At 40.1% G+C, this 144,179-nt stretch overlaps 10 protein-coding genes across 10 annotated transcripts; 3 read left to right on the forward strand and 7 right to left on the reverse strand.

The window, feature by feature from the left end:
• The first annotated feature begins 10,890 nt into the window (after nucleotides 1-10,890).
• Nucleotides 10,891-21,660, forward strand: LOC139153954 (olfactory receptor 6F1-like). Its single transcript, XM_070728380.1, has 3 exons — nucleotides 10,891-11,821; nucleotides 19,444-19,501; nucleotides 21,597-21,660. Exons 1-3 carry the CDS (start codon nucleotides 10,891-10,893, stop codon nucleotides 21,658-21,660), a joined length of 1,053 nt encoding a protein of 350 aa, XP_070584481.1.
• A 3,920-nt stretch (nucleotides 21,661-25,580) lies between these two features.
• Nucleotides 25,581-26,519, reverse strand: LOC139153955 (olfactory receptor 6F1-like). The gene has a single exon (XM_070728381.1). It carries the CDS (start codon nucleotides 26,517-26,519, stop codon nucleotides 25,581-25,583), a length of 939 nt encoding a protein of 312 aa, XP_070584482.1.
• Nucleotides 26,520-44,076: 17,557 nt separating this feature from the next.
• On the reverse strand, nucleotides 44,077-45,024 carry LOC139153956 (olfactory receptor 6F1-like). The gene has a single exon (XM_070728382.1). The coding sequence runs from the start codon at nucleotides 45,022-45,024 to the stop codon at nucleotides 44,077-44,079; it is 948 nt and encodes a 315-aa protein (XP_070584483.1).
• Nucleotides 45,025-55,600: 10,576 nt separating this feature from the next.
• LOC139153957 (olfactory receptor 6F1-like) lies at nucleotides 55,601-56,584 on the forward strand. The gene has a single exon (XM_070728384.1). It carries the CDS (start codon nucleotides 55,601-55,603, stop codon nucleotides 56,582-56,584), a length of 984 nt encoding a protein of 327 aa, XP_070584485.1.
• Nucleotides 56,585-59,998: 3,414 nt separating this feature from the next.
• On the forward strand, nucleotides 59,999-60,964 carry LOC139153958 (olfactory receptor 6B1-like). The gene has a single exon (XM_070728385.1). The coding sequence runs from the start codon at nucleotides 59,999-60,001 to the stop codon at nucleotides 60,962-60,964; it is 966 nt and encodes a 321-aa protein (XP_070584486.1).
• Nucleotides 60,965-80,543: 19,579 nt separating this feature from the next.
• Nucleotides 80,544-81,494, reverse strand: LOC139153959 (olfactory receptor 13A1-like). The gene has a single exon (XM_070728386.1). The coding sequence runs from the start codon at nucleotides 81,492-81,494 to the stop codon at nucleotides 80,544-80,546; it is 951 nt and encodes a 316-aa protein (XP_070584487.1).
• A 10,432-nt stretch (nucleotides 81,495-91,926) lies between these two features.
• Nucleotides 91,927-92,871, reverse strand: LOC139153960 (olfactory receptor 13G1-like; the record flags this gene model as incomplete). Its single annotated transcript, XM_070728387.1, has 1 exon — nucleotides 91,927-92,871. A coding segment is annotated over one exon (945 nt), but the record flags the coding sequence as incomplete, so codon positions are not given.
• Nucleotides 92,872-113,087: 20,216 nt separating this feature from the next.
• On the reverse strand, nucleotides 113,088-114,023 carry LOC139153961 (olfactory receptor 13G1-like; the record flags this gene model as incomplete). Its single annotated transcript, XM_070728388.1, has 1 exon — nucleotides 113,088-114,023. A coding segment is annotated over one exon (936 nt), but the record flags the coding sequence as incomplete, so codon positions are not given.
• A 4,616-nt stretch (nucleotides 114,024-118,639) lies between these two features.
• LOC139153481 (olfactory receptor 14A16-like) lies at nucleotides 118,640-119,569 on the reverse strand. The gene has a single exon (XM_070727459.1). The coding sequence runs from the start codon at nucleotides 119,567-119,569 to the stop codon at nucleotides 118,640-118,642; it is 930 nt and encodes a 309-aa protein (XP_070583560.1).
• A 14,951-nt stretch (nucleotides 119,570-134,520) lies between these two features.
• On the reverse strand, nucleotides 134,521-137,678 carry LOC139153962 (olfactory receptor 13G1-like). Its single transcript, XM_070728389.1, has 2 exons — nucleotides 137,574-137,678; nucleotides 134,521-135,483 (listed from the first exon to the last, which is right to left on the reverse strand). The coding sequence occupies exons 1-2, from the start codon at nucleotides 137,676-137,678 to the stop codon at nucleotides 134,521-134,523; spliced, it is 1,068 nt and encodes a 355-aa protein (XP_070584490.1).
• Nucleotides 137,679-144,179: the final 6,501 nt, after the last annotated feature.

The following is a 144,179-nucleotide window of genomic DNA, read 5'->3' on the forward strand; positions in this document are numbered from 1 at the left end:
CCCAATAAATATACAAAGCATTCATAAACCTAATTTGGAGGTCTAAATATTCTTCTTTAAGGAGTTCTATTACAGAATGTGGTTTACTAATTGTTATATTTTATTTTATATTATTATACTTGTGCTTTGTCTGGTGGCTAGATATTTAATTAATAATTATCTTAAAGAAGATTTGCTTTTAAATGCAATTCATTTTGGTACTGCTACACCATGTATTCAGAATAAGATGAATCATTTCAGAAATTTTATTTTTCCACTTTTTCTTTCACTAGCTCACTTATGGTGAATATCAACACGAGCCAAGTAGTAAAACTGATTTCCCATCTTTATATTGGATGGTGCCCAGAGAATCCATTCTGTATAGAGGGATAATCCAGTTACTTCTGCATTTCCAGTGGAAATGGATTGGCTTTTTCATTTCTGATGATAATGATGGAGAAAACATTGTGCAAAAAATGATACCCATGCTGGCCCAGAATGGCATATGTATTGCCTTTCTGAAAAGAGAAACAGTAAACAGCCTTCTTGCCATTGAGTATTCAATAGTAAAAATGATAAAATTTATGTTAACACTTTACTCAACTGATGCCAGTGTAATTATCCTCAGTATGAGCTCTCAACTAATTACTATGTTAGCATCCAGCATAGATATGTTTGAATTAATATTCAAAGGACGTTTAGGAAAAATTTGGATCATGCCAGTCCAATGGTATTTCAGTATCACACAAAAAAATGAATTGCTTGGCAGAAACATTTTTCATGGATCCTTCTCTTTCACAGTTCATACAAATACTGTACCTGGATTTAAAAAGTTCCTTGAGAACATGAATGTAAATGAAGTATCACATAACTTCTTCTGTAAGTTCTCAGAAGCTGTATTTTATTCCTGTAAAAAATGTGAAGAAGATAAACTGGAACTACTCCCTTCATATTTATTTGAGATGGATATGTCAAGTGAAAGCTACACAATCTACAACACTGCTCATGGTATAGCACATGCCTTACAAGTCATATACCTCTCTCAACAACGAACCTTCTATAGAAAATTTCAGTGCAGGCATATGAATGTTCAACCATGGCAGGTAAATAACAGATTTTATACATCTGTGCAGTGAAGGGCTACCAAATTTTTTACTACCACACTGTGGACGTAGCTTATGCAGGATGCCCTGCATTTTCTTTTAACATCTTTCAATGCAAATTGGGTGCTCTGGGGTGGACCTCCATTTTTGCTACCTCACTGCATTCCCCACCTGTCCGGGCAGTAGCCCACCCCTGAATCTGTGTGTATTTGATGTTTTTATTTGTGTGATGCAAAGGAAATTACTTTCTTTCATTATTAAGATTTCAGAAAGTTTGGGCACTTATTGTTGAAGCAGTGCAATTACTTTGAACGGTTAAGAAAATGGGAAGCTTTGCAGCCACATGCCTGCAAAAGTTACCAGGCCGGCTCCCTCTCTTCCTGCTGGCATGCAACTCCTGAAGCTCATTCAGAACTTCTCCGGCTGGCATATGGTACTGCTGAGGTGGGAGGGAATGGAGAAAACTATGACCACCTATTCCCCCTGACTTCAGCAGCCAAGAAGCTCTGAATATACAGCAGTGACCCCAGGCATCTTTGCACATTAGGACCTTTTTGGGCTGCTGAGTTGGGGGAGAATGAAGATAGCTTCCACTGCCCATTTCACAATTTTGTATTTCTTTTACCTGACCCAATGACATTTGGGTATGTTGGATAATTAATGTTTAAGAAAGGGCGCCGGGGACTTGATTCAATTATTCAATCACACATTCCTGAGATTAGATCATTTTAGCTTATTCTAAAGGTCACATGATGAATACATCAATAAAAATATTCCTGAATATTCTTATTTTAAAAATTATCAGCAATGAACTTAAACAGATGCTAACTTGCCACATCATAATAAACAGAAGAGAAATTTTAAAAGGTGTTAAGCCTTGTGTTAGAATTATGGATTTCATTCATTTATTTTTTTTTCTACTATTTAGCTCCAAAGTTTTCTGAGAAACATCCAATTTAACAATAGTGCTGGTCATGAAATCTCATTTGAGAATTGGGAATTCTTTGCTGGCTTGGACCTCATCAACTGGGTTTCTTTTCCTAATCAGACTTACTCTAAAGTCAGAGTGGGAAATTTTTCATCAACACAAAAAATCATTATCTCTGAGAATGCTATTCAGTGGAATACCAGATTGAAGAAGGTAAAAAAACAAAAGGAACACATTGTAAATATCAATGATGAATAGATGCTTTGGCATTGTTGTTCAGTCTTTGGTGCTCCCTGATCACTTTACAGGTGGGGGAAATTCCACATGTATTCAGCTATAGCATTGCAGAAGGAATAAGGAGCTGTGCTGTACAAGGCAAGTAGCAAATTTCATTTTGAGATACATATACAATAAGATATGGGATGGACTTATTTATTACATATACCATAAGATATGGGATGGACTTAATTATTGGATTATCACTAGGAGTGGCAATATTCATCATTATCTCAAGTGTGTTGACTAAAGGTCCTGTCATGAGTGCTTTCTCATTTCATTTTATTCTATACAGGGTTGTGGGGCAAAATGGAAACCAACTTGTATAGATTCCTAAATACATATGATTAAATGATTAAATAATAATGCTTACCACATCTTATAAAAAACTAGGTACCTCCCCATTCGTTGTGCGTAGAAAGTTGCCATTTTGGACAATGCAAGATACTTCAAAAAGGGAAACCAATATGTTGCTATGATTGCATTCCATGTTCAAAAGAAATGATTTCTAATCAAATAGGTAAGTGACAACTTGCATGTGTTTGTTATCTGTATGTGTTTAATATCTGTATGAAACATCTGAGCAAGAAATTCACTTGTCTGGTAATAATTCTGTACTTATGCACACATGTTGCTTCTAGGGTAGTAATGTAATTTGTAGAAAGCAAAATATTCTGAGCAGAAAAAGAGATGAAAAGGAGAATATTGATCTTAATATACATTTACTGAGGCAATTATAGTGATATCAATAAAAACCATAGCAAAAAAATGTAAGTATCTTTTGACATAGGTGCATATAGATGCCAATAAGTTTGTTCCTCATAGGCTGAGAGTCCTTCAGGTGTTATTGTTGGGGTTTTTTCAAATTGCAACTGGAATGTCAGATCTGCCAACTCCTCCATAAAGACCAGATAGATGGAGGGGTGCAGTGTAGTGATAGTTATCCTTCTGGAATTCAGTCCCATCTCCGAACAGGATCTCTGGAGCACAGTCACAGGATCTCCGGATACAGAAGTGACAAAGACATTCAGATCACTTCTCTTACTAAGGCCCTTCTGCCCTGATTGCTCAGTTTGGCCAGCAACCAGCTCTTAAAAGAGTGCTGGTTGAGTCAAACCTCTTTCGTTTGAGAATTATGCAAGCATTTGTGCTTCTGTACAGCAGAATTTTTATTGTAGCTTTCCCCCAAATCTTTGCCTTGCAAAAATCCTACTTCTAAGCTCTGCAGGAAGTTTCTTTCACCTCATGGATTTTGCTGTGCTACAGCAGTAATTGATATAATGATAATAACCTATGTTTTTATTATTTCTTTCCTACCATTCTTCATACTTAATAAGGCTCTAAACCTCAAGAATTTTCCTTAGAACTACCAGATGTTTTCATAAAAAGCCAATTTCCATTAATCAAATTATTATTTAAAATACTCGTCATCATTTCCAATGATGGGATTAATACATTTCTGACTTTGCATTAGTGCTTTAAAGAAACTAGCACAAAATATTTCATCTTCAGGTGTGCTGGTAATATTAAATTATTTTAATAAATAAGACAGAGAAAGAAAGAGGGATGGCGAAAGAGAAGAAGGAAGGAAGAGAGAAAGAGAGAGGGAGGGAGAGAGAAATAGAGAGGAAAGGGAGGGGGAAGAGAGAGAGAGAAAAAGAAAGATAATTTATTTTTTGCTCCATATAGACCAAATTTTTAATCAAGGACACCCCCACCCCACCCCTGGCCAATGGCGTCCCCCTTTACCAATGTTAAAATCTGGTCACTTTAGCCATGCTTGCTCATTAGCTTCTTCTACTATACTTACCTTAAATGTATTCACTGGTGGATGGAGAGATGGGAAGAAATATATATATGATGGCTATGATCATTTTTCCTCTTTCAGTCTTGTCATCCGTTTTGAAGTTTTTCTTTGATAACCAATTCATAAAAATAACCATTACTGTTTAAAAAGGCATTTACAATTCTGACTCAGGAATGTTTTTTTCCCTTCCTTTCAGATGCTTCTCATTGTATTCCATGCCCCCAGGATCAATATCCAAATATCAATCAAGATCAGTGTATCCCAAAGATTTTAAATTTCCTTTCTTACAGTGAATCAATTGGAGCTGCTTTGGTTTCTTTTGCTATATCCTTTGCCTTTATCACAGCTTTGGTAGCGTTAGTTTTCATAAACAAGAGGAACACACCCATTGTGCGAGCTAACAATCGGAATCTCAGTTGGGTTCTTCTTTTTTCCTTATTTCTATCTTATCTTTGTTCCCTGTTTTTTATTGGCAAACCTACTAAAATGTCCTGCCTTCTTCAGGTAACAGCATTTAGCATAATATTTTCCATTGCAGTTTCTTGTTTGTTGGCAAAAACAATCATTGTTATTCTGGCTTTCATGGCTACAAAACCAGGAAACAGAGTTGCAAAATGGCTAGGACAAAAAGTGGCAAATGTCATTGTTGTTTTTTGCTCCCTCATTGAAGTAACAATTTGTGCTGCTAGGTTGTTAATCTCCCCTCCATTTCCACATTTTAACTTGGATTCACCAACTGGGCAAATGGAACTAGAATGTAGTGAAGGCCCCATCAATATGTTCTACTATGTTCTGGGCTACCTGGCCTTTTTGGCCATCATCAGCTTTATTGTAGCTTTTCTAGCCCGCAAATTACCAGACATTTTCAATGAAGCCAGATTTATCACCTTTTCCATGTTGGTCTTTTGCAGTGTTTGGGTCTCATTTATTCCAGTTTATCTGAGCATCACTGGGAAGAAGATTGTGATTGTGGAGATCTTTGCTATCTTGGCCTCCAACACCAGCCTCTTGACTTGCATCTTCTTCCCAAAATGTTACATCATTATTTTCAGACCTGATCTCAATACCAAAAAAATTCACTAAAAAAAGGATTTATTAAAACAGAATGAAAATTTTATGGGTTTTTTCTTTCTCTTTTATGATATTCTTGTATTTATAATAATTTCTGTAAATTATTGTTATCTAGGAGTTTATAATCCCTGTAGCAGTTAGATAGGCACAATGAATGAGAAAAATGCCTATACAATTTGTCTAACTCTTGCAAATAAATCCTGGATTTAAAAAAGCTTACCTGTTATAGGAGTGCATTACTAAGACGTTGCTTTGGATAAAACTTGAATTAAATGAGCAAATATAAAATATGACATTAAAAACAACAATATAAGAAATGAGGTTTCTCACACAGCCTTCTCTCTCTCCTCTTTTCCTGAGTGGCAGTGGTGCATTTGGCTCACCAAATCTGGCCTGCTGATCTTGAGTGGCAGTGGTTTTGACCTAATCCTTATTGGTAATGCTGTGGGCAAGAACCAGTCACACTGATTCTGCTTCATACGTGCATGGACTGCCCAGACTGGCCACTCCTTGGAGATCCAGTGCCAGCCCCCCTCCCTCAAATTCCAGATCAACAGATCTTTTTTTGTGTCTGCTGTTTTTGTGGCTGCCAGTAAGAGAACTGGTGCCCAAACTGGGATTTGGGGGAGTGGCCTCTACAAGGCTGTTCCACATGGATGGCAGGTGCCTGTGGGGCATGTGGGGCATGTACCCCCTTCCTTTCCCTCCTCTCCAACCTCAGCAGCTCATGTTGTATTATTTGTGCAGCAGATGCGTCTAAGTAATTGGGGGAGGGGGGCTAACTGTATTTTTCAGAGTATAAGACACACCTTTTCCCACACTAAAAGAGTCTGAAAATTTGGGTGCTTCCTATACTCCGAATGTAGCTTTTGCTAAGCTTTTTTCTAGCCCTAATGATGTGCTAACACAACCTTCCATGTTTCGCTAGCTAAGTGATCTTCCCTTTGTCTACTTCTTTCATTACTGCTCCCTCCAACAATCACATGAGCCTTTTTTTCAGCCCCAATGAGGGGCTAACAATCCTCCGTACTTTGCTAGCAAGCAATCTTCCATGCTTTTCTAGCCAAGCGATCATCCCTTTGCCTGATTTTCTCATTTTTTTCTCTCTGAAGAGAAAGAGAGAAGTGAAGTGTAAACTGTTTTTTTTTTAATTCCCAACCAGGGCTCAAAAGCAGCAAAGTAATGTGCTGAAGCTGACCAGACTAAGACTAGTCAAATGAATAATAATAATTAATAATTTATTAGATTTGTATGCTGAACCTCTCAGAGGACTTGGGGTGGCTCACGACAACAATAACAATACAATACAAATCTAATGTTAAGAAAAAACTAAGTTAAAAACCCTCACTACCGTTAAAAACAATCAAGCTACACAATCACACCACACTCAAGTCTTACTAGCCAGAAGGGGGAGCATTAATCCCCCCATGCCTGGAAACATAAATGGGTCTTCAACATCTTGCCGAAGGCATGGAGGGTGGGGGCAGTTTGAATATCCGGGGGGAGTTGATTCCAGAGGACCGGGGCCACCACAGAGAAGGCTCTTCCCCTAGGACCCGCCAGATGACATTGTTTAGTCGACGGGATCTGGAGAAGGTCAACTCTGTGGGACCTAATCAGCCACTGGAATTTGTGCAGCAGAAGGAGGTCCCGTAGGTATTCTGGTCCAATGCCATGTATGCAATAGTGCACACGCATGCGCTTTTGGCACCCGAGGGAAAAAAAGGTTCACCATCATTGTTCTAGCACAAGTGCTCAAAACCCCAATTGGGCTTATGTTCCAGACATATCCTAGTTTTGAGGAAACATGGTATGTTTGGGAGGGCAGCAATGTATTATTTCTTGAAGTACAGAATACATTAAACATCACCCCAAAGTTCCTTAACAAATGATTTGTTAAAAAATCTGAAAACTTTTTTTTTTTTTGCATATGTAACAAAACATTTTCTATGATGTTAGAACCACTAAATTCTTCTTGATGTTGTTCATGTGTGTGTGTGTGTACATCTTTCTGTCTCTGTATGTATGTTTTATTTGTTATTTTCCTTTAACAACCATCCATATTTTGTGGACAGTGTATTGACTGTGTCAATACAGTGATCCCTTGGTTAGCGCGGGGTTTACGTTCCAAGACCTCCCGCGCTAACCGATTTCCGCGTTATACCGGATGCGGAAGTAAAAACACCATCTGCGCATGCGCGCCCTTTGTTCCATGGCCGCACATGCGCAGAAGGTGGAGCGACGCAAGTTCGGAGGCTGGCAATGCAATGGTGATTTTTCCGGGCTCCTCGCCGCTACCCACAGGGCAGCGCTGGCGGCAATGGCAATGGCAACCCTCCCTCCTTCCCTCCTTCCCTTCTCTCCCTCCCTCCTTCCCTCCTTCCTTCCTCTCACCGGCTTTCTTGGGGCAGCGCTGATGGCAATGGCAACCCTCCCTCCTTCCCTTCTCTCCCTCCCTCCTTCCTTCCCTCCTTCCCTTTTGCGTTTGCAACGATTGGTCGAGATTTTGGCCAATCAGCAATCAGTATGACGTCATCGGGCGGGAAAAACCGTGGTGTAGGGAAAAAAACGCGGATTTATTTTTTAATTAATATTTTTTGAAAAACCGCGTTGCAGCGTTTCGCGCTAATCGAGAACGCGCAAATCGAGGGATCACTGTAAAGTTTTTACACAATGTTAACAATAATAGTGTTTACACAATATACTTTTTACACAATGCTAACAATAATAGTGTTCTGCTCTGGACTATTCATATTGGAACAGTTAATACTGTTGAGCAATGTACCACATATACTGTACCTGGGCATTTTGGTTTTCTTGCCTAAATGTAGAACCTTACAATTTTCACCATTGAATTTCATTTTTTAAGATAGTGCCCATTGCTCAAGTTTCTCAAGATCCTTCAGTATTTTGCACCTATCTTCTGGAGTGTTGGCTATACCTGCCAGTTTGGTGTCATCTGCAAATTTAATAAGTTCCCCATCTATCCCCTCATCCAAGTCATTGATAAAGAGTACTTGGCCTAAAACAGAGCCTTGGGGTACTCCACTACATACATCCCTCTGCGTAAATGCAGTTCCATTGAGCACTACATGTTGAGTGCGGTTAGTTAGCCAGGTTTAAATCCATTTGAAGGTGTTGCATCCCCATTTTTCTACTTTATTTAGTAGTAGGTTATGGTCTACATTGTCAAAAGCCTTACTGAAGTCGAAGTAAACCACATCGACAGCATTCCCCATGTCCACTAATTTTGTCACTTTGTCAAAGAATGCTATAAGATTAGTCTGGCATGATCTGTTTTTGACAAACCCATATTGGCTTTTGGTTATTACTTTGTTTGCTTCTAGGTGTTCATTGACTCGTTGCTTGATTATCTTTTCCAAAATCTTCCCTGATATTGAGGTCAGGCTGATAGGTCTATAGTTTCCTGGATCTGTTTTTTTCCCTTTCTTGAAGATGGGAACTGCATCAGCTTTCTTCCAGTCCCTTGGCAATTCCCCAGTGCTCCAGGGTCTTTGGAAGATATAGTTCAGTGTTGGGACTGAAGGGGGAAGGGGGCTCGGCCATTCCATTCCATTCGCTTTCTGTGATTTTAGATCGGCTTGACGACATGAACACAGTATGGCGTTCTGGGCCAGAAGGAGAGCTGCAAAATCATCCATTGGGACCCAGCTGATGCTGGGCCATTGGGCCAAGGTGGTCTGGCTTGGACAGAGAGGCCTTAGATGGGATGGGCTTCTCCCATTGTTGTTGGGCAAATGCCACTCTGTGGTGGTGCAAAAGTGGTTAATGTTGCACCTTGGGCACAATGACCTTGGAATTTTGAAAGGCTTGGCCATGATCTGTCAAACCTCTGAAGATCTTTGGGTCCTCAAAGAGCACTGGCCTGACACTTGTTTGGTCTGTGATTCTTCCATGGATGGTGTGGCGCAATGCAGTATGTCCCAAGGCAGTGAACAAAAGTAGGAAGAAGGTTAACAGGGCAATGGGCAGAATTGTACAGGATTTGGGAGCAGCATCAGTAAACATGCTGAGATTAGGATATCTAGACCAGGTCTTTACAGAGCCAATGGCATCCATCTTTCCGACAAAGGCAATGACATTTTTCTTGGAAACCTGCAGAGGTGCCTGCTTGAGCTGCTGCAGGCTAAGGGGGGATCAGAGGGCCAAAATAGTGATTTGACCCCCTGCCGTGACAGGTAAGGGGCGGAAATGGGCAGCAGTAGCAACTGTGCATTTTCCTTTAGGGGATCTTTTGGAAGATGATGGGCTGCCACTTGCAAGAAGCTACGGGCATACATGGCCTGAGCATGGAGAGGGGGTGAACTTGAGATGCACTTATGCCAGTTTCCAGGAAGGGATTTGGTGGTGAGCCCCCCATACACATTGGGGGTGTGGCATGGAGCAAGGCATGGAGTTATCACCTCCCCCAGCAAGGATCTACGCCCATAGTTTCCCAGGAAGGTTTACTGACAGGAATTTCTGCTCTGTTTTCTTAATTGTCTCTGCAGGTCCTGGTTATTTTGTTGATAATCAGTTAGAGTCAATTTATTAGTTAGTAAAGTGAACCTTTAATCCCAGAACTTTGGTGTCCATGTGTTTATTCCGCATCTAATGCAATAAGAAATACAGTAATATAGAAGATATGATGATACACAAAGCTGCAAAACATTTTTTTCCTTTTTTAATTGTAAGGGACTGTCAGGAATTCAGCTGAAAAAGTGTGGCTAGAAGGGGCTAAGATACTAAGTGCTAATTTCACCTTTACCATCAAGCACCATTTGCAAATATCAACTGAAATTTATTATTCATATTTACTATATTGACCCCATTGTTACTCCCTTCCCCATTGAATTTTTAGAAGCACTTAAAAAAAGAAACCTTTCTACTACGTCACCTAATACATGTTCTAAAACTACAAACACAAAAAGAAATTAAAATAAACATATTCTTCAAAAATTAATTTGATGGCAGTAGTGTCAACAGCCTATATAACAGTTGAAACTAAATATTTTAATATTGTCTTCTCACTTAGCAGAGTGTGACCCCAGGAAAAACAATTTAAAGGCCAAGTATGAGTTTCTGTTAAAATGAAGTATATTGATAATGATTAGATTAGATTAGATTTATTGGATTTATATGCCGCCCCTCTCCGAAAACTCGGGGTGGCTCACAACAAGATAAAAACAATACATAATGACAAATCCAATACCCACCAATCCAATTACAATTTTAAGCTAAAATTCATAAAAAAACAACCCCAGAGTATTAAAAACAAAAAACCAAAACACGCATACAATCAATCTAATACCAAAACAACATGGGCAAGAGGGAGAAAAATTTAATGAGTCACCAATGTTAAATTAAAAAAGTCCCCTATGCCTTATTTAATCTGATGGGGTTTTTTTCTCTTTTATAAGCAAGGGACTGGAATATTTACTCTGAATAATCTTTTATTTTAGATAGTAAAAGTACTGTACTTATAGAATATACATGGGAACTATCATAGTGACAGGTTGTACGTGATCCCAATATTCAAATTTCAAGAAACAAGTTTTAGTTCTTAGAGTTTTTTTTAAAAAGAATTTAATAATTGCAATCTCATTTAGGTGAAATCAGATTTAGGGAAGACCTAAAGAAATGAAAAATTGGTCTGTTTCAGTAGGAAAGCCAGAAATTAATTAATACGCTTCCCCTCAATTTTAGCAAAGACAAATAAAGGGCAAATGGAAAAGACCAATGAAAGAGGACAAAACCAAACAAAAGTGATGGAATTCATTCTTCTTGGCTTCCCTGGATCTCCTTACATAGAAATGTTTATCTTTGTTATGTTTCTTATCATGTATATTCTAACGGTTTTAGGAAATATTGTCATTATCATTCTCATAATCTCGAATCAGCATCTCCATACTCCCATGTACTTCTTCCTGTGCAATCTCTCTTTTCTGGAAATGTGGTATATAACTGCTTCTGTTCCAAAAGCCCTTGCTACCATTCTTGGATGGAATAAAGCCATTTCTTTTACAGGCTGCATTATGCAGATGTACTTTGTTTTTTCTTTGGGATGCACAGAATACTTTATGTTATCTATCATGGCTTATGACCGATATTTGGCCATATGTTATCCACTACATTATACCACCCGCATGAACTACCATTTCTCTGGCATATTAGCAGGTGGCTCTTGGCTTTGTGGATTCATTATTATTTCTGTACCAACTTTTCTGATCTCAAGGTTGATTTTCTGTGGACCCAACGTGATTAATCACTTCTATTGCAACATTGATTCTTGGATAGTTCTGGCTTGCAGTAGCACCTATGAGGTTGAAATGGCAGCTTTTGTTATATCCGTTTTTGTTATATTGGGACCCTGTGCTGTAACTCTACTTTCCTACATTTATATCATCTCTACCATCCTTCATATTCCTTCAGCGAAAGGTCAGAAAAAAGCATTTTCAACATGTTCCTCCCATCTTGCTGTTGTCATTATTTGGTATGCTTCCACTATTTTTCTCTATGTTAAACCTTCTAAAAGGACCTCTTTAGAAATGACAAAATTAGTGAACATTTTGAGCACAGTTGTAACTCCTTTGCTGAATCCATTTATTTACACACTAAGGAACAAAGAAGTAAAGAAGGCATTTAAGCATACGCTATGTTTCCATTGAAGAAGAATGATAATTTATTGGTTAAAAAAATAGCTTTTAGTTTGAATAGTTTTATAGACAATTTACGTCTAATTCTGTTTTTATAATTTATAAATAACTATATTGATATTTTAATTAAAAAGGCAATTAAGAACTAATGGAATCTAAGATTTAGAATGTAGAAATGTAAAAGAAAAGGAAGACAAAAATTAAATGTCAAAGACATTTTTTCTGCTGTTATATCCTATTTAAAATGTAAACATATTTGTATGGGATTTTTAATTCCTGTCCCATATTGAGAACACAATGTCGTTGTTACAAATATAGGTTTTATGTCTGACTGCAGGTTTAAGCTATGATATGCAATCCATTTTCTCATGGAAACAATCTGATATTGTAGAGAAATTGTAGGATACAATTGTAATATTGTAAGATATTACATATATATCTACAAATATCTATGCAATATATAAGGAATTACATATATATCTGTAGAATAGATAGGAAATCTTGGGCAGAAATCTGCCAAAGATGCAGAAAGAAGCTGATTATGGATTAGGGTAATGGTTCCAATTGTGAGTCCCATGCCCCTCAGGGAGGCAATTTGATTTTTAAGGGGGGCAATTGGAACCTTGTTTAAACCAAGTTAATGGCCTCTTAGGCTTCCTTCTGAGTAGGACTTCACTTTTTAAATAGTCAGAATTATATGATGGAGGGGGGACATCAGGATTTTAGAAATGCTTAGGCCAAAAAAAAAGGTTGGGAACCACTAGATTAGGGGCTCTTTCCATCAACAGCCTCATAAGAAAACTTGGAAATACTAAATGGGGGGGGGGGGGTTCCCCAAAACTTCACAGCAAACTATAATTTCTGAAACTATAGGTAAAAGTTCTATCCAGACTTGATTAGTTTTCTATGTTGTAATAAGAATATACACACACACACAGAGAGAGAGACTTTAAAAATACCAATTAAAGAATTGTTCATACTTAAAATTGGCTTTGGAACATATATTTTCTTTCTTGTTCACTTTTCTTCATTATGAAACAGATAAACATCATCTTGAAATTTGCACTGACCATTCAATTTTCTCTGGCCCTAAGCCATGTAGGGCTTTAAAGGTAATTTTCTCATTCTCCCTGTAAGAATCCTGTGAAATACATTTGATTGAGGAAGAGTCTTTATCATAATCAATTAGTTCCTGAATTCAAGACTTCTGGGTTGCACTTGAACATCTTAATGACTATATCAATTTTCTTTTTTGAATAATTTAAATATTGTCAGTGGTATTGACACTTCAAAAATATTTAGATATTTCTATATTGAGTCACCTTATCTCACTCCAGATAAATCAAGGTTTTTCAGCTAAGGTACTACAACCACAGACACATTTGTACAAAATAAAATGTTCCACCTTCCCCACAGTAATACAGAGGTTTCTTCTCAAGATGATAACACAAAAATAATTTGGGAGTGAATAATACTAGTGTTTCCACAGGAAGGGACAAAGACTAGGGGGAAATGTGGTGACTCTTGCTGCTTGGTACACACTGCAATAAAATGAAAAAAATAAAACCTGAATCTGATCAAAGAGCAAATCTGCCTTTTTGTAAAAGTGATCTGATGTTGCACCAGATGCGGAATAAGAATATGGACACCAAAGAACTGGGATTAAATGGGTCACTTTATTAAAGTTAAATCAACTTTAATTGATTATCAACCAATAATTAGGACCTGCAGAAGTCATCAGAAAAGTTGGGCAGAAATTACTAACAGTAACCTTCCTGGGCAACTATGGGCAAAGCTCCTTGCTGAGCAAGGTGAAGGTACCACACCTTCACCTGGCTCCATGCCATGCTCATAAAGCAGGTGTGTGTGTGGGGGTCACCATCCAATCCCTGCCCAGATATTGGATTAGGTGAGGATTAGGTGAGGCTCAAAGATAACCCCTCTCCAATTGCCCAGGTCGTGCATAACTTGAGTTCCTGGTGAGGGGCAGCTCATCATCTTCCAATAGAGAATATGCAGTTACTACTGCTGCCAATTTATGCCCCTTGCCTGCTGCAGAAGGTGTTCAATCTCTATTTTGGCCCCCTGACTTCCCATTAGCTTGCACCAACTCATGCAGGCACCTCTGCAAGTCCACAAGACAAATGGCATTCCCATCATCAGAATGAAGAATGCTGTTGGCTCAGTAGAGACCCGGCATAGAAATCCTAATCTGGGGGTGCTTAACAATATTGCCACCCAGTTCCTTCAAGTATTTTTTTTTAAATTTTCCTCCACATCATAACATACAAAAAAACAACGTAGCTTACATTTTGTTACAATAAAATAGTTTTGGATTAGTAAATCTTATATAATCAAATTATACATTCTTAAATCCCATCTATTTAATTTCAGTTACCATCACACACCTCTTATTCCATTCTTTCTAATTTTGTCATTCAGATAAATCTCCATTAATCTCTAATTAAGTCCATCATTAATATTCCTTAAGCTATTGATAAAATCAATATCTTTAGCATTTTATAATCTTAATATCAAAGCCGTGATGCTCTCTTCCATCTTAGTACAAATCTCAAAACGGACTAAAAACCCTTATACTTATACCTAATTTTATCAGAGTATAAATTGTATATTTATACTTTATCAGTTTAAAAACCAAACAAATACAAACATTTAAATTCATTACTTATTATTATGCCATTATTATATTTCATCAAACCCCTCTTGGTAAATTCAATCAACCTTTTTTCAAAAACTACCCCCTTCCTTGTCTATATTTAATGTCTTTCTCTTCCATCTTTTTATATGGCTTCTTTTTATTTTCCACTTTCCTCTTCTTCTTCTTCTTCTTCACCCATCTCTTCTTTAAATAAAAAGTCCCCTTTAAAAATCCCCTCTTTGCAAATTTCCTCTTTCATTTCCTTTCATTTTAAAATTGGCAAAATCTTCCTTTAACAGTGCTTATCTTAGTATACTCATCATTTAAGACATAGGCATTAATATCTTCATCCACCAAACTTTTTCAGAAGTTTCTATAATTTTACTCCCAGATTTCTCTTGTTCCACCTCAGCATATGACCATGCACCATCAACAAAATATGTAATATATCCCCCATTTAATTCATCCTTAATCCCAAAATTATTTTTATTTCCACATTCAATAATTGTCTCTTTATATATTTCAAGTCCATCTTGTTCTGCTGCATCTTCTACTCCCACTTCATGTTCTTCTGTATCTTCTGCCCCAAATCCAAATTCAACAAGTCCATTATAACGATTATCAATGTCTTCTTTGCCATCTTCAATTTGTAATCCTATTCCAATTCCAATTTAAATGTCAATTATTGATCTCATTTCATGGTGGAAACCTTTAATATCCGACAGAAATCTTCATACGAATCTCATCCAACAAGTCTCTTATTTCTCTTAATTCCTCCAGCTCCCTTATGTAAAAAATGACTAATTTTGTCCAGCTGTTTAAAATAAACACCCTACAAAAAATTCAACAAGGCGCTTTTTGGTGCGCAGAAGCAACAGCAGGTTTATTTTATCCAGATAACGTGTTTCATGAAGGTCGAGTCTAAGTAAACAACAAGTTCCATTGTATTCTGGCATTTATTTCTGTGAGTCATAATTTTGCACATTTTATTTTTTAACTTTGTTATTATTTTACTTCTTTTATAATTTTTACTAAATGTAATATTACTTAGGAAGAAAAAGTCTGAATAATTTATTGTTGTAGTTTAATTTGGCAACAATAAATAAAACATTTATATGAAGCCTTTATTCATCTTTCTTGAAGGCATACATGCTGTTTTATTTTGGTAAACATGTTATCAAAATAGGATTATTTCCCTTTCATTAGTTCACATGGGGAATATTAATTAATTTGTCAAACATGTATAGGATAGCAGTTTGTATAAACATAACATAAGTAAAAAGTAATGATAAAAAAGGACAGTAGGAAAGGGATGGTAGGCACAATGGTGCACTTATGTATGCCCCTTACAGATCTCTTAGAAAAGGGGAGAGGTGAACTGTAGACAATCTAAGGTTAAAGGTTTTGGAGAAGAAACTACAAAGTCAGGAAGTGCATTCTAGGCATTGATCACTCTATTGAGGAAGTCATATTTTCTGCAATTGAATTTAGAGTGGTTTACATTTAGTTTGAATCTATTACGTACTCATGTATTGTTGCAGTTGAAGGTGAAGTAGTCATTAACAGGAAGGGCATCTTGGTCTATGATTTTATGAACAACAGTTAGATCAGATTGGAGGCGACGTAAATTTTCTAATTGTAGTATTTCAAGCCTGGTGGAATAAGGTATTTTGTTGCAAGCGGGACTAAAGGACTCTTCTTGTGAAATATTTCTGAACTCTCTCGATTGTATTAATATCTGATATGCAATGCGGGTTTCAGATTGGTGAGCTGTATTCTAGAATTGGTCTAACAAATGTTTTGTATGCTCTGGTTAGCAGTGCAATGTTGCCTGAAAAGAAGCTATGTATGATTAGATTAAATACTTTTAGTGCTTTTTTGGCAATGTTTCCTCCAAGTTTGTATTTTGTATTCTGATTCTTTTTGCCAATGTGGAACATAGTGCATTTGTTGGTTGAGATTTGAAGTTGCCAGTTGTTTGACCATTTTGCTACATGGTCAAGGTCCTTTTGAAGGGTACCAGAGTTTTTGGTGGTATTAAATAGTTTAACATCATCAGCAAAGAGAGCACAGTTGCTTATAATGTGACCACAAAGATTGTTTATGTAGAGTATGAAGAGTATTGGTCCTAAAACACTGCCTTGAGTGACACCACTGTTGAAAGGAGCAGGATTAGATATGACAGTTCCTATTTTGACCACTTGTTTTCTGTTAGACAGGAACACTGTACTTTTGATTAATGCCTTTTTAAGCAAACACACTGGTAGCAATTGAGTGACCTTGAACACCATATAAGTTTAAATTCTAACATGGAAATCCATTTTGGGTGTAAACACAATACATGTTTATACCATTATTATTAAATTTGTCTGAAATTCAGAGAAGAAATATTTTTTCTTTGTGTTGCTTTTCAGAATCCTAATGATTCACCTCAGTTGATAGGATTTGATGAAACCAAAAATTTTCAGAGAAAATTGATAAAAAATAATAAAATGAAATAAAAAACAAATTAAACATTCAAATAAAGGAGTTAGATCAAAATAATGTCAGGAATGTCTTCCCCAATCATTTGCTTATTTGAGTCATTGTGCTTGCTTCAAAATAAGTGTACACTTTCTGATTTAGAAACTACAGATACTAAGCAACTGTAAAATTTAAGAAGAGATCTCCAGAAAAAGATATTTTGTGTTGCTGTTCAGAAAGATATTAACTTTATTTTACCTTCATACTAAATGTCTCAGCAATAAAATTTCCTGGTGACTCTCCTTTCTGATCTTCTAAGTGAAGTTCTCAGTAACTCATTACGTCCATGAAAAACTCTAACATAAAGATATATTCAGTTTTGCACTGATTTGTATTTGTCCTGTCTATTTTTTGGAGAAAAGCTAATTTTCTTAGCAGGTCATTAACAAATGCAAGACAAAAGTTTTAAGAGAATCCAGTATTGGGCATACTGGTCTGCATTGCCAAACTAGATTCTAGTGCACTGACCAAAAGTATTTCAAAAACAATAATGGTACAATTAATTTAGTCCCAGTTGAGAGCTGTTTCTAATTAGTGCCATATCGTCCAAGTAAACTTATTTTTGAGGGGAAGGGAGAAAATACATAGAAGAAAGAAATTTTATTTTATTTGTTTTATTTTATTTGATAGAGAGAGAGAGAGAGAGAGAGAGAGAGAGAGTAGACAGACAGACAGACAGACAGACATAGTCAAGCATGTATTAGAAAGAGATATAAGTTTAAACACAACTATGAAACATAGAAACATAGAAGATTGATGGCAGAAAAAGACCTCATGGTCCATTTAGTCTGCCCTTATACTATTTGCAGCAGAGGCGGAGTAATGACACGGACACAAAGAGCTGGATTTAAAATGGGTCATTTTTATTAATTAAATTTGCATAATTTATTCAACAAATTAGCATAAATTTAAATATAACCCTAACAAGGACTCGCAGGGTCAATGCCAATCTTGACTAGAGCCCTAGTCACTAACACCCAAAATTGCTAGCAGGTAAGCGGGGTACTGTCCTGGTGTTTAAAAAGGTACCCCTGTCCCATCCCCCTAAGACTACAAAAACTAGAAAGGGCTGCCACCGGGCACACAGACTGATCAGTGGCTGCCGTCAACTCTATCCTGACACCCCTACATAACTGGTCAGTTTTTGATTGTTGCACCAACAGGGAGACACCCCCTTCACTAAATTGCAGGTCAGAAAACTGAAAAGTGCGGAGAGACCTGTCACCCTGAGATAAGGCTAAAGCCTCGCTGACTCGAAGGGCCCCAAAAAACATGACACTGGCCACTGCCTGAAAAAGGTGGGCCTCGTACAGAGAGGCGCACAGGCTGTCCCAAACCTGATTAATAAGGGACAGCTGCTGTACAGTTAATGCCTGTCTGCTGTCCAAAGGGGGCGCAGACCACTCCCTAAACCAACCTTCCAGCATCTTCTGAATGCGGAAGTCACAAGAGAAGTACAAAAAGCCACTGTCCTTAAATTAAACGGCCAGGCCTGCCAACCTGGACCTAATAGTCCTAACTGAAAAGCCGCGCTGCCTAAGCAGCACGCAGAACTCCATAAGGTGATCTACTGGGAAGGGCCAAATGTGAGGGTAACCCCTAGTTTGCCTAAAATCCCAAAACTCCTTACCTGAGTTCTGATATGCCCTCAAGGTGCTTGGTGCCACTGAGAGGGCCATGACCCTGCTTGCTTCCATCCTCCACTGCTCGTGAGCCTGCCCAGGCTCCACAGGTGATTGGGGAAGACTTCTGGTGACACACGAGCCCCTGGAGCCAGGGTCTGAAACCTGGACAACTGACCACGGGACAAGGCATCAGCAATTCCGTTATCTAGCCCGGGGATGTGCTGAGCCACAAACAGAGCATTTAGAGACAACGACCTATGCACAAAATGGCAGACAATCCGCATGACCCTGTCGCTCTTAGAGGACAGGGCATTTACAATGTGGACTACAGCCAAGTTGTCACACCAGAAGTGCACGGTTTTGTCTCTAAATTGCTCTCCCCACAGCTCTAAAGCTACTATCAGTGGGAAGAGCTCCAGGAAGGTCAAATCCTTGACCAGGGAAGAGGCCCTCCATTTCGGAGGCCACATGGAATGGCACCACTGGTCACCTAAGATAACAGGTCCCCGCGGCATCCAAACATAACTGCAACTCAGCTTCCAAAAGAAGCTCGTGCCTCCAGAAAGAAAGACCATTGAAGTGGGCCAAAAAGACCCGCTATACATGCAGGTCATCCTTGACCCCAGTGCTCAGGCGGGTGCGATGATGGGGCAAATGTAGCTCCTTTATCGCTGTATATACTCTCCAGGAAAAAGGCCTGCTGGGAGCCACCACCCGGCAGACAAAGTTAAGAAGCCCGGCGAGTTCCTGCAGCTGATGAAGGGTCACCTTCCGACTACCTAACACAATGTCAAGCTTGCTCTGGATCTTGAGCAGCTTGTCTAGGGGAAATCTACAAGATTGCTCCTCCAAGTCCAATTCGATACACAGAAAAGTAATCCTGGTAGTGGTCCCTCGGTCTTCTCAGGGGCCAAAGGGCCTTTGAAGCCCTGATGTGGGCTTCAAAGGCCCACATCAGGGCAGAACATTGCTCTGAATGCGCAGGCCCCGCCAACAGGAAGTCATCGAGGTAGTGAATGACTGAACCCAGACCCGAGCACCTCCTGAGCACCCACTCTAAGAAGGTGCTAAAGCTCTCGAACAGGGAGCAAGATATGGAGCAACCAATTGGCAATACTCTGTCTACGTAAAAGCCACCTTCGAAGTGAAAGCCCAGGAGCTCAAAGTCATCTGGGTGTATGGGGAGGAGCCGGAATGCCGACTTAATGTTGCATTTACCCATAAGGGCTCCTACCCCACACTTCCTAACCATGGCCACCGCTGTGTCAAAGGACACATAGCGGACCAAGCAAAGCTCATCAGGAATGAAGTCATTCACTGATTCTCCCTTCGGGAAGGGCAGGTGGTGAATCAACCTAAATTCATCACTGGCCATCTTAGGAACCACCCCCAAGGGGGAGACCCGAAGAGCTGGCGAGGGCGGGTGCAGGAAAGGTCCCAATACCCTGCCCTCGGCCACCTCCTTCTGAATTTTAGCCCTAACAATATCTTCATGACCCACAACCGATCTAAGGTTGTCAGACATGAAGGCCTTCCTAGGGCCAATGTATGGAATCCTGAAACCCTCTGTAAAACCCTGTAAGAGAGCAGCCGCTCTCCCATGAGGGTGATACTCTCTCAATAACTCTTCCAGCACTCCCAGCCTAATTGGGCTGGGACCCTTTTCCCCCAGCAGGTGGAGGCGCTTGGCCTGTCACCCCCATCCTTCCTGTCCTTACCCCCTTTGGGCTTGGTACAAGCGCTGGTGGCATGGGAGCCCCCACAGTTCCCACACGCATGTCTGAATCTGCATAAGGGATGAAAACATGCCCCCTTGACTGCAAATTCATGACACGGAGGGGCAGCTTTCGCCGCACCTCCCCTAGCTGCCTGAGCCAGAGCCGATGCCACCGGTTCGCCCTCCATGTAGTGACCGCTGTCTGTGCGGTCACTGCCCCTGGTCCCGAACATGTGGGTTGCGGCAAACCACAAATCGCGGACAACCACGTCCCAAGGGAGTGTGGGATCAAATGCCACCCGCATCCTAAAAGCCTCATCATAGTGGCACCAAACCGGGCCCTTGTACTCAAAGTGAGCACAGGCAATCAGGTCAATATATTTAAGCATAGAGGCAGCCTGAGCGGGCTCCCTCTGTATCACTACCGAGGGGTATGCATACAACCATGAACTGAAGCACCTGCTAACCTTGACCTTCTTGGGCTTATCCACCTTAGCTTCATCCTCTTTCTCCTTCTTTGGGTCTTCCCTGTTAAGGAGGGAGAAAATATCTACGTACTCTCCCTTCCAAATTCCCTGACAGTGGGATGAAGGTGAAAACCCAAGGGCGTGGAGGGTAACCCCCCGGAATGGCGGCCGCCCTAATAGTAGCCAAAGGGTCTAAAACCATGGGAACCCCCATAGTCACCCCTCCTGACCCCGACAAGGGCGCTGAAGCTGTCAAAGGGGCCTGGGCCACCGCAGTAGCAGTGGGGGAAGCCCACACCTGACTACAGGTGATGGCTGAACTACCCAAAGAGTTGACCCCACTCCCAAAACCCGGTGGCACAATGGCCTGCCTGGTCAGAGGGAGGGGCAGTGTGAATGTGAGGTGTGGTGCAGTCTCACCTGCCCCCTAAGGGGTAGAAGCCATCCATGAAGACCCAGCTCCTATTGAGCCAGGCGACGCTGTCATCTGGGCCACTGGTTCACCTGGTGGCCTGCCAAGGGCTGCTGGAGCTGAGGGAATGGTGCCACCCGGCCCGTACACCGATCTCCAGTGTGCATCCAGATCATCCAGCCTCTTGATGATCCTGGACCAAGAATGAGCAGGCATGTTAGATTCATTCACAGGGGGACCCCTCATTCTGCCCCCCTCCTGACCCCTGCTTGGGTGTCTTCTTGAACCAAACAGGCCTGGGCTGAAGGTCTCAAGGCCCTCCTGGGCCGAGCCCCAGACTCCACCGGTGGTGGTATAGGCTTACGCCTTTTAGGAGCCATCAGAGTCAAAATAAGAATCAAGTAGAAAAGGTCTGGGAATTGCTAAAATGGGGATGATTCTCGTTATCCCAATAAGGCAGAATGGGAAGTGAAAGGTTCACCCCTAGGCCAAGGCCTGAAGGCTAGAAGGCCTCACTGGGCCTACCAGGCTGCACCCCCTGGACCTGGGCCACCCCAAGGTATAGAGGGAACCCCCCTCCCAGAGGAAAGGCCTCTGCCCAAGAAGATTCTCCCTTGAATCCCAAGGGGGAGCTCAAAAGCTCTCTGCCCCCCCCCGAGACTCCAAACCAGAAGGCCTCCGATGAGGTCTGAAGTCCTAAAATGGCCGACACCATTAGGCAGTCTGGATTGATGGAGTGAATCCAAGCCGGGTGTTCGCTCTGCCGTCGTTGGGGTGAAAAGGAGGCCCAAAGCCTGCACAGACCTTTTTATAGGACTGGCAGGCTCCGCCCCCAACGATGTCATCGGCTATGGCCGATGCTTCCAGAAATGGCCAAGATCTCATGAAATCTCGCAAGATCTCGGCCCCCAAGATGGCGGCTACGCCGAAGGGCCGTGTCTCCCTGGTCCTGCGACAAATCCGGGCCAGGGAGTCAGTCACCGGCTGGGCATTCCTGTATTTAATCTTAGGATGGATATATGTTTATCCCAGGGATGTTTAAATTCAGTTACTGTGGATTTACCAATCACGTCTGCTGGAAGTTTGTATGAAATGGATACGAATAAAAGGGAACATTAAGACAGTGAAGATAGACATGATGACATGCTTATGCATGCCCCTTAGGAATGAGGTGAAGTCAACAGTAGACTATTTAAGGGTAAAGTTTGGGGAGTTTAGGGTAAACTTTCAAAAACATCTCTACTTAAGAACTTTTCTAGATAAGAACCATGTGTTCAAGATTTTTTTACCTCTTCTTAAGAAACATTTTCTACTTAAGAACCTGAGCCCGGAAAAATTTCCCAGGAAATTTGAGACTGGCATGAAGGCCTGGCCAGTTTCCTGCCATTCCCCCTTTAATCCCGGCCATCTGGCGCTTTTCTGGGCTGCCAGAGGAGCCTTTTAGTGGTGCTTAAGGAGGTTTTAGACATTCAGAGCGAACAGAGTGTTTTCCTGTCTCTGGGCACTTGGAGAGGGAATAAACCCCTTTGCTGTGGTGACTCCCTCACGCTGCCTCCCATACATCCAGCACAAGGTTGCCTCCTGGAGCATCTGGGCATGGAAAGGCAAAAGGGGGCACTTCACCCTGGCTGGATCAACTCAGCTTCAGCCAAACTGAGGAGTCACCACAGTGAAGGAAAGGTGCCAACTACAAAGCGAGTGAGCGAGAGTAGAGGGGAGCCCTTCAGCATGGAAAGGAAGAGGAAGCAGGTAACAGAAGCAGCCTCCTTTCAGTCAAAGGACCAGGAGGTTCCCCCCTCTCGCCCACCTGGGTTTCTCTCTCTGGCGCAGTGCATGGGAGGCAGCCTCACACTGTGTGTATCGGAGGCATTTTCTCCTCCTCGCCACCTCAGTCCCTCTTTTTTTTAAAAGCCTTAAAGTTTTGGGGTTTTTTTATTCACCTCACCTCACCTTCTTCCTTCAGCAGCAACTGTCCTCCTCCTCTTCTTCTTCCTCCTCCTCCCCCCACCCGAACTTTTATTTCTTTCCTAATGGGTTTGCACACATTAATTGCTTTTACATTGATTCCTATGGGAAAAATTTTTACTTACAATCTTTTCTACTTAAGAACCTGGTCATGGAATGAATTAAGTTCTTAAGTACAGGTACCACTGTACTTTATGAAGTATGGTTATCATAGTATGAAATTACAACTGCTGCTCCAAGCTTGGAACAAGTTGGACTGGGTTGTGATTAAATTCTTATGGTGCTCTGAAAAGTTAAGAATTAGCAAATTTAATACTACTGGGCTATTAACAAATGTGTGTTTGAGAAACTAATTTATCAAGAGTCATAATGGCTAATCTCTGTTTATAATGCTTCTAGTTCCAGTCTGGCCTTCTCTGTGAAAATTTACTGTATTGTTTTTGGATAGAGATCTTTCCTGAGTGCATAACTTACAAATGATTGTGGTGAACACAAGACATCCTACACATATTATTTCAATCTCTTCTGTCTTCCTTTATATGAAAAAGGGCTCTGTAATGAGTGTATCACTCAATGACTAAAAGAATTAATTTGTGAATAGATCATCCAAGAGACGGTCTAGTTGCTAAAAACCAAAACCAACATTTTATAATTAATTAAACAGAGTATCTACATATGCAAAGTACATATAAAAACACAGACAACAGTGATGTATTGGACCAAGATTACACCAACACATGGGATCCTATTATTACATTTTCTGGAATTTAGCAAGCAGAAATGACCCCCGATGCCTAGTACACTAGCTGCTGTTCTGCAGCTAATGATGTATCAGAGTAGGCCATATGACCTTCAGAGCCAGTTCTTAAATATTTACCAGCATACCATTATATATACACTAGTCTAGGCTCCAAAAGAGGTATTCTACAATGATTTTCAACAAGAACATGCACAAAAATATTCATAGAATTGAAATTCAGGAATATCCTAATTGCTTCAATTGCTTCATTGAATATAAAGCAAAGATGGGGAGCACAATGACTATGAACAGGCTATGCCTGATTCCGAAATGTGGTGCTAATGTACAGCCCTACCTCATTTGCCATTGAAAATTTCATTTGCTGCAAAACTTTTGTAAAATATTATTTTACAATTTTTGATTCCTCTCTCCCTCCTCCCCCAGACACTTCATCTTATAAGACTTTTTGAAATATTATTAATTTTTAATTCCACCATACATCTTTAAAAGGGCAGAAAATATATATGATATCTTATTTCTGATAACAATTATTTTAAATTGCCAGTCTAAAATTACTACAGGTAGTTCTAAATTTATGAATTGAGTGTAAAGTTATATTGCTCAATAAATCATTTATTAAGTGAAGTTTTATGAAGTTTCTTGCTGCCATTGTTAAATTAACCATTGGAGGTACTGTGCTTCTCTAAAAGTAGGATCCTGTCTTACATTTTTTTGAATCCTGGAATAAGCGTTTGGCCTTATTTTGGGGAAGTTCCTATTATTTTGGGGCACATGGAGCAAGACCGGGATCCTCTTGCCATATTATTTGATTTCCAGCTGTGTCTCTTTAATCTTAACTAGAGGAAATGGTACTTTGCAGAGACGGTTCATTTTGGGGGGAACACAGTATTAAGTTAATAACATGGTTGTTAAATTAATCTGGCTTCCTCGTTGATTTTCTTGTCAAAAGGTCTCAAAAGCTGATCATAATACTCTGGGACATTGAAGCAGTCATAAATGTGAATCATGCAAAGCATACTCTTCTGAACTAGTAGGGAGGGTAAGTAGATTTCACAGCTGGACAAACTTGGTAACATCATCAATGCTCCATTGTATCTCATTTGTTCAGACAGTAATTGAAGAAAGTACCATTAGATTCTGAAGGTATTATCTATATAAATTAACTCTGCATTTGATACCCAAATTTTAGGATCAGTTCTGAAACTATATTGTTAAAGAGTGAATAAATGGCAACATTCTCACAACCAAATAATTGATTGCCTGTCTGAGTTTTCATTTTAGATAGAAAATATGAATGTGAACAAAATATTCAAATGGGAAAAGGGTAAGAATAGATATGTTACTTGTATCCCCTCCCAGCCCTATTAAGTGAGTCACAGAATGATTGTTTTTTAAACATGTATTTAATACTAACATTCCAAAACAGAGAGAGAAAGAGAAATAAAAAATATCTTCTGCAATTGTTCTAGAGTGAGGACATCAGCAATGCAACTTCATTGAAACAGTTCTGGAGAATGTGACTAACTTGAAAATAGTATTTCTGCCATCTGTGAGAATTAAAATCCAACATTGCTGAGTGCACCCTTGTTTTAAATGTTTTTGAGTCTTTTACATCAGTCAATAATTTGTCAATCACTTGTGAAATACATTCTTCAAAATATCCCTAATGTCTTTGTTTCTTAGTGTATAAATAAAAGGATTCAGAAGTGGAACCAAAATCACATTGAAGACACTTACTAACTTGTTTTTTTCTAAATAAATTTCTTTAGAAGGCTTGACAAAGAGGAACATAGTGGAACCATACCAAATGATCACAACAGAAAGATGGGAAGAACACGTGGAAAAAGCTTTTTGTCGACCTGTGGTAGAAGGAATGCGCAGAATTGTGCAGACAATGTACATATAGGAAAGAAGAGTCATCATGCAGGAGCCTATAACAACAATAATAGCCATGAAAAAAAAAGTTAGTTCTATGAAACGTGTATCTGTACATGACAGTATGATCCAAGCATCAAGGTTACAATAGAAATTATTGATCACATTGGGCCCACAGAAAGACAATGTTGTAACCATGTATGTGGGTATGCAAATAAGAAGGAAGCTCCCCAGCCAACATCCAAGAGCTATCTTACAAGACAGGTTGATAGTCATGATAATGTTGTAATGCAAAGGATGACATATGGCCAAATATCGGTCATAAGCCATCACAGCTAACAGCAACTGTTCAGTGCATCCAAAAGAAAAAATGAAATATAATTGCAGAATGCAGCAAGAGAAAGAGATACTTCTGCTTCCCCCCAGAAGAATGGCAAGGATCTTAGAAATAGAGGCAGTTGCAAACCATATCTCCAATAAAGCAAGATTATAAAGAAAAATATACATGGGAGTGTGGAGATGTTGATATGTAATTATGAGAAAAATGATGGAGATGTTTCCTAAAATGATCAGAATATATATGATTAAAAAAATTACAAAGATGGAGAGCTGGAAATGTAGTGAGCCTGGGAAGCCAAGAAGAATAAATTCTGTAACCTTTGTGATATTTAGTTGTGCATGGTCAAGCTTTTCCATCTGAAATGTAAAAAATGTAAAATTTATGAACAGAAGATTTCACTACAATGTAACAGTACTAATATTAATTTATGATACAGCGTCAGCAACACCAATATGAATTATTTTACAATATTACATTTTTTCTGCTCCTTTCATTTTGGATCTCTTAATTTATCATGATCTATATTAATGACTTTAATATTTTTATGACAGAATGACAAATGGCAAAATGATTTTTAGAAATATAAACCGATTAATATTTGTTATTAGTCTATTGATATTAGTCATAATTTGAAATGAAAGCTAATGAAAGACCTTTGATTAAAAGGAAAACAATAATATATTTATCAAATAAGTTATGTGAAATTCTTTTACGTTATCATGGTTCTATCTTATTTGGGGAAATGCCAAAAAAGGTGTCAGAATATTTAAAAAATCCTCAACATATCCTGCAATAAAATGTCACAGCTTTTCTGAATATGGGACAATTGCATGTTAGCTTTCCAAAACTGAAGAAAATATTTTAACAATATCCAATATCTCTTGGGATTAGGTCAGAAACTAGCCAAAAAAGTTGGTATAGTTCTAATGAAATTATAGTAACTGGTGGGTTGAGTCTTCCTTTGCTATGGGGTTAAGCTATTGCTTTGGATGCGGAATAAGAACACGGACAACAAAGCTGGGTTTTAAATGGGTCACTTTATTAAAGTTAAATGAACTGTAACTGATTATCAACCAGATAACCAGGACCTGCAGAGGTCACTAAACAATTTGGGATGGAAGTAAATCACAAATAACCTTCCTGGGCAACTATGAGTGTAGCTCCTTGCTGAACAAGGTGAAGGTCCCTACCAAAGGGATTGGACAGTAAGCTCCTCCCACATGCTTTAAGGGCATGGCCAGGAGCCAGGTGAAAGTGAAGGTCCCTACCTTCACCTGGCTCCTGGCCATGCCCTTAAAGCATGTGGGAGGAGCTTACTGTCCAATCCCTTTCAGGTTATTGGATTAGATGAGTCCAAAGGACACCCCCTCTCCAGTCACTGATGCCGTGCGAGCCTATAGTTCCTGGCGAGAGGCAGCCCATCATCTTTAAAGAGATGCCCTGAAGGATAACACCAGTTGCTACTGCTGCCCATTTCCACCCCTAACCTGCCACCAGCTCATGCAGGCACCTCTGCAGGTCCCAAAGAGAAAATGACATTCCACTCTGCTAAGAAGTGAATGCCATTGGCTCAGGAGAGCCTGGGCCTATCAAGCCTGATCTGGGGTGCTGCACAGTTGCTATGGATGAGCATGTCTCCTAAAAATAAACGCCGTCGGCTCTGTATAGTCATGGGCAGGTAGTCCTGTTCACAGCGTGCACAATGCCACTGTTCCCAAAACCCTGCTAAATTCTTTCCCAAATATTGTTAACCATTGTTAATCACTCTCCCAGTGTATCTACTGTTCTAGGACATATCTGATAGCATCAGACAACTCCGAGAGGAGTACAGCCCAAATCAATGTGTGATCGGGCAACCACAGAAAATGGGCCCAAAGGTCCTCATGGGCTTGACAGATCACTGCCAAGCCACACAGAGTTCCAAGGTTATTGCTCCTTGGCAAGAAAAACCCATAGCAAGCCCACACAGGAACTGCAGGCTTCATGGGCACAACCGGTCACTCCCGTGCCTGTGCCAAAACAACAGTGTTGCCGATGTTGCACATGAGTATTATCCAAGGAAACTTTTGCAAATCAATTTGGGTAGCCCTGTTGTGACCGCGTTCCTTGTCGTACTGTCATGGGATTAAATTAGTAGCCTTTGCCCTGTATGGCATAAAGTAACTTCTAGCTATGGAAGCTTCCTGGGTGATAAGGGGAAAGCTAGAGAGCTAATTAGTTCTGTTGGCATTGGACAGCGTCAGTATGCTCCGATCTATTTAGGTCACTAAGCACATAATGATATTAAATGGTAAAGGTACTGTGATTTAACTGTTGTTAAGTAACTGTCGCTAGGGCAAAACTGCTTCTGTGACCTGCTGATGTATTTGTTACTCCAAATTATTTCCTTCTGAATTTTAATAACTCAGATAACTAGAAGAGGACAAAGTTCCAAATTATCTCCTTGATGCATATGTATTGGCTAACTGTATTCCTATTTGCCTTCCTGGAGAATTGGTAGAACAGCCCAGGGTACTTACAATATAAAATCCCCACCGGGGTGTACCCCATTAAGCAGCTGGAGCACCTTGTCTGTAAAATGTGATGGAGTGACCAACTTCACCTCTGAAAAAGTTAGCAAGGCATTTAAGGCATATGGAGAAATACCTAGTTGGGGTGACTTTTCCATGTTCAGCCGGTGGTAAACCTGAACCACAGCCTGCAGTCAAGTGGAGCACCCACTGTGTTACACTCCGCCAAGGTCTGCCAAGCAAGACAGACTAAGAAGATACATTCAAGTTCATCTCAACTAGCCATACCCTGACCAGGATATGAACTTGCAATATCATCAGTAAGGTGAGAAGTATAACTTCAATACCACCAGCTCTTCCTATTAGGCAAGTCCTGCAGCAGAAGGCATAAATTATAACATGCAACATTGATAGTATGGTGTGCAGTGCACACCAAACATCCTTAAGGTGTGTTAAATGAAACATTGTTGAATAACGTGTACTCAGGCCATAAAAGTAGCAAAGGACCATACCATACCTGAGTCCTTACCTAATCATCTTGTCAGTCTTACCAATAATACGAGAGTAACTCCCGTCTTCTTCCTCAATATTCCCGCTTCCTGATTCATAAACCATTAGTAATGGTCAGATAGTGAAGGGGTGATGGGAAGGACCAGTGAAGACTGTACAAATTCGATAAAAGCAATGGTGATCAGTATACAACACAAGTAAATTAAAAATTCTGGCTAATTGACCTTTGTAATTGTGGATCGCATCAAAAGATTAAATGTCTTTTACCACCATAAATTGTCGGATCTCTTTTACCAATTTCCCCCTCTAATGAGTCTGTGAGGGGGGGGGGTTGAGCTCAACAGTAACTATTAACCATTAGGCCAAATTGGCTCTACAGCATTGGACATTATCCTTCTAAAGGGTGGGGTAGTATTCTGCATTCTGCAAGCTACCAATTCCATGGGCATAATATACCACAAAAAGGAAAAAAGCGTCGCCGCCCAAGCAGCCCCCAGACTCTCCATCTTCACCTCCGCAATTCAAAACCTGGGCATGGCCTAGAACTGGGGCCCGCATCACAAGGATGCCCAAGCCAGCAAACATAGAGTGAATGGGCAATCCCACGCATGCCTGGACCAAGGCCCATGCTATGCCAGGAGGTCCTGGATTTCCCGGGCAGTGAACACTTCAGCAGAGGCTCTGCGGAAAGGTGGATCGCCATCACACTGCCCAACATCACCGCTCAGCCGACAATTGATACATTCTCAGGGCTGCCTCCTTACTGCAGCCCTCCTCAGCGAAGCCAGTGAAAAGGTTCCCCCAAGCTCGGGTGTGGCCTGACCAAGGCCACACCACATGGAAGAAAGCCTGGAGCTTAGTGGATGTGTGTTTGCTTTTCAGTGGCCGGGGGTCAAAAGGAGGCATTGCCCCGTGTGCAGCCCTATTTATAGGGCTCGCCCAGCATGCCCATTGGCAGAAAATGCTGCATGCAGTGGTGCGCAGCCTGCATCTGCAATCTCACAATGCCTCGCAAAATCGCAGATAAGGAAATGGCAAAAGCCAAAGATGTGTTCCCCGAGTCCCGATACAATTTTGGCCGACTGCTGAATGCGGTCAGCCGTGCATTTATCTATATAATACTCTTGATGATAATACTCAAATTATATTTATCTGTTTCTGTTCAAGAAATTCTTCAGTTAAGTCTTTGGCAAAAACAATGGCATTTCCTAATTGTAACACAACTAATTGCAATAATCTACTACATATATATTCGACACAAAAAACATGTAACCCTTCCCTGGTACAGAGCTGAAGGGATTGGATACTGTAACCTAGAGGTTAATTCACTGCCTTACAAGACAAAGGTTGCAAGTTCAAGTCCTAGTGAGGGTATGGCTAGCTGATGAGGCCAAAATAAGGCCGAAATAGATCTATCCTAGACTCCCTTAATTCTCAAATTCAGCAAAAACATGTGCAACACACACACACACATATTTACAGAATATAACATTGAGAAGGCACTACACAAACTAAAATCATCTCCATGGATTGGCCCTGATGAATTATATGCCTGCTTCTTGAAAACGTTTTTTATTGTCATAGCCAATTGCCAATTGCCCCATAGCCACTAAGCACAATCTATATAATATCTTTTAGAACTAGATCTTTGCCTAACCTATGGTCATTAGCTATTAAAGTTTGTTGAAAACATCAAAACCAGAACACAGAACACACACAGATGACTTATTTAGCTGGATTCATAAACTTCTTTATAAATATAATAATAGATGAATTTACAATACCATTAGAAGAATTATTTCTTCAAGTTAACACAAGCAGGAGTTAATTTCATTTCATCAGAGCAGACAAGCACAGAGTGGACAAGAAAACAGAGTGGACAAAGTGAACTGAGCCATGTTCAGCCTTAAGCTTAAGTTCCAGTTTCGATTCTCTGCACAGACTCAGAAATGGTTAACTCCCATTGGCTGATTTAGTTGCTATGCCAATTCATTGGCTGACCTTGTTACCATTGGCACACCCAGTTCATGAATATCTTAATACTTCTCCCTTCATGACTGGACATGCTAATAGTTGACAACCCCCAACTTGTAACCTCCCAGTGTATATGAAACTATCAGCATTACAACTCTTGAACCCAAGATTCTTCAATGCATTATCTAAAGATATATTCCAATTCCCGGCTGACTGCTTCAATCCAAAAATGGCCTTGTCAAATTTATACACCATGTTAGTCTTTTTACTTTCATATCTTGGTGCTTGAACCATGTACATTTCTTCCTCTAATTCAGCATTGAGGAATGCAATGGTTATGTCAAAAGTTTATGGCCATGAGCCACTGCCAACACTAGTGTGAGTCTTATGCTTCCACCTTGAAGCTAATAACCTACTTTCCAATAAACAATTTGGTTTCAGAAAAAAAATTATCCTGTAATCTACAACTCCTACACTGTAAAAACATTTGGACCACTCAACTTGACCAAGGTAATCCAATTGATGCAATCTATATCGACTTTTGCAAAGCCTTTGGCTCAGTTGTCCACAACAAACTTCTTCTGAAACTCAAATCCTACGGCATCTCTGGACTACTACACAATTGGTTAGCAGTATTCCTACCTAACAGACAAACAAGTGGTCAAAATAGGAAGTGCCACTTCTCTTCCTGCTTCTGTTAACAGTAGTGTCCCTCAAGGTAGTGTTTTAGGACCCACAGTATTCATACTATACATAAACGATTTTGCGATTGCATCACTAGCAATTGCATTCTCTTTGCAGATGATTTCAAACTATTTAATACCACCGACAATGCTGCTACCCTTCAAAAAGACCTTGACCATGTAGCAGAATGGTCTAAAACCTGGCAACTTCAAATCTCCACCACTAAATGCTCTGTCTTACACATTGGTAAAAAGAATCAGAATACTAAATATAAACTTGGAGGAATTGAACTTATTGATAACCCTCAATCTGTCAAAGATCTTGGAGTATTCATATCCAATGACCTAAGTCCTAGAGCCCACTGCAACAGCATTGCCAAAAAGGCTTTAAGAGTTGTTAACCTAATCCTTTGCAGCTTCTTCTCTGGTAATTTTGAACTGCTAACAAGAGCTTACAAAACATTTGTCAGACCAATTCTAGAATACAGCTCACCTGTATGGAACCCACATTGCATATATGACATCAACACAATTGAGAGAATCCAGAAATATTTCACAAGAAGAGTCCTTCATTCCTCTTCTCACAACAAAATACCTTACTCCACCAGACTTGAAATTCTTGGTTTAGACAACTTACAACTCTGTCATCTTCATTACGACTTAATTATAGTTCATAAAATCATATACCAAAATGTCCTCCTGTTAACAACTACTTCACCTTCAACCGCAACAACACACAAGCACGAAATCGATTATAAACTAATTGTCAACCTTTCCAAACTTGACTGCAAAAATTACAACTACAGCAACAGAGTAATCAACGCCTGGAATGCAGTACCTGATTCTGTGGTTTCTACTCCTAACCCCAAAACTTTTAACCTTAGACTATCTACAATTGACCTTTCCCCCTTTCTAAGTGGTCTGTAAGAGGCATGCATAAGTGCACCATTGTGCCTACCTTCCCTGTCCTATTGTCTTCTTTTGTGACTTTTTATCATTACCTATCTAATGTTTTATTTGTACAAATTACCACTCTATAATTGTTTGACGCAATAAATAAATAAAATAAATACTTCATCATAGTGCACATTTTTTAAGTGTGAAAAAACTTGTGCCATTAACCTCATTTTATATTGCACCTCATTACTGGGCAGTAGTTTTTTCTGTCCTACTGTTCCCATTTATTCATACTCATTTCTTATATATACTTATATGTGAATATGTTATGTTAATGCTTTCTCATACATGCTTGAAAGTAGTAGGTTCTAAAACCCATTGCTACTGCTTCATGAGCATGCTCGTGCATGTGCACAATGCTTCTGTTCATGCACATCCCAGGTGGGTGAGTGGGGCGTCCTACTGATTTACAGAACTGGGCCAAACCAGGAGCAATCCACTGCTGATGCTTGACAAACAAGCAAAACTAACCTAACCTAACCTAAACTAAACTAACCTAAACTAACCTAAACTAAACTAAACTAAACTAAACCTATTAACTGATGCACTTAGGATTCCATCTAAGTATCTAAAAGTTTTGGGAATCTGAATGGGAAGGAACAAATTTCTGCTAAATTCTAATAAGGATAAATGTTGTGGATTTTAGATTGTTGTTATGCCAGGGATTTTTCCAGCTTTAGATTTTGAGGAATTCGCACTCCACCTGCCCCTTTGAATTAATGGAATGTGTTTTACCTAAGTCTTTGTTTTAAGAAGACTTGGAAGGTACAACTTATTTAAAGTGCATTGCAGATACATGGGCATGCTTGAATATACACTATCAATTTTTAAAGTGCATTAACTTATGTTCTATGCATAGTCTCTCGGAGCAAACACACCAACTCACAAGTCCGTTATTTCATGGTAAAATCATACTCTTTATTGAGAAAAGCAACACACATTGAAAGCAGACTTGAATGCCAATGAAAAGGGAGTTATTTATCTTTCTGGAGTCATCAACAAAGTCTGGGAAAAGCACCAACTCACCATTCTCCTCCAGTAGAGAATGTTTTTAATGAGGCAGGAATCATGGTTTTGAAGCCTTTTTAAAGCACACCCCACTCTAAAACTTCTTCCATTGAATGGCGTTGAAACCATACATATAATTACCCCAAATCCTTTACTTTTATAGTGCCTGGAAGTAACATCACACCTCTTTGAGTGTATGAATTACTGTGCAATTCATCTTACCTTATCAGCAATTTTCTCTACTGAGGATCTATCCACGGATTATTCACTGTAATGTCTTCCTCCTCTTCTGAATTGGATCATACACCCCTTGTCATATCAGCCCTCTCTAGTACTTCCTCGGGTTTGCTCTGGTCATTTTCTCCCTCACTCTTGCTCACTGCATCAGCTGGCAACCCCCCTGGCCCAGGGTATCTAGAGGGGCCTGGCTCATCCTCCTCAGAATCTGACATGACCTGAGGTGGACAAGGAGCACTCATAACAATTTCTAGTAATTTATGGGTACAATTCAAATTGTTATTGCTATTGCTATTGCTGTTGCTGTTGCTGTTGTTGTTGTTGTTGTTGTTGTTTGTATGTTTCAAAACGCAGGCTTGAGTTATTAGTAGAATCACTTATCATGTTTTAGCTCTGCTTGCCCTGATGCATTTTTCAGCATTGATATTATGATGTCCAGAAATGTGTTTCTCTGCCATGGTGCCTACCTTGTAGAACAACTTGTTTATGAAGATTTGGTTGGCTCCAATATTACTGCTCCTTTTCATTGTCTGAAAATTTTCTATTTTCTTCAGTTTTGGGTCACAGAACACTTCTCTAGGAATCATGGTAGTATATTGATTAGTAGTGTCTTGCTTGTCTCTTGGTTTTTCTGTTTAGGAAGTGAATGTGCACTTAACTGATTTCTATGCTGCCCATAGTTGTGAATTGAAAGCCTCTAAGATGAATGCATGAATGAATGAATGAATTGGAAAATATATGGAATCGGTGATTTAAAGAACAAGAACATAATATTAGGTCTCAAAATATATGGGTAATTAGATGTGCTCATTGATTTATTGATTGATTAAGATTATCTAATTCTAATATCATGTTATTGCACTTGTATTGTTATGCCCTGAAATGTTTGAAAATGGATGATGAGTACATCCTTAAAAAATTATAGGACAATTCTGAGAGAATGATGGGACATATTTAATTATGAATGATCACAAAACTAATCCTAATATTTTATAAAGTTAATATATTAGTAGGGTGGAACAAAAACAGCATAGGAATTTGAGAGGAACTGGCACCAGCAATTCTTCCAATTCCTGTGCGCAAAATTAAATAATTATTCTAAGCAATTGTATTTGAAGGACTAAAAGAGGCAACCACCAAGGAAATAAAAATTGCTTCAGCACTGTCAATTCAATTTCATTATTTTCATATGCCAAGGTTCAATGAAAGAATTGATAGCTCTTTATTCCCAGGATATGGTTACATTTTGAAACTAGGAAACATAATTACACAAACACATATACAATATATCAGTTTCTATCTTTCAGGAAATGTTAAAAAAACACTAAACTGTATAAATTTAACCAGAGGGTAGTTGGGGAGCCCTTACAGAGTAGTGCCGAGGATTTTAACACGTTTTTCGCTGATAAAATCACTCAGATCCGGGCGGACCTCGACTCCAATTGGAAAACAGAGTCAGCTGACAACGAGTCAGTCGAGGTGACTGGGGCCCGTATTTGTCCACCTGTCTGGGAAGAGTTTGATCTGGCGACACTTGATGAAGTGGACAAGGCCATTGGAGCTGTGAGTTCCGCCACCTGTTTACTGGATCCGTGTCCCTCCTGGCTGGTTTCGGCCAGCAGGGAGGTGACACGGAGCTGGGTCCAGGAGATTGTCAACGCTTCCTTGGGGAGGGGATCCTTTCCATCATCCTATAAAGAGGCGCTCGTGCGCCCCCTCCTCAAGAAGCCTTCCCTGGACCCAGCCATGCTCAATAACTATCGTCCAGTCTCCAACCTTCCCTTTATGGGGAAGGTTGTCAAGAAGGTGGTGGCACTCCAGCTCCAACGGTCCTTGGAAGAAGCCGATTATCTAGGTCCCCAGCAGTCGGGTTTCAGGCCCGGTTACAGCACGGAAACTGCTTTGGTCGCGTTGATGGATGATCTCTGGCGGGCCCGGGACAGGGGTTTATCCTCTGTCCTGGTGCTTCTTGACCTCTCAGCGGCTTTCGATACCATCGACCATGGTATCCTTCTGCACTGGCTGGAGGGGTTGGGGGTGGGAGGCACTGTTCTCCAGTGGTTCTCCTCCTACCTCTCCGGTCGGTCGCAGTCGGTGTTAGTGGGGGGCCAGAGGTCGACCCCGAGGTCTGTCCCTTGGGGGTGCCTCAGGGGTCGATCCTCTCCCCCCTGCTATTTAATATCTACATGAAACCGCTGGGTGAGATCATTCAAGAGCATGGGGTGAGGTACCATCAGTACGCTGATGATACCCATATTTACATCTCCACCCCTTGTCCAGTCAACGAAGCAGTGGAAGTGATGTGTCGGTGTCTGGAGGCTGTTGGGGCCTGGATGGGTGTCAACAGACTCAAACTCAACCCAGATAAGACAGAGTGGCTGTGGGTTTTGCCTCCCAAGGACAATTCCATCTGTCCTTCCATTACCCTGGGGGGGGGGAAATTATTGACCCCCTCGGAGAGAGTCCGCAACTTGGGCATCCTCCTCGATCCACAGCTCACATTAGAGAACCATCTTTCAGCTGTGGCGAGGGGGGCGTTTGCCCAGGTTCACCTGGTGCACCAGTTGCGGCCCTATTTGGACCGGGACTCACTGCTCACAGTCACTCATGCCCTCATCACCTCGATGTTCGACTACTGTAATGCTCTCTACATGGGGCTACCTTTGAAAAATGTTCGGAAACTCCAGATCGTGCAGAATGCAGCTGCGAGAGCAGTCATGGGCTTACCTAGGTATGCCCATATTTCACCAACACTCCGCAGTCTGCATTGGTTGTCAATTTCCGGTCACAATTCAAAGTGTTGGTTATGACCTTTAAAGCCCTTCATGGCACTGGACCAGAATATCTCCGAGACCGCCTGCTGCCACACGAATCCCAGCGACCGATTAGGTCCCACAGAGTGGGCCTTCTCCGGGTCCCGTCAACTAAACAATGTCGGTTGGCGGGCCCCAGGGGAAGAGCTTTCTCTGTGGCGGCCCCGACCCTCTGGAACCAACTCCCCCTGGAGATTAGAACCGCCCCTACTCTCCTTGCCTTCCGTAAGCTCCTTAAGACCCACCTTTGTCGTCAGGCATGGGGGAACTGAGACATCTCCCCCGGGCACATACAATTTATGAATGGTATGTCTGGATGTATGTTTGTTTAGAAAATGGGGTTTTTAAAAATATTTTTAAACAGTAATTTAGATTTGTTGTACATTGTTTTTTCACTTTGTTGTGAGCCGTCCCGAGTCTGCGGAGAGGGGCGGCATACAAATCTAAATAATAAATAAAATAATAAATAGTTTTACATATGAACATCCTTTGTAGCTATTTCTATAACCACCATTGATTGGCTAATCTAGCTGTGGGAGAACTAAACTGCTGTCAGTGGCTAGCAGGCTTCTCTCAGCCTGCTGGCAGTCTTTATTAGTTCTAACTAATAGACAATAAAGATGCTGACCTGTTCCTGTGACTTGCCCCTTCCATTATGTGTAAATATAACAAATAGTTTTAAGTGTATGTATTCGGTCTTTCCCATATTGGAAAATTCCAAAAGTTTCAAAACCAGCTATAGAAAACTTAGTTTAGCTAATAATCAATTCAAATTTCACAAATCGCTTGTAATGCATAATTGAATTAGAAACCAGGAAAATATATTTAAAATTGATGATGAACTGGTGATGAAATACGAAATCCAGCATAGTGATCTCGTTTGCTGTGTTGTATTGACATAATAATAATAATAATAATAATAATAATAATAATAATAATATGCGAAAGGATCTCAGCGGACATTTGAAAACCATCACAATTGACAAAATCTCCATCTGTCAATTGCAAAAGGCTGCTTTACTGGGATCGGCAAACATAATTTGCCGCTACATCACGCAGTCCTAGGTGCTTGGGAAGCACCCGACTGGTGATGAAATACGAAATCCAGCATAGTGATCTCGTTTGCTGTGTTGTATTGACATAATAATAATAATAATATTAATAATAATAATAACAACAACAACAACAGTAATAATTATACAGAAGCTGCTTCATACCAATCAATGTGATCACTGCCTGTCTAGACCAGAGATCTTCAAACATGGCAACCTTAATAATAATAATAATAATAATAATAATAATAATAATAACAACAACAACAACAACAACAACAACAACAACAACAACAACAACCACAGAGTTGGAAGGGACCTTAGAGGGGCTTAGGCAGGAAACCCTACACTACTTCAGACAGATGGTTATCCAGAATCTTCTTAAAAACTTCCAATGTTGGATCATTCACAACTTCTGGAGGCAACTGTTCCACTGATTAATTGTCCTAACTGTCTGGAAATTTCTCCTTAGTTCTAAGTTACATCTCTCCTTGTTCAGCTTCAATTCATTGCTTCTTGTTCTACCCTCAGGTGCTTTGGAGAATAGGTTGATTCCTTCTTCTTTGTGACAACCCCTGAGATATTGGAACACTGCTATCATGTCTTTTCTAGTCATTATTTTCATTAAACTAGCCATGCCCAGTTCCTGCAACTGTTTTTCATATGTTTTTTTTTTCTACTTGGCAATTTTAAGACTTATGGACTTCAACTCCCAGAATTCTCCAGCCAAAATAACTGACTGCATAATTCTGGGAATTGAAATCCACAAATCTTAAAGTTGCCAAGTTTGGGGACTCCAGTCTAGACCATTCATTGTTATTTGCTGAAGAAGCAGAAATAGGCAGAAGACAGTTATACATTGATTCCTATTTTTTTATTGACTCAACTTTAATATTGAGGAAAATTTTCCCAAATTGTTTAAATGTCATAGAGGAGGCTATTCCTCCCCCCAAAAAACAATGGATTTGTATTACTGGCAGCAGTTGTTAATGTTGAGAAAGAGAAGTAGCATTTTATATCTGTATATTCACACATACAGAGAAGTGCATCTGATTGTGCTCAATAGAATATGCATCTGAGCAGATGTACATAACATTCTGCTGTTAAAAATACAGATGCATGAAGAAATTATTTTATTTATTGTCATTCTCCACTTGAATTAATTCTGGGCAGTGTGTATTATAGATTGAAAAAAATAGAATCTTTTAAAAGAGAAATATGAATAGGATGGTCCAATTTGCTTCTACAAAAGGACTGCAATTTATTGAAATTCTATCTTGATAATAAAGGTATGAATGAGATATAGACTGAGTTTCCAAACAGCGAAAATGTGCTTTGGATTAATGCCTTTTTCAGTACTACACTGGTAACAATGGAATAACCATAATCACTAAAGAAGTTTAAATTCTAATACGGAAGTCCATTGCTGTGGATGTAAATGCAATATATCATCACGCCAAAATTATTGAATTGAACTGCAGAGGATAAATTATTTTTCTGTTTTTCCTCTTCGTACAATTGTTTAGAATCCTAATGATTCACCTTTCCACAGTAGACAGGTTACCAGTATGTTGAAGCCAAACTAATTTGGAAGATAGGTGGAAAAAAGATAAATTAGGAATTCAAATATTGAACAAAATTGTCAGGAATTGCCCATTTGAGAATTATGCTTGCTTTAGAAAAAATATAAGTGGAAATTCTCTGTTAAATTAATTACAGCTGATAAGAAACTATAAAACACAAGAAGAGAACATCTGGAAAAAAAGTTACATGGAAAAATATTATTATTAAGTTTATCTTACCTTCACACAAAATCTTTGATATATTTTTAGCAGTAAGACTTCCTAATGGTATCCTTTTTCTAATGATACCCAGATTTTCTAAGTGAATTTTTCAATAATCCATGAAATAATCAATATATATATTGCATACTGATTTGCAGTTTATCTTTCTTCTATTTGCAGAACATTAAATCTTCTTATCATTTTATTAACAAATGGAAAGCAGAAGTATCCAGAGAATTGGAGTCTTTTATCAAACTGGATTTTAGGACATTGATTAAAATTATTTTAAAAAACATTCATGTCATGGCTAATTTAATCCCAGTGGACAGATGTTTCTATTGGCACTTTATAACAATCTAACTGAATTTTTAAGGAGGATAATTACACAGAGAAAACAATTTTGCTTGCTCCATAACATTTTGAGAAAAGTGAAGCAATATAAAGTATGATTTCCATAGCAAACTGGAACTTCCTGATTCAAGTTTGAAATAAATAGGACTGGATTAAGACTAAATTTTTGGGGTCACCGTTCCCCGTAAGCTGTGTGCGTGCGTGCGCACGTGCCCCAAAATACCCCTTGCGCACCCTTTTCAATGGGCGCGCGCTCCCCATCCCCCTGCCAGCCCGCGGGGGGGTAGGGAGGTGCGGAAGTAGGAGGAAAGGGAGCCGCGGCCGCCCCTGCCTCCCCATGGTGCCTCCAGCCAAACGCGCCCCTGGCTTCTCAGCCTTGCCCGCCTGATCTGCCCCCTCTCCTCCTCTGCCGCCTCCTGCCTAGGGGCGCGACTTTCCCCGAGGCGGTGGCGGCTGCGGGACGAAAGCGCTGCCAGCCAGCCAGAGGGCTGTGAGAGAGGGCTTTCTCCGCAGGCTTCGGGAATTCCCGCCCCACTCCTCTCGCAGCCCCTTCACTGGGAGCGCTTTCGTCCCAGACTTCCAGCAAGAGGGCTGCAGTAGATGCAGTAGATGTTCCCAAAGTGCTCGGAGAAAGCGCTCTCGCAGCCCTCTCGCCATCGGTGCCTCCATTCCGGAGCTCCGCCTCACAGCTGATCACCCTGCTGTCGCCCCACGGCTACTGCCCAATGCCGCTGCTGAGAGAAAGAGAGAAAAGGGGGAGAGAGAGAGACAGCAAGAGAGAGAAGAGAAAGAAAGCAATAAAGAGAGAGAAAGAAAACAAGAGAGAAAGAGAGAGAGATGAAAGGGGAGAGAGAGATAGCAAGAGAGAAAAGAGAAAGAAAGCAATAGAGATAGAAAGAAAGAGTGAAAGAGAAAGAAAGCAAGAGAGAGAGAGAGAGAGCAAGAGGGGGAGAGAGAAAGAGAGAAATGACTCTTGATTTAAAGCATATGCTAAAAAGCACCCAAATAATAACAGAGAAAAAAACCCCCAGCCGTTTGTGTGTGTGTGTGTGTGTGTGTGTGTGTGTGTGTGAACTCTTGAACCATTTCCAATAGCTCACCTCTCACACACACAAGGGGGGAGAAGACAGGGATGGAAAAAGAAAAGATAATAATAGTAATTGATTTTGGTTTTGTTCTATTATTAATTTCTTTTAATAAAAAAAGAAGGGAACTTTTTTCTTATTTATTTATTTATCTATTTATTTATTTATTTATTTATTTATTTTTCTATGCTGCCCAGTCCCAATGGGACTGTCGCTCAGACACTATACTTTTCCGCCCACACCGAAAAAAAATTAGAGGGAACATTGCTTGGGGTCTTATAACTGCAGAGGTATCTTCAAAAATATTTCAACTGGTGCAGTCAAAGCAAGTCTCCTCAGTCCAAGACTTCACTGATTTAATTGTTGGTTTTGTAGTTTTAAGTCTTTACCTACTAGGAGGTACAAGGTGAATCATGCAATACCCCACAGCTGCTTGTGATAAAGACCGATAAACATCTTTTAGTGTTGTATAGCAATGGTCTAAAGTATTCTTGCCTCTAGTGGGACAATTGACACGCTGAAAGTATTTTGGTAGCTCTTTCCTTAAGTTTGTCTTATTTACATCTCCAAAAATAATGGCAATCATGAAACATGAGGATAAATTTTTGACTTACTGATAGACTGGTTAAAAAAAAAGTTTTATTAGTAAGATTGACTACATGTTCAGCATCATTCAGTGTTGCTGATCAATTAGCTAGCCTGGGTCAGATCTGGGTTTTCCTCATATTGGTATTTTTTCAGAAGTAGGGTGATTTCATTTTACACCTCTGATGTGTGCTGGCCTGCATGAATCTGTACTATCAATCCTTAATTGACACATATTTATCTTGCCATCATTGCTATTCAATAACAACGACAAGGAATAATTAGATAATACTGAAGTTGGATATGCTGTAAAGGAGAAAACCAGTCTTTATCTTTCATTCCCAAACTGTATCAGAAACTCCATATGAATTCATAGAAAATTTTAAAAAATAAATTATTTATACATTTTTTTAAAAAAAAAATTAGAAGCAAAGCTTTGATCAGAAGTGGGGGGAAAAGCAAATATTTTATGGGAATTGGCAATTTAATATCTGGTGTATCCAAAATGCTGGCAGAAGACAATTTTAGATGTTTATCATCTAAATACATAAAATTGCTAATTTCCATTTGGAAGCTCCGAGTGTGCAGATTTCTCCGTGAATATTCATACCACGTTCTTGAAATGTCAGTCATGCTTTAGTTGAAACTTCAGAGACTTCTCTTTTAACTTAGAAGTGTTCAGTGTTATTTAATCAGCTAACCTGAGGGGTGGAGCTGAAAGACCAATATTTGTAGTTTACCTTACCTGATCTCTTATATTAGAGAAATGCTGGAAGAAATAGCAGAGATGGGAAGTCCATCATTGGGACAAATATTGTTCCATTTTGTAAAACGATGATTGCAGAAATCCTCATATCATCATCATAATTATATTTTTAGCCATTGCCTAATTATATTCACTGCAGGATAAAGGCTTCTTCTGTATGTTTCTAACCAATGTTGTCTGTGCTTTCTTTTTCCAATTGAGCCTACAATACTTGCTGATGTCAATGATCCATCCTGTTTTAAGTCTCTTCTGTGGATGCTTTTGATGAAGTGGGATACATTCTATGACTGCCTTGATCCACCTGCTATCAGTTCTTCTTGCTATGTGACTAATCAATTTCCCTTCCAGTTCTTTGACCTTCTTGAAGATATTGTATGCTTTTGTTTGTTCTCTAATCCATGTGCAGGTTTTTCTATCTTGTCTTGTAATGTAGTGCAGAAGCATCAGAAGTCTTTCTTTCTCTTCCCCAAACTCCTCCAGAAATGAGTCTTTGTGAGACTTCCCCCCTTCCCCCTCTGCAGGATTCTGCAAGGCTTATTGTGCCATTGTATGCATGAATGGGAGCACCACTGCGAGCTTCATACTACCAGCAGAGCTGCCAACCTGCCCTTTGCTTAGCCACTTACCCCTTTTATTGAAGGTGGGGTGTGAGAGAAGTGAGACATGTGGAATGATACATGGATCATTCCCCTCCCTCACCAGGAATGGTAGGGCACCCTGCCCCTCTGTTAGCCACCCACTCTCTTTATTGAGGGGGGTGGTAGGTGAGGTGGGATGGGAAAGGGGAGAAAAGGTATTTTCAATTCCTGGGCCAACAAACTTTCCTTAGCTGTTTCTCTGCCTTTCAGCCTCAGCTGCCAAAACATGTTGATTTTCTGGGGAGAAAAACTTGCCCCACCCATCATCATCCAGGTGCCCTTGCTTCCTCCAAGGCTTTCTTTGTCTACTGGTATTTGATTTCCAGCTCTGTCGCATTTCATGCCATTGTGTGCACAGAGATAAGTTTATGGAACTACCATAAAAAAACCCTTCTAGCAAGAAATTGGAATTAATTGATTGAATTATTTTTATCTACTCCTTTTTATAATCTAATGATAGAAATATTAAATAATTCTGTTTTGCCTCAATATTTTCATAAAATAATCTTAGGGGAGTACCCGACAGATCAGCATTTGTAGTTTAGCATTTGTAGTACACCTGGACAGGGTCATTGTGGGCCAAATTTTCCATTGTTTAAAACAATGGTAACAGAAATTTTTATAAAAACATGTGGATGCTAAATGAATTACATTTCAACTAAGCAGTATTTTGTGCTGTGGGATAGGTTTTTTTCTTGAACTGTTTCTTTACCATTTTTCAAAACAAGGTAATTAGCTTTCTTTCTGAGATGAGTTTGTTAGATAGGAAATATACACAGGAATCTGATATTCAAAAGAGAAGAATAATCCCGTTTCTTTTTTTATTTCACATGGTTTTCATGTGACTCAAAACATATTTTAATGAGAGATGTGGAGAGGAAAAATAAAAATGTTAACATGTACTCTTCTATAAATAATTTGATTTATTCTGGTAATCCTGAAAACTGCAACAATTCAAATTCAAAATTTATCACTGTGAAATACATTCCTCAAAATATCTCTAACTTCTCTGTTTCTTAATGTATAGATGAAAGGATTCAGCAGTGGGACTACAATAAGGCTAAAGATGCTTACAACTTTGGTTTTCTCTAAAGAGGTCTGTTTAGAAGGTTTGACAAAAAGGAATATGGCGGAGCCATACCAAATGATCACAACGGCAAGGTGAGAAGAACATGTGGAAAAAGCTTTTTGTCGACCTTTGGTGGAAGGGATGCGCAAGATTGTGGAAATAATGTATATATAGGAAAGAAAGGTCATCATACAGGAGCCTACAATGACAAAAATAGCTATGAAAAAAGCTGTTATCTCAATAAACTGAGTATCTGTACAGGAGAGTATGATCCAGGAATCAAGATTACAATAGAAATTATTGATCACATTGGGCCCACAGAAAGATACTGTTGTAACTAGGTAGGCAGGTATACAAATAACAAGGAAACCCCCCAACCAACATCCACAGGCCAACTTACAAGATAGGCTAATATTCATGATAGTACTGTAATGCAAAGGATAACATATGGCCAAATATCTGTCATAAGCCATTGTAGCTATCAGAAAATGTTCAGTGCATCCAAAAGAAAAAATGAAATACATCTGTAGAACACAGCCAGAGAAAGAGATACTTCTGTTTCTCTCCAAAAAAATTGCAAAGATCTTGGGGATAGAGGCTGTTGTGTACCATATTTCCAAGAAAGAAAGGTTGCAAAGAAAGAAATACATAGGTGTATGGAGGTGTTGATATGTTATTACAAGAAGCATGATAGAGAAATTCCCTAAAATAGTGAGAATGTACATGGTAAAAAATAGAATTAAGATGAAAAACTGAAGATGTGGTGAGCCTGGAAAACCAAGAAGAATGAATTCTGTCACTCTTGTGCTATTTAGCTGTCCTTGGTTGAACAATTCCATGTGTCTTGTTTCGGCTGTGAAGGAGAAGTTACAAAATTAATACACAGAGTCTATACCTATTTATATTGCACTGTAGCATCCCCAATATCAGTTCATTTACAATATTACAATTTGTTCCTCTTCAAATTTTCAATTTTTAATATTTCATGATTTACATTAGTGACTTTTTTACTGTTATGTGTAAATGACAAAATAATTCATACCAGTGAAACTAAGCTGGCATTAGTAGTGTTAAGACATATTTAATCATAAAGTGATATTAGTATTACTTTTTAAAACCTGAGTATGACCCCACATGGAATACTGCATCCAGTTTTGATCACCACATTACAAAAATAAATATGTACTTGCAATTAAATTTGTTATTCCAGTAGACTTGAAATTTTAGGGCTGGATAACCTTGAACTTTGCTGTCTACATTTTGACCTAAGCTTAGTACACAAGATCATCTACCTTAAAGTCCAATCACAATCACACTAGCACTATCAATAGATAAAAACAAAATATATTCTGCACTAATCTTGATTGCAGAAAACACAATTTCTGCAATAGAGTAAATATCTGGAATACTTTACCTAACCCTGTGGTTATATTCTCTAACCGCCATACCTTTTACCTTAAACTGTCTACCATGGACCTTACATGTTTTTAAAGATGTCCCTAAGAGGGTGTACATAAGCACATCTGCATGCCTACAGTCCTTCCCTACTGTATCCATGTGTATGAGTTTATGACTATGTTTTGCTTCTTTATATCTATTTATTCGTGCCATTTTTTCATGCATCCTGTTTCCTTGTAAACGTTGACAAATAAATAAATAAATAAATAAATAAATAAATATATAAAATAGGGTTTTGAGACTTTGGAAAAAATGTAGAGAACAGCAAGTAATACAAAATATAATGGGTGGAAACTAATCAAGGAGACAAGAATTTAGGAGAAACTTTACAGCAAGAATGATTAATCAGTGGAAGAACTAGCTTTCAGAAGTTGTCAGTGCTTCTTGAATGGAGGTCTTTAGGAAGAAACTGTAGAGCCACTTTTCTGAAATGGTTTAGAGCTGTGATGGCAAACCTATGGCATGCATGCTACAGGTAGCATGCAAGCCATATCAAAGGACATGTGAGGTGTTGCCTTGTGTCAGCTCCAGGGCACAAGCGTGTGTTGGCCAGCTGATTTTCAGACTTTAGAAAGGCCATTTCGCCCTACAAACACTTCAGGGATGCTTTCCTGAAGCCCTGAAGGCAACCCCTCTCCCAACAGACAAACTGTAAGTTCAGAAAAGCACACTTTCAGTTTGTCCATTGGGTAATTCTTATTTTCACCTCCAGGCAGTGGTGGGTTCCTACCGGTGCAATCCAGAGTGCTGCACTGGTAGGAATCCACTGATGATGCAATTTTTGGTGATCTTTCACCAGGGTATACATATCGGTAGAAACCCTCCTGCCCACCCTAGTCTTAATGCTGACCTTTATTCTTCATCCAAAGCAGAGATGAGAAGCTCTTTCTCAGGAGATGCTAGAAGAAGAAAAAAAGAACCGAAAATTGCATAATCAGCCCAGTTTCTAATTCTGTGGCTCTCTGGACCACACCGGTAGGAGCCCACCATTGCCTCTGGGGCATCAGAAAGGCCTGCATGGGGGGTAGGCATACATGGGGGGGGAGGGAAGGGAGTAGGTACATGCCCACGTTTGGCACATAAATCAAAAAAGGTTCTCCATCACTGGTATAGGGTCTCCTGAACAGGGGATTGGACTATAACAGCCCTACCAGCTCTACTCTAATTGATTGATTGATTGATCTAACATCTTTTTAAATAAATATAAATACATATAAAAATAAATATATATAAATATTTTCTTTTGAAAAAAATAAAAGTATGATTTTTAGATGTGATGTTTCTTTTTTAAGCAAAAAAAAAAGTTAAATGTGTAATTTTGACTCCACAAACCTTTAAAAGCACTTTCCTGAAAATGGACAACTGCAGCTATGACTTTCATCATGGATCGTGACTTTTATTTTATTTTATTTTTAGCATCAAAGGTTTTCTTTGTAAAAAAAGTTTTGTAGTTTGTTTTTGGTAGCAATGATTTGAGAAAAGAATGAAGGAAGGGAGTAGTGGAGTTTACTGGAGTTTATTCAGCTCAATAAAATGGATGTGATTGTTCTAATGTAGTGTAGATTTCAGAAATAATTAGGGAGGGTAACCAAGCACTGAATCCTTAATAATATTTTGAATAAAAGCTATTGAGCAAAATATGAACTAAATATTTTTTTATTCTACATTTCATGATTTATTTTCTAACTACTTTACATGTTTCACTCTCCTGCAGTTTATATTCTTAATTTAATTTGTTTCAGAATAGTAAAAAAATTGGCCATGAATTGCTTATTAATGTGATATGGATAGGAAATACTTTTCTTGTTTAAAAAGAAAATCAATTACAGATATATAAAGTATTCATTTTCTTTGAATAAACTTCCATTGGTGAAAAACAATATTTAGAAAAAGGAGAAGAGATAAATTCATCTCAGAATAGATTTCAAAGATTTAATTATATTTACCAAATAATCTCTTTGAACTGATGCAAAAATAATGCACAATAAATTTCTAGTTATCCATTCATCCATTTTTTAATTTGTTTACTATGCAGACACTCAGGTTTCTGATTACTTTGTTATATTTAGGAAAAAACTGGAAAAATTATTTCTTATTACTTCTACTTACCAAGTCTAATGACAAGTATGACATGCTGAGATATAAAGTATCAAATAAAGTATATTTATATTATCATAACCAAACCTTCCCTTGGGATTTAATCTGTATAGCAATTAGACCTCATGTGAAAACACTTTCCCATCTATTAAGATCCCCACCTCCATTTCTCAAAAGGAAAGTAAGCTATAGTGGTGATGTATACCATTGGGAGACCTGAAAGAACAGATTGGGGTAGCTTATCATGAAGAAAGTTTATTTATCTGTTTGCTAACAATAAAAAAATAATAATGGCAATTGAAGAATTAATTCATTTGAGGGGGGGAGGGAAAAACATTATGGGAGACAGGGTTTAGGTAATAAAGTTCATGGATGTACATATACTGTAAATGAGGGTATTCTAAAATAATCCTTAATTGTCCTTGGATAATTGAATTATCCTTATTATTGAGGAGCAAGGCAGCTAAGACAAGGCTGTTCCAGATATAAGACTATTGTAGAGCTATATGGAATCTCATCCACAAGAAGAGACAGTTTGGATGAGGAGGTAATAATCAGAAGTTAAAATGAGCATTGGCACTCACCTGATATTCCCCTTCTTCTAGAATGGAGCTAGCCTCCAGGAATGGAAAGACACTGCCCTTTAGCCAATTAGGACCCAGTCAGAAGTATAAAAGCACCTCTGTACCATCACTCCACCATCTTTTGACAAGGGATTGTGCATAGATCAACTCAGTTCTACCAAACTCCACTCATGACTCTCCAGTTACTATCCAGGGAGGGACTTGGAGGCTAGCTCCACCCTACGAGAAGGGGCATATCAGGTGAGTACCAATGCCCATTCTCCACAGTGGGTGGAGCTAGCCTCTAAGAACGGGACATACCAAAGCCTATTGTCCGCTGGGAGGGTCAATGGATACTGGATGGAACTACCTTGACCTGAACCACCTGATCCAAAACACACTGGCCAGAGTATGCCTCTTTTGTGGCAAAAGCATCCAGTCTGTAGTTGCAGACAAATGGTGACAGCAAGGACCAGGTGATCGCATGGCAAATCTCATCAATGGAAGCCAGGGCAGACCAGGTGGCAGAGGTAGCTGCGCTGTGGGTAGAATGGGTTGTTACAGCAGACAGTCTTGGGAGGGAGAGACAGTCATAAGCCAAGCAGATAACCGACCAGAGCCAGTGATCAATTGTGACAGAGGAGGCCTCACAACCCAGAGAGGCCTGTTGAAAGGATACAAAGAGGGTCTCAGATATACTGAAATAGGAGGTAGGCTAAACATAAATATCTAGGGCCAGGTGCACGTCCAACAGGTGCCATCGTGCTTACATGTCTCAGTATAGAGACAAGTAAAAACTGGGCAACACAATTTGCTGAAGCCCTGTGGCAAAGGGAGTTTACCTTCAAAGTAAAGGTGGGATCAAGCTGAAAGACCATCCTATTTTGGTGGAATACGCAAAGATCCCCACACAAGGACAAGGCAGTGAGGTCTGAAATTCATCAAGCCAAGATCACGGCAATGAGAAAAACTACCTTATATGTAAGATGACATAAGAATGAAGTGGCCAATGGCTCAAAGGAGCCCCCCCCCCCATCATGGACTATAGAATCCTGGATTAGCATGCACAGAAGCCAAATTTTACACTGGCACGTGTGCACATGCACCCAGACACACACATTCATATGCCAGTCACTGGGAGTGCACTGGTTGCACTGATAACAGGGAGCTCTTCACTGCCCAGCATGGGTGCTCTTTGGTTTTCCCCTTATTGCCACGGTCAGCCATCGTGTAGGAGAAGCAGCTATCAGGTAAAGCCTCTGCATGCCTTTTGTTGTTGTTGTTTCTTTGTTTTAAGGCCTTGGAGACAGCTAAATGTGCCTAGCCTCCTGTACTGAAGGGGCCGGCAGTGACACAATCATGTGACACAATCCAACAGCTGGCAGTTGCTGGGCTGCGCGGATGTGTCACAGGGCACTCGGCAAGTCAGGACCAATTGGAGTCAGTGATGATGTCAGCCAATCAAGTAAATTGTGAAATGGTCATTGGTGCCAAGCACTGGAATCGGCAGGCCTGACTAATCCCCCGACACAGTAGACAACAGCCTTGAGGGCCAGATAGAGAGTCAAATGTTCGGGGTTTGCCTGCCTGTATTTTTACAGTAGAATCAATTAGTAGCCAACAAGGTGTGAGGCCAGGTACAGGTACACAGGCTTCAGCTGGAGGGAGAGGCTCAGTGGCCACTCAAGTGTGAGGCTTCTGTGGCTTCAGCTCTAGAAGTTGAATTAATTAAATAAATAAATAATAAATAAATGGATCAAGACAAAGAAGTAGTCCTCTCTCCCTATTGCTTCTCAGAGTGGAGTAGGCCTACAACCCGATCTGGTGCTGATAGAGGCCAAAATGCAGCCAGGTGAGCGGTTATGGGCCTTCCAATGCATATCCATATTTCACCATCACTCCACGGACTGCATTGGTTGCTGATTAGTTTCTGGACACAATTCAAAGTGTTGGTTATGATCTACAAAGCCCTACATGACATTGGGCCAGATTACCTCTGAGACCACCTTCTGCCACATAAATCCCAGTGCCCGGTCAGGTTCCACAGAGTTGGCCTTCTCTGGGTCCTGTCAACCAGACAATGTCATTTGATGGAGTCTAGGGGAAGACCCTTATCTGTTGGGGGCCTGGCCCTCTGGAATCAGCTCCCCCCAGAGATTCGCACTGCCCCCACACTCCTTGCCTTTTGTAAAAGTTTAAAGATCCATTTATGCCACCAGGCTTGGGGGCATTACATCTTAGCCCCTTGATCAACAAATGTTTAGTATGTTTGGTTGAGTGAATGGTGATGAATGTTTTTTTTAATTATATTAGAGTTTTTAAGTCTCTTTAGCAATGTTAATTGGATTTTTAGATATATTGTTATGTTGTTCTGATATGTTATGAGCTGCCCTGAGTCTTTGAAGAGGGGCAGCATACAAATCCAATAAATAAATAAAATAAATAAATAAGAACCAATAATTTCCACCTCAGGGACAGGCAGGCCTTTGGCTGGAGGCACCTAGGTGCACGGGCAGGGCCCCAACTACACTTTCCCTTTTTCTATGACAGGTGTCACTGATGGGAAAAACTCACAGTAGAGAGTCTGAAGTAGAGAGTCTGAAGGCAGTAAGGGCCCACAGAGTTGGTCTTCTCCAGGTCCCATCCACCAAACAATGTCAGTTGTCCGGACCTCAGGGAAGAGCCTTCACTGTGGCGGCTCTGACCCTTTGGAACCAACTGCCCCCAGAAACCCGCACTGTCTCCACCCTATTGGTCTTCAAGAAAACTGTTAAGATCTGGCATTTCCGGCAGGCCTGGAATAAGTTGATTGTAAGTATGTATGGTCTTTTATGTTATTACTGTTTTATTGTGTTGTTGATTTTTATTATTAGATGTTTTATATTGTTGTTGTATTTATTCCTGCTGTTAGCTGCTCAGAGTCCATTTTGGAATGAGTGGTATATAATTATAATAAATAAATAGAATAAATAAATATATAGATACAGAATTGGAGATCTACATCATGTCAAAACAATGAAGAAATACTTTCATCTTGATAGCCTCAATTTCTGTAGGTTTTAGATTTTGGGGTAGTTTACAAAAATGATATTTTGGATTTATGAAATTGTATTGTGTTTCCATAGAAAAGGTATTAATAAATTATATTTTTGAAGATAATATGAGTATTGTACCTTGTTAAAATTTATCTCTGATTTTAAAATATTTCATTTGAATAATCCATAACTCGAAGGCCCCAATTGTTTGTTTATTTGTTTGTTTGTTCATTCATTCATTCATTCATTCATTCATTCATTCATTCATTCATTCATTTATTTATTTATTTATTTATCTATCTATTTATTTATTTATTTATTTATTTATTTATTTATTTATTTATTTATTTATTTATTTATTTATTTATTCCTCTCTTCTCCTTAGATTCAGGTCGACTTACAACATGTTAGCAATAGCACTTTTTAACAGAGCCAATTGCCCCCACAATCCGGGTCCTCATTTTACCTACCTTGGAAGGATGGAAGGATGAGTCAACCTTGAGCCAGTGATGAGATTTGAACCTCTAACCTACAGACCTACAGTCAGCTTCAGTGGCCTGCAGTACAGCACTCTACCTGCTTTGACACCCCGGCTCTTATTCATGATCTCATTTGCAATTTTTGAATTCATAGCTTACAGATGTGGATTATAGATCGATGAATGCAATCCTTTATTGAAACTGCATTTTAAATATAAAATTATAATATATTTTGATATATTTTCTCATTTATCCAGTTTCCCCCATAGGGGAAAAAGCCAATTATTTCATAGACAAAGCTTCATTAAAACAGAGTACCGTACTCCCCATGAGGTTTACTAAGTTATGAATCAACAACTGCTGCATTTACTGAAATTATGCACGTTTATTCTGGGTCCTAAAATCAAAGGAAAGATTCATAACAAATGTATATAAAGTTTGGAAGTCATGATATTTGAAACAAACCTAATAGCTTGGGAAAGCATATTATCTTAGAGAGTTGTGAATTTTTTAAGCAACATCATTGGAAAATGTCTATTACATGCACGTAGGAGATAGACGAACACACATGCATGTGTACAGCTCCTACTTTTATCTTACTGGATATTCCTGCTTTAAAATAGCAAACAAAGTATTGTTATGGTGGACTAAGTTCTTCACTCACTGTATCAGAATAATAGTAAGTGGGATGATATGACAAATTATTTTTAATTTAATTTATTTTTAATTATTTATGTCATAACATGTACCACATGAGCTACCACATGAGCTACTATTGACTAACTAAACTGTTTTGTCATACCTCTTGAAACATGGCAATGGAATAAATATTCTTTTTTTAACCATTTGTTTTAGTGAAAACAGCTGAAAATACCTGAATAAATGCACACTGAGAATTGTTTGCTGCCAGTGACCTAAAGGTGACTTAAAGAACTCTATGTGTACATTAAGAGCAAGCAAATAAGAAACAAACAAGTAAATAAACAAGCAGGAAGAATAATTAATTACTTGATTTGGTTCAAAGTAATGGCTCATTTTGCTATGATTTCTACAAATCAATTAAATGAACTAGGATGCTATTAGAAAAATTGTCCAACTTTCTAAATGTGCATTTTTACCACTTTAGCTGTATCTTTCAGATTTGCTGTGTTTGCTTTGCTATGCTGCTGCTGCAGGGGCAGCGGCAGCTGCTGAGGAAACCCACCTGTCTGCTCTTTGCCCAGCATTTTCTCCAACTAGTAGAGTGCACATTGAGCTCCACTGCCTTCCTTGCCAGTTGATCTCATTTCTACCTGGCTGGGTTAAATGCTTGGCGATGCTGCACCTGGTATCCTGCTTGGGGAAGCTCCGGGCTCAGATTTTGGGTTGGTTTTTGTTTTTGTTTTGTAGCTGATTCCTTTAAAAATTCCAATTTTTTTGGTTGCTGTACAAAGGAAAACACCCCCCCCCCCTTTCTGCCTGAACCTCATCCACTTGGTGGAAAATTAACCCTTGTTCTCTTTTTTCCTCCTTTCATTTTTGCTCCTTCTCCTGCTCCTCTCCATCCTGCTAGGGAAGGGATGCCCATGGGAACACTTCTCAGCTGGGGCTTTAAGGGTAGGGGAAATCTCCGAGCATCCAAAGCATGAGCCAGTTTTCAGCACTCTCATGCTTTAATTTGCTCTAAGAGCTGCTCAGAGGGAGCAGCAGGAGCCCATCGCTGGAGCCTATTGCTCTGATTGACATGAGGTGCATCCAATCCATGCCAGAATCTCGGCCCCTCTCCCCTCCCTTCTTCTTCTCTTCATCCACTACCTTTTCTTTGCCATTAAGCATCGGTCAGGACATTTTAAAAATGCCATGGGACGCAAGACAAATTGTTAAAACTTGGGACTGTCCCACCAAAAACAGGACATCTGGTCACACCATCCTTCCTGTCTCCTTCTTATACACAGCACAAACTGTTTAAGATTCCAAAGAAGCACTCAACTCTCTAACACACTAACAGGACACTAGCCAAATGAATACCAATGGTTGCTGGCAGGCAGACTGAGTTTCCCCCCTTGTTTTCGTCCTCAGTTCAGACAAATTTGTTACTTCTGCTGTAACACTAGAAAAGAGGCAAAAATGCAGGAAAAGATTTACAGTTTCGATAAGGAAAATATATGTAACACAAGCTGCCTGTTTCTCCCATGGCCACTTCTATGAGGCATGCCCAGAGTTAGTTCACTGACAGCCTAATCATCAGACAGCAAAACCAGGAATGTTGTTTACAGGAAGTCCTGAGCAATTTATCTGAGAGATGAATTGAAAATCTATGATTTGCAATTTATTAGCCTGGCTACATAGACAAAACTGCTACAGTTGCTGCTGAGATTAAAGGGCTTAAACCCATCTATTTCATTGTTGTTACACTTACAATATTGTCTTCATCAGTAATAGAAACTTACTTTATCATCTCAAATGAAATAATAGTCACTTTTTAAACCACTCCTTAAGTTTTAAATGTCAATTTATCAAGCCCCATCAAATAGCTTTGTAGCGAAGCGTGGGTATCAGCTAGTGTTATGTAAAGGGCTCGGAAAATGAAAAATAGCAGTTGTTTTAAATATAATGTCCAGTAAAAGATGTGTTTGCAGATGTATCAGCAATAATGATAGAAGTAATGGAGTAGATGTTGATCTTGGATTTTAATTTAAACTGAATTGTAGTTAACATACAACAAATGATTAGGATTTTTTAATGGTTCCTTTAATTATTATTATTTTATTCAAAGTCTTTTGAATAGTCAGTGTTTCTTTTTTCCAGTTTATTTAATTATTTCAAGATTCACTATCTATTTTTGTAAATTGTTCTTTTCTAAACTCTTCATAATGTACAGAATCCCAAAAGAGGTATTTTCATGCTTCACTTTCATTTCAGATAGTAGTTAGTAAAGAAACACCTGATTTGGAATTCTGATGGAAAATTTGACAAGAAGATAATATAACAAGAAGATCCTATAAATCAGGGTAAAAAACCCATCCATATAATTATAACACACAGTTACATTATGTTGTAAAATTTCAAGAAAACCTTTCTTGGTTTATTAGGTAGGGACAATATTAAATATGGCTATAATGAATAAATTTAATCATTGAATGTAGAAGCAAATAAAAAAGGAAACTCTTTTTGTTAATTTGTTGAAATTTGAAATATGTTTTCAATTTGTGGAAAATGTTTTCCAATATTCAGAACATTTATATGTATGTTCATAGATAAGGGAAATGATATTTAAATAACTAGATTTTAGGGGAAAGTACTGTAAAATACAAAACAAAATGAAGATGTTTGTGCAAAAATAAAAGAAATGTGTATAGAAATGAAATGTTTGTATATTTTGCATTATTTTTTAAAGCAAATCTGTTCATTAATGTAGAAAAGGATGAAATTAATATAAGATTTGAAAGATACAAGAAATGAAGCCAAAAATTGACAAATTAGTCCAATTTTAGCATTTAATTTGGTTAGTCATTGTTACACATATAAAACATCAAGTTATCTAAAGCAAGTATTTCATTAGGATACAGTATAAAAGTTGTCTTATTTAACAAAATCTTCATTTTTCTTTTACTTACATAAGCACTACTAAAATTTAAAACATGGTATAAACATAGTAAACATAGGTTTTTGTGTTAGTGTGCAATTAATATATCAGAAATATATATATATATATTCAGAGAACTATTAAACAACATTTTATGGCATTTCTAATCTCTAGATTTTTATTCAAGTTATTTTTGACAGGCAAATACTCTGATACTGATGAGAGAAGGAAATGGTTCAAGAGTGAAGGAATTTATCCTTCTGGGTTTCCCTGGATCTTGTGGACTCCGAATCTCTCTTTTTATGGCTTTTTTCCTCATGTATCTCCTTATAATCATTGGGAATGTATCTATCATAATTTTAGTGAAGAATTTTCAGAGGCTTCATACACCCATGTACTTCTTCCTCTGCAATCTTTCATTCCTGGAAATATGGTACACATCAGCTTGTATTCCTAAGATGTTGTCCATCCTTGTTGCTCAGACCCAAACTATCTCATTCGTAGAGTGCCTCACTCAGATGTATATTATTTTCTCCCTGGGATGTACAGAATATTTCCTGTTGGCTGCCATGGCTTATGATCGCTATTTGGCCATTTGTTATCCCTTACACTATAATATCATCATGTCTAAAACTCTGTCTGTACAAATGGCATTTGGTTGTTGGACATGCGGTTTTTTAATTATTTTGTTTCCAGCCTTCTTTATATCTCAACTGTCTTTCTGTGACTCTAATGTCATCAACCATTTCTTTTGTGACATTGACCCTTGGATAGTACTCTCTTGCACAAGCACTTACACAGTAGAAATTGTCTGTCTTATTCTTTCTGCAACTGTCATTATGGGATCCTGCATGATTACCTTGATTTCCTATATTTATATCATTGCTACGATCTTAAGGATAGCATCAGTTCAAGGACGTCAACGAGCTTTCTCCACTTGCTCTTCCCACCTCACAGTAGTGATTATATGGTATGGTGCCACCATTTTCCTTCATGTCATACCTTCCAAACAGCAGTCACAAGAACTGATGAAAATAGTTACTTTATTAAATACAATTGTCACCCCCTTGTTAAATCCTTTCATTTATACACTCAGAAATACAGAAGTGCAAGAAGCATTGAAGGCCATGTTTAGAGTCTCAGCTGTAAATCTAAGTAATGCGGACAATAAGGGTAACAAGTTAGTTTCACAGCACCCATAATATATTAAGATAACATTGTATTGGGTTCTTAAAGTGATATGACATCCTAGGTTCCCTCTAAGATGTGCGCGCGTGCAAGCACAGAAAAATAACCCCCTGTGCAGCCTTTTCCAAGGTTGCCCAGCTGAGCCAGGTGTCGGAGTTAGGGGCGGGGAGTGACAAGGTTTTTCTTCATTTGAAAAACCACGCACCCCCCACTCCACTTTGGCCCCGCCCATTCGGGAAAAGATGGCGGCGCCCATCAGGCACTTCCGCCCTTTCCCTGAGGCTCAGCCTGTGCTGGGACGGAAGGGGGGAGGCGGCGGCGGTTGACGTCAAGGCCTGTGCCCAGGGAAGTGGCATGCTTTTCAAATGGGCCGCTTCTGCAACTAGCTGGTTTCGCCTCCTCCTCCCCTGTTGCCATGCTGGGGCTGCCCCCTGGAGCCAGGGGCGATGGGCCCGACCTCGGCCTACCCGGCCCCGGTGTGGCCGAAGCACGAGCTTCCCCTCCTCTCCCACCGCCACCTCCTGCAGCCGCCCCCAACCTCCCCAGGTGCCTCTGGCCCCCTTGCGCCCCTGGCCTCTCATCACTGCCCCCACCCACCTGATCCGCCCCTCTCTCCGGTTTTCTCCTCTTCCGCCTGCTGTCTTGGAGCATGGATTTTTCAGGTAAAAATCTGTAGGGAAATATATAAGAAATAATATACTGGAATAATTATGAAAAATAGCTGTCTGCATAGATATATCTTCAGGGAACCATCGCTTCTTCTGAAGAATGTCCTTGAGATTACTATGTCATTATATAAAGCATAAATGATGAAAAAAGAATATTCTTTGGAACTGTCTTTTGATATATTTCCAGACAAACGTTTAAGACCCCTCTAGTTCTGATACAAGGTTAAAGCACAATACTACATATTAGAATCTGTATGCATGTGCACCTTTCAGAACATCCAATGTAACAAAATATTTTGCTAAATAAGAAGATGGAATTTATTAAATGGATTTCCATTTTGTGTTAAGTTAGGAATTATTTCTAAATTATACAACTTTTAATGAGCTTTAGAGAGGCAAAATTGGAAGTGGAAAGAAAGGGCAAGAGGACAAAGTTTACAACTTTTAGCCACATCTTTGATCTCCTCACTTCCAGGTTTGCCATATATTCAGCAGTATAATAAAAGAAAATGGGAGGAGACATTTACCATTAAACAAAGCCAATGTATAGAAAGAGGAGAAAAATACTGCTGATCTCTCCAAAATTGTTTCTTGACAAATCTATATTTTCTTTTATGTACACTGAGAGCATATGCATCAAGACAAATTCCTTGTATGTCCAATCACACTTGGCCAATAAATAATTATATTCTTCTATTCTAATGGTATGCCAAAGTCACATATTCTGTGTTTGTCAGGACTAATGTGACATTTCTTTTGAGAAGACCTAGTTGCTTCAGAAGAATTCAAATCATCTGCTCCACTATACCTAATTAATTAAGATCAACAGCATAATCCTAGACATGCCTAGTAAAAAATAAATCCTATGTTATTCATTGGATCATATTAACCAGGTAAGTTTATAGAGCCAAACTGTATTAAAATACAATTGCATGTTTTAGGAAAAGTTACAAACTGATGGTAAAAATATGTTTATATTTAGAATCCATGTCATCATTTTAAAAACTATCCATGTTTGTTACTGATTAGAATGATAAAACTAAAGACATACCCCAGCTAAAGATATATCACAGTTTCTAAATGTAAATTTTAGAATCAGAGTGTAATTTTACATAATATAAGTTAAGTTTAAGTTTAAGTTTTATTAGATTTGTATGCTGCCCCTCTCCGAAGACTCAGGGCGGCTCACAAATTAATTAATGCTCTAAAAGCTATTGAAATACGATGCTATAATATTTAGTCATGATAGTAATAGTAGTAGTAGTAGTAGTAGTAGTAGTAGTAGTAATATGCTTTGGTAATGGATTATTATAATTTTAGCTTTTATACCTAGCATTAGCATTTAGATAGATACTGCTTTAAAGTGCTTTACAGCCCTCTCTAAGTGGTTTACAGAGAGTAAGCACATTGCCCCAAACAATCTGGCTCATCATTTTACCGACCTTGGAAGGATGGAAGACTGAGTCAACCTTGAGCTTATTGATATTCGACCTGCCAAACTGCTGGCAGCTGGAAGTAGCTGATAGACTGGAGTGCTCACAAAATAAACTTGTATCTTCTAAATATATTTATTCATTTACAGACTATATTTCAAATCATGATCATTATTATTACATTACATGCTTCTAAATCTCTTGGACTACTATAAGCTTTATTTTACCAGCCAAATGTATGATAGAATTACAAAGATATGCATTAACTAGTATCCAGAAGGAAAAGCTGAACTAAAGCTTTTAGGAAATTCTCTCCTGGCTTAGTTCTAAATCCATCATATGGAAGTGTTATTTATGTTTATTAAATTGCTCTTTGATTTTATCCCTGAATTAAGGTTTAAAGCTTGTTTGTTATTTAATATTTATTTGTTTTTTTTATTTATTTATTCAAAATTTTTATGCCACCCTTCTCCTTAGACTCAGGGCCGCTTACAACAGGTTAGCAATAGCATTTTTTAACAGAGCCCTCACAATCTGGGTCCTCATTTTACCCACCTCGGAAGGATGGAAGGCTGAGTCAAACTTGAGCTGGTGATGAGATTTGAACCGCTGACTTGCAGATCTAGCAGTCAGCTTTAGTGGCCTGCAGTACTGCACTCTACCCTCCATGTCACTTCGGCTCCATATGCTTCATAGTATTAAAGAATTGAAAGCATACCAGATGATACCCATCAATCTTACATTGAATATCCAATTTCGCTTAAATAACTTTTTTCACCTTTCCAAACTAAGTACACAGTACAAAAATTGTCTGTAATTGTAACTCTCCAACAGAAATAGGAAAAAGACCTTTGGCATGTCCTGAAATTTGCACTTCAGCATCACAAGCAAATGTGTGCAAATGAGAGGACTTTTCAGTATCAATTTCTTACAGTTTCACAGATGATATATATTCACAGAATATCGATAAAAATTACATTATGTTAAGAAAATTGTATAAATCATTGAAGTAATTAGAAATTATACAGAAGACAGATATTTTGTTATTTTTTTTATCAATAGCAGATAGAAAAAAATCAATTAAAATGCACATTTTCTATATGCATTTTAATTGAAGTTAAATTGCAGTTTATATGTAAATTGGCTATAGTTGATGAAATTAGTGGATTTATTGATTTCACCTAAAATAGTTTACATGCCAGGTTTTTTAAGCTGAATTTTCAAGTTTATGCATATGCCTTTCACAAGGCACTTTTATTATGATTAATTTAACATGTGCTTAGTTCTTTTTCTATTATTATTCTTAACAGTGAAAACATACCAGAGAATGCAGAATAATATTTCGCACACAAAATTCATTATTTTGGGATTTCCTGAACATCAGCTAACATTGTTTGCAATATTTGCCACCATCTACCTTCTGACTCTGGTGGAAAATTTCCTTCTGATGTGGACCATAAGTTTGAACCAGCAGCTTCGCAATCCCATGTACTTTTTCTTAGGAAATCTTTCTATTTTGGAAACCTTCTATGTCTCAGTAACAATGCCCAAATTATTCTCCATCCTATGGTCAGGGAAGAACACAATTACTTTCCAAGACTGCCTTGCACAAATGTACTTTTTTCTCTCCTTGGCATCTTCTGAATGTTTTCTCTTGGCTGCAATGGCCTATGATAGAAATTTGGCAATTTGCTACCCGCTTCATTATACTTCCCTTATGAATCTCAGAACCTGTGTTTTCTTGACTGTGGCTTCCTGGCTTAGTGGCTTTCTAGCTTCCATTCCATCTGTAGTGATGATCTCCAGGTTGCAGTTCTGCCATGAAAATATCATTGGGCACTTCTTCTGTGACATCTCACCTTTATTGAAGTTGTCTTGCACAGACACTTCAACCATTGAGGTTCTGGATTTTGTGGCAGCACTAGCAGTCCTTATAACATCAGTTGTGGTAACTGGGACATCTTACATATGTATTTTTTGTACAGTTGCAAAACTTCCTTCCAGAAAAGATAAGAGCAAAGCTTTTTCCACATGTGTCTCTCATCTAACAGTTGTCTCTATGTTCTATGCCACTACTGTATTCATGTATGCTCGGCCTAAGGCCATTGGAACATTTGACTTGAACAAACTAGTGTCCATCCTCTACTCAGTGGTAGCTCCATTCCTCAACCCAATTATTTACAGCCTCAGGAACAGGGAAGTAAGAAAAACCTTGGCCATTGCTATATATCAGATGGTCACCTTCTCAGGATGTTTTCTAACAAAAAGATTAAAGCCCTTGTCAAACCAATAAAGCCATTATCAAACTGATACGTGTCACAGATGAATATCTTTTGCAACAAGCATTCTTTTCACTGCCATCAAAATTGACTTACCAACTTGTATAATTCCAAATATTTTACAATCTGAACAGTTTGTTTTGTTTCAACAGACAAATGCCAATTTTCAACTGAAAAGGTGATTTGACTGTTTCTTTATTATGGTATCTAAGAATAATATTGGGAAACAGGATGAAAACTTGCCGACTAGATAACAGCCTTTCTCCTGGCCACCCCTCCCACAAATCCAGTCATTTGCACATACCATCATATTTTTAAAGTATTTCAAAGCTTTTGCATTATCTGGGCTCAGGCATAAGAAATAATAAATTTGCTACAGAGTTTTCTTATATTATTGGACTATTCACTACTGACTTGGTCTGAAGATTTTTTTGAACATATGCATACTGAACATTCAGAATACATATAAAGACTATATTTTCTCATTAGACCAGTTATGAGTCAGAGCTTCTCACTTTATGCTAGATGATTAAATAAAGTTAGATAAATAATTTATTCATACATATTAGTTTGTTTTACTTGACTATTGTAAAGGACATATCTAGTATTGATACTTGATATTTACAGCATTGTTTATCTCCTATTGCTCTGATAACTTTTTAGTAATGATCTAAAAAACTACAAGACTCAGAGGAAAACGATTTTATTTTCCATGCCATAATCTAATTGCTAATTCTAAAGCAAAGCACACTGTTTTCAAGGAAGAATTCACATCATTTAATTGAACTATAAAAACCTCTTAAAAATTATTATAGCAAAAGAATATCATTGTTTATTGAGCTATATACAATAGCTGCATAAATTTCAATTTTGAACAAAAGAGATTTGCAACAAGTTCTATTAATTAAATTAATAAAAGTTTCAAAACTAATCCACTTAAATAACACTTTAAAAAAATCTTTGTCATGAAAAATTAAGCATACCATTTAGAAAAATAAGGTTTTATTCAGAAACTTCACCATATTACACAACTTTTTTACTAGGATTTCTGAGAGAGCTTGTTGTATGTAGCAGTTACGATGGCAGGCTGAAAACTGTGAGCCAGTGAGTTCTACTCCTGTCTAAGTTGCAAAGTCGCTTTCTCTCAACCCTAGGAAAAAGCAATGAAACTTCAGGAACTTTAGGAGTTAACATTGACTTGAAGGCACTAACTAACTAACTAATTAACTAACTAACTAACTAACTAACCACAGACAGACAAACAAACAAACACACACAGAGAGAGACAGACAGACAGACAGACAGACATCTGAAGTTCTGTTGTTTCTAAAATATTGTGATTTAATACTTCTGTAATTGAAACTTTACATATAAATTTGTGAAATAAAATCAAGTTCAGATGAATTTGATTACTTTTCTTTTTGTTCTGACTATCTACTTAATGGAATAGCCTAGGCATTACACACAAAAGGGAAGAAGACTTCTCAGTAGTGATGGACGAACCCAATGGTGTTCGGGTTCGCCAAACTTTGTGCAAAATTCAGCCGAACCCGAACTGAACCTGAACGGGGAATCCCTCCTACAAAGAGATTCTGGGGGTGGAGTTTTGACATCACCGGCAGGTTGCTAAGGACGCCAAGGTAATCACTTCCTCCCCCAGAATCTCTTCGTGGGAGGGATTCCCCAGCTCCTTCAAAGGGAGGTCTTCACGTAAAAATAAACATTGTTATTTTTATGAAAAAGGACACTGCAGTGGCACTGCAAGCAAAGGGCAGTCCTTTCAGGTAAAAATAAATAAACAAACTTTGTTCGGCATACTGAACACCACAAAATTCAGTACGGATCTGAATTGTGCGGGTTCAGTTCGCCCATCACTACTTCTCAGTTCATTAAAAAATAATGCAATGAATGATGTTCCTAAAGGAAGCCCTATGTGAATATTAAAACTAGGAAAAAAGAAAAAAATGGTTTAAGCTGAATTCATAATGTTCAAACTTTTGCACACATACAAATATTCTTATGTCTCTGAAAGCCTCAACACGCCACAGTTTTGGAGAGAAGCGAGTCAGAATAAGTCAAGAAAGCAATAGAGTCCTTAATGGATTTAAAGTCTATGATAAAGTCTAAATTTAAATTGGAGATCACTTTTGATATTCTTTTACAAAAATTTTAATTTTATTTCACATCTTTACATCACAAATATACAATTTCATTTTCTCAATAGTAATACAATATTCTTATACAAATTTTCTACTTAATGAAAACAGTTGTTATTTTTTTTAATATCAAGACTACTTTCTCTCTCACAATCTCACTTTAATCCACTTTAATCTTCTGTTCAAGAAAAATCATCTGGTGAGTCCATTAACAAGCATATCCGATGTGTAATGCAGATAGTAGACTAAATGATAATATGTTCACTGAATGAAGGTCTTTACAAACATTGACTATTGCAGCAATTTGGAGTAGGAGGATTCCAGAATATCATGAGAATGAAACCTGCTCTAATGTTTAGAAGAAGGCTTTTGAAGGTTCATGAAAAAGGTATCCATTTGGAGAAAGGCATGAGGTGGCCTCAGTCAAAAAGACACATCTTGCATTGGCTGGGTGTGCATGTCAGCAGCTGGATAAAAATATTGAAGGTAAATGAGATGTTTTATATGCATTGGGCCAGATGGGCAGCTGACACTTTCATGGGTAACTTTATATCCCACTGCATTAGCCCTCTAACTCAACATGGACCAGACCTCAAATTCAACATCCCTGAAGCACCCTTGCTCCTTATCTAGCATATTCAAAAAGTGAAATAATACAATAATAGATGGTTTCATTACAAAATCATAGATATAATCTAAAACAGAGTATAATTCTAATTTTAAAAAATCAAATTACTTTAAAAAGTAATCTACTTTCTGGGTATTCTTTGAGGAAGAGCTCTCTGTGTGTGGTGGGAGAGGGAAGTATGATGAAAGTAAAGGTCTCCTATTGTCACACGCCTTTTGCAATTTTATATATATACTTAATTATAATTTGGCATTGCCTTTGATCCTGCAAACCTTGCCTAGTTCAAGAACATTCCCTTTGATTGGTGATAAAATAATCTACATAAGAGTTAGTCAACTCATGGATAATGACCAATGCAAAACTCTCCAGTATGTATAGCCAGTTTAGTGTAGTGATTGAGATGACGGGCTAGAAAACAGGAGATTACGAGTTCTAGTCCTGCTTTAGGCATGAAAAGCTGGATGGGTGACTTTGGGTCAGTCACTCTTTCTCATTCCTGCATATATACACACATATACGCAGTAGTTGCCTTACTGCTATCATGTGAATGAAAGGGCAATAAAAGTGAAATATCTAACCCAAATGGGGTTGTCCATTAGAGGAAGCATTTTATCACTATTAATCAGGTGGAAAAAAATCACTATTAAGCAAGTGAAAAAATGTAACTAACAAATTAACTAACATATTCAAATGACTGTAGCATTAGTTTAACATATTAAACTAACATATTCAAATGAATATAGCATTTGAATTCTTTCTGTACATTTTTGTAAATCACTTTGAACGCTTATGTTAGTGTTCATGTGGCATGTCTAATATAATTGAAGTATGGTATGCTGGGCCACATATTATAGGCCTGTGATAGCGAAACTATGGCACACATGCCACAGGGGGTGCAAGGAGCCATATCTGAGGGTATGTGAGGCCTTGCCCTATGCAAGCTCCAGTGTGCACGCATGCTGGCCAGCTGATTTTCAGCCTTCTTTTTTGCCGTATTTGCTCTCCCCGGGCTTCAGGAAAGCCTCCTGAATCCTGGGGAGGTAAAAAAAATGGCCCAATGGCTCAACCGGAAGTTTGGCTGTTTTATGCTCCCCCAGGCTTCAGGAGGCTTTCCTAAACCCTAGAGACAGTGAAAAATATTTCAGAAAGCAGAAGACCTGAGTAGATTGATTACCTAGTTACTTACTTACTTAGGACAGGGATTCTAGATGACTTATCAAATCACTAATATATATGAACCCAATAGGCTGCATTCCTAAGTACCAAAAATTGCAAAAGCAGACCAACTGGTTTAATCACAGATGCAAAAACAATGGAATACCTTTTTAAAAGAAGAATGTTGATAAAATGACTGTCATTATATTAAAAAATGGTATACAGGAGCTGCCAGATTATGCTCTCCACATTTATTTGCTGTAAAAGTAAAGGGGATCTATGTTAGTAGGCCTATTTATCTTTTATCAGAACAACTTTTTTAAAAAATATGTAATAATCTCTTTAAAAGTTATTGTCATTCAGTTAATGTTTCATTTAGTGAGTATATATGTCTGTTCGTGTACAGACATTTTTTTCTATTCCAATATTATTTAGATTACTGTTTTCTATTTGTTATTAGATAAGATAATAATTCTCCAAATTCTAATCTCTGGTTTGTATTCAAATCTAGTCATATTTGGCAAGACATATTTTGTTTAGCTGTTAAAAGGGGATATAACCTAGAGTAGTCAAATCAATGTTCTACAGCCAAATGCAATTAATCAGTTCCCTCCGCCCCTCCGGTCACAGTAGGTTTTCCTTTCACACAACTCGTGAAAATCATAGGCATAATTAAAAATAACTCTTTCGGTCAATTATGTAAATTTGAACATAGGCTAAAATATATATTTTAACAATATCAGACTCTAATGGAAAATGTGTGATATTATCTCATCTATTTTACATCACCTTCACTGATTAATTTTTTTTTTAGTATGATTGTCAAATGAATTGTAAATGATAGTCTTTTTAAAATAAGAATTTTAAGGGTTGTTTTAATATATTATTAATTGGATTGTTTATTACTGTTTTCTGTTTTCTGTATATGCTGTGAGCTGCCCCGAATCCTCAGAGAGGGGCAGCATACAAATCCAATTCAATTTAAATCTAAAAACTTTTTAAAAAATTGTAGTTCATGCAGGTGTGGGCCATCAAAAGCCTCTACAAAAGTATATGCTACCAAATAAAGACAGAATGCTTCAACTACCACAGCAAACAAGAGGAAAATCACCTGTTCACCAAATTCAACCATGCCTTCTACAACTTTGTAAATAAACTCAAGGAGACTAGAACCATCCCACCACTAAAAAAACCCAATAACAAAGAATACTATGACGAATCAACCAAAGCTAACCTCTTCAAGACATTCTTTGGCTCAGTCTTTGTTAACTGCAACAGCTCACCCCCAAAATTCTCCAATCGCACCTCAAACACTCCTGATGACTTAATTCACTGAACACATCATTGAAAAAGCATTGCACGACCTTAAACCTTCTCTATCAATTGGACCTGACAGTTTATGTGCATATTTTACCTTTAGACTGCCCACGGTTGACCTTTCCAGATTCCTAAGAGGTCAGTAAGGGGTGTGCATAAGTGCACTATAGTGCCTTCCGACCCTTGTCCTATTGTCTCTCCTATATCCCATATATCTTCTCTTCTATCCCTATATCTTTCTTCTATTCTCTTATTGATTTATTTTATCCTATATTCTCTCTTCTATTCTTTCTCTAATTCTATTTCCTCGAAGGTGTCCTCTATTACCTTCATTGTGTATTATTGTGTACTATTGTGTATTGGACAAAACAAACAAACAAACAAACAAACAAACAAATAAAATATTTCCTAAAAAAGCTCTCCATCGACATAGCTAAACCACTAAGCATAATCTTTGAAAAATCATTCAGGACCAGCTCACTACCAAACCTATGATTGCAAGCAATGGTCATCCCCATCTTCAAAAAAGGAGATCACAGTCTAGTTGAAAACTACAGACCAATCTCATTATGCTGTGTCACATGCAAAGTCATGGAATCAATCATAAACCAATCAATTACTCTTCACCTAGAAACTAATAACCTACTCTCTAACAAACAATTTAGTTTCAGAAAAATATATCCTGTAACCTGCAACTCCTTCACTGCAAAAACATATGGACTACACATCTGGACCATGGCAAATCTATAGATGCAATTTATATTGACTTCTGTAAAGCCTTCGACTCAGTGGTTCATGACAACCTACTTTTAAAACTCAAATCCTATGGAATCTTAGGATGCCTCCATAGTTGGATAACATAGTTGGATATCAAACAGACAACAAGTTGTCGAACTAGGGAGCACAATATCTAATTTTGTTCCAGTTAAGAGCGGTGTACCCCAAGGCAGCGTACTTGGACCAATACTCTTCATACTCTGTATAAATGACCTTTGTGATCATATTACAAGCAACTGCATTCTCTTCGCAGATGATGTCAAACTTTTCAACAACACCAATAACATAGCTACTCTCCCAAAAGACCTTGACTTTGTGTCTGAATGGTCAAATATCTGGCAACTCCAAATCTCAACCAAAAATGCTCTGTCCTACACATTGGCAAAAATGAATCAGAACACCAAATACAAGCTGAATAAACAAAACCTTGCAGATAACCCTCACTCCATTAATGACCTTGGAATACTCATATCAAATGACCTAAGTCCCAAGGCCACTAAAAAAAACATTGGCAAAAAGGCTTCAAAAAGACATCACATTTCATACATAAACACCATAGAAAATATCCAGAAATACTTTACTAGAAGAGCCCTCCACTCCTAACAGAATATCCTACACTACTAGACTTACAATCCTAGGTTAGGAAGCTTAGAATTATGTCACATTAAATATAACCTAAGCATAGCCCATAAAACCATCTGCTACAATGTTCTTCCTGTCAACAACTACTTCAGCTTCAACCACAATAACACACAACAGATACAAATGTGAGCACACAACAGATACAAACTTAAAGTAAACCCATCAAAACTCGACTGCGGGAAATACAATTTTAGTAACCAAGTAGTTGATGCATGGAACTCACTACCAGACTCTGTAGTATCATCACCTAACCCTAAAAACTTTACCCTTATCCCCTGTTGACCTCTGCCGATTCATAAGAGGTCAGTTAGGGACATGCATAAGTGGACCAAAGTACCTTCTGTCCCCTGTCCTAATGTTTCCCTTTTACTAGTATAATGTATATAAATATTATATCTTTGTATACCACCAATATGTACTTGACAGAACAAACAAATAAATAAATTAAATAAAATTGGAATTATCATATCTCTCCAAGGGTACACACAAAAGGCTTTCTACCCCCAATTTAGTCTACAGTGTTAATGAGGTTGTGATTAACCAAGAGTAAATTATCAAACTTAGTAAAAATAAGCAAAATTCCATATTTTCTGCCATGTCTATCACTGAGGATAAAAGGTAGATTGGAAAGAGAAGGTAACCATATTTGTTTTACATTCTGAATCACCATTTATTGTTGTGAAATGCCTTGGAAGCATATTTGTAAATAGGTATTGAATAAAACAAAATGAATGTTAATTCCATTTCATTTCTTCAAAAGATAATTCTGGCAATATCTTTTTGTTTTGAAGTCAGGCCAAAATGTAAAAGGACACATTCTCTTGAAAGGCAGCAGGAAGAAGCCATTTGAAATTTTATTCTTATTTATTCAGTGTTGGCGATGCAGACACAATTGTGCTTAGAAGTGTGGTGTCAGTAAATTAATTGCACATAATTCAAACATATGAAAGCGAAATCACATATATAAAATAATTTAGTTGATTGAATACTTTTCTAATTATTTGTTTGTATGGAAGCATTTTAAGATAATCCAAACAAAACGTATAGTTATTGCATTTTTTCATAGCAATATGCTTTGAATTATAAAGAACAAAACTTTACAATTAGTCACAGAGGGACAACTGTCAAAGTGTTAATGTGATTAACCTTCCCTTATGAGTTTCTTGTAAATGATTTGTTCTCTAATAAGGTTTTGTAAACCAGGTTACAGTAATAAATCCCAATGTGACCAATTTGACTTTGCTTTGTAATCTAGAAACTTGGAGCTTTTCAGTAATCTCCCAAGGCTGGCAATTAATGTAGGAAATAAAGTTGCAGGAACTCTAATAGGACCTTTAGGGAATTGTTAACAAAGCAACTTTCTCTTAGGGCAAAACGTAACTTTTTGAATGACAAACCATTTCAATGCACCTTGAAAAGAAATATAAAAATGGCACTGCAAATTAAAATTAGGAACTGTATCTTTAAAAATTAGAAATAAAAATAAATTTCTATGTGTATTTAATGTCTATATTGGTACAGTGATAGCTTGTTTAGAGGCAAATTAGCAATTAAAGAACTAGCAAATTATTATTTACAATGATTTTTCCCCTATTTTATTCCTGATCTACATTAAAAAATAATACGGTCTTCAGATTTACACATGTGGCCAAAATCAAATCTGTAGAAAACCAAACATGACCTCTTGGTCTTGAATATACAATATGTATTCTGTATCCATTTCACTGTGAATGTAGTTTGGTCTGAACTTCCTCTATTTGAATGTAAGACTAATTTTTTTTTAGCAAGTTTTACCTAAGAGTGCCAAAAATACTAAGAAGAGGCAGATTAAATTTAACAGCTTCCACCTAGCATTTCTACCAGCTTCAGAGCTTATACAAAATGAGCTTTGTTGATATTTGTAAATCTTCAAACACCACAAAGTCAACCAGCAGAATGGAAACAAAATGCCCCCTCCCCCTCAAAAAATCCCCCTTTTAATAGTAGAAAAATAATTTTGTTTAAACTTAGGGTTATTTTAATTGTTTAAGTATGTGTAAAAATTTATATAGAATAAAAAGCTAAATTCTCCCTCTCTTTCTATATTTCCTAGAGAAAATGTAGATAATCTTAGTTGATACAAATAGTTAAAACAGCAAAAGGAAAATACAAAGAGTCAGATAATCTTTATCTCCAACTTTAAGTGTGTTTATTTATTTTATTTTATTTATTGCATTTATATGCCTCTCACTACGAAACAGACTCTGTTTGGGTGAGACTCATGCATGTCCATTCAGCTATTATGTGTATATTACTCAGGCTGACTTCAAAAGTATTATATGAAACCTGAACAGGAAAATCTATTGCACAACTATTCAACAAGAGCTTTTGAAAGATAGCAGTGATGGGGATGGGATGAGGGTGGAGGAGAACTTCCCCTAACTAAAATATTGTGCTCCCCCCCCAGAATTTAAGACATTCCCTAATCTTTCACCTTTGTATGACATGTGAACCTTAAGAAACCACTGCTCTTTATCTGACATTCAATCAGATCTTCATAATATATATTCATTTTTAAATATTATAATTATTGGAAAATTGAAAATATTATGACTGAAAATCCAGCAGGTGTCCAATTTAAAATTATGTATGCTGTATGTTCCTTATGTTTACATGTTTATTATGAATGTCATAAAACATACCTTTCTAACTATGAACATTATGGGTTAGATTCTAGCAGGTAAGTTAAGATGGCAGAATAGTAGAAAGCTTATAAGAAGAAGGTAAAACATTGCTGGATAAAAAATATTGATCATCTAATAGTAATGAGATCTGTGGCCAACTGGTGGCAGTGGTTAGACAAACTTGGTAAGACAGTTCTTAATTTTACAAATTAGCAAATGTGTAAGAGGCTGGAACCAGAATGACTTAATTAATTGAAAGTAGTAGATAAATATCCTTTTGAGATTTGCAAGCTGGCTGGAAGCTCAGAACTATTCTGTAGCTATGTGGAAAAAAGAAGGCAAGATTAACAACCCAGTTGAAAAAATAATAGGATCTACTGGGAATTATTAGCAATTAAAAGTATATGAAGAAACATAGCTGGTAATGATCTCAATGTGGGTGATTAAAAAAAGAAAATCAATTCCACTAATTGATCTTAGATGTAAGGTGCCACAGATGAATACTTATAACATGGAAATGAATGGTTTGAATGTCGGGTCATTTATTACTTTTTATCATGTGTAATAATACTATCATAATAGAATTCCATTAGATGTCCATTTCAGTGATGGAATATTTGTATCCCAACTATGAAAGCCTATTCACATGTTTTACATTTGAAATTACTGTAAAGAAAACACATCACTACAACTGTTATGCATGTTTCATGGCTAAGTAATGATCTGTGTAAATTTTACAAGTTAGTTGCATTATTGCTCAAGTTTCAGTCATATAGCCAATGGCTTATTAAAGTCTCATTCATTTCAAATCATACAGAGAGAGAGAGAGAGAGAAAGAGAGAGAGAGAGGAATACAGCCATATATTCATGAATATAAAGAACTAGAAATAAAACATTGTTAACTTTTTTTCTTATGGTTTCAATCATTCATTCTGCATTTTCCTTTACATATTATCTTGAAATGATATGCTGTGCATATTATATGTTTGGTATGCATTTTTTCATTTAAAATATTTATATAACCACTTGAATTATAAACTACAATTCTGGAATCTCACAAAACAATAAACATGGTTAAAAGCAAATAACAAATAACCAGAACTATTTCTGAGGGAGATTAGTTATTTTAAAATTGGATGGATGGATGGCTCAATCAATCAATCAATCAATCAATCAATCAATCAATCAATCAATTTTTGAGCAATACTACCCTGCACATTACCATACTATTTGCTGGACTCCAGTTTCATTGTATCATTATATTCATTATATATCATTATATATATATATATATTCACTATAATATATTCACTATATTGCCCAGCCAGTGACTGAATCCCTGGCCCGGTTTGCGGCAGGGCCAGGGAGACGCAGCTCCCGGCGCAGCCGCCATTTTGGAAAGCCAGGATCTCACAAGATTTCGCGAGATCCTGGCCATGCTGGTTATCGGCCTAACCTGATGACGTCGGCAGGGAGGCGGAGCCTGCTAGCCCTATAAAAGGGGCTGCGCAGGCTTGGGGCCTCCTTTTTGCCCCGACGACGAGCAGGCGAACACCCGACTGGGGTTCTCTCTTCGGCATCGGCTATTTTGGGATGGCCGCGTGGCGTTGGCCATTTTGGAGGCCTGCAGCTCATGGACCCAGAGGCCTGGTTTGGAGTCATGAGGGGGGGATGAAAGGATTTACGGATTCCCCCTTTTACGGGGGGAATCTTACTGGGCAATAACCTTCCCTTCTATGGGGGGGGTCTTTTTCCCCCTCTTGGCCTTTGGCGGCCTGGTATCAGGGGAGGAGGGTTTGGCCTTGTAGGACTTGGGCCTTGTTGGGGCCTTCAGCCTCTTAGGCCTAATCAAGCCTGAGCTTTCTCCTCCACATCCGTAACAGAAGGGAGGTGGGGTTGAATTAGCAATTTCATTGCTTGCTAACTTGACTAATTGTAATGGCTCCCAAAAGTCAGAAACCTCTGCCTCCAGCCCCGGGCACGGTGGCTCGGCCTAGGAGGGCCATGAGGCCTTCGGTCAGGGCCTGGCTGGCCCAGGAAGAGGCCCAAGCTCGGGCCAGGCTGGGGGAGGCCTAGGGACCCTCCAGCGAGCGATGCTAATTTGCCTGCCCATGCTTGATCCAGGGTAATCAAGAGATTGGATGAACTAGATGCACGTTGGTGGTCAGTGTATGGGACAGTGGGCCCCATCCCATTGGCTCCTGCGGCCCTTGGATGGCCACTGGGTGAACCAGCGGCCCAGACCGGGCAGATGACAGCAGCACCTGGCTCAGTTGTGACTGGATCTCTGTGGATGACATCTAGTCTTGTAGGGTCAGGTGAGGCAGCACTGCACTCAACATTTACACCGCCCCTCCCTTTAGCCGGGCAGGCCTTTATGCCACCCACTTCGAGGAGTGGGGTCAACACATACATGGGTAGTCCGGCCCTCACCTGCAGTCAGGTGTGGGCTTCCCCCACCGCTACTGCGGTGGCCCAGGCCACTTCTACGGCTTCAGTGCCCTCAACGGGGATGGGCAGTGGGACCAGGGGGGCTCCCCTGGTGCCAGAACCCCTGGCTTCAGTGTGGGCAGTGGCCATTCTGTGGGGGTTGCCCTCCACAACTCTAGGGTTTCACTTGCATCCCTCCATTAGGGAGCGGATTTGGAAGGGGGAATATGTGGATCTATTCCCCCTTCTGAATAGAGAAGTCCCTAAGAAGGAGAAAGAAGAGGAGGCAATGGCAGATAAGCCCAAAAAGGTCAGGGTTAACAGGTATTTCAGCTCTTAGATGTACACCTTTTTAACCTACATGTCGGTGGTCATTCAGAGGGAGTCTGCAAGGGCTGCCTCTATACTCAAGTACATTGACCTTATTGCACGTGCTCATTTTGAGTACAAAGCCACGATTTGGCGTCAGTATGATGTGGCATTTCGAATGCAGTGGACCATAAACAGGCACTAACTGTATAGCAGCTGTCCCTCATTAACTGTACTTGGAACAGCCTGTGCGCCTCTCTGTACAAGGCCCGCCTTTTTCAGGCGGTTGCCAGTGTGATGTTTTTGGCGCCCTTCGGGTCAGCGAGGCTTTAGCCTCCTCTCGCGGAGACAGGTCGCTTCGTGCCTTCCAGTTCTCATACCTTCAATTTGGAGACATGGGTGTCTCCCTATTGGTGAGACAATCTAAAACTGACCAGTTAGGTAGGGGTGTCAGGACAGAGTTGACAGCAGCCACTGATCAGTCTGTGTGCCCGGTGGCAGCCCTCTCTTCTTTCTGTATTCTTAGGGGTGCGGGTCAGGGGTACCTTTTTAGTCACCAGGATGGTTCCCCACTCACCCGCTATCAATTTTGGGCATTGGTGACCAGGGCACTAGTCACGATTGGCCGTGACCCTGCCTGGTATGGAACGCATTCGTTCCATATTGGGGCTGCCACTAGTGCAGCAGTGTCCGGTTTCTCAGGTCACAGGATCCGGGAGATTGGTCGCTGGCGGCCAGCGGTCTATTTAGGTTATGTGCAGCCTGCTGAGATAGTAGAATAGGATTTCATGCTAGGTAACCTTTCTCTGCCCTCTTCCAGATAGTCCCCGCGGGGCGAGACTGACGGCGTTGCTGTGTGGCCATAGTATGGTCTTTTGGGCTGGCCGCTCCACAGCAAGATCTGCCATGGGGACCCAGCTGTCTTTGGGCCGTTGGGTCAAAATCGTCTGGATGGGAAGAAGAGGCCTATGGTGGGAAGGGCTCCTCCCACTGCTCCTGGGAGGGCAGCACAACATGGTCGCACCCAGCTGGTTGGTCTTGCACCTTGGTGGCAATGACCTGTGTGTACTTGGGGGCCTGGCATTGATTTGCCAGGCCCGCAAAGACCTGCGTGTTCTTCGCATGGCTTGGCCAACCATGCAAGTGGTCTGGTCTGAGATCCTCCCAAGGATCGTTTGGAGGGACGCCCTTTCCCTTAGGGCCATTCACAAGGTTCCCGGTACAGCCGCCATTTTGGAAAGCCGGGATCTCGAGAGATTTCACGAGATCCCGGCCATGCTGGTCATCAGCCTAGCCCGATGACGTCGTCGGGGATGTGGAGCCTGCCAGCCCTATAAAAGGGGCTGTGCAGGCTTAGGGCCTCCTTTTCGCCCCAACGACGAGCAGGTGAACACCCGCCCTCCCTCTCAATCTTTTAGTGTGCTACTGTGGTCGCCCTTAGGGGGCCGAATAGGAATTTTTGGTGGTCTCGGTATTTTCTGCGACCGTTTTTTCACCTATTCCACACTGTGGTGAAGGATGGATGCTTAGGGGGTGCTTCGCTCCCCGATTAGCTTTTAATTGGCTTACCTTTGGTCATTGGGTTGGCAGGTTAGGGGTGGAAATTGGGTGATGTTTAACAACTACGTGTTCTCCGTTGGGCATCTTTAGGGATGATTGGCAGATTCTCTCCAAGGGCTCATGGTGCCTTTAACTCAATCTGAGCAATTGGGGAGAACCTGCCTTTGGGTCTCACCCATGTCTATACCCTTTCAGGGGTTAGATGGCGAGACCTCCCACATGCATTCGCATGGTTGGGATCCAGGTGAGGGCATGGCCCCTTCACCTGGATCAGCATGGAGCTACGCCCATATGTTGTCCCAGAAGTTTTTCTGACATCATTTCCACCCCGGAAGTAATTCGTTGGACCCTGTGGGTCCTTGTTAGGTTGAATTAAATTTATGATAATTTAATTAATAAAAATGACCCAGTTTTAAATCCAGCTCTGTGTCCGCATCATTACTCCACCTCTGCTGCAATATATATTCATTATATACTTTATATCATTATTATATATACATGTCTAGGCAGTCAGCTCTTTGGGATCTCAGAAGATGAAGAGGGCAGGACACTGCTGGATCTCTGGGGAAAGGGTATTTCACAGGACAGGGATACTGCATAAAAGACATGATTTCTAGATCACAGTGAATGGCAACATTTAATGGAAATGACTTGGAATGTCCAGAGTCTGTCATAGCTGATGGGACAGGCAGATGCACTCAGACAGAGGTGGACTTGAAAATAATGTTATCCCTTATTATTTGGTTGATAACTAGCACCTTGAACTTTACATTAAACAAATCTGGAAGCCAGTGCACCTTATTCAATAATCCAGACTAAAGCAAAGGTCAAACAAGAGCTGGACAAGCTCTTAGCCCAAGGAATTATTGTACCAGTTGATCATGCACAATAGGAAACGCCCATTGTGACTCCAGTGAAGCCAGATGGCTCTGTGAGAATTTGTGGGGACTATAAATGTACATTGAACAGGGCATTGCAAGCACACCCCTATCTGGTGCCCATTGTGCACCATTTGCTTCATTCCTTAGGCCAGGGATCCGTGTACACCAAACTGGACATGGCTCAGGCATATCAACAAATTCGAGTAAACAAATCCACTTCTGAAGCCTTAACTTTGGTTACACACAAGGGTGCTTTCCACTGTACCCGTCTCCAGTTTGGCGTTAGTGTGGCCCCTGGTATATTCCAAGGTATTATGGAACGTTTACTGTCTGGTCTGCCTGGGGTCGTGCCCTATTTTGATGACATCTTGATGTCGGCCTCTTCTAATGTGGAGCTATTAGAGCGTTTAAAAGGTGTCCTTTCAAAATTTCATCAGGCCTTAAGCTGAAATGAAGCAAATGCCAGATAGGGGTCCCTAAGGTAGAATTTCTGGGTTATGTGGTGGATTCACAGGGCATCCATCCATCTCTAGCAAAGGTTTCTGCCATTAAGGCAGCCCCCTCCCACCTGTCAACAAAACCGAATTGCAAGCTTTCTTTGGGCTACTTAATTTCTATAGTTCTTTCCTGCCCCACACGGCTACTATCACACAGTCTTTGCACAGATTATTGGATTCCAAGCAACCTTGGCATTGGGGTGCAGAGGCTCAAGCTGCTTTTGAGGCTGTAAAAGGATTATTGTCATCAAATGCCGTGTTGGTACAATATGATCAAGCTATACCTGTCATTCTAGCTGCTGATGCGTCCCAGTACGGAATTGGAGCCGTGTTACATCATGTACTGGCCAATGGGAGGGAGGCACCAATAGCCTATTTCTCTCGAACTCTCTCATACACTGAACGCAATTATAGCCAAATGGACAAAGGAGCATTGGCTATAGTTGCTGCAGTGAAGAAATTTCATGTGTATGGCCACCAATTCATGATATATACAGATCATTCTCTCAGGCTCAAGGCAAACCCCATATTTGATCTCACCCTGCATGACAAGATGGTCGTAGTTCCTTGCAGCCTATTCATACACATTAGTACATCAACCTGGCAAGGCTTTACCTCACACCGATACGCTTAGTCGCTGTCCCTTACCCGTACCCGTGCGAGACCCAGCCCCAGCTTCAAATGTCCTATTATTTGAGGAATGGAGGGCACCCATATCTGCTGCATTAATTGTGGCTGCCACGTTCAGAGACAGCATACTGCCTAAGGTACTAGATTACATCAAAGGAGGGTGGCCTGACAACAAATGCAACAACACGCAAAAGGGTTGTATACTGTGGTGTCCTAGGGTCATCATTCCTCCTGCATTACAAAAGGAAGTGCTCGACTTATTGCATGAAAGCCACCCAGGAATTGTATACATGAAAGGTTTAGGACAAAGTTATGTGTGGTTTCCAGCTCTTGCCTTGCAAGTTCTTTCATTGTTACTCTCTGCAAAGTTTTCCAACCCTGTCTTTGTAGGGTTTTTTCATTGCTCTAACTTGCTCCAAATATGTTTATTTCCAGCCTTAACTAGATGCTAATGGTCTTCTTAACTAGATACTAATGATAGTCTTACTGACTTGCAAGCTATTTCATTATTATTCTCTCCAAATAAAGTTTTTTTAAAGCCCTAACAATGGGATAAAATAATATACTGAAGCTGACCAGACTAAGGACCCTAGCCAGATGAATATCTGGTAAGCAGATTTTTTTCCTCTATTTAGCTCCTCCCAAAATAAGGTGCATCTTATACCTAGAAAAATATGGTAGGTAGGTAGGTAGGTAGGTAGGTAAGTAGGTGGGTAGATAGGTAGGTAGGTAGATAGATAATGATAGAAATAGAAATAGAAGACGGATAGAAAATAGGAGAAGAACATTGCACAAGTTTACATAGTGGACACAAATTCATTTCTATAATGATTGGAGCACCTATTGACTTCTCTAGAGTATTTTACTTTCTCAAAAATGGGGAATACATCACCAATAATCACTCTTAGACATTGGCCTGTTCTAAAGCTATCATCTTGAACATCTTTTTCATGCTTTTGTGTAGCCATCTTCAGTTTGTCACCAAGGAAGTAATTCAACAACTATTATTAAATAAAATATATTTTATTATTATTATTCAAAAAACAACATTTCAGTCAAGGTCTTAGCGGGCAATTTATCTTACACAAAATTTTAAACTAAACTTCATTTGGTGATATTATATAAGCTCATATTTTATCCCAATATTTTACATAGTAGATACACAGCAGTTAAATGTAAACCTTTACAATTTAAACTATTTAACTGAGTATGAATATATGTATACACAGAGGTAATGTCCACCAGTACAACTGGGTGATATTTCCAAATACAACAACATACAATTTTCTTCAGGTTTTATACTGAAAACAATATATAATAAATGTGAAATTAATTTGAATCACATTCAAAAACTACAATATATAGCAAATATATATAACAGTAGAAAAACGTTTTTTAAAAAATATATCAGAAAAGCTATATATCATAGTAGTTCTATTCATTTAAGAAATATCTAGTACATTTAATATAAGCAAGAAAGACGATGAACTTTGCAAATTGGGGATATTGGGAAATTGAGCCCTGAGTCTTCGGAGAAGGGTGACATATAAGTCCAATAAATAAATAAATTCCTCATTTTCCCATTTCTTCACAGAGGATGTAGTTCTAAAGAGTGAATCACTTACAGTATGTAAATATGACTTTTTCTGAGCTTTATAAATTTGATGATAATATAAAAATCTTGACAGGTAGTTTTGACTTACAATTTTTTGTTTAGTGACCATTCAAGGTTACAATAGCTTTGAAAAATGTGGCCTGAGACCAATTCTCAGAACTGTTATGGCATACTCAAATTAACAGATTAACAGAGTTGGAAGGGACCTTGTAAGTTATCTATCTCAACCCATCGCCCAAGCAGGAAAATCTACACCATTTCTGATGGCAGTCAAACCTCTTCTTGAAAACCTCAGTGATGAGGCTTCCACAACTTTGGAAGGTAAGCTGTTCCATTGGTTGATTGTTCTCACTGTCAGAAAATTCCTCCTTATTTCTAACTTGAATCTCTTTATGATCAGTTTCCATCTATTATGGTGGTGTCACTTCAGTTCCAATGGTCCTCGGATAAAGCTAATTATCTGGGCCCTCAACTGTCAGGATTCAGACCCAGCTATAGCACGGAAACTGCTTTGGTTGCGCTGATGGATGCTTTCTGGCAGGCCCGGAATGGGGGGTTATCCTCTATCGTGGTGCTCCTTGACCTCTCAGCAGCTTTTGATGCCATCGACCATGGAATCCTTCTGCGCTGACTGGAGGGGTTGGGATTGGGTGGCACTGTTTTACAGTGGTTCTCCTCCTACCTCTCTGGTCAGTTGCAGTTGGTGTTAGTGGGGAGTCAGAAGTCGGCTCCTAGGTCCCTCACTTGTGGAGTTCCTCAGGGGTCAGTTCTCTCCCCACTGGTGTTTAATATCTGTATGAAACTGTTGGGTGAGATCATCTGAGGACACGGGGTGAGTTGTCATCAGTATGCTGATGATACTCAGCTTTACATCTCCACCCTTTTCAACTCAGTGAAGCAGTGGAAGTGATGTGCCAGTGTCTGGAGGCTATTAGAGTCTGGATGGGTGCTAACAGGCTCAAATTCAATCCTGACAAGACAGAGTGGCTGTGGGTGCTGTCTCCCAAGGATACTTCCATCTGTCCATCCATAACCTGGGGGAGGGGACTTTTGACCCCCTCATAAAGGATTTGCAACTTGGGCATCCTCCTTGATCCACAGCTAACTTTAGAACATCACCTTTCAGCTGTGGCGAGGGGCACATTTGCCTTTTTTTGCCTGGTGCACCAGTTGCAGCCCTATTTGGATAGGGAATCTTTAATCACAGTCACTCATGCCCTTATCACCTCAAGGTTCGACTAATGCAATGCTCTCTACATGGGGCTACCTCTGAAGAGCTTTTGGAAACTGAAAATTGTGCAAAATGCAGCCGCATGAGCAGTCATGGGACTACCAGACATGAACCTACCTCTCCAACACTCTGCAAACTTCATTGGTTGCCAATTGGTTGCCAATTCAAAGTGTTAGTTGTGACCTTTAAAGCCCTACATAGCATCGGGCCAGAATACCTATGGGACCACCTTTTGCCTCATGAATCCCAGCGACCAATCAGGTCACACAGAGTTGACCTTCTCCAGGTCCCGTCAACTAGACAATGTCAGTTGGTGGAGTCTAGAGGAAGAGCCTTCTCTGTGGGGGCCCTGGCCCTCTGGAATCAACTCCCCACCAGAGATTTGTACTGCCCCCACCCTCCTTGCCTTCCACAAGAGTCTTAAGATTCATTTATGCTGCCAGGCTTGGGGCCATTAGATTCTTGCCCCCTGACCAATGAATCTGCTGAGAGAAAGTGGATTGAATGGGAATGACTGTTTTTTTATGGCTTTTGGGTTTCTTAGATTTTATGTTTAATTAATTGGATCTGAAATATTATACATTGTTTTATTATTTGTTGTAAGCTGCTCCGGGTTCTCAGAGGGGGTGGTATAAAATTAATTTATTTAATTTTAATTTAAAAACAATAAATAATAAAATTAATAAATTAATTAAATAATATTTATTTATTTAATTTAAAAATAAATAAATAGATAGGTAGGTAGGTAGGTAAGTAAACAAACAAACAAGCAAGCAAGCAAGCAGGCAGACAGACAGACAGATAGACAGACAGGCAAGCAAGCAAGCAAACAAACAAACAAACAAACAAACAAACAAATAAATAAATAAATAAAGGGCAAGTTGGAGACTGGTCTGAAGTTCTTCAATTTGGCTGGATCCAGTGACAGTTTCTTGAGGAGGGGTTGCACAATCACCTCTTTCAGTGGCTGCAAAAAGGACCCCTCGTGTTAATCAATGCCAGATCAAGCTACATGTTACCTTATCTATTTTGGAGTCAATCCCATACTTCAATCTCTTTTTATTCAGTCAATTTATGTGTTAAGTAAGTAGAGAAATTAAAGTCATTTTTGCTGGAAATTTTTCTTTCTCCATAACAATTTTATTAGAGTCTCTTTAACTTCTTTATTTCTAAGGGAATATATCATTGGATTGAGCACTGGGATTATGACAGAGTAAATTATGGCAATATTCTTGTATTCCTCTTCATCTTTGGGAGAGGAAGGCTTAGCATATATGTACATAAGTGTCGAAAAATAAACACTTACTGCTAGTAGATGGGAGGAACAAGTAGAGAATGCTTTCTTTTTCCCTTTGACTGATTGGATCTTTATAACAGTTCTCAAAATAAGTAGATAAGATGTTAGTATAGGAATGCAGCCACTCACTGTGAAGGTCACATCAGCTGCCAATGACATTGTTTCATTAAGAGTGATGTCAGAGCAAGACAGTTTCCACAGTGGATGCAGTTCACAGAAAAAATGGTTGATATCTTTAGAGTCACAGAAAGACAACCTTAGCAAAAGACCAGCATTAACTGCAGCACTAGCCATTCCTACAATCCAGGCTCCAGTGGCTAATCCGATGCATATACCTTTCTTCATAATGACCATGTAATGTAATGGTTGGCAAATAGCAGCATACCGATCAAAAGCCATAATGGAAAGTAAGAGAATCTCTGTCCCCAGTGCCCAAAGTGAAAGAAATACTTGAATAAGACATCCTGAAAATGATATGGTCCGTTTTTGGCTCAAAATGTTCTGAAGCATGTTGGGAATTGACACAGAGATAGTGCAAACATTGGCCACAGAGAGGTTGACCAAAAGGAAGTACATAGGTGTGTGGAGTTTGCTACAAATGCTAATGGCAAGAATCAGGAAGAAGTTGCTAGTCAAAGCTGATACATACATGAAAGCAAATATCCAAAAGATGAACATCTGATACCCAGGTATACTGGACAAACCCAGTAACCTGAACTTAGTTTTATAAATAGCACTTTCATTATTAATTTCCATGGCTCTGCTTCTGTTTACCTAAATGAAAGTTTTAAAAAAGTTAATTTTGGATAACTTTCATTCATGGGTATTTTTGTAAAGGAATCTGTTAAATTTATAGTACATAATTCAGTAAAATAATAGTACAGAGCCTCTGATGCAAATTTTAAAAATGTATTGTATTTCTTAGTAAATATATAATAATAAGCAAAACTTATTTCTGTGCACGTTGATGAGATTGCTGCGAGTTATAATTGAACAACATTTAGAACATGGGATCTTGTAGTCTAACTCCCTGCTCATGACAAGTGCCACATACTATCCCAGTCAAATTGCTGTCCAATCTATTTTTGAACCTCCTTTAATGGAGCATCCACAACTCTACAAGGCAAGCTATTCTCCTGATTATTCCACTGTCAGGAAATTTCCCCTTACTTCTAGTTTGGATCTCTCTTCAACAAGGTTTCACACAATACTTATTGTTTTACCATTTTCTGCTTTGGATAATAAGTCAATTCCCTCTTCTTTCTTAATACTTGAAGAAGATATTCCTTGAAATCTATCTTTTTGATACTCTGGACATACTTAGTTCCCTCAACCATTCATCATATGATTGTTCTTTTCCACACACTTCCCAGGGTCTCTGCATCTTTTTAATATCGTTGTGACCACAAATGAATATAATATTTCCAGTGTTTGAAGTTCCACTATTGCTCCCAGTTCATATAAAATAATGTCTAATTATATTCCTTGAAAGTTAGTACAAAACTTTTGAATCATTTACTAAACTTTTAAAAATAATTTTGGAACATATGAGACACAATTTTTCATACTTACTTCACCAAAAACCACAAAACCATCTCTAAGGCAGTTTGTTCTAATTTCTATTGATTCTTGCTATTTATATATTTTTTGCAACATTTTCCTTGGAAACATCATGATTCTTAACTATAAATATCCTAAATAATATATTAACATATAATCTTACTGTCAGGAAACTGGAGAAACAAGAATGATTAAATGGATTGGAAAATGAAGCTCATTATTAATAATTTATACTATCAATGAGAACTGAGGTTTTTTTTATCATTTTATTAGAATTCACCTACCTCCTCAATATATAATAATTGCACAAGACAATCACAACAATCAAGGAATATCTACAGTGTTTCATGACTTGTGAAAACATTTTGGAAATCTTGTTTTCATTTCAATTTAGAGGTTATATTAAGTGAAATTAACTTCTGAATCTATAAACAACATACACATTTAGCAGATGGTCCACCTATTTATCCTTGTTTGGGTTCAGAGGCTAGTTATCACCACCCCGCCTTGACTTGTGACTGCAGTACCACGAGCAACCAGAAAGAATGGAAAAGCCATCCAGCTGCATATGCTCTTAAATAGGGTTTATGGTGGTGGGGTGGGGGTGGTGTAGGGATTATATTAAGTGTAAACATAAAACATAGTAGGACTTATTTTGAGAATTGGTCTTATTTTGGGGGGCACAGGCAGTGAAGGGCTACCAAAAATTTTACTATCACACTGTGAGCGGGGCTTATGCAGGATGCCCTGCATTTTCTTTCAACATCTTTCAATGCAAATTGGATGTTCTGGGGTGGCGCTCCATTTTCACTACCCCATTGCATTCCCCCTCGTCCAGGCAGTAGCCCAACCCCTGGCACAGGGTATTTTGAATTACATAGTTATATACTTCTGACTACTTATTTTGTTGTGCACAATCCAGAGTAACATTGTTTGAGTTAGGCCATCATATTAATACTTGCAATAAACAAACAATTGCATAAAGGAATTTTTTCTCAAGTGGAATTTGAAAGCATTCAATCAATTCAAGAATTTATTTTAAAGTTTCTCATCTATTATCTAGAGAAAATACATCCCACAATTTATAAATAAATAAGGGAGAGTTAAATCTTACCTCAGCTATGTTCTTTGATGCCTAAAATATGATTTAAGAAATAAGATGCAGCATTAATTATTTCCGTTTAAAGAAAAATGATTTCACAGTTGCCCTGCATAAAAATGAAAAGACTAAAGTAATTCTTAATTATAGTACTTCTAAGACAGTCTTAAGGTATGTCTAAGAAGTATGACGTGAATTGCATACAGTGTTCCCTTAAATACTATTTTTAATGCCTTGATGGGAGACGCAATAAACTCCCACAGTGTCTTTTCCTAAGATAATTGCTTTGTTCCTTTGAAACCTGCGCATAACACAATTCTCCTCTTTATCTTCTCCATTTTAATACCCACTCACGCTCCAAAATGTATGGAATTTCATTGCTTTATGGGTGTCAATGACTGCAATAAAGATTCTACACACTCACAGTTGACACAGTTTCATTATGTCTATTTCTATCCATACATGCACATTATTAGTTTAGCTCTGTTGTATGCCACAAAGAGTTGCTCTTTGTGAGATGAAAAGCTGTATAAATTTAGGCACTAAATAGATAATAATAAAAATTAATAAACATATTTTTACAGAGTTTTAACTGCTTTATCCACTCACAGCCTTATTCACAGATAATAAGGCTGTGAATAATAGAGAATAATAAAGTTTGAAAGGACCTTGGAGATCTTCCAGTCCAGCCCCTTGTTCAAGCAGGAAACCCTATACCATTTCAGACAAGTTTCTTTTCAAAAGCATTATGGACTACTATGGGATGTTTATTCTGTGAGCCAATACTTTCACTTCCAGAGTTCCTTTTAGCTAAAGGAGGAGGGAAATAAATAAAAATGACTCTTTTCTGAGTTTCATAGATATCTATCACTTTTATTAAGCTTTTTTCCTCCCTTTTGCTTATCTATCTATCTATCTATCTATCTATCTATCTATCTATCTATCTATCTATCTATCTATCATCTATGCCACCCTTCTCAACTGACTCAGGGTGGCTTACAACATAATAAATACAATACAAAACATGTAGAAATCTAATATTGCAAATCTAAAAATTTCTAAAACCCCATTATCTTAAAAACAGAATAATCCACATTCATCCAGTTATCTAACCATTCATGGCTGGAGTTGGCTTTTAACACTCACGACCCCATGCCTGCCAACAAAGATGGATCTTCTATGCCTTATGAAAGACCAAGAGGGTGGGGGCAGTGCAAATCTCCAGGGGGAGCTGGTTCCAAAGGGCCAGAGCTGTCACAGAGAAGTCTCTTTCCTTAGACCCCGCCAAATGACATTGCCTGGCCAATGGAACCAGGAGAAAGCCAACATATGGGACATGACTGGTCGTTGGGATACATGAGGCAGAATGCAGTTCCACAGGTAATCTAGTCCTAAGCCATGTAGGCAGTAATGGGCTGCTGCCCCCATGGGGGGAGGATGCAGTGGGGGTAGTAAGCTTATGCACTATTTATTGAATACTTAATAGGTTTTTTTATTGTCCTTCCTTCTCTAGTACCTTAGTATGATCCTTAATTACTTTTAAAATAGGAAATAATTCAATAGTATGTTTTTATCCATAAACACTTTAATCATTTTAATCATTATCTAGAACTGAACTTTTATAGCAATTAAAGAAAATTGAGCTATTTCCCTAATGTGTTGTCATAAGGAACCTTGTGGGTTCAGTACAAAACCTTAAACTGTTCTTGTGCTCCTGAATAAATAATGATGTTTGTCATTTGTCCTTTTTGTGGATATTCAAATAACGTGACTTAATCAACTGAAAGAATCCAAGCACCTATTTAAAAACTTATCTTGGTCAGTAAGTCACTCCCACTCAGTCACATGACCTTTAAGCCACTCCCAGTCACATGATTGTCAAGCCGCTCCCACCTGGCTGACAAGCCACTCCTATCCAGTCACATGACCATCAAGCCACATCCACAAAATAAGCCAAAATAAGTGGCAGTAAAAGTTTTGGCAGCCCATCACTGCATGTAGGGCTTCATAAGTCATGACCAACATTTTGAATTGCATCTGGAGACCAATTGGTAACCAATGCAGCTCGTGGAGTGATGTTGAAATATGGGCAGATCTTGGGAGTCTCACAATAGCTTGTGCAGATGCATTTTGCACTATTTGCAGTCTCAGAATGCTCTTCAAAGGTAGCCCCATGTAGAGAGCATTACCGAAGTCAAACCTTGAGGTGCCAAGAGCATGAATGACCTCCTGTCCAAATAGGACCACAACTGATGGATAAAGCACACTTGCGCAAATGCCCTCCAGACCATATCTGAGAGATGGTCTTCCAAATTCAGCTGTGGATTGAGGAGGATGTCCAAGTTGCAGACTCTCTCTGAGGGGGGCAAAAGCTCCCTCCCCAGGGTAATGGATAGACAGGTGGGATTGTCCTTGGGAGGCAGAACCCACAGCCACTCCATCTTGTCAGGGTTGAGTCTGAGCCTATTAATGCCCATCCAAACACTCTCAGCCTCCAAACACTAGCACGTCACTTCCACTGCTTCACTGACAAGGGATGGAGATGTAAAGCTGAGTATCATCAGCATACTGATGATAACTCACCCTGTATCACTGGAGGATCTCATCCAGTGGTTTAATGTAGATATTAAGCAGCAGGGGTGAGAGGACTGACCCCTGAGGAACCCCACAAGGGAGGGACCTAGGAGTTGTCCTCTAGCCTCTGGCCAACACTGACTGTGACTGACTGGAGAGGTAGGAGATGAACCACCATAAAACGATGCCTCGGACTCCCAGCCCTCCAGCCAGTGCAAAAGGATAACATGGTCAATGGTATCAAAAGCTGCTAAGGGATCAAGAAGCACCAGGATAGAGAAGTGACCCCTATCCTGGACCTGCCAGAGATCATCCGTCAGTATGACCAAAGCAGTTTCAGCGCTTTAGCCAGGCCTGAAACCAGACTGCTGGGGGCCCAGTTATAATTGGTAATTTCAAATTGTCATTTTTTTTTCAAATTGTTCATTTTTTTCCCATTACAATGATTCCTCTTTCTTATCTTACTTACTCCTAATGACCCCTAAATTGTACAGTCCTCCTTATTTTGCCAATCTGGAATCTATTTGACTCACCATATTCTTTGCAGACTTGGCTTCTTATCTTGTGCATAAGTTTCTAAAAAGGATACTTGAATGTTTTAGGATTTCCATTTTCCTAAGAACATTATACAGGTCGACATAGTGGATACATATACATTTCTATAATGTCTGAAATACATATTGACTTATTTTGGGTATTTGTCCTCATCAAGAACCAGTAACTTTTCCTGGACATTGTTCTAAATCTACCTTGATTATCCTTCCCCATAGTCATTTTTGTTCATCCAAATCTTCTAAGCAAATCATTCAGTCATGACTATTATTAGATAAAAAGATTTTATTTCATTTTTATTTAATCCAGAGACAAGATTTATTTCATGGTCTTGGCAGTTGATCTTGCACAGTTTTGGAACTACCATATTTTTCGGAGCATAAGATGCACCGGACTATAAGACGCACCTAGATTTTAGAGTATCTTAAAACGAATGGAAACATATTATTTAATAAAATACCAGTATAGCAGAACACCTTTTAACAAAAATGGGGTGGGCAAAGGGTCTGGGAAGTCTTCAGAGATCTCCTGGGTGCTGGGGATGGCAAAATTGCCCCAATTTTTGTGAAAAATGGGCCACTTTTGCCAATTTTTTTCCACAAAAATTGGAACATTTTTGCCTTTCCCCAGTCCCCAGGAGCTCTCTGCAGGCTTCCCAGACCCTTTGCCCACCCCACTTTTGCTAAATAAATAAATAGATACATAACTAGATGGACGGATGGACGGACAGATGGACAAACAAACCAGACAAAAATTGGGCAATTTTTCACAAAACCCCGGGCATTTTGCCACCCCCAGCTCCCAGGAGGTTTCTGCAAGCTTCCCAAACCCTCTGTCCATCCCATTTTTGTAAAACAAGAGGCCCATTTTTCACAAAATGGGATGCAAGGGCGGTGTTTTGGGACAGGAAAAATGGCTGTATTCGGTGTATGGGACACTGACATTTCTACCATCTTTTAGGAGAGAATACAAGGCCGGTGACTTATCCCCGGCCCGTTTTGCTGCAGGGCCAGGGAGACACTGACCTTCGGTGTGGCAGCCATCTTGTCTCTTCGGCCGAGATCTCACAAGATTTCGTGAGATCTCGGCCACCTCCTGGGAAGTCTTTGGCCTTCCCAGTGACATCATCCAGGGCGGAGCCTGCAGCCCTATAAAAGGGCTGGGCAGGCTCCAGGGCCTCCTTTTCGCCCTGGATGACAAGAGGCGAACACCCACCCGCCCTCCCTATCTTTCAATGTGCCAGTGGGGATCGCCCCTCGGGGGGCCGAATAGGATTTTTTGGCGGTCGTGGTATTTTCTGCGACCGTTTTTTTTGCCTATTCCACACTGCGGTGATGGATATGCGGTTAGGGGGTACTTCGCTTATGTTCAGGCTAATTGGCATACCTTTGGTCATTTGGATAAGCAGGTTAGGGGCGGAAAACTGGGTGGTGGTTTAGCAACTGCGTGTTCTCCGTTGGGCATCTTTGGGGATGATTGACAGGTTCTCTCCAAAGGCTTGTGGTGGAAGCGACCTGAGCAATTGGGGGGAACCTGTTTTTGGGTCCCGCCCATTGCTTTCCCCTTGTATGGGATAGACGGCAGGACCTCCCACATGCAAGTGCATGGCAGTGAGTCAGGTGAGGGCGTGGCCCCTCACCTGGATCAGCATGGAGCTACGCCCATAGTTGCCCCGGAAGTTTTTATTACGTCATTTTCCGCCCCGGAAGCAATTGTTTGACCCTGCGGGTCCTTGTTTAGGGTTAATAGTTAATTTATGCATATTTATTTAAATAAATTATGCAAATTTAATTAATAATAATGACCCAGTTTAAATCCAGCTCTTGTGTCCGTGTCGTTACTCTGCCTCTGCTGCAAAAAGGTGTGTCTTATACTCTGAAAAATATGGGAAATTTCATTTTTGGATGTTTGTTTGTTTGTTTGTCCGTCCGTCCGTCCATCCATCTAGTTATGTATCTATTTATTTATTTGGTAGCAGAATTTATATTGCTAAACAAGGCAATTGTTAAGTGAGTCATGCATGATTTTATGACATTTTTTGCCATGGATGTTAAGCAAATTTATTTTAGTTTTTAATTGATATGTGCATACTAGTATATAAAATGAAAGCCTACAGTGTATGTCATAAAATCATGCATGACTCACTTAACAATTGCCTTGTTTAGCAATGTAAATTCTACTACCAACTATGGACATAAATCAAGGATTACATGTACTGGATTTCATAAAAAAACAGAAACTGACAATATATTAAGATATCAAAGCACACCATCCATGATAAATGTTATATATAGTAACCATGGAGCTTTGGTGTTGCCATCTACTCAAAAATTCTAATAGCAAAGTATATGTGGAGTGCCAGAGAGAAAAATCATACAATATTTCTGAAAATTGAACATAAATTTCAAAGTCAATTCTATGTTTTCACCTCTTTTAAGCCAATCAATATAAGTGTTAAGGAAGTGGACAAATTAAAGTCATTTTTGCTGACATTTTCTCCATAGCAATTTTGCTAGAGTCTCTTTAACTTCTTTATTTCTAAGGGAATATATCATTGGATTGAGCACTGGGGTTACGACAGAATAAATTATGGAAATACTTTTATATTCCTCTTCATCATTAGCAGAGGAAGGTTTAGCATATGTGTAGATGATGGTAGAAAAGTAAAAGCTTACTACTAGCAGATGGGAGGAACAAGTAGAGAATGCTTTCTTCTTTCCTTTGACTGACTGGATCTTCATAATAGTTCTCAAAATAAGTAGATAAGACATTAGTGTAAGAATACAGCCACTCATTGTGAAGGTCACATCAGCTGCAAATGCCATTATTTCATTCAGGCTGATGTCAGAACAAGACAGTTTCCATAGTGGAGGCTGGGTGTGCTTTGATTAAACATGAAAATAAGAATCTCTAGGCAAAAACAATTTGAATTTGCTAATAAACCCGAGAGATGGCTATCATTTCAACTCGCCCAACAAAAAAAAGGTAAAAATAATGAAGCCTTATATGACGAACTGGGAGTATTAAAAGCAAAACACAATGACAAAAAACAAGTAATTGAACTTTTCTTTTCAAATCTGCATAAACAGGAGGAAATAGATGACCATTTACTCCTAGAACTATTCAAAGACTCAGATTTAATTAAAATAAATAATGACCATCAGGAGCTTTTGAATAGGAAAATAACGCCATAGAAATAGACAATGCAATTGCAAATAAAAAAAATAATGATAATGCCAGTGCAGGATGGCATTCCTGCTGAATTTTATAAACAAACGTCAGAAATTTTGCACCCCGTATTTCTTAACTTATTTAATGAAGCATTAGAGGAAGCCAAACTCCCTGCCACATGGAATGAGGCATATATAACCTTGGTCCCAAAAGATGATAAAAATAGGTCCCATATACAGAATTATTGTCCAATATCTCTTCTAAATTCAGATTATAAAATATCTGCATCAATCATAGCAGATAGACTCAAAAGGATTCTAAATATCATAATACATCCAGATCAAAATGGTTTTCTCCCAGCAAGGAATATTGGAATGAATACGAGAATTATATTGGATTCGTTGGAATATTACAATAAAAATATTGATAAACCTGTAGCTTTCATATTTGTCGACCTTCATAAAACATTTGAGTCTCTTTTGGCAATTCCTTATCTCAGAGTTGGAAATTATGAATTTTGGCAATCATTTCGTTAATCTTATCAGATCTATATATACTATTAAACTGCTAAAATATTAATTAATAACAATTTCACTGATAAGATAAATATTTGTAAAGGTGTAAGGCAAGGATGTCCCCTAGCTCCATTACTTTTTATATTGGCGTTAGAAATTTTATTAAATAATATAAGAGCAAATAACCAAATTATAGGTCTTAAAATTAAACAGGAACAATTTAAAGTCCAGGCATTTGCGGATGACATGGTTTTTATATTACAAGATCCATTAAAATCAACTAAATATCACTAGTTTGAAATGTTTACTTAGAAAGACACTCTAGGACTTGCTTTCAGCTTAAAGAGGAATATGGAAACAGGAAAAATGACTCTTTTGTGAGTTTCATCAAAATGCATAACTTTGTGGCTCTTTTCTTTTTTGCAAAATTGTAGTCTGTCATTTCAACTTATTGCCATCTTTTTCTCCATTTCATGATTCCTGATTTTGATCTTGTTATCCTCTATTTTATATATAGCAATGTTTTTCAATCTCACCAATTTTATTTTATGCCAAAGTTTACATGTCTAAATATTCATGAGATAGAAAAACATTGCTCTAGATTTCCTTTCTATAAATTTCTCTGCTTTCCTCCAATGACTGCCAAGCATCTGAAATCCACAAATTACACAGCATCTACATATGTAAGAGTACCTGTCTCTTACATATTTTCAGGAAAAAGATAGACAGCTGGCTCACAAGATTTTAATCAGGCACAAAGCTTCTAGGTGTCTATCTTGTACTTTGGTACAAAGTGAACAAACAGTCAAAAACCCAAACCTTGAGACTGATTACAACACCTCAAGGCAAATCATCCTGCCATAAGTTAAATCTTTGGTTTCAGAGAAACTGAAAATATTTCCAACTGGAATTTTCTTGCGGTTTGCTAGACTGGTATGCATACACAGAGAAAATAATTCAATGTGCAACATCATATGTCAAATCTCTTCCACCTGGGGAGTTGAGAAATAGTGATATTTGAAAATAATTTAAATTTATAAAAATCATGAAATGGTTTACAATTCATAATTTCATATCGTATAGTATCCACTGTTCCATACAATAACTACTTACAAAAACCCATTTATTTTAAAATTTTGCACTGATGCCTTCTCAATATGAAACATATATTACTTTCTTTTAGCTCTAAGGTTGCAGTATGAAAATGCAGCAGATTACTAAAACAATGCAAATCTTAATGGCTTTGTATCCAAATTGAAAATTGGCTATATATGTTTAACAAGCTATAGCCTAAATAAAAATAAGTGTATTATATATCTTATAAAAGAACAATAGTAATGCAGATTGCATATATAGAAATAATTAAAACAATAATTAAAAAGAAAATGAGATGTTTCAGTCTGTTTTTAAAGTGCATGAATGCATATTAATGTAGTCAAAATTATTCTTGTAATTAACAACTTGGTTACTGCTCTGGGGATGATTTAATAATTTACAGAAACAATTTACATTTTTCCTAAACATAAAACCAAACAAACAAATAAAACATTCAATATTTTTTACAATGTAGATTCCTTTTGTTTAATTTCTCTAATTTGGAATAATCCTTTCTAGAGAGGTGAGAAAGACATTACTAATTTATTTTCATATTTTCCCTATATTTTGTAACTCACATGAATATAGTAAATATATTCATTTTTTTTAAAAAAATTATTCATTAAAACAAATTTTGTTGGAAGAATTTTCTGTCAATTAATTTTCTGAGAGCTTGCTTAACATCAGTGTTTCTTAGAGAGTATATAAGTGGATTGAGGACTGGAGTGACCACAGAATAGATAATAGCAATCACCTTGTCTTCCTCTAAAGAGTACATTGAAGCAGGACGGAGGAATGTATAGATAATTGTGCAATAATAGAAGCTGACAACCAAGAGATGGGAAGAGCATGTGGAGAAGGCCTTCTTCTTTCCTTCTGTGGAACGGATTCGGAAGATGCTCCTCAATATAAACCAATAAGATAAGAAAGTCAGCGTACAGCTGCCTAAAGCAATGACAATGGAAGCTGCAAAAACCATGATTTCATTCAGGCTTGTGTCTGAACAAGAGATCTTGAACATTGGTGGAAGCTCACAGAAGAAATGATTAATGATGTTGGAATCACAGAAAGAAAGTCTTAGTACAAGTCCTGTATGAATTGAGGAATTTATTATGCCTATCAGCCATAGCCCGACTATTGTCCCAAAGCAAACCTCCTTTCTCATGATTACTGCATATTGCAGAGGTTGGCAAATAGCAGCATAACGATCAAAAGCCATAAATGCAAGAAGCAGGAGTTCAGTTCCCAAAGCCAAGGTGAAGAGAAATACCTGTGCAATGCAGCCAGGAAATACAATAGTCTTCCTCTCAGACAACAGTATTTGCAGTAATTTTGGAATTATCACAGAAATTGAGCATATATTTATAATAGACAAATTGATTAACAAAAAGTACATGGGTGTGTGAAGTTTCTTGCAGACACTAATGGCAAGGACTATTAGACAGTTTCCTATCAGAGCCACTCCGTAGATGAGGAAGAAAATCCAAAAGATAAGCATCTGATTTTCAAGGGAACTCGAAAAACCTATCAAGATGAATTCTTTAACTGTAGAACAGTTCTTCATTTTTATGATTGGTATCCAGAGGAATTAAACAGCACATCATTGGCATTTTTCAATCCTGTTTCTTGGTGTTTTTCCATCCATTAATAGACATCTCCATCAATAAAATATTTTAAAACTCCTAGACCTCTGGGATGCAGAAAAAGCTGATGTAAATATTGTAGTTATTATTCCAATGATGCCTATGCTTGGTTAGTCTTAAGTACAGGTACTGGATGATTTTCGGTCATCCAAACTGGAACTGAGTAGATAAACAAATGATATTATTTTTTCCCCAATTATTTTTCTTAATAGGGAATAACAATAATAGCAACAGTTATTGCTTCCCATTTTTAGAAATAAAGTCCAATCTTTTCCATCCTAGCTTTTATATGGTCAACTTGATAGTTCTGGTAAAATAATGATGTTGAATCATAATTACCCTTTAATAGAAATCAGTTTAGCTAAAGCTTGTAATAAATCATTTGAGAGTTACCCAAATGGTTTAGGTACAAGCCAGTTACATCAGTTTTATTTTCTCTGAATAGCTAATCCTCACATCAGACTACTTTTTCATTTCCCTGAAGTCTCTTTCCCTGAATAATAGAACAAGTAGAAAATGAATGTATCTTGCTAGAATGTTTAGTAAAGTTGGGGAAATGGATAAAAAAGATTAAGGTGTGCACTGCTGGTAGGTCCTGGTAGCACAGTAGTTAAAATGTAGTATTACAGCTTGGTGTTTGATCTTGACAGGGGTCAAGGTTGAATCAGTATTTCATCCTTCCAAAATCAGTAAAATGAAGACTCAGATTTTGGAGAAAATATGCAAATAATGCTTCTATCTAGTGAATAAATAAGAGACTTCTGTAAAACACTATGGGCTGGCATATAAGCCTAAATTCTATTGCTAAATGATATTGCTAAATAGTATGAAGTTTGAGGTGAGAGATGAAAATTTCTTTAGATAACAGAATGTGATTCTCCATTTCTTACCTGGAATTAAAATTAAAATACCATGGAAAAACATAAAAACAAGTTGCTTGGTTAAATCTGAATAAGTATCACCCACTGTTTTATTCATGCACACTCTGGCTAATACAAAGAGGAATGGTGCAAGTTCAGAGTAACCTAATAAATCCTTACTCATCACCACTGGAGAAGTTCATAGCATGAAACTAGGTCTCAATTTTGATTCAAAGCAATCACTGCAAAACAAGGACAAGGGCTTGCTTACCAGCCTCAAACAGAAACAAGCAAGTCAGACATGTCAATTGATCTTCTTGGCTCATCACATCTAATACCTTACTATGTGCCATGGCATAAAGGATTTCTTAAGTTTTTAGGAACTTTAAGTCTGAATGGTCCTATGATAAATGACTCCAGTCATGGTCAGGCAAAACAGCGCAACCAGATCCTGCTTGTCTTATTTTCTTATTTGGGCTTAGACATATTGCAGAAGAGACGGAGTAACGACTCGGACACAAGAGCTGGATTTAAACTTGGGTCATTTTTATTATAATAAATTTGCATAATTTATTAATTAAATTAGCATGAATTAGCATAAATTTGCATAAATCAACATACTCAACTATGACCCGGAAACAGTGGACCTGCAGGGTCAAACAAACACTTCCGGGGCGGAAATGACGTAAAAGGTCAACATTCCTGGGCAACTATGGGCGTAATCGATGCTGGTCCAGGTGAGGGACCTCTCCCTCACCTGAGACCCTGCCATACACTCGCATGAGGGGGGTCCCGCCGGCTCACCCCTACCCTGGGACTTCAATAGCGGGACCCAAAGACAGGTTCCCCCCAAGTGCGCAGGTAGCACCCACCATGGGCTTGGAGAGAACCTGTCAATCATCCCCAAAGATGCCCAAGGGAGAACGCGCAGTTGCTGAAACCACCCAGATTTCCGCCCCTAACCTGCCACGGAGCGGGGGTCAGATCTCTATCTTGGCCCCCCGACTCCCCCCTCTATCTGCGCCAGCTCACGCAGAGACCGCTGCAGGTCCTGTAAGAAAATGGCGTTCCCCTGTTCTGACAGGTGAACGCCATCGGCCCGGTAAAGCCACGGCCGATCTACAGTGATGAGGGGATGGGCCACTACAACCCCACCTAATTCTTTGACAGTTTTTCCCACGGCCTTATTCACCCTACGCCTAACCCGGTGTATGGCCCTAAGGGAAATGGCGTCCCTCCAAACGATCCTTGGAAGGATCTCTGACCACACCACTTGCGTGGTGGGCCATACCGTGCGAAGCCACCGCAGGTCTTCGCGCGCCTGGACGATCAACGGTAGACCGCCAAGCAGGCACAGGTCATTGCCACCAAGGTGCAAGACCAGCCATCTGGGTGCGGCTATGGGCTGCCGACCACCCAGTCCCATCTGGGCGCGACCCTGGGTAGCCGCCCGCCCAGCAGCGCCGGGTACCGCCCTGAGATGCTGAGTACCCAGCAACGTCGGTAGGAGCCCCTCCCACCGCATACCCCTCCGGCCCATCCAAACAACCTTGACCCACCGTCCCAACGACAGCTGGGTCCCGATGGCGCTTCTAGCTGCGGAGCGGCCGGCCCAGAAGACCATGCTGTGGCCACACAGCAGCGCCGTCGGTTTCTGCCTGGACTGGGAACCTGGAAGAGGACACACACAGAGAGGTTACCTAGCCTAAACCCTGCCCCGAATCCTCAGCGGGCCTAACATAACCCAAATATGCCGCTGACCGCCAGCGGCCGATCTCCTGAATCCGTTGGGCCGGGAAACCGGAAAGTGCCGCGCTAGTGGCGGCGCCAATACGGAACGAATGCGTTCCATAGCCGGCGGGATCCATGCCTACCTGAGACATTGCCTTAGACACTATCGCCCAGAATTGATACCGGGTCAGGGGAGTGCCATCCTGGTGTAGAAAAAGGTACCCACTCCCTGACCCACGCAAAACACAAAATTGCTGCAAAGCAGCCACCGGGCAAACAGACTTATCGGTGGCTGCGCTAAGTTCAAGTCTGACCCCTCTGTGTAACTGATCTGTCTTGGAGTGTCTCACCAAAAGAGAGACACCCCCCTGTCTAAAGGTCAGATCAGCGAGCTGGAAGGCGCGGAGCGACAAGTCAGACTGTGAGGAGGCCATTGCCTCGCTGACCCTGAGGGCCCCAAAAAACATAACACAAGTCGCTGCCCTAAACAGCCGAGCCTCGTAAAGAGAGGCACACAGACTGTCAAACGTCTGATTAATCAGAGACAGCTGCTGAACCGTCAGGGCCTGACGAGTGTCGGAGGGGAACCCCTGTCGCTCCCTCACCCAGCCTTCCAGCATCCTCCGGATGCGAAAATCACCCGAAAAATCACCAAACCCCCCCGCCTTGGACAGAAAGGCGAGGCCGGCTAACCTAGCCCTGATAGTCCTCACTGAAAGGCCACGCCCCTTCAGCAGGACACAGAATTCAGCTAGGTGCCCAACCGGGGCAGGCCAGCAATGGGGGTAACCCTTACCCAGCCTGAAATCCCCAAACTCCTTACCTGCACGCTGATAAGCTCGCAGGGTGCTAGGAGCTACCGATAAGGCGATCGCTCTGGAGGCCTCGTCTCTCCAGCTCTCGAGAGCCCGCCCAGGCTCCACAGGTGGGCTGGAAACACCTCTGGCGACTCTCGTGCCCACGGGGCCAGGGTCCGAAACCTGGACAACTGACCACGGGACAAGGCGTCAGCCACCCCGTTATCTAAACCAGGGACGTGCCTAGCCAAAAACAAGGCGTTCAAAGACAAGGACCTGTGCACGAAATGGCGGACAAGCCGCATCACCCTGTCACTCTTGGAGGACAGGGCGTTCACAACATGGACAACCGCTATATTGTCACACCAAAAATGCACAGTCTTATCCCTGAACTGCTCTCCCCAGAGCTCTAAGGCCACTATTAAGGGGAAAAGCTCCAAAAAGGTCAAGTCCTTAACCAATGAACAGGCACTCCATTCCGGAGGCCATGCCGACCAGCACCACTGGTCACCTAACACTACCCCAAAACCGCAAGTCCCTGCGGCGTCGGAACACAGCTGCAGCTCCGCTTCCAAAAGAAGCTCCTGCCGCCAGAAAGACAACCCGTTAAAACGTTCCAAAAACTCCCGCCACACGCAGAGGTCAGCCCTGACCCCTGCGCATAAGCGGGTACGATGGTGGGGCAAACTTAGCCCCTTCATCGCATCATACAACCGGCGAGAAAAAGCCCTGCCAGGCACCACTACCCGACAGGCGAAATTAAGGATCCCGGCCAACTCCTGGAGCTGCCGAAGAGTAACCTTCCTGCAGCCCAGGACCGCCTCGAGCTTACTCCTAATTTTTACCAACTTGTCCAGGGGCAATCTGGAAGATTGCTCCTCTGAATCCAATTCAATACCGAGGAAGGTAATCCTGGTGGCAGGGCCTTCGGTCTTCTCGGGGGCTAAAGGCACCCCCAATTGAGCGCAAAGGGCTTCGAAGTCCCGCATCAAAGCAAAGCATTGCTCTGATTGTGCAGGCCCGGCCATCAAGAAATCATCAAGGTAATGAACGACCGAACCCAGGCCACTACGCCTCCTGAGCACCCACTCCAGGAAGGTACTAAAGCTCTCAAAAAGAGAGCAGGAAACAGAACAGCCCATGGGCAATGCCCTGTCCACATAAAACCCACCTTCGAAATGGAAGCCCAGAAGCTCGAAGTCGCCTGGGTGAATGGGGAGGAGCCGGAATGCCGACTTAATGTCGCATTTACCCATCAAGGCTCCCACCCCACACTCCCTAACCATGGCCACGGCCGCATCAAAGGATGCGTACCGGACTGAACAAAGCTCGTCAGGAATGAAGTCATTCACTGACTCCCCTTTTGGAAAAGACAAATGGTGAATCAACCGAAATTCACCACTCGCCTTTTTGGGGACCACCCCTAGGGGGGACACTCTAAGATTCGAAAAGGGCGGCTCCGGGAAAGGCCCAAGGACCCTGCCCTCGGCAACCTCCTTTCGAATCTTAGCCCTCACAATGTCCTCATGTCCGACAACCGACCTGAGGTTGTCCGACATGAAGGCCTTCCTAACACCCACATAAGGGATCCTAAATCCCTCGGAGAAGCCCCTCAAGAGCAGCTCCGCTCTCGGGCGAGGGTGGTAGTCGACCAACCAACCCTCGAGCACAGACACATTAATTGGGCTGGGCCCCTTGTCCCCCAGCTGGTGGGGGAGGTTTTCCTGGACCCCCGCCCTTCTTCTCTGCCCCTTTCTTGGGGCGGGGACAGACTGAAGCTGCATGGGACCCCCCACAATTCCCGCAGGCATGCTTGTACTTACAAAAGGGATGAAAACCCGCCCCTTTTGCAGCAAACTCATGACAAGCGGGCGAGGCCCCCTTGCCAGCCACACCAGGAGTCGCCTTGGCCAGTGAAGCCGTGCCAGGCTCCTCCTCCATGAAGTGCCCACTATCCGTACACTCACACCCTTCCTTCCCTGACATATGCGTGGCCCGGAACCAAAGGTCCGGCACCACCATATCCCAAGGCAAGTTAGGTTCAACAGCCATCCTCATACGGAAACCCTTATCATAATGGCGCCATATGGTGCCCTTATATTCGAAGTGGGCCCTAGCAATCAAGTCTATATACTTAAACATGGCAGAGGCCATAGCCGGCTGCCTTTGAATCACCACAGACCCGTAGGTGAGAAAAGCATACAGCCAGGAGCTGAAGCATTTCGTCACCTTGGTCTTCTTTGTTTTCTCCCCCGGGACAATCTCTTTCTCCTGCTTGGGAACCTCTCGGTTCAAAAGCGAAAAAAGATCCACGTATTCACCCCGCCAAATAGCCTCCTTGACCGACGGGTGAAGGTGGCATCCTAGAGGGGTGGACGGCAACCCGCACGGTATAGCCCCTGCTTTAATACAAGCGAACGGGTCCCATACCGAGTTGGCCGCTACGCCAAACACCCCCGCACCGTGGGGGTAGGGCAAGACGGGTAGCGGGGGCATAACAGCAGGGGCCGGGGGAACCCACCCCCCTGCCCCGGGCACCGCAGGTATCCCCGTAGGACCCGTCCCGGGCTGCGAAGCAGGGCCGGCCGCCGGCGGCCCCAAAGGAGGAACCGGCTGTGCCCAAACCTGCCCGCAAGTGCCCGTGGAGGACCCCAAAAAACTGGACCCACTCCCAACCCCCGCCGGGGGAAAACCCGGGGCGGGGGAAGGAAGAAAGGACAGCGGTGTGGTGTGTGGTGCAGCCTCACCTGCCCCGTACGGGGTTGATGACATCCACGGGGGGCCCATTGTTGCAGGGCCCGGGAAAGCCGCCATCGGCCCTGCTGGGGCCTGTCGTCCGACCGGAGCCATCTGCCCAGCCGGGGCCGCCGCCGGATCTCTCCCCAATGCCGCGGGAACTTGCTCGATGGACGCTCCGGGGACCGCACTGCTCCTCCACTGCTCGAGCTCGTCGAGCCTCTCCAACACCCTGGCCCAAGACATGGCGGGAGAAAGAACAGGTTGAGGGGCAGGAGGCAACGAAACCACCCCCCCTTGCTCGGGGACCACCCCCGCATTCCCCTCCCTACTGGCCCGAGCCCGGGCAGAAGGCCTAAGGGCCCTCCTGGGGCGTGCAGCCGGCGGAGCCGCAGGGGCAGTGGCAGGCCTCTTTTTTGGAGCCATCCCAACTTTCCCCAATATGCAGGGCAAACCCAAACTACCTGGGGCAAAACCTTCCTGACAGTGGCAAGCAAGGTCCCCCACCGCTGTGCCCTACCTAGGGCCAAATACTGGACGGGAGAAGCCCCTGCTACCCCCCAGGCCCCGTTCCCCAGGCGCTAGTGGAAAGCCTCCCCTCAAAGGTAGGCCTTACAGGCCTGCAATCCGGCCTCCAAACCGCCCAGGACCGTGGACCCCAGAGGCAACGCCCCCACCGTGCCCTCCTCCCGGCCGGGAGGAGGTTACCAGTCCCCCTCGAGCCCGAGGGGGATCGCTGAAAACCGCTCCACAGATGTTGAGGATTGAGCCTCCAACGTCGGCTTCCAGCCAGGAAGAAACTCTTCGCCCTCTCGGTAGGCCACAAAATGGCGGCCGCAACACGAGGGCAACCAAAATGGCGTCGGAGCAGCACCAGAGAGTGTCTGCTCTTAGTACCAGGTCCGGGCGAAAAGGCTTTCTTCCCGGCCTGCTGTCCCTTAAATAGGGCCAGCAGGCCCCGCCCGGACCCGACGTCATGCCCAGCCACGTGGGCAGGGCATTCTCGGCCGAAATCTCGCCTCGCGAGATTTCGGCCGAAAACAAGATGGCGGCCGCCATTGGAAGGGTCCGAATCTGCCCGGCCCTTCCGCAACAGCGCCGTGGGGCCGGTAAGTCAGCCGGCGATATTTGTATGTGTTTATTTGAAAACAGAATCCTAGCCACTCTCAGGGATGTCTACAGAGTGAATTCAAAATATTAATATGCTGGCTGCAACTATGTAACCAAAGCACTGTCCCTTTCCCAACAAGTAGTCTAGCTCCTTTTTAATACAATGCATAAATATAGTATAGTTGGTACCTGACTCGATAATAATGATCTTGGAGTCCTAGTGGACAATTAGTTAAATATGAACCAGCAGTGTATAGCAGCTGCCAAAAAAGCCACTGCAATCCTAGGCTGCATTAACAGAGGAATAGAATCAAGATCATGTGAAGTGTTAATACCAGTTAATAATGCCTTGGTAAGGTTACACCTGGAATACTGCATCCAATTTTGGTTGCCACAGTATTAAAAAAAAGATATTGAGACTCTAGAAAGAATATAGTGAGACGGGAGGCTAAAACATATAAAGAATGGTTGCAAGAACTTGGTATAGTTAGTTTAATGAAAAGAAGGACTAGGGGAGATATGATATCAATGTTGCAATATCCCGGAGCTGCCACAAAGAAGAGGAAGTCAAGCTATTCTCCAAAGCTTCTGAGGGCAAGACAAGAAGCAATGGGTAGAAACTAATCAAGGAGAGAAGCAACTTAGAAGTAAGGAGAAATTTCCTGACAGAATAATTTATTTGTGGAACAACTTGTCTCCAGAAGTTGTAAATGCTCCAACATTGGAAGTTCTTAAGAGGAGAGTGGACAACCATTAATTTGAAGTGGTGAATGGTTTCCTGCCTGAACAGGGAATTGGACCAGAAGACCTTCAAGATCCCTTCAAGCACTATTATTCTATTTTTTTAAAAAAAATTAACAAGTTTTTTCTTTTCTTTTGCTTCTTTAAAATTCTTCTTTTAATGCCCACTCAAATGCTCACAGCCTCCAGACACCAGCACATCACTTCAGCTGCTTCACTAAGTTGACACGGGATAGAAATGTATAGCTGAGTATTATCAGCTTACTGATGGTAACTCACCCCATGCCGTCGGATTATCTCACCCAGTGGTTTCATGTAGATATTAAACAGCAGGGGTGAGATGACAGACCCCTGAGGAACCTCACAAGGAATCAACCTCTGGCCACCTGCCAATATTGACTGTGACCAACCAGAGAGGTAGTAGGCAAACCACCATAAAACAGTGCTTCGCACCCCCAGCCCCTTCAGTCAGTACAGAAGGATACCATAGTCGATGGTATTAAAAGCTACTGAGAGGTCAAGAAGCACCAGGGTACATGAATGACACCTATCCTGGGCCTGCCAGAGATCATCTGTCAGTGTGACCAAAGCAGTTTCAGTGCTGTAGGCGGGCCTGAATCCAGACTGATGAGGGCCCAGATAATCAGCTTCATCCAAGGACGTTGGAGTAGGAGCAACATCACATTCTCAACAAACTTTCCTAAAAGGGGAAGATTGGAGACAGGATGATAGTTGTTTAAAACAGCTGGGTCCGGAGAAGGCCTCTTGAGGAGGGGGCATAAAATTACCTCCTTTAAGAGAGCCAGAAAGGACCCCTCCCTCAGAGAAGCATTGACAATCTCCTGGGCCCAGCTCCATGTCACCTCCCTGCTAGCCGAAATCAGCCAGGAGAGACATGGATCCAATAAACAGGTGGCAGGGTTCTCAGCTCCCAGGGCCTTGTCCACTACTGTTACTACAATTACTGCTGTTAAGAAATGCACTACATAGACTGTATCTGTTCATTTTGTTTTTCTTGCCTAAAAGTAGAACCTTAAGTTTTCACCATTGAATTTCATTTTGATAACACCCAATGTTCAAGTCCTTCTGCATTTTGCACCTATCTTCAGAAGTATTGGCTACTCCTGCCAGTTTGGCATCATCTGCAAAATGGATAAGTTCCCCATCTATTCCCCTTGTCCAAATCATTGATGAAGTTGTTGAAGAGTACTGGGCCTAAAACAGAACCTTGGGGTACTCTGCTGCATACATCCCTCCATGTAGATACAGTTCCATCAAGCACTAACATTGAGTGCAGTTGGTTAACTAGTCTTGAATCCATCTGGTGCTGTTGCTGTCCATCCCATATTTTTTCTACTTTATCTAGTAATAGGTTATGGTCTACTTTGTCAAATGTCTTACTGAAGTTCAAGTAAACCACATCGACAGCATTCCTCTGGTCTACTAATTTTGTCATTTTGTCAAAGAATGTGAGTAGTCTGGCATGATCTGTTTTTGAGAAACCCATATTGGCTTTTGGTCATTACTTTGTTTGCTTCTAGGTATTCATTGATTCATTGCTTGGTTATCTTTTCCAAAATCCTCCCTGGTATAGAGAACAGGTTGATAGCTCTGTAATTTCCTGGATCTTTCTTTTTTCTCCTTTTTGAAGATGGGAACTACATCAGCTCTTTTCCAGTCCTCTTGGAGTTCAGTGGTTCTGAGCTCTTGTCTGCCAGTTTCTCCAGAACCTTGGGGTGTAATCCTGATGATTTGAATTTGTCTAGAGTAGACAGGTGTTCCCTTACCATTTTCTTTCCTATTTTAACTTGTGTTCCTAATATTTTTTTTGTGATGCTGTTTTTGATGGGTTGGACTGTTTCCCCCCCCCCCCGTTTCCCCCCCCCCCTCCATAGCACTCCAAAGTAAGGTACTCTAGTGAAAATGCTTTTGGAATTATGAAAGCATTCTGAAATATTTTTTTATGGAGTAGGGGGCTGTCCCAATGAAGAATCCACTGATGCTTAAGAAGGTGAGATATTGGCAAGCAGAACCAATGAAATGAATTCACTAGAGGTGGGTTTTTGTTTTTGTTTTGGGTTTTGTTTTGTTTTTTGTTTTGTTCTTTTGTGGAGGAGGTTATCTTTCCTTTTGCTTGGCTATTTGTGATTGATGCACCTCACCACCCTTGGACTGGATTTGGAAAGTATTTTCAAGAATTTAGCCACTATCCCTTGATATATTCACGTGATATTTTCAGATACTGCCCACAGCAAAGTCCATCTGCCCACAAACAGGTGGAGTTTTCTGAATTTGGTAGAGAATACTTGGCCATCTTTAATGTGGACTGAGAATTTCACAGTGGTTAGAATAGAATACAATTCTTTATTGGCCAAGTGTGATAGAACACACAAGGAATTTGTCTTTGGTACATATGCTCCCAGTGTACAAAAAAATCAAAGATACATTTGTCAAGAATTATGAGGTACAACACTTAATGATTGTCATATGGTACAAATAAGCAATCAGGAAACAATCAATATTAATATGAATCATAAGGATACAAGCAACAAGTTACCTTCATATAGTCATAAGTGGGAGGAGATGGGTTATAGGAACAAAGGGAAGACAAATAGTGTTATATTATAGTAATGAAGCCTTAGTGAATAGTTTGACAGTGGTGAGCAAATTATTTGTTTAGCAAGTGATGGCATTCAGGAAAAAACAGTTCTTGTGTCTAGTTGTTTTGGTATGCAGTGCTCTATAGCCTCATTTTGAGTGTAGAAATTGAAACAATTTATGACCCGGATGGGAGGAGTAAGTAAATATTTTCACCTTTTTAACTTGTGCAGTATACAGGTCCTCAATGGAAGGCAGATTAGCAGTAATTGTTTTTTCTGCAGTTCTGCTAAAGCCATTTAGCCTGTTTGGGCAGTGCTAAAGAGAGGTTTTCTCCGTACTTGTCATGTGATATGAATTCTGGGACAAAAGACTGGGTTCCAAACTGGAGACATGTAAAGTAAATTGATCACTATTCAACCTTTTTTGATAGTTTATGTGTTTCTTACATTTTTAGATTATATGGAAATACAGTAGAGTCTCGATTACCCATCCTTTGGTCATCCAACATTCCGGGTTATCCGATGCTGCTTGGGGACATGGCCAGGGGTGGGCATCAGGCAGGATGGGGTGGAATAGAGTTCCACCGGTGGAAAAGAAGATGTGTGCACAGCTCCAGATGATCGGCGGTTGTCACTTCCTGGATTACCGGGCTCGGCTCTCCCTTTTTTCCCTGCTGCTGCTGCTGCTGCTGCTGCATCTGCGTTCCTTGCTTTTTTCCTCTTTCCTCCTTCCTGGCCTCGGACAAGTTTCCCTCTCTCCTGCCCAGCTCCCCTCCAGTCTCATGCAGCCACCTCCCACCTGAGGTGCAAGCAGAAGGCGTGGGTGGAGGCAGCGCTGGTGGCATTTATGCTTCTGGAAGCACCCATTCACCTACCTACCCAGCCATGAGGCGGAGGAGCGACCCAGGAAGGAGAGCACGAGAAACGCAAAGCAAATTGTCACCCCAGAGAGCGACACTTGAACGATGATGATTGTTCAAGCCACTCCTACCTGATCATATGGCTGGCAAGACATTCCTACCCAGTCACATGACCATTAAGCCACAAAATAAGCCACATCCACAGTATGGCAGTAAAAATTTGGCTGCCCATTACTGGGCAAGGCTGTAGGCATTTCTGCGCCCCCAGAGGGCCCCCAAATATGACAGCCATGGTGGGGAAAGTGACATGCAGAGCTCCAAACATGCCCCCAAACATTGTAATGAAAAGGAAGAAGGCCATTGTATTAATGAAATAGAAACTTGCAATAAAACCTCAATACATTTGCAATTCATAGTGATTTCAAGGCTTTTCTTAGACCCTCCAGATTATGCAACATTTTCGGCTATCCAACTATCATTTATATCAGATAATCGAGACTCTATTGTACATGTTTCTTTGATTATATACAATTGGATTACCCATTGTATATTATGTAAAGGAAATAGTCTAAAATGATAAATAGTATGGTATTATTTATTTATTTATTCGATTTTTATACTGCCCTTCTCCTTAGACTCAGGGTGGCTTAAAACATGCTAGCAATAGCACTTTTTAACAGGGCTAGGCTATTGCCCCCACAATCCAGGTCCTCATTTTACCCACCTCGGAAGGTTGGAAGGCTGAGTCAACCTTAAGCCGTGATGAGATTTGAACCGCTGACCTTCAGATCTACAGTCAGCTTCAGTGGCCTGCAGTACAGCACTTTACCTGCTGCGCCACCCCGGCTCATGGTATGGTATGGAAGTAAAAAAATAGAGTACTGTTTATAATTGACCAAATATTTTTAAAAGAATAAAAATAATTGCAAAACAATGCAAAAAATTTCAATCATTTGAAAATGTGTGTGTGTATTCACAGCCCTTCATCCTTGATATGCAATGAATTAATGCATGCAACACAACAGAACATATACAATCATCTTCATTGCAAAGAATATATGACCCTTATATATTTCCCACCAGGCCTGCTTAAAAGTTGTTAATTAGGCATTTTAAGGAATCTAACTGAAATTTTATATTAAATGGTTTAATAAACAAGAATAATGATTTATTAATCATAATACTTCAAAACATCTTTAGTTATTGTAACTCTACAGAGAAATCAGAGAATAACGCCGGCTGACTCACCGGCCCCACGGCGATGTTGCTGAAGGGCCGGGCAGACTCGGACCCTTCAGATGGCGGCCGCCATCTTGTTTTCGGCCGAAATCTCGCGAGACGAGATTTCGGCCGGGAATGCCCTGCCCACGTGGCCGGGCATGACGTCGGGTCCGGGCGGGGCCTGCTGGCCCTATTTAAGGGGCAGCAGGCCGGGAAACAGCCTTTTCGCCCGGACCTGGTTGCCTGAGCAGACACTTCTTTGGTGCTGCTCGGCCGCCATTTTGGGTCTCCCTCGTGTTGCGGCCGCCATTTTGTGGCCTGCCGAGGGGGTGAAAAGTGCCGTGCTCGTTGCGCAACGAGGTTTATTCGGAGTCTCAGTAAAACTTTTCTGGCTAAGACAACGTTGAGGCCTTACTCCTCTCCACGTGACAGCAGTCTGCAGGATCCCCCTCGGGCCCGAGGGGGACTGGTAACCTCCTCCCGGCTGGGAGGAGGGCGCGGTGGGGGGTGTTCGGTCTGGGCCCCCGGTCTTGGGCGGTTGTTGTGCGGGAAGCCGGGTTCGCAGGCCTTTGAGGCCTGCCTGGGCAGGGAAGGCCTGCCATAGGGCAATATAAAAGGATAAATAATAATAAATTGTATCACTATTCATTTAATTTTAAATATTATAATACCTTAAAGGGGTCGTGGTAGCAGGGGCTTCCCCCCCCCCTTTTTTCTTCTCTGGAACCAGGCCCTAGGTAGGGCCCTGTAGTAGGGGATTTGTGCCTGCCACTCTTTCAAGGGGTTCGGTTCTAGGTGTTTTGGTGGCTCATTGCATTTTAGGAAAACCTGTGATGGCTCCTAAGAAGAGGCCTGCCACTGCTCCGATGGCTCCGCCAGCGGCGCGCCCCAGGAGGGCCCTTAGGCCTTCTGCCCGGGCTCGGGCCAGTAGGGAGGGGACTGCGGGGGTGGTCCCTGACCAGGGGGGGGTGGTTTCGTTGCCTCCGGCCCCTCAACCTGATCTTTCTCCTGCTTTGTCTTGGGCCAGGGTGTTGGAGAGGCTCGACGAGCTCGAGCAGTGGAGGAGCGGTGCGGTCCCCGGAGCGTCCAGCGATCAAGTGCCCGCGGCGTTGGGGAGAGATCCAGCGGCGGCCCAGGCTGGGCAGCCGGCTCCGTTCGGACGGCAGGCCCCTGCAGGGCCGATGGCGGCTTTCCCGGGCCCCACACCATTGGGCCCCCCGTGGATGTCTTCAACCCCGTACGGGGCAGGTGAGGCTGCACCACACACCACATCCCTGTCTTTTCTTCCTCCCCCCGCCCCGGGTTTCCCCCCGGCGGGGGTCGGGAGTGGGTCCAGCTTTTTGGGGTCCCCCGCGGGCACCTGCGGGCAGGTGTGGGCTCCGCCGGTTCCTCCTCCGGGGCCACCGGCGGCCACGCCGCTCTGTTGTCCGGGACGGGTCCTGCGGGGACACCAGCGGTGCCAGGGGCAGGGGGGTGGGTTCCTCCGGCCCCTCCTGTCATGCCCCCGCTCCCGGTTTTCCCTTACCCCCATGGGGCGGGTGTTTTTGGCGTGGCGGCCAACTCGGTGTGGGACCCCTTCGCTTGTATTAAAGCGGGGGCCATACCGTGCGGACTGCCGTCCACCCCTCTAGGATGCCACCTTCACCCGTCGGTCAAGGAGGCTATTTGGCGGGGTGAATACGTGGATCTTTTTTCGCTTTTGAACCGTGAGGTTCCCAAGCAGGAGAAAGAGATTGTCCCGGGGGAGAAAACAAAGAAGACCAAGGTAACGAAATGCTTCAGCTCTTGGCTGTATGCCTTTCTTACCTATGGGTCGGTGGTGATCCAACGGCAGCCGGCTATGGCCTCTGCCATGTTTAAGTACATAGACTTGATTGCCAGGGCCCACTTTGAATATAAGGGCACCATCTGGCGCCATTATGATAAGGGTTTCCGCATGAGGATGTCAGTGGAGCCTAACTTGCCGTGGGATATGGTGGTCCCGGACCTGTGGTTCCGGGCCACGCATATGTCCGGGAAGGAAGGGTGTGAGCGCACGGATAGTGGGCACTTTATGGAGGAGGAGCCTGGCGCGGCTTCGCCGGCCAAGGCGACTCCGGGTGTGGCTGGCAAGGGGGCCTCGCCCGCTTGTCATGAGTTTGCTGCAAAAGGGGCGTGTTTTCGTCCCTTTTGTAAATACAAGCATGCCTGCGGGAATTGTGGGGGGTCCCATGCAGCTTCAGTCTGTCCCCGCCCCAAGAAAGGGGCGGAGAAGAAGGGCGGGGGTCCAGGAAAACCTCCCCCACCAGCTGGGGGAAAAGGGGCCCAGTCCAATTAGGGTGTCTGTGCTCGAGGGTTGGTTGTTCGACTACCACCCTCGCCCGAGAGCCGAGTTGCTCTTGAGGGGCTTCTCCGAGGGATTTAGGATCCCTTATGTGGGTATTAGGAGGGCCTTCATGTCCGACAACCTCAGGTCGGTTGTCGGACATGAAGACATTGTACGGGCCAAGATTCGAAAGGAGGTGGCTGAGGGCAGGGTCCTTGGGCCCTTCCCGGAGCCGCCCTTTCCGAATCTTCGTGTGTCCCCCTTAGGTGTGGTCCCCAAAAAGGCGAGTGGTGAATTTAGGTTGATTCACCATTTGTCTTTTCCGAAAGGGGAGTCAGTGAATGATTTCATTCCTGACGAACTTTGTTCTGTCCGGTACGCATCCTTCGATGCGGCCGTGGCCATGGTTAGGGAGTGTGGGGTGGGAGCCCTTATGGGTAAATGCGACATTAAGTCGGCATTTCGGCTCCTCCCCATTCACCCAGGCGACTTCGAGCTGCTGGGCTTCCATTTCGAAGGTGGGTTTTACGTGGATAGGGCATTGCCGATGGGCTGCTCTATTTCCTGCTCCCTTTTTGAGAGCTTTAGTACCTTCCTCGAGTGGGTGCTCAGGAGGCGGAGTGGCCTGGGGTCCGTCGTTCATTACCTTGACGATTTCTTGATGGCAGGGCCTGCGCAATCGGAGCAATGCTTGGCTTTGATGCGGGACTTCGAAGCCCTTTGTGCTCAATTGGGGGTGCCTTTAGCCTCCGAGAAGACCGAAGGCCCTGCTACCAGGATTACCTTCCTTGGTATTGAATTGGATTCAGTGGAGCAATCTTCCAGATTGCCCCTGGATAAGTTGATTAAAATCAGGTCCAAGCTTGAGGCGGTCCTGGGCTGCAGGAAGGTTACTCTTCGGCAGCTCCAGGAGTTGGCTGGGATTCTTAATTTTGCCTGTCGGGTAGTGGTGCCTGGCAGGGCTTTTTCTCGCCGGTTGTATGATGCGATGAAGGGGCTAAGTTTGCCCCACCATCGTACCCGCTTATGTGCAGGTGTCAGGGCTGACCTCTGCGTGTGGCGGGAGTTTTTGGAACGTTTCAACGGGTTGTCGTTTTGGCGGCAGGAGCTTCTTTTGGAAGCGGAGCTGCAGCTGTGTTCCGACGCCGCGGGGACTTGCGGTTTTGGGGTAGTGTTAGGTGACCAGTGGTGCTGGTCGGCATGGCCTCCGGAATGGAGTGCCTGTTCGTTGGTTAAGGACTTAACTTTCTTGGAGCTTTTCCCCTTAATAGTGGCCTTGGAGCTCTGGGGGGAGCAGTTCAGGGATAAGACTGTGCATTTTTGGTGTGACAATCTAGCGGTTGTCCATGTTGTGAACGCCCTGTCCTCTAAGAGTGACAGGGTGATGCGGCTTGTCCGCCATTTTGTGCACAGGTCCTTGTCTTTGAACGCCTTGTTTTTGGCTAGGCACGTCCCTGGTTTAGATAACGGGGTGGCTGACGCCTTGTCCCGTGGTCAGTTGTCCAGGTTTCGGACCCTGGCCCCGTGGGCCCGAGAGTCGCCAGAGGTGTTTCCAGCCCACCTGTGGAGCCTGGGCGGTCTCTCGAGAGCTGGAGAGACGAGGCCTCCAGGGCGATCGCCTTATCGGTAGCTCCTAGCACCCTGCGTGCTTATCAGCGTGCAGGTAAGGAGTTTGGGGATTTCAGGCTGGGTAAGGGTTACCCCCATTGCTGGCCTGCCCCGGTTGAGCACCTAGCTGAATTCTGTGTCCTGCTGAAGGGGCGTGGCCTTTCAGTGAGGACTATCAGGGCTAGGTTAGCCGGCCTCGCCTTTCTGTCCAAGGCGGGGGGGTTTGGTGATTTTACGGGTGATTTTCGCATCCGGAGGATGCTGGAAGGTTGGGTGAGGGAGCGACAGGGGTTCCCCTCTGACGCTCGTCGGGCCCTGACGGTTCAGCAGCTGTCTCTGATTAATCAGGCATTTGGCAGTCTGTGTGCCTCTCCTTACGAGGCGCGGCTGTTCAGGGCAGCGACTTGCGTTATGTTTTTTGGGGCCCTCAGGGTCAGCGAGGCAATGGCCTCCTCACAGTCTGACTTGTCGCTCCGCGCCTTCCAGCTCGCTGATCTGACCTTTAGACAGGGGGGTGTCTCTCTTTTGGTAAGACACTCCAAGACAGATCAGTTACACAGAGGGGTTAGACTTGAACTTAGCGCAGCCACCGATAAGTCTGTTTGCCCGGTGGCTGCTTTGCAGCATTTTTGTGTCTTGCGGGGGTCAGGGCTTGGGTACCTTTTTATACACCAGGATGGTTCCCCCCTGACCCGGTATCAATTCTGGGCGATAGTGTCTAATGCTATGTCTCAGGTAGGCATGGATCCCGCCGGCTATGGAACGCATTCGTTCCGTATCGGCGCCGCCACTAGCGCGGCACTTTCTGGTTTCCCGGCCCAACGGATTCAGGAGATCGGCCGCTGGCGGTCAGCGGCATATTTGGGTTATGTTAGGCCCGCTGAGGATCCGGGGCAGGGTTTAGGCTAGGTAACCTCTCTGTGTGTGTCCTCTTCCAGGTTCCCAGTCCAGGCAGAAACCGACGGCGCTGCTGTGTGGCCACAGCATGGTCTTCTGGGCCGGCCGCTCAGCAGCCAGGAGTGCCATCGGGACCCAGCTGTCGTTGGGACGGTGGGTCAATGTTGTTTGGATGGGCCGGAGGGGTATGCGGTGGGAGGGCCTCCTACCGATGTTGCTGGGTACTCAGCATCTCAGGGCGGTACCCGGCGCTGCTGGGCGGGCGGCTACCCAGGGTCGCGCCCAGATGGGACTGGGTGGTCGGCAGCCCATAGCCGCACCCAGATGGCTGGTCTTGCACCTCGGTGGCAATGACCTATGCCTGCTTGGCGGTCTACCTTTGATTGTCCAGGCACGCGAAGACCTGCGGCGGCTTCGCACGTTATGGCCCACCACGCAAGTGGTGTGGTCAGAGATCCTCCCACGGATCGTTTGGAGGGACGCCATTTCCCTTAGGGCCATCCACCGGGTTAGACGCAGGGTGAATAAGGCCGTGGGAAAAACTGTCAAAGAATTAGGGGGGATTGTAGTGGCCCATCCCCTCATCACTGTAGATCGGCCGTGGCTTTACCGGGCCGATGGCGTTCACCTGTCAGAACAGGGGAACGCCATTTTCTTACAGGACCTGCAGAGGTCTCTGCGTGAGCTGGCGCAGATAGAGGGGGGAGTCGGGGGGCCAAGATAGAGATCTGACCCCCGCTCCGTGGCAGGTTAGGGGCGGAAATCTGGGTGGTTTCAGCAACTGCGCGTTCTCCCTTGGGCATCTTTGGGGATGATTGACAGGTTCTCTCCAAGACCATGGTGGGTGCTACCTGCGCACTTGGGGGAAACCTGTCTTTGGGTCCCGCTATTGAAGTCCCAGGGTAGGGGTGAGCCGGCGGGACCCCCCTCATGCGAGTGTATGGCAGGGTCTCAGGTGAGGGAGAGGTCCCTCACCTGGACCAGCATCGATTACGCCCATAGTTGCCCAGGAATGTTGACCTTTTACGTCATTTCCGCCCCGGAAGTGTTTGTTTGACCCTGCAGGTCCATTTGGTTCCGGGTCATAGTTGAGTATGTTGATTTATGCAAATTTATGCTAATTCATGCTAATTTAATTAATAAATTATGCAAATTTATTATAATAAAAATGACCCAAGTTTAAATCCAGCTCTTGTGTCCGAGTCGTTACTCCGTCTCTTCTGCAATAACGCCGGCTGACTCACCGGCCCCACGGCGATGTTGCTGAAGGGCCGGGCAGACTCGGACCCTTCAGATGGCGGCCGCCATCTTGTTTTCGGCCGAAATCTCGCGAGACGAGATTTCGGCCGGGAATGCCCTGCCCACGTGGCCGGGCATGACGTCGGGTCCGGGCGGGGCCTGCTGGCCCTATTTAAGGGGCAGCAGGCCGGGAAACAGCCTTTTCGCCCGGACCTGGTTGCCTGAGCAGACACCCACCCGCCCTTCCCTATTTTGCAGTGTGCCTAGGGGTCGCCTGCGGGGGCCGAATGGGAATTTTTTGCAGTCTCGCCCATTAGGCCAGGCTGTTTTTTCGCCCATTCCACACTGGGGAGATGGATGGGTGGTTAGGGGGGGTTTGCATTTAATTAGGTTAATTGGCTTACCTCTGGTCATTGGGTAGGCAGGTTAGGGGCGGAAATCTGGGTGGTTTCAGCAACTGCGCGTTCTCCCTTGGGCATCTTTGGGGATGATTGACAGGTTCTCTCCAAGACCATGGTGGGTGCTACCTGCGCACTTGGGGGAAACCTGTCTTTGGGTCCCGCTATTGAAGTCCCAGGGTAGGGGTGAGCCGGCGGGACCCCCCTCATGCGAGTGTATGGCAGGGTCTCAGGTGAGGGAGAGGTCCCTCACCTGGACCAGCATCGATTACGCCCATAGTTGCCCAGGAATGTTGACCTTTTACGTCATTTCCGCCCCGGAAGTGTTTGTTTGACTCTGCAGGTCCATTTGGTTCCGGGTCATAGTTGAGTATGTTGATTTATGCAAATTTATGCTAATTCATGCTAATTTAATTAATAAATTATGCAAATTTATTATAATAAAAATGACCCAAGTTTAAATCCAGCTCTTGTGTCCGAGTCGTTACTCCGTCTCTTCTGCAAAAATATGTTTGCTCACATCTGTTGTAAATTGCTGATACAAATAAGGAAAAAAAAACAGATGATAATGGCCTGAATGTTAATGCAATTGGGGTTCTTCAAGGAATTGGTAACTTGTTTTACTCTTTGAAACAATTGCTATTGATATTGTTATTGTTATCTGAAATGCAATTATACATCCCCCTTTATTTCTTTCACATCTTGGATGTATTTAAGGATATAAACTGGAAGATCATTTACTCTATTTTTGTAATTCTATGTAGATATTTTAAAAAATTATGTATTTCACAATAATACACCATACTGCTGTTTGTTTTTAAAAAATAAGCCCTAGTGTTTATTTTGGAGCACAAAAGAAAATAAGACTGGGTCTTATTTTCAGGGAAACACAATATCAATAAGCAAATGTAAGCACAGAGAAAACAAAACAAAAACCTTCCTCAGAATATATATGATGAGTATGCATGTTACCAAATTATCTTTACCTTTTTGTATATTTTGCAACTAGCATGAAGAATTCATTAAAACAGAACTTACTAGAAGATTTTTCTGTCAATTAATTTTCTGAGAGCTTGCTTAACATCAGTATTTCTTAGAGAATATATCAGGGGATTGAGGACCGGAGTAACCACCGAATAAATAATAGCAATCACCTTGTCTTCCTCTAAAGAGTACATTGAAGCAGGACGGAGGAATGTATAGATAATGGTGGAGTAGTAGAAGCTAACAACCAAGAGATGGGAAGAGCATGTGGAGAAAGCTTTCTTCTTTCCTTCTGTGGAACGGATTCGGAAGATAGTTCTCAGTATATACCAATAAGATAAAAAGGTCAGAGTACAGCTGCCTATGGCAATGACAATGGAAGCTGCAAAAACCATGATTTCATTCAGGCTTGTGTCTGAGCAAGAGATCTTGAACATTGGTGGTAGATAACAGAAGAAGTGATTGATGATGTTGGAGTCACAGAAGGAAAGCTGCAGTACAAGTCCTGTCTGAATTGAAGAATTTATCATGCCTATTAGCCATAGCCCAGCCATTGTCCCAAAGCAAACCTCCTTCCTCATGATTACTGTATATTGCAGTGGTTGGCAAATCGCAGCATAACGATCAAAAGCCATAAATGCAAGAAGCAGAAGCTCTGTTCCTAAAGTCAAAGTAAAGAGAAATACCTGTGCAATGCAGCCAGGAAATGCAATACTCTTTCTCTGAGTTAAAAGAATTTGCAGTAATTTAGGAACAATTATAGAAATTGAGCATACATTTATAATAGACAAATTGATTAACAAAAAGTACATGGGTGTGTGAAGTTTCCTGCAGGTACTGATAGCAAGGATGATCAGAAAGTTCCCTACCAAAGCCACTGCATAGATGAGAAAGAAAGTCGAAAAGATGAGCATTTGATTTTCAAGGGAACTTGAAAAACCTATCAGGATGAATTTTGTAACAGTGGAAGAGTTTGTCATGTTCAAGTTTGTAATACAAGGGAATGAAACAGCATATCACTTGATTCAGAGATCCTCTTTCTTGGCATGTAGACTGTTTTTCATTCTATTAATAAACAACCCTTTTTATATACATACATACATACATACATACATACATACATACATACATACATACATACATACATTTTAAAATATATGAGGATAATGGAATAAATCCATGCAGCGATAGAAACTTTCCAGGGCAACAAAATCTTATAAAGTAGTTGAAATCCTTTTTGTTTAAAAACCAGGCTTCCAAATGTTCCTTATCAGTCAAGGTTGTTAAATTGCTTCATAGAGGAGAGAAAAAAGCTGTAGAATTGAAATCTACACTTGGTTAGCCATAAATAGGCTTTTAGATGGCTTGTAGATGTACAAATTGAATATTACTGACAAATGGAATTTTATAATATTTAAAAACTGTAATGCTCAATGGGCTGTGGGTGTATTCAACTAGCTGCAACAAGTTTATTTTTATTGTCTCTGGATATGTAATCCCCAAGTCAAACTACTTTTATACTGTTGTACAGTTCCCTAGTGATGTTCTTTGGAGCCTGGATGTTTTAATGAGAGAAAATAACATTTAGAAGTCTGTAGGATTTTCTGTATTGCACATACTTACATAACTACAGAGATTTATTTTTGTCTTTAAAGTTTTCCCAACCCTGATTACAATAGTTATATCTTTATCAATATTTATTGGTATTGATTGATAGATAGATTAAAGTTATATGCTGCTTTTTCTCATTAAATCAGATTATTCTGGACACTTCTCAGTAGTATTAAAACACAGCTATTAAAATCTGAAAATAAGAATTACAGCAATTAAACAAATAAAGTTTAAAAAGAAAAGCAATGATTGTGCAGGAGTGGGCTCCACAAACTCCAAGGGGTAAAAGAGTGCCTGGACAACCTGGCCCCATGTCACAAAGGGCATTGGGTGATACCCAATATCTTGAATTGGTCTGAGAAGAAACTGGAAGCCAATAAAGCTCATGTAACAGCAGTGGTACATGTGCCATCTTAGGGGACTACAAAACTGTCCACAGCTGCATTCTCTCCCAGCTGTAGCTTACAAATATTCCTCAAGGGTAGCTCCATGTAGAGCACATCACAGTAATCCAACCAAGATTGGGCATGAGTGACTGAGTGCTTGATACAGGAAAGGATGTTACTAGTGAACATTCTTTCTATTCTGCTTTTTCAAATTCCACCTTTCACATTTACAATGTGTCACAGAGAAAACTATTGCCTTTACAGTTCTTTATATGCCTTTTAGTAGAGGCATCTGAATATCTCATCTACGTCTGTCACTAATGACTTACAAATACCAATTGGTGGCATCTCTGGTCTTTGTTGTCCATAGTCAAGCTAAAAAGGCAACAATTAGCTATCATTTCTATAGGTTCATTGTTCCTATAAATTTTGCTGTTTATATTTTATTGCAGTCCATCTTTTTTGTTTGCAGTGTTTCTTGATATTGTTCACTTTTATCTTTCAGAATTGTGATGCAAACATAGACCAGGTTATAAGTATTTCTTCCAATTTTCAAACCATGGTCATATTCTCTCAGTATAATTTAGCATGCCATTTGAATATAAAGATCTTTAGACAGAATCAGAGTTTCAGACTTGCATGGTAGCTCACTGTTCATCTCCGCCCTGAGTCCTTTGGGATTGGGCAGTATAGAATTCAAATTAAATAAATAATAAATCTCTCCTTAGCCCACATAGAAATGCCTGCTATCTATTTTATACATCTCACAAATAAGATTTTTGACTAGATTTAGAAGTTAGAATTAAAAAGGCATCAAGAGATAGCAAATTCTTCCTCTGCAAAGAAGTTGAAGAAATAGTAGCCCATCTAGTTAGTTCTTGCAAGAAGATCACATAGACTTATTACAGACAAGGGAATGACAAAGTAGCAACATTGGGACATTATAGTTTTTGCAGGAAATATGATTTGCCTGCAAGCAAGAACAGGTAGGATCATAAAATGACAAAAAAGTAACAATAATAACAACAACAACATCAATAATAATAATAATAATAATAATAATAATAATAATAATAATAATCCAAAGTATTCTGGCACTTAGAATTCAAACATCTAGATTTAACAATTCTGTTAAAGAATTAGCAGCAAGCAACAAAAGATAACATTGGAATCAGAACCAGGTGGCCATGTAGTGCCCTTATGGAAGAGGGAGTGTTGAGCAAATGTGACCATGATCCAGGGTTAGGAATGCACTAAAATTTGAGAATAGCACTAGAAGTGGCATCAGAAGGTATAGCACGGCAATCCAGCACTGGAAGACCTTCTGGAGATCATATAGTCCAACCCCCTGCCCAGTGGGAAAAAGGCATGCATTGTCTGGATTATTTAGGTGCCTCTAACAGAGATGAAAAATTGCAAGAAATAGACAGGACTCAAATAGGTCCTTGACTAATAACCACCCTTGTAAGAGGAAACGAAAACCAGAGGGACTCTGTCTGGTGAGATGGCCAGTGGAAAGCAGCTGCTGAGACCAGCACTAGATAAATTGTGACCAAGACTCTAATGTCAACCTTGACGGCCAGTTAGATGGTTCTATAGATTTTGACCTGGGCCTCCATCAGAACAGAATGGTCTGGGGTAGTAACATGACTCCTCCTGGGGAGAAAGATCTGGTTCCAGACAGGGAGACATCAGTGTCAGGCAATGGAAGGAGACCCATTGGCTATTAAGGAATGAGTCAGTAGACCACACGAAAGACTCTATACAGCCTTGATAATTTACAACTGGTTCCTTTGACCTAAACTGTACACTTACCTGGGAGAGGGCTGACTATCCAACCATATGCTTGGACTTAAACTGTCTTGTCGCTGGAATGGATCAGACTAGCTACTGGTCCTTCTGACGCTTAGGCTGCCAAGCTTGAGTTGTAACCCAATATTCAAACAGTCACAGGTGGGGTGACTGATGGGTGGCAAATTGGCAAAAGGCTTGTCCACTATAGGCCTGTTGGAATTAAGCTCGGACTTGTCAATCTTATCAGCCTTAGCCATAACAGCCTACAAAAGAGCTGTCAAAGGGAGAATTATCATCTTTCATTTCATTTTGTTTTAGTTCATGCCTGTTCTTATAGTGCATAGCATTGCCTAGAGTTGCATTTGATTACATTGCAGTGCATAGTGTTACATCATATAGAAATTCATACCATATCGAATGAATTCAGTGAAATGCCTTGCACTCATAGTAGTACCCTGCATTGCATTGCACTTCATTGCATTGTATTGAATCACGTTGCACAGCGATACATCATATTGCAATGCATTTCAGTTCATTTCAGCATTTGCATGGTTGCATTGCATTCCATGTATTGCATTGCGCAGCAGTACGGTGCATTGCAACACACGACTTGCTGCATTGCATTGCATTGCATTGCATTGCATTGCATTGCATTGCAATGCAATGCAATACAATGCATTAGAGATCAATGGGGAAGAGGAAGAGAGGGGTGAGGAGAATAAAGTATATTAGAGTTGAGGAGTCAAAGGTTAAAAAAACTCAACTTTGCATTTCCAAAATATTTTATTTTATTTTATTTGTTTTGTTTTGTCAAGTACGTACTGGTGGTACACAAAGATATAACAATATTTATATACATGATACTAGTAAAAGAGAAACATTAGAACAGAGGAAAAATGCACTCTGGTGCATTTATGCATGCCCCTTACTGACCTCTTAGGAATCAGGAGAGGTCAACAGTGGATAGTCTAAGGGTAAATTTTGGGTCTTAAGTCGTATTTCCTGTAGTCGAGTTTTGAGTGGTTTACTTTAAGTTTGTATCTGTTGTGTGCTTGTGTGTTGTTGTGGTTGAAACTGAAATACTGGGAATAAACAAATACATCAGAACACTATCTTTTTTATAATTAGTGTGTATAGTTAGGATATTTAATTTTTTTTTCAAGTTCAGAAGATGGACAAATTTTCAAGTTTCAACCTTATATTAGTTTTAAACTTTTTCTGGAACATGGCTTTGCCTAAATTTTGGTGATATCCTATTTAAAATATCTTTAATCTCCCTAGCATGCAGTACAGTGGTACCTCTACCTAAGAATGCCTGTACTTATGAACTTTTCTAGATAAGAACTGGGTGTTCAAGGTTTTTTGCCTCTTCTCAAGAACCATTTTCCACTTACAAACCTGAGCCTCCGAAACTGTAACCGGAAAAGGTGGGGAGAAACCTCCATGGGGCCTCTCTAGGAATCTCCTGGGAGGAAACAGGGCCAGAAAAGGCGAAGAGAAGCCTCTGTGGGGCCTCTCTAGGAATCTCCTGGGAGGAAACAGGGCCGGAAAAGGTGGGGAGAAGCCTTCATGGGGCCTCTCTAGACATCTCCTGGGAGGAAACAGGGCCTCCACCCTCCCTGTGGTTTCCTGAATCACACACATTATTTGTTTTTATGTTGATTCCTATGGGAAAAAATGTTTCTTCTTATAAACTTTTCTACTTAAGAACCTGGTCACGGAATGAATTAAGTTCGTAAGTAGAAGCACCACTGTATATGAAAATGATTAAGACAATACAAAACTCACTGTGATATGAAAACATTAAAATAAGTTTATGTAGAAGAACATACTGAAATAAATAATTTTGTGAGGGCAACTGTGAGCTCTTTGTTTCTCATGCTATAGATCACTGGATTCAGCAGAGGTGGGATAAAGGTATATATCATAGTCAGTGCCAAACTGAAACTAGATGGAATATTAGAAGGTGGTTTTAAATAGGCAAACCACCCAGTGGATATTAATATGGAAAATACAGTGAGGTGTGGAATGCAGGTTGCAAAGGCTTTTTGTCGTCCATGAACAGAAGGGATTCTTAGCACTGTTGTGAAGATCAGCACATATGTTATGATGATGAAGACAATGCAAGCTCCCTCTATCATAATATTGATTGCCAGAATAGTAAGTTCGGGTTGGTATGAATCAGAGCAAGTTAGCTTGAGTAACTGTGGGATTTCACAGTAGAACTGATTGACAACATTGGAGCAAAAAGGGACTGCAAATGTGCCTGTAGCATGCATTGCTCCATTGAAAATTCCCATTAATGAAGCACAAAGTACCATTTGTGCACAAGCTTGTCTATTCATCACCATCCCATAGTGCAGCGGATGGCAAATGGCAACATAACGATCATATGCCATGACTGTGAGGAGGAAGAAATCAGATTCAACAAAGGATACAAAACAGAAAACCTGACCTACACACCCAGAGTAAGAAATGTTTCTAGAGTTCATGAAAGAATTGCCCATGGATTTGGGAATAATGGTAGAAACTGAGCCAAGGTCCTGAATAGCCAAGTTCATCAGGAAGAAATACATGGGTGTGTGAAGGTGATGATCATAAATGACAGCAGAAATAATAATGAGATTCCCTAAAATAATTACCAGATATAGGATCAGAAACAGAACAAAGTGGAGTATCTGTAATTCCCAGACTTCTGAGAATTGAAGGAGTAGAAAATAGGAAGGATGTGACATATTATCCATTGTATTAAGAGGTATAGTATCTGAAAGAAAAGAAAAATTAAATTAGGCAATTCAAGGCTTCCAAAAAGATTTATCAAAAGTTCTTTGGCCATTTCAAGTCTACAAGTACTGTCTTGTATGTGAAACTCCCCTCCTCCTGTATTAACTGGAACCAAGACTCTTTGCATAGACCAACAAATTATACCCTATTCTGAAGCAAAAATATTTATTCTCAGTTTTAGACAAAAAAGTCAGCACTGGATTTTGATTAGCCTTTCAATTCTGAGGGAATTAAAATTACAGGTGAATAGTTTGGAAGCAGATAGAAACCTATTTATGTGTAATACAGAAAAAAGGTTATTGAAATCTGTCACCAGAAAACATCAGCAATAACTCAGCAACCAACACAAAAGCAATTTTTTTTGCAATATTTACAATATATTTTGTATATTTTACAATATTTTGCAAAGAAAATTAACATTGTCTGAATGTTTGTTAAATTAAAATTCGATTAGTTAACAGTTCTTAAAGACGTGATCAGAAAATCTCTTCATAAATAAATACACTGATATCTTATTTCATATGAAATAAATATATATTGAAGGTTCATGTGATAGATTGGTGATATAACAAAATATTGATAGTGGTTAAAACAACTATTTTTTAAAAAGAAAAGACAGACAAAAAGTAAGGAAAGGAAAAAAGTACTGCCTTTATGGAGGCTTGCAGTGGCTTTTTAGTAATGATGAATAAAATAATATGAATGAATATGAATATTTGTGTGTGTGTGTGTCTCTGTGTAACATATTTTGATGATAATGAAAAGGAAGGGAGACTACTGTAGATCTATTTCGGGTTTACTTGCCTTCATCAGGTAGCCACACCCTTACTGGGATTTGAACCCGGAGCCTCTAGAGCAGAGACCTTAGCTATTAGACTACAGGCTCATCTCCTGTATCAGTTTGTACCAGGGAAGGGGTTATGTGTGATTTTTTGTTGAGTCATCCTGGTAAATTGAAGGAGCATCACAGCTTCCTTTTTGCCTCTCGGCCCCACCAGGGGCCATGATCCAAGGCAGATAAGTTTTTATGGCCAACAACTATAATCTATAAGATTATACACACACGCGCGCACGCACACACAAACACACACACACTTCAGAGAGAAATTTCACCAATTTTAAGGGAAAATGTGTTCAGTAGGAATACAAACTTCAATATTTTTTCTAAATTTATTGGACAATATTAAAATGGAAAGAAATACTGATATGTCTTTGTCTATGAATGATGCCTTTATTGATATGAGTTGTATCTCAAAAAGAAATATACTATTAAAGCTACCTCAGTACTATGGATTCTAGAATCCTGTTCTGGTCATGACAAGTGTCAGGAAAGGGTGCAAGGTGACCAAAACCCCCACAAACCTCTCCCTCTTCATCTTGACATTATTGACTAAGTTGTCTTCATCACACAAAGCCCATCAACAATATGAATAATTGAAGTTGTGTAGGAATGAAATATAGGAAAATTTCCAAAAAGAAATCATATGGCACAAAATATCAGAGAAAGAAAGATTAAAATTGTGAAATCAACTGGTGTAACAAGAATCTTCAAAGGGAAAAATTATCCTGTTTTCCAGCTAAATGCCACAGTTATCATATTGCCTGGGTTATAGTGAAGGGTGGTTTATTTTAAAAATGATAGATATACCAAATATATATCTAACTTTCTTAATTTATTGTGGTCTGACATACGTATCAGAGAAATCCAAATTCATACTCTCTATAGACTAGGATCATGCAAGAAGGAGACCAAAGCAGCAGGTCAAATTAGATCATTTTGCTTTTTTTTAAATGCAATTTTTATCACAGCAGCCCTTTAATTCTGTTTAGGAGCTAGAAACTTGCAATTAAAAAAGGACTTGTAATAATAGAAATGTAACCTTTTTATTAACAATGTTAAACTTTTCCTTTTTAATTTTTTTTAAAATTTTTATTTAAAACAAGACAGACATATAAAAACACAAACATAAAACAAAAATACACATATCCAGGATGGTTTGCATCCCGATTTTCATCAGAAGCAGATGCAGAGTTGTATATGTTTTTACATCAATTGAGACCATTTTTGTCTATATTCACTGTAAATACTGTACATTTTGTGAAAGAAAACAAAATTAGAGAAGGAAATATGAGGAGAGAAAAAGAAAAAAACAATGTTAAACTTTTCCATTTATCTTCTGATAAATATCTTCTGATAAACCCACAAAAGATGGGTTATATATAATAAATATATTAATGTTTATTATAGTAAACTGAGATAAATACTAAAATACAGTGAATATGAAATGTGAAATAGCTAGAATAAAACCAATGCACAAAATAAATGCATGCAGATAGAAAAACTATTTGTGGGTAATCAAAACTCCAATGCAAGAAATATAATGGCACATAAAGCAATTGATTAGTAGAATAGCACTGAATTTAATCTTCCCAAAGTGCCTTGTCAAAGGACAAAAGTATAACTCTTGTCTGTAAAACCTTTAAAGCAGAGGTAACTTTTCTAGAATTCAGCTAGATTCAGGTGGCATGCTTCCATAACTGTCATGTGATGATAGAAACAATGCAATTTGTTTGAAGTATTGTAGAGAGAGACTACATACATCCTCCTGTATACTCCCAAGCACATTTTAAAGACTTTGTAAATAAACTCATATTGATAATATGCGATTTCATTTTATCTACTGAAAGTCATCCAGATTGTTATTGAAAAGAAAAAATTATGGACAAGAATTTCTGAGATTGTTTCAGGTTTTTTCACCAAAAAAATCAACAAAATGGTCACAGTAGTCTAGATCTGGATTAATCCTTTTTTTTAAAAAAAATATCTGGACATTTTCCGGAGAATAGATCCCTACTAGTGAGTTCTTGCATGCTGTTTTATGTTTTGCACATGCTTTCAAAGCATTTGCATTAACATTTTGCATTAAAAGCACTAATAAAGTGAAAATATGCTGAAAAAGATAGAGGAAGAAAGGCAAAATAAAGAAAGCAGCGTGTTAAGGGTGTTAGACTTCACTCTTGAATACATAGCCTATTTTGTCATGTATCTTTTAATCACAGCTCTTCAATAGAATATAATTTTTGAATTTGTACTTGAACTTGACTTATCATTTTAAGAACATAAAAATGATTTTCTGTTTGATATTTTTAAAAGATAACAACAGTAGAGGTGGTATGCATTTCTGGGTGCCTGACTTAATAATTTTGAAAATCATACCTATCTGCAATAATTGTGTAATTAGCATATTTTGAAATGTCCACAGATTGCATCTTGCCATCAGCCTCTTAAAAGCAATTGAATTATGATAAAAGATACCGTATTTGGTTACATGAGAAAGCCCAGTTCTATTTTTTGCTGCTGTTTAATTCATGTTGATGAAATTGACAAATATATTGAGATTTTAAATGTTAAAGTTTTCTAAAATGTAAAGTATATAAAGAAAGAACTTAACTTATCGTTTAGCAATTTTATTAAACTTACCATGAATTTTCTCTTCAGGCTTGAAATATATGATATCATGAATGACATTTAAATAAGTTTTCTTCTTTCTTTCTTTCTTTCTTTCTTTCTTTTTTGTTGCTGTTGTGTCTTCTAATAGCAAAATATTGTTGTTCTCATCACAAGAAAAATATTTTTTTTATCACCATAGATTTATTCTGTCATTCTGTAAACTAACCATAGATTTGCTGTCTGTCATTCTTTAAATCAACGACGGCACAGCTAAATATAGCTGCGCCATGGAACTGAGTAAAGTTGGAATCCCAAAAGGATCAAATGTATCTGTATCAAGAATTTAATTTCTGAAGACAGAATAAATCAATCCAATTAACATGTCCTAACTCAAATACTCATTAGTTACTTTGGAACATCTACTTTCAAGGTCTCTACTTTCAAACAGCAAACCAACTACTTTTTGTTATTAAGTAAAAAATCAGGCAGGTAGAAGAACATAACAGGAAATACTGAGTTCATTAATGGACATACGGTACCTTCCAACATTCACCAACTTCAAAAAAAAGCCCTCATTGTGAGTATCACAGACTTGAGTGTAAATTGTAACAGCAAAAATAATAATCTATAAAAGTTTAATTTGGTCAGGCCATAGAAACATTTATGCCCACATACAATGACATTTTGTAGATAATTTATCCTGACAAGTCTTAGGCAGGAATTGGAAGGAGTGAGATGGTTTTGCTCCATTCTTTGCTTCTGGAAATAGCAAACTCCAGTCAACATTAATAGTTATATATTGATGTCATTAATGTCAGGCTCACTAAGAAGCCCAGATCAGGAATTACCTCTTCAGGAGGGCTAAAACTATTTCAATTGATATTGGCTATAATAATAGATATATAGATATCCCATTTTTGTTTCTTAATCAAGTTAACTGGGAATATATAGAATGACAAATGCATGCCAAAAAATAATACAATGTTCATGACAATAAATAATTCAGTAAAACAATTCCTGATAATTTACCCTTTCTAAACATGAAGAAAACTTCCATGTTCTCTATTGTCTTTAATAGATTGTGTCTTTCTTTGGTTGTATTTAAATCATTAACAAATTAGTTTATAATTTTCTTCCAAAGGCAGTGAAATATCTGTCTCTACTGTTATTTTAAGAGCTACTGTAACTACAGTAAAGCAGCAGAAATTTAAAATGAATCAAAAGTTGATACTGTTGTGTGTGCGTCTTGTCAGCGGTTGGAATACTCACATTCAGAGGGGGAAAGTGAAATGGAGCCTGTCAATTTACCTGATTTAGGAGATGAAGATAATTTTAATGAGGGAGAGGTTGAAATGGAAGAACAGCTTTTGATTGAAAGCTTACAGACAGATGTTCTTCAGACAATTCAAACTGTCAGGATTTGAAATGGGTAGATCCAAAATTCAGAAGGCAGCAGAAAAAGGTCAGAAGAGGTCACTGCTTGAACCTAATCATCAGCCTTCATCTATTTCCATACAGAACCAACTCTAAATCATTTTCACACATCAATTTCACTCATTAAAATAGTTTCATGTCTCTAAAATTGCCATCTTGTGCTAAAATTACCTGAAATACTTGGATTATTATTCACAGTACTAATTGTAAAAAATACTGACTTGATATGTGTCAAAGCATGTTAAATAACTTTCCATAGAATTTGTGGAATTTAAAATTTATTATTATAGTATATATTTCTACATGTGATTTTGTTTATCCTCTTATCCCTATCAGTGGATACAACAAACATAAAATAACATTTTTAAAATATAGTGTTCCCTTGCCACTTCGTGATTCACCTTTCGTGGCTTCAGTGCATCGCAGGTTTTTTTATGTAGTAACCCAACAAGGGTGAGGAGGGGAGGAGGTGTGGCCCGCCAGTCCCCTCCATTTGCTGAGCCCCATCCCACCCTTCCCTGAGCAGCATCCTGCAGCTGGGCAGTTTCGCCCCCCAAAATGGCTTCTTTTGTGAGTTTGATGAGCCCCTCCAGGGAGACATGAAGGAAGAAGGAAGGGGAAGGAAGGAAGAAGGGAAACCCCCCTCTCTGCATTGCCTCCCCACCCCAAGAAGAGAGACATACACACCCAGGAGTCCTGCGGGTGAAGAGATGCTGTACAGAGAGGCAAAGCTCTTTGTTGGAGAAGGGGGGACAGATTCCTTGGGGGGCTGGGTTGAGAGAAGGCGGGGCAGGCCTTGTGGTGCTCTTGAGGAACCAGGCTCCTGCAGCGTCTCACTGGTCTCTTTCCCAGACTCCTGCAGATCCTTGATGGGCAGGCTGCTACATCAGCCACCTCTCCAAGTGGCACATCTCCTGACCGAGCAGCTTAGGGAGGTGGTCAATGAAGTGGCCCACCCATCAAGGAGTTGCAAGAGTTTGGGAGGAGACCATTGAGGCATTGCTGGAACCCGGGATGCCCTCGGCCAGGCACAACCAGGAGGGGCATGGGAAAGGGCAGCTGTAGAGATGGCCATGGCAGCAAGGAACAGAATTTGGTGGCAGGGGTGGCTGCAGAGTCACCCACAGCAGCAGAAGGAAGAGACAGCAGCAGCAGTGGTAGAAATGGCCAGCAGCGAAGGGAAAATGGTCAATGACAGAGGAGTGAGCAGACGAAAAGCTTATTTGGGTGACGTGGCTTCGGCAGAGGCAGAGCACAGGGTGAAAAGATCAGCAACAACACAGAGAAGTAAGAAACCAACTCGTCGCCAGAGTTGAATCTTCATAAAGGAAGAAGGAACGCAAAAGCCAGTCTGTTAACTCACAATTTATTTAACACCAAAAGCACAGCCAACTACAAGTAAAATCAACCAACAATAGGCCATGTCTTCCAGCTATATATATGCGTGGTCAACCAATTAGCAGTCTTCACTTTCTTGTGAGAAAAAATCCAGGATATAACAGACCCCTAAGTCCAGAGAGGGGCAGCTGCCATGGGTGCCATGGGTCATGGTTGGTGCGCTTCTGGTCCAGGCATCCAGCGCTGTGCTTCAGGAATGAATCTGTTCCTGTAAAGGAAGTTAAAGGGAGTGCACAAGTGCGCGTGCATGTGCACGCACACACATCACCCTGGCCATTCGAGAAGAGCTGCAAATAGCTGCCCTTTACTAATAGTAATAGCCAATCTCAATTTACCAAGAAAAAATACATTGGAGCGTGAAAAATACTTGGAGAATTGACTGGTTGACTGGTAATCCTGGCCACCATAGGTGCCCTCTAGCTAGGGCTTTCATCCTAATGATAGAATTAGCAATTGTAGAATTAGCTATTGTTTATTCAGCTAGAGCTGACAGGGTTAATGCAAACGGGTTACAGTTAAAATCGCTCTAAAAGAAAGTGCCACGGCTTTGTATTTATAGGGTTCATAAAGTAACAAACTCTATCTGACATGGTAACAAGTCTCCCACCAAATGAAGCAACCAATCAGGATGGCTTATGAGGCTCCATGCAGATTCTGAACTCTGGAACCTTCTTCATGATTATTTAACACCCCTCCCCTCTTAGTTCAGGAGAAGGTCAGTTAGTTTAACCATGTGATGAAGTTGTCCAATCTGCTGGGTCTACGACTTTCCCGCTCAGACCTGCGCAGATCATTCAACTCTTGGATATCAGGCTGAGAGGAGGTCGGCTCCTCTGAGCTGCTGCTGAGAGCTCCAGGCCTTGCCTGTGGAGCTCCTCCATCCAAGGAGTCTGCAGCCATGCCGCCGCCTACCAGGGGAAGAGTGTCGCTACTAGAATCATCAATCATAGCTCGCGTGAGCTGAAATGAAACTAACTGCGGAGGTCGATGGATAAAATGAGAGAAAAGCTTCAAAACGAAGTTACTTTATTTGTATAAAAGTATAAAATCAAAATATGCCTGATCACAGGCTCAGAAAACACGTCTACATAGAGAGTTTTCTTGAAAGATGGATTCTTCCTTCTCTTCCGGAACAGAGAGGAAGTGACTAGACAGGGTTTACATCATAAATGGGGGGAGCTAAATTAACATACATGAGTTAACTATTTAACTACTGAATGTTTCTGGATGTCTCTCGGGGCTGTCAATACACAGCGTGACACCCCTTCTTTGGCAGCCATCAGGGACATCGGTTCACAGAAGGCACTTTTTCTTGGATAGGTATTTGTGTTGGTCAGCTGGCAATGGCTTATTCAGCAGATCAGCAATTTGTTCAGTAGTAGGCACATACTGTATTTTCACGAATCCCTCTTTCGTGCTTTCTCTGGTATTTCTATACCTTATGTCAATGTGCCGTGAATGAGCTCCAACATATTCAGCATCAGCTATGAATGTAACTGAAACATTATCTTCCATAATAACAATGAGTTTCATGGGACTTTCCCAAATACTATTAATGAGAGCAGAAACAAAGGTTAAAGCATTACAGCAATCAGAAACACATGCGTATTCAGCCTCAGTTGAAGATCAAGAAATAAACTTGTTTTCTAACTTTCCAATAAATTGGATAACCATTCAAAAACTTTATGTAACCAGAAGTACTTTTTCGTGTTTCTACATCACCTGCCCAGTCAGCATCTGCGTAGCAAATCACTTCAGGATAGTTATCATGTTTCGGCTCTAGGAACAACTTCATGTCCTTTGTAAGTTTCATGTATCTCAGCAGTCTCTTTATGCATGACCAATGAAACATAGTCGCTTTGCCAACATACCGGGACAAAAGATTCACACTCAGTGAAATGTCGGGTCTTGTCCAACTGCTGATGTATAGTAATGATCCAATTACTGACCGATACAGCATTTGGTTTTCAAATAGAGGGTACTCTTGTTGAATTAACCTGAAAAAATCAGTTTGCATAGGAGAACGACAAGTATGTGCATCAGACATGTTACAGTTATGCAAAAGTTGGTCAACCTTACTTTCTTGTGAAAGAGAGAACCCTTCTCAGTTTTCTCAATTTGAACACCTAGATAATCATTAATATGCCCTAGGCTTTTTAAAGTGAAATGTTTTTCTAGACCCTTGGCAAAAGTTTCACTCATGCGTTTGTTGGGACCAATGTAAACAATATCATCAACATAAACAAGAATAATTTCATAAACTTTACCTTGCCCTTTTATAAACACGCATTCATCAGAAATGGACTTAATAAAGCCCATTAAATTTAGCTTTTCAATGAGGCAGCGGTACCACATGAGGACACTCTGTTCCAATCCATAGAGACTTTTCTGCAGGTACCAGACATCCCCTTCTCGGTCCTGGAACCCGGGTGCACTCTTGACGTAGATCTCTTCATTTAGATCAGCGTTCAAATAGGCAGTCTCAACGTCGAACTGAAAAACCTCTAAGTTCAAAGCAATAGTGGTAGTTAGGGCAATTTTGACACTTTCATTGCTGACAGCGGGTGAAAAGATATCAGTGTAGTCTGCAGGATACACCTGTGAGTACCCCTGTGCTACAAGTCTTGCTTTGTACAGCTTTTCATCATTTGGTTTTTGTTTGACCTTATACACCCAACGTGTGCCAATAATCTTCTTGTTTGCTGGAGGCTCAACTTGTTGGAACACCTTAAGTTTCTTTAAACAGTCCAGTTCATGTTCCATAGCCTCATACCATTTCTCTTGTTCAGATTCAGGTAAATGTCTTATTTGAGAAAAATTCTCAGGAGGAAGTGTAACATTGTTACATAAGAAAGGAAAAGGTTTGTGTAATACTTGCTGTTGATATCCCTTTGGAGGAGTTCCTTTGGTGGTTCTCTGTGAACGCCTTTGAAGCTTGGTCCATCCTTCATCATGATCATCTCCGTCTTCAATTGCATCATCAGGAACATCATCTGCGACTGTTGAAGACTGTCCATCATCTGGAACATCTGAGTCATCTGGAACAGCTGCCTGAGAGTCAGGTTTCGCTGCACCTTCAAGATCATCCTTAGGAAAATAAACTGAAGTATCATTACTATGTATTCTGGACCAATTAGCATCTTTCTCAAATTTAGCTGAATTAGAAACAACAGCTCTGTGGTAAGTGTCAGCAAATTTGTAGTACTTAGAGCTTTCATCAAAGCCGATGAATCTCATTCTCTGTGACACTGGACCTCCCTTTCTTCTTTGGTCAAGTGGAATGTTAACAGTGGCATAGCAGCCAAAGATGTGGATGTTTTGAACATCAGGCTTCTTTGAATGAAGCAAGTAATAAGGAGTCTCTTGTATAACACTACTCCAGGTTCTGTTAACAATGTAATTAGCATACCTTAGTGCTTCACCCCAGTACAAATTGTCCATGTCAGCATCCTCTAGAAGACAACGAATCATAGTCTGTAGGATTCCTTGCCTCCTCTCTGCAATACCGTTAAGGGCCGGAAATGAAGGTGCTGATGTTTGTTGACGGATTCCATTTCTTTTCATCCATCCTTGGAACTGCTGGGACATGAATTCTCCACCACGATCACTTTGAATTCTTTTGATCCAGACATCATATTGCGTAAGTACCTCTGCAGCAAAGTCTTTAAAGATCTGAAAAGTCTCAGATTTTTGTTTCATTAGAAACACAAAACCATATCTAGAGTAACTATCAACAATAGTCAAGAAATACTTACAGTTACCTTTAGTTGACCGAAATGGACCGTCAATGTCGGTGTGGACCAATTCAAAAATGCATGTAGACAAGCGTAGGGCATGCTTAGCAATCGGAGTTGCTTTTGATTTGGCTGTATTGCAAACCTTACAATCAAGATGAACCTTGCAATCAGCATCAATTTTAAAACCATTCACAAACTCAGGCATCTTTGCTAAAACTGGATAAGATGCATGGCCCAAGCGATGGTGCCATCTATGAATACAACTGGAATGAAAAGATTTGTTTGTTAATACAGGTTTAACATTTGAGACAGCATTAGGAACCTCTTGGACTTCATTGGCTTTATGAGCCTTTGCAGCTATAGTGGCAGCAGATTTTCTCTCTGGACCTGTGCCTTCGCCCTTTGGAACTTTCATACTTACATCACCCTTTGGAGGAGGTTTTGGCTTTAAGTAATAAACACCTCTGATAGGGATACCAGTAGCAAGGACTTTGTCATCCTTCAAGATGTAAGTTTCTGTTAGTTCATGAGTCACTTTAGTCCCTAAGTCTTCATTCAGGCGGTACAGGCTGAGTATGTTCACCTTGGCACTTGGAATGTAGAAAACACGCAAGATGTGTCTGTCCAGTTCTTTCACATAGACAGTTCCTTCTCCTTCGACTTTGCAGAGATGAGCTGCTACTCCAACCACTTCTTTGACGTCAGTCTTGTGGAATTTGGTGAAAAGTTCCTTCTGGTATGCGATGTGAATGGCTGCTCCGCTGTCTAATGTCCATAAGTGATGGATGGCAAACTGTGGACTCTTGTCTGGAACAGTGTTGAGGAGGAGAGTGTTGACATAAACACATTTCTCACCTTTTGAGTCTCGTTGAGTTGATCTGGAACTCCCGGAGCCTCGACCCCTGGATCCTCTCGAACGCACTCCTTTGGGTTGAGTAGGATATGAAGGAGATTCAGAGTCGCCAGATTGAGCACTTGGTTGATCACTGGATTGAGATAGTGGAGTGTCATCTTTCTTAGGTTGTTTCTGGTGTGTGTATCTCGAAGTGTAACCTTTTTGTTGATAGTTCTTAGCTAAGGTAGGTTTGTATGCAGATGACATTGGTCTGAGTCTAGTGTGCAGAAATCCTTCTTCTTCAAATAACATGTTACAGAGTCTCTGTGTAGTTCTTTGGCCTAGTGGCAAGCTGTTGAATTTAAATACAGCCTCCTTCCATTCAGGGCCAAGGGAATTTATGATTGCAGCATTGACTTGTAGAAAATCCAGATTATAGCCACGCTCCGTCAAGTCTTTGTGCATTGCTAACAGCTTAGACAAATGTGGAGTAATTTCATCCCCAGGCTTTAAGTTGGCTGAATGAAATTCAGAAAGCAAAAGGAAATTGCCTTCTTCTGAAATTGACCTGAACAATCCTTCAAGGGACTCTAGAAGTTCTCCTGCTGTAATGTCATGTGGGTATCTCATTGACAGATCAGAATCAAGGGACATGAGAATAAGGAGGGTCGCCCTGATGTCCGCTTCCCTTTCTTCCTCATTCCATTGTTTAATTGGTGAATCAAATGCCATATGATCTACCTGCTGAGTAAGCAATATCAGCCGCATCTGATGTAGCCAGGTCTTATAATTATGACCATTGCTCTTTAACTTTGACTCACCTTTCAGCATTGCTAAGGTGATTGCTTGCCTTGTGGATGCAGCTGGCAGCGCTGCTGGTTGTTGCACCTGTGGCACAAGAACCGGCAGCAAGTGGACAGGCTGAGGAGCCTGTACTGGTTGTGGCAGATGAGGTGGCAAGAGGGGTTGCCTCTGTTGCTGTACAGGGTGAGCTGGAACTTGTGAGCGTCGGTTCCGTTGCATATGTGCAGCTTGGGATGCCTGTGACACTTGTGGCTTAACAGCAGATTGATTAAAAACATTTTCTGTTAAACACTTTCTTTCATCATAAAAACTCTGAGCATTAAAATCCCTGATTTCAGATGTTGGCTTAGGTTTTTAGCCATGCCATCCACTAGAGGCCGTTGCTGCACTATAGGTTTCTGCAGCTGCTTCAGCATACGTAGCCCCCCTTTCTGTTTGAGATAAGCCTGGAAGAATTTTCCTATCTCTTGGCGCATGCTCGTTTTGAATATCGAGAGACAAAGACATTCCTTTGCCTGATGAGGTGGCCTCGTGATACTGGGCATGCTCGGACTGATTAATGGAGAGAAGCCCAAAATGATCTTTTAAAAGCTTGATTTGCATTTCCTTTAGATCTCTCAACTGTCTTCTAGAGACATTCAACTCATCCATATAATTATCATGTGTAGCTCTTTGTTTTAAAGTTATAGCATTTCCAAGGCTGTCTAGATAGGCACAATATGATTGCAAATCCTGAATTTGATGCTCGGATCTGGCAATTGCATTTTCAACTCTGTCTAACTCAGAAAGTGATTCTCTGCTTTTAATTGAGCCTTGAGACAGATTATCATCACAATGCTTAGCTTTGGCTTTAACTTTCAAAGGGAGCTGTGAAGACTGAATACTCGGAAAGTCTGAACAGATAAGGATGGATCCCCCTTCACATTCTTCAGTTAAGTGCTCTGAAAACCTTTCCAAGGGTTGGCCCATGATAGTTTCCTCCCCCTTTCCAATCAAGTAAGAATGAGAACTTTCTGTTTGCTGAGGGGGTGCCAGTTCTGCAGCTTGGAGAGTCTGTTGCTCTGCCATGATGAGATTTCTTTTCTCTTCCGATACGTGGATGAGATTTTTTAAACCATCAAGTTGGTCTTGTGAAATTTCATTGATGAAACTTTGGGAAAAAAGTTTCTTCTTCCTTTTGGCTAGCATTGCAAAAAGCACGGCAGCTTTGATTAGTATTGAACCAACCACTGCTTACCATGTCGCTATTAGAATCATCAATCACAGCTCGCGTGAGCTGAAAATGAAACTAACTGTGGAGGTCGATGGATAAAATGAGAGAAAAGCTTCAAAACGAAGTTACTTTATTTGTATAAAAGTATAAAATCAAAATATGCCTGATCACAGGCTCAGAAAACAAGTCTACATAGTTAGAGAGTTTTCTTGAAAGATGGATTCTTCCTTCTCTTCCGGAACAGAGAGGAAGTGACTAGACAGGGTTTACATCATAAATGGGGGGAGCTAAATTAACATACAGAGTTAACTATTTAACTACTGAATGTCTCTGGATGTCTCTGGGGGCTGTCAATACACAGCGTGACAAAGAGATCCCGCACCAGTGGAATGCCGTTGAAGACCTGGTAAGTCCAAAACTATTTCGAATTATTTGCGTGGGACTGTGAGCAGATTTGTCGGGCTGTGCTCCCTGTTGCAGCAAAAAGTGAGTGTTTTTAGCCAAGTTGCTAGGATGTTGTTCTCATAGGGCTGAGGACTCTAAGCGCCTTCGGAGGTAATCTATCTGAGAGAAAGTGCCTGGTCCAGGCACACAGCCTGGAAACCACTTTTGTTTTCCTTCTCTCAAGAAGCGTGGTCAATCTCAATGAAGGAAAACAAAGATGGGCAGACTGACAGTGACTAGCAGTACCATATTCCAGAGCTATAGCTGTAGTTCCTCTCCTCCATCTTTCCTTCTATTTTCTTTCCTATCTTTTCCCAGTTCCATTCCTTCCCTTCCCTCCCCTCTCCTCCCTTCCCTTCTTTCCTTTTCTTTCCTTCTTTCTTTTCTTTTCCTTTCCTTTCCCTGCCCTTTCTTCCCCTCCACTTCCTTCCTTCCTTCCTTCCTTCCTCCCTTTCCTTTACTTCCCCCTCCCCTTCCTTCCTTCTTCCCTCCCTCCTTCCTTTCCTTTCCCTTCCCCTCCCTCCCCTTCCTTCCTTCCTTCTTTCCTTCCTTCCTTCCTGGGTTGGCACAGTACAGAACCCCCCCCCCAAAAAAATAATTAAAAAATATAACACGCCCCAAACGAAATGGCCACACATGTGCAGTACTGGAAACCTGGCTTCTGCATATGAGCAGAATAAATAAATAAATAAATCACACACACACCGCAAAAAATAGAAAATGTTCAAAAAATCTCAAATCAAAAGTCTCAGATTTCCAGTCTGATTCCATAAGATATTCTGTTGAGATTAGAGGAGTGGAAGGCTTTTTCATAAAGTATCTCTGGACACCTTCTAATGTATTTATATCCAAAATGCAGTGTTGTTTCCAGACAGATGAGCTGTATTAACCCTGCTTTTCCCCTCAGATGTTTTTAGACCTGAAATGCATTTTGAGACCCTGTAAAAAAAATTCCCTGCATATCAGAAACTTGTAATTCTATGACTTTGAACAAGGACAGAAACACCAGCCTGAAGATGATGAGTGGGACCTTGTCGAAACTTCGCCAGAAATTTCAAAAACCTAGACGGGAAGAAACCCGAATATACCAAGACCATCTCAAGTTGGCTTCCAATTTTCAATTTTTTGAAAACCTTTTCCCTTTGCCTACTAATTTGAACATATACATTATGAAAAACTATCATTTTGAAAAGTTTCTCTATATCTGATACCATATCAAAACTGTGATTAATTCAGACATCAAAAATTGATCATTAATTAACTTTTAGAGACCTATACTATATAGATTAACAATAACATAAAATTATATCATTAAAAGATATAATAACATTTAAAGATAATAACTATATATTGTTTTATTTTTATTTTTCAAATATGGATGTATGCATTTTATATTTTATATAGCATTTTATATAGCCACCCCGAGTATGCTAAGATGGGTGGCATTCAAATCTAATTAATAATAATAATAATAATAATAATAATAATAATAATAATATTGAATAAGAGACTCCAAGTATAAAAGATAGCATGGAATGATAATGAAATATGGTTTTCATCACATCAGAACTATAGAAGCAGTTTGCTGATGAAACTTAAGATCTTGAAAGCATTCTGAAATTTCCAGTGAGTACCTTCATACCTTCTTTAAAGTCTTTGTTCCTCAAAGAGTATATGAGCGGATTGACAATTGGAGTTACCGCTGAATAAATCAAGGACACAAGCTTATCCTTATCTAGGGAATGGACTGATGAGGGTCTTATATATGTGTAGATGATTGCAGAAAAGTAAAAACTAATTACAAAGAGATGTGAGGAACATGTGGAGAAAGCTTTCTTCTTCCCTTCAATAGAACGGATCCTGAAGATAGTTCTCAATATGAAAAAATAGGAAGTTAGAGTCAACCCACAACTACCCATGCCATACACAACATTTGCAACCTTTGTCATAAACTCATTTATACTAATATCCGAACAAGCAAGATCTAATACTGGAGGTATATCACAGAAAAAATGATGGATAACATTGGAATCACAGAAAGAAAGGTGCAACATAAGTCCAGTATGTACAGCAGTATTTATCATTCCAGCAATCCATACAAAGATTGCTATGCCAACACATACTTCTTTCCTCATGATAATAGTGTAATGCAAAGGGTGGCAGATGGCAGCATAGCGATCAAAAGCCATAAATGAGAGAAGGACCAACTCTGACCCCAAGGCCCATATAATGAAAAATACCTGTGTGATACAGCCATTAAATGAAATCATTTTTCTATGGGTCCAGAGACTTTGAAGTAACCTAGGAATTGTAACTGAGACAGACAGTATATTTATTAAGGACAAATTGAATATGAGGAAGTACATCGGTGTGTGGAGTTTCTTGAAATTAGATATGATAAAAATAAGGAGAAAATTGACAGTGAGTGCTAAAACATAAATGAAGGCAAAGACCCAGAAGAGAAGAATCTGCAGTTCAGGAGAATCGGTGAGGCCCAGCAGGATAAATTGTGTGATGGAAGAATGATTTCTTATTTCAGCAACTTTGATTACAGTGACCTAAATATATACATAATAGGATTAATGATTTCCTGATGGAACCAGTCCACTATTTGTAATATTAAAGGTAATTAATGTCTTAATACAAAACTAAATGGATAACCACAACAAAACCCCAAGTATTTTATTCTGAAAACTCATGGTCAATCAAGATGATCAGATTCATCCTCTTAGAAATAAAATGCTTTATATATATCTTCTCTGTTTGAATATATAAAAGGTTAATTGTCTTAATATTTAAAATTTATATATAACACCACCACCCTATAAACGTACTGAAGATGGTAATAATGACATGATAGAGTTCTGTTTAGAATGTGTTAAATAATCAGTTAAACTAAGTGGAATCAAGATTCAAAGATTTATGCAGTCCTGAAGTTAATAATCTGTCAAAAATGCCATCTTACCCTATTGCAATTGATCATATAACTAAAGATCATAGGTTAACAAGAAAACATAATTTATTTAATTCTAAATTATAATTCAAACAATAAACATTAAGTGTTACATGTGATCTGTGCATTTCTGGCAGTAATTGGAGATTATTTGTAATGCAAATTGTCATTATTAATATTTTATTCTGTACTGGGAACATATGTTGGTTTTCAAGGCCTTATTTGATGATTATTTGCTGTGATCCAGTTCAGCCTAGAATCATCTCTTTCTGTGGGGATCAAAATAAAATGCTAATAATTTGCTAACATTATTCAGAAAATGGAAATCTGAAGACTTCTTGAAAATTGTACGGTATTGCTAAATGGTATTAACAGTTTGGATAGGAACTGTTTGAATGGAACTAGATGTCTACAGAGATTAATAATATTTTCCCCTTAAACTGAAAAGACAAATATATAACAAAAAAATTCTAGTTCTGAACTGATGCTTTCTTAAGTTTTTTTAATTGAATTGACTTTTTTTGCTCCTTTATTTGTAGTTATGAACTAAACGAAAAGATTTTGTTTGCAGCATATTGTGTATTTGTGCAAGAATAGAATAGAATAGAATATTTTATACCTTTATATCATTTTAGTTATTTATACTACCAGTTGCATTTAATTACAATTACAGTTGTCTTTTATGTTTTTATTCAAAGTATTATGGAATCTGGATTGAATGCCTGTTTTTAAATAATAAATTACAGAATTATTTATTCTCTTTCTATAGAAGTTAATTTATCTTATCTTACCTTTAGTTTCATTTATTTAAATGTAATTTCTATATATTTTTAAGCCTAGATATCTTTTCAGCTGATAATGAATTGAAAATCTCTTTATGGTATGATCTAATTATTTCTATTAATAAATATTATGATTGAGATAATAAATTAGTTTTCTCAATGCTTTATTTAACCATACACATAACTTAATAAGATTTAAGAATGTTAAATTGATCATCCTTATTTAGTGCTTTCAAACTTGGGAAAGTACAATCGCTTTAAAATAGCACATTAAAAAGCAAACATTTTGAAAAAAAGTATTGTTTAAAAAAATATTTTATTGATTTTTTAAAAAGGCTATTTACTATATGGAATATCATAAAATATGATTACTGGATATGTGTATAGGAGGAAGGAATGACGGAAATAAAAAGTCAAAAAAAAATTTCTTATGTAGAATATATGAATAGCCTTATGTATTCATGTGATGATATAACATTTCCGTTTCCCATTTTATGCAAGGTTTGTCTGAGATGTAGGATTGTTTTTTATACATAGGGTTTTAAATTGCTTTTTTATTGTTGAATTTGTATCATGTTTTGTGTTGTGAGCTGCTCCGAGTCTCCAGAGAGGGGTGGCATACAAATCGAATAAATCTAATCTAATCTATTTCAGTTTTTAACAAGTTAAAGCCACTTCACTTAACAATAGAAGTAAATAAGAACAAAACTCCAAACTAATATGCATAATATACTTTTTGGAATAATCTTCTAAAAGACAGCAGAAGGAAGATCTTTATGCATTTGCCATATTTTACTGTGGGTAATGTTCATAGTGCATGTACATAGTGGATAAGGATGATTCAAAAATACACACAGAGACAATTGTTTGTGAAACACCCTTATCCATTATGCACATACATTATGCACATTACCCACATGCTTATTTTCAAATCTTCAGAATCTGTGATTCTTTCCATATAATTTAACTTTTGTGGAAATCCAATATAGATCATAAACACCAAAATCTTCAGCAGCATTTCTCCAACAATTAACTGAGTCAATTTTCCTGTTTAAAATCTTTGTAGGGCTTCGTTGTACAAAAAAGGTTGTATAGAACTTTTACCCATTAGAAATACTTTTTCAGCTTTTGATAGAAGATGTAGCATGCTTGAATGGCATTCTATTCTCATTACAAGAGATAATTAATTAATTAATTAATTAATAAATCAATCAATTCTTCCTTTCTTGCAATGAGAATTAATTAATTAATTTAATGAAAAGCAGAATTAAAAAATGACAAGAACTTTACGATGCTACAAATCAGTAGTTTTCTGCTAGAAAATAAACAAATAATACAAGTCAAAAACTGAAATGCAACGATTTATTCCTCAATTTTCTGTACTCTCTAACATTAATTCTCAGAAACTATGTTTGCATCATCTCAGTTTTCTAATAGTATGAGCCTTATAACAAAATGATCAAAGCTGGAAAAAATAGTTTTCCATTTCCATTGTGAATTGGACATAGTGGAAAACAAAGAGGATTGGAGAAATATGATATGAATCTATTTAATCAAAAAAATCTATATATTATATTTTCATTAATTAATATTAAATGTATGCTGAAATATTAATGCATGATTTCAAGAAAAGTAAAGAAAAATACACTCTGAAACAAAACAGTACATAACATGAAAGGCAAAGGTTAAAATAAATCTACATTACTTCCAGTATCATGGTTATTAAAAATAGTGAAATGGTAGTGTACCAGATTTAGATATCTGAATACCTTCCTTGTAGAAGTTCAAGGAAAGGTTTATAAAAAGGTTGGAAGAATTAAAACAATTACCTTCATTCCTATATTTTCTTTTTTGTTTGCTAGGCTTTGGTTCTCTGAGTGATAGAAATATAGATCCATAGCTACATCTGGCATTTTAAGAAAAGTCCAAATTTTATTTTTAGTTTTGTTCAACTAAATATATATATTTCTTTAAAAGGTCTTTAAAATGGAGTTTCAGAGGGAATATTTACAGTACAGTATTGCCTCTTTAATAGATGTAAACCCAAATGAATTAATTAGGTTACACTCTGCACTAGTGGAGAGAGTTCCTAATAATATATGGATTGAAATTCAACTATAGTTTTAGTTCTAACGCTTCCCTATAATTTATGAAAATCAATTGTACAAAAGGGCTTGGTTATGAAAAAAAAATCAGTAAATAGAAAATAGTTAGTTTGCATATCTCTCAATATTTTTATAAAATATACTTGTCATTTGTTCAGCCAATATTGTGTTTCTGTATATGTCTACACACAAAGAGAGATAAATACTTACGTATCAGGGGTGAGTTCTAACTTACCTCACTGCCAGTTAGCTTCTTCCTGTGCCACATGCACAGTGCCAAAAAATCTGAAAATAAAAGCTGAAAACAAAACCATGACCACATGCATAATGTGAAAACTCAGTTTCTGCACATACTCAAAAGGAATAAAAAATAAAATAAAAAATACAAAGAAGAAGCCGAAAACAAGATGGTGATGGCATAAACAGTGCTAGAAACTCAGTTTCTGCACATGTTCAGAAGAAAAAAGTTCAAAAAATATATTTTGCAATGTTTCTTCATTGTGATAGTGGATTTTTGGGGAAAGAGACCAATGAATAATAAGACAAAGAATAAACACATACAGTCCAGCACGGTCAACCAAGGTATGTAAATTATCCCAGGTGCCCATCTGATGCATGGAAGTTCCTCTATTGGTATAGGAAAATGCTGGAAGAGGATTAGCATTTTAGTGACAAGAGCAAAATCTTTGTGCACTGTGAAGAAGACAATAAATCATGTTTTGTGTTTTACAATGAAAACTAAATAAATAGATACATTTTTCGTGATGTAAATTGAGCAATGAACCTTACAGCTTGTGTGACACTTAAAATATAAATATAATTGAGGATACTTCAAAGTGTTATTTAATTTTACATCATGGCTAGATTAAAAATTTTAAGAATGATATTGGAATGTAGGAAAATAAACTCATATATGGAACTTGGAGAAGGCCGACTCTGTTGGACCTAACCAGCCGCATGAGGCAGAAAACGGTTCCAAAGGTAGTCTGATCCTAAGCCATATAGAGCTTTGTAGGTCATAACCAGCACTTTGAATTGTGCCTAGAGACCAATTGGCAACCAGCGTAGATCATGGAGTGATGTTGAAATGTGAGCAGATCTTGGAAGCTTTGTTTACTTTTCTTCCGGAAAAGTCATTCCTCAAACCTCTAATTCAGCAAATAAAATCTTTAATTTGTTCATATGAACATGAACATATTCATCCTACTGCAACTTTAAATTAAATAAAAGCTGTCTCCCTTTGGAATAACACTTTAAATCTTTCCCAAAACCTGACTTGCATTATCTCCAGGCCTTATGTCTGCCACCTGGGAATCCTCCATACATAAAGTGGTAGTGGCTTTTGCCTTATTGTCCAGCTTATACTGAGCTAAATCATCATCATCATCTGGTAACTATAATGTCCCATAGGCCTTTCCTTACTAACATGTTCTGCATTTTCACACTTCAAGAATGGTAATTACCCTCATTTAGTTTTGCAAACGGCATACTTACTGTTGAGAAAGCCATGCTTACAAACTCAAGCAGCTCCTCCCTACAAATAAACAGTTCACTTTAAAGAATGTCTTTTCTAGTACACTCAGCTCCAACTTGTTCCAGATACTGGACTTCTTGCCAAAACCTCTGCCTTCTGTCTTAAATACTACCAGCTCTGGCTACCAATCCTAGTTTCCACTAACCTTGTTATCTTCTCATTCCTTAACCAGCTCCTTAACCTCAAACTAAAAAAAATGATAACCAGTTCCTTAATCACAGATAAATCCAACTGGGTGCCTTTAGGCCACTAATGTCTTTCAGTCCAATGGAATCTCATAGGGTTATTACTGTGAGGAAAAATAGGATGCAAGAGGGGCATTAACTAGGTACACTATCTTGAGCTATTTACGAAAAGAATAATAAAGCCATGATTTTTAAAAGTTAAATAATTTTTTCCCCAGGATTAGACAATTACTTATATATGACTTATTTTCCTCAAACTGGAAGAATTTTTGTCCAAATGCTATGGAGAAGAGAACTATTGTAAGCCATTCACAAGTAGATAAAAGAATAGGGACAAACCTGATTTCAGGGCCAAGCTGAAGCATTGTATAAGTGGCATTGGCAATTAACTATTTTATTGGTCAGATATTACTTCAAACATTCCTTCAATCTTATTTAGTATAAGATAAATTCTCAATATTTGGAAGATGATGATTATAAAAGAATAAAGATCTGCAGTTATTCAGAATTGATTTTTTAAAAAGTGGTTTTGAGCACACAGGAACAAACGTAGTACTGTCTTTCAATATTTTCATTTAATGAATGAAATTATATATTTCATCAATAATTTTTGATTAGTGATTCTGAGAGATATACTGCAGGTCTTTCCATTAGACAGTTCCATTAGAATGGTTAGGGATTGAAGACTTTTAATTGATTTACTGCCTTCAGTCCGTGTTAGCTCTTAAAAACCATATGGGCCTAGAGGCAAAAAGGAGCTGGGACGTTCCTTCAATATACCAGGGTGATCCGACATAACACACACACACACACACACACACACACACACACACATATATATATATATACACACGTGTCATCTCTTTTGTTCATGCTGAGGGGGTGCTTCTCTATCTCTATGGCTTCCATAATTATCCTTCTGTATACATTTTCTGTTTTGGAAAGTAATTTAGTTTTTTCAAAGTAAATTTCGTGCCCTGTTTTTTTAACCCTGCTGTTCTGTTTAAGAAAAGTAACAAATCTTCTGTTCCCGGGTCACCCTGACCCGGACCGAAAACTCTTCATTTGCAGTGCTTATGTTTGGTCAATTTGAATACTTTTTTCACTTGGAAAGTAGTCTGAACATTTCTGCACACAATGATATGAAAATTGAACTGAAGAAATTAATCCTTATTGGTTTATTTTGCACATAAATATGCCTCCCCCCCCCCGTTTTTGTGAATTTTCTTTAGGTTTATTGATAATTATGCCTGTAAAATACATTCTATTTTACTAAAGTTGGTATGGGATTGGTAGCTTGAACATTTCTGAACATAATGATATGAAAATTGAACTGGAAAAATTGATGCATATTGGTTTATTTTGTTGATGAAATGCACGCCCCCCCGTTTTTTTTAAATAGTCTTCACTTTATGGATAGTTTTGCTAGCAAAATACATTCTATTTTACTAAAGTTGGTGTGGGATTGGTAGCTTGAACATTTCTGAACATAATGATATGAAAATTGAACTGGAAAAATTGATGCATGTTGGTTTATTTTGCACATAAATGTATGCCTCCCCCCGTGTTCAATTATTTCAATTTATATAAAAATTATGCTGTTAATTTCAAACTTACATACTTTTTTTTATTAAAATGGATTTGTTTCATAAAATTAGTTCTCTGGCTACAATGTGGTTGATTTTCAAAAGGATAATCCAAATATTTCTAGACAAATATGTATAAACAGTGACAATAATGGCACATAGCAAGGCCAGGGGGTGGGGGGTGGCCCTTTTGTGGCAAAAATAAATCAATAAGAACCATTTTTTTCAGTTCATTTATATTTTTCTTATATTCAGAAATGTTCAATTTAGTATATCAAACCTTTTGGGGGAAAATTCCTTAGGGATTTGTAGCCTTAAAAAATAGAAATTGACACGAAATTAAAAAAGGATGGGGGGAGGGGCTTTTTGATCAAAATAAAAATATAAGTCTCAATTTTTCCAGTTCAATTTTCATATCATTATGTTCATAAATGTTCAAACTAGTTTTCCAGTTGAAAAAGTTTTCAAAAAGATCAAATTCAAGTACCTAAAAAAATTATTTTTGGTCCAGTCATATACGAACAGAAACAGACTCGAAGTTATGATTTTTTTTGCCCAGAAAACAATTAGACACCACCCCAAAAATATTTTTTGATGATCAGCATTGTTAAATTGAGTAAATTAATGCCTAAGATTTTAAAGAATATTTCGGATTTGGAGCATAAAAAAATAAAAAGTGAAAATGGTTGCAAGCAGCCGAGGGGGGGGGAGGCCTTATTTCTGATATTAAAAAACCAATAAGAATAATTTTTTTCAGTTCCTTTATATTTTTCTTATATTCAGAAATGTTCCAGCTACCAATCCCACACCAACTTTAGTAAAATAGAATGCATTTTGCAAGCAAAACTATCCATAAATTGAAAAACTTTTCACAAAAACGGGGGGGGCGTGCATTATATCCGCAAAATAAACCAATAAGATTTACTTTTTTCATTTTAATTTTCATATCATTGTGTGCAGAAATGTTCAGACTACTTTCCAAGTGAAAAAAGCTTTCAAAAAGACCAAACATAAGCACTGCAAATGAAGAGTTTTCGGTCCGGGTCAGGGTGACCTGGGAACAGAAGATTTGTAACTTTTTTTGCCCAGCAAAAACTAAGCCCCCCACCCCCCAAAAAAAATTCTCATAGAGAGAACCCCTGAAATGATGAAAAGTCATGAAATTTCAAGTTTCAGATATGCAGGGAAATTTTTTTACAGGGACTCAAACTTGGCTTCGGGTCGCATACGACCCGAACAGAACAGCAGTTAATGTGCTGTACAAGGGAGGAAGTTTTTTCTTCTTTTTTGACTGCATTCTTATTTACTTTCCAAAACAGAAAATGTATACAGAAGGATAATTATGGAAGCCATAGAGATAGAGAAGCACCCCCTCAGCATGAACAAAAGAGATGACACGTCCCGCCTACCAGAGATTTGGAAACCAGCCTTAAACAAAAAAAAAATCATAATCATCACCATGTCAATCCTTCAACTAAATGTGATTCCACCAACCAATCAAATCATTAAAACATAGTCACCCAATCTATTTGCTACATTCAAACCAAATCTCCACCCCCAACACTATATATAAGGAACAAATGGCAGTTGCAAACATTCTATATTTACAGCAGCATGAAGCTTATAACTTCAGCCTGATGATGGTGAATGTGATTTCACCGAAACGTCGCATAGATACTCAAAATATTACATGGGGCAAAACCCGATTCGGGTTTCTTCCCATGTAGGATTTGGAAATTTCTTGCGACGTTTCGACGAGGTCTCACTCGTCATCTTCAGGCTGGTGTTTCTGTCCTTGTTCTCAGGCGAACACTGCGAGACCTGAGCTGCCTTCCTTCTATAAATACTGGTGGCTGGGTGTGGTTTGATGGCTCAGCAATTGCCTGCCGTGTAGAAACTTCCTGGTGAGTCAGTGGGGTAACAATTGGGGTCGTTGATGTAGCTGAGGTATGCTGATTAGTTAATGGTTGTAGATTAGACGTGATATCCTGAGTATGTCATCACCATGTCAATCCTTCAACTAAATGTGATTCCACCAACCAATCAAATCATTAAAACATAGTAGGCTACTTGATTGTTTTACAATGTGTGTTCTGAGTCTGGTTTCTA

The sequence above is a fragment of the Erythrolamprus reginae genome, chromosome Z, assembly GCF_031021105.1.
Source record: "Erythrolamprus reginae isolate rEryReg1 chromosome Z, rEryReg1.hap1, whole genome shotgun sequence".
Lineage (NCBI taxonomy): Eukaryota > Metazoa > Chordata > Lepidosauria > Squamata > Dipsadidae > Erythrolamprus > Erythrolamprus reginae.

Excerpts from the sequence above, each read along its gene's own strand:
- LOC139153957 (XM_070728384.1), top strand. The coding sequence starts at position 55,601 with ATGAGAGAAGGAAATGGTTCAAGAGTGAAGGAATTTATCCTTCTGGGT.
- LOC139153959 (XM_070728386.1), bottom strand. The coding sequence starts at position 81,494 with ATGGAAATTAATAATGAAAGTGCTATTTATAAAACTAAGTTCAGGTTA.
- LOC139153954 (XM_070728380.1), top strand. The coding sequence starts at position 10,891 with ATGGAAAAGACCAATGAAAGAGGACAAAACCAAACAAAAGTGATGGAA. Across the intron at positions 11,822-19,443 it reads GGCATTTAAGCATACGCTAT|CTTGTCTAGGGGAAATCTAC; the intron begins GTTTCCATTGAA and ends GATCTTGAGCAG. Across the intron at positions 19,502-21,596 it reads CCAATTCGATACACAGAAAA|GAGCCATCAGAGTCAAAATA; the intron begins GTAATCCTGGTA and ends TACGCCTTTTAG.
- LOC139153955 (XM_070728381.1), bottom strand. The coding sequence starts at position 26,519 with ATGGAAAAGCTTGACCATGCACAACTAAATATCACAAAGGTTACAGAA.
- LOC139153958 (XM_070728385.1), top strand. The coding sequence starts at position 59,999 with ATGCAGAATAATATTTCGCACACAAAATTCATTATTTTGGGATTTCCT.
- LOC139153481 (XM_070727459.1), bottom strand. The coding sequence starts at position 119,569 with ATGGATAATATGTCACATCCTTCCTATTTTCTACTCCTTCAATTCTCA.
- LOC139153962 (XM_070728389.1), bottom strand. The coding sequence starts at position 137,678 with ATGCTGCTGAAGATTTTGGTGTTTATGATCTATATTGGATTTCCACAA. Across the intron at positions 135,484-137,573 it reads ATTTGAAAATAAGCATGTGG|GTCACTGTAATCAAAGTTGC; the intron begins GTAATGTGCATA and ends GTATATATTTAG.
- LOC139153956 (XM_070728382.1), bottom strand. The coding sequence starts at position 45,024 with ATGGAATTGTTCAACCAAGGACAGCTAAATAGCACAAGAGTGACAGAA.